The following is a 144179-nucleotide window of genomic DNA, read 5'->3' as shown; positions in this document are numbered from 1 at the left end:
TTTTGCTGGATTACCTTCTTCTCTGCATAGGCTAGCACTCTACTATAATTTCTGGAACCACTTATATTTTTAACATACTCACATTTTTTTTTGTAAATTATTTCCAAAAGTTTTTATATACTGCTAGGCCTCTAACCATCCCACACATTGATTAAATGGCCTTGCATGAGCCGTACAACTTGTATTAAAATGTCCCTGCTCCCACAAAGTGGCATTTTGTGATTCAGAGATATGTTAGCAATACTGAGGAAAGACCTCATTATCAGCTAATCTGCATGTTTCTGAATCACAGTTATTACTGCAAAAGTCAAATAATTTCAAATCTGCAAGTTCAGGCTGTTAACTGCTGTGACCTCATCACTTAGGCATAGGAATCCTCCCCTCAGTCACTCTTCCATGCACAGAGGTACACATTCAAACACAGACACACACAAAACTGTCCCTGTACCTGTCTCTGGGTTGTCTGCCCTTCTCCTGTCTTATGGTTCCTCCCAACCTGTGATTCCCGTACTAGCCAAACTGCCATTAAGGCATGAGAGTTTAGAGTAGTGTCTAGTACCCCCCCCCACCCCTGGTCTCTGTACTAGTTAATGTTCTGTTATGGTACAAGTATAGTCCGGCTGGTGGCTCGTGCTTCAGTACTTCCTCAATCCGGCCAACCCCTGTACTTCTGTGGGTGCCATTATGGCATTTGAGTTTAGATTAGTGGTTCCCACACCCCTTCAATCTTTGTGCTACATTCATTTTCAGTAGATGAATATGGCTACTACCTTGATGAAGTGAGGACATTCGTGTTGTTCTACACACCCCAATACTGCAGGAGCTCGGCCACAAACCCATCTCCAAAAAGATTTCACTGAGGACTTTGCCACTATGCAATCTCAGCAAGTCTAACATGAAGAATCTTGCTGTGTATTAACTTTAACTAGTCAAATACCTTCCTGCCCTGTGTTGGAAAGTGGCTGTGATATTGTCCCCAAAGGAGTAGTCCTTGCTATAAGGATCATTTATTAAGTTGACCATAGTTCCTTCTCTTGACCAATAGATTACACTATATATGCCAGTTACTTATTCCCCCTGTCTTCCTGATTTCTGCATTCAGTAGGTTCATAGGTTCATAGATAAGTACTCAGCTAACAGCCCTGGAGCCATTGCAAGCCTAGCCCAATAGTGTTCCCAGTCATCTGGCTTGCCAGATGTTAGTTTCCTGTGCCCCTATTTAGCAGTGCAATTGAAGTGATCCCCGGGGTGAATTTCCTATTTCCCATTCACTCATCAAGATTTCTCTTGAAGAGGGCCAGTGAGGTGCTCTGCTTGATGTGAATGGGGAGTTTATTCCAGAGAATTGGGAGTCTCTGGGTTAGAAACCTGTCCCTCCAGCAGGCTCTGTTTAATGTGGTGATAAGGCTGAAGTCTTTGGAGTGAGTAGCATAGAGGGATTGGGATTTTTTCAGATGAAGCATGTCAAGCAAAACTGGGTCAGACATGGCTCTGTACATCAAGCAGAGATCGCCTCTAAGTAGGCAATATGAGACGGATTATAGTTTAAGTGTTTTTAAGTCTATCTGCATAAGGCATGTGTCTGAGTCCTAATATCCTCTTAGTGAGGAATTTCTGTGGCCTCTCCAGTTGTTGGAGGTGTCTAGTGAGGTACATGCCAAATGGGGCATTGTACTCTATAAAGGGTCTGATAAGGGATGAGTAGAGAGAGATAATAACTTATTTTTTCCTGGATGAGAAACCTTTTGTGATGAGATGTGCCACGTAGAAGGACTTCCTAACTACAATGGCAACATGGTTGCCAAAGGAGAGGTTGCTATCTACCTGTGTCCCTAGATCCCTTATAACTCCTTCAGAATTAAGTGGGTTCCCTTTAATATGGTAGTTTGTGGGCACCATGTTTTTCCCGAAGGGAATGACTATGCATTTTTTTGGCGTTTAGCCTAAGGCCATGGTTTGGCACCAGTCATTGGTCTCCGTAAGGCCTTTTTGTAGGATGTCCACATCGGCTTGAGAATCAGTAATAGCTCCCAGTTTGCAATCATCAATGAATTTAGTTAACCATAGTCCCTTGGTACTGGCCTGAACTTCAGAGAAGTAGATACCAAACAGGAGAGGCCCCAGAACCAATAGCTGTGGGACTCCACTTGTAACTGCCCGGTAGTCAGATTTGGAGTCAGCTACTTTCACCATGTGGGTTCTGTCAGTAAGCCAGTTTGCAACCCATCTGGTGACATAAGGGTTAATGCTCACATTAGTGAGCCTATAAATGATTCCAGAGTGTGGGATGGTATTAAAGGCTTTGGCTAGATCGAGGTAGGCTGTGTGGATAGCCTTACCTTCGCCCACTGCTTTGGTGGCGGCTTCAAAGAAGTCTATCAGATTTAGCAGACATGATCTGCCTTTCACAAACCCAAACTGTGTGGGGTCCAGGGTTTGAAAGTCCCAGATATCCTTATTTATAAGATCCATAATAATACATTCCATAGCCTTACAGATCAAGCTCGTCAAGCTGATAGGGCGGTAGTTCAAAGGGTCAGTAGTCCCACCCCCTTTGTGGAGTGGGATGACTGTAGCAGTGTGCCATTAGTGGGAACAAAGCCTGAATTGAGGCTATAGTTGAACAGAGAACTCTGGTGTGGTGCCAGTTCCTATTGTAGTTCATGCAGGACACAGCTCGGTATATTATCTGGTCCCATGAAAGCTGTGTTCTTAGCTTTGATCAGTGCGGATTTTACTTGTGCAGTCATGATAATAGGGATTTGGTATTCCTTGGGTATGTGGGTGGGCCTTTTAGGGGGGTGAGAGAGAAGTAAAATTTGCACTGAACCTGTCTGCCAAGATATTGGCAATGTCAGTTAGCTCAGTATAAGTGGTGCCGTTGTGTTGTAGCTCCGAGCAAATCTGCATATTATTATGCAGATTCTTGACATAGCTAAAGAAAGCCTTGTGGTTGTCCTTAGTATCTGTAGCAATTTTGTTTTTGAAACTAGCTTTGGTGGATTTGATGAGGGATCTCAATTTTTTACTGAGATTTTTGAGGGAATTTTTCCAGTCGGACTTTACCTTTCTCTGCAATAGTTTATTCCTTCTGTTGTAGAGTTTGTTAATGGCAGGGGTCCACCAGACTGGCTTCCTTTTTTTAGAGGAGATCGTATTGGTTCTGTTTGGTATGGCCCAATCTATGCAGTTGTGTAGATGCTCATACAGTGCTTGGTGTAAGATTCAGCAGCCATACTTCCATTCCCCATTTCTATGGATGACTTGAAGCTTGCCACTTCTGTCCTTAGAAGCTCAAAGTTAGCTTTGGAGAAGTTTTTCACTGTGGTTTCTTTTTATGGGGATGGGGGCGGGACTTGGATATCAGTGGTGATTAACTTGTGGTCAGATTGTACCAGGGAGGGGTTTATCATAGGAGTAGAGCAGCAATCCCCCATGTTTGTAATGACTAGGTCAAGAATGTTTTTCCCCTAGTGGGCGTGAGGATGAGTTGGTCTAAGCACTGGAGTTGATGAATTCTAGGAAGCGTTGGGCAAAAGAGTTGTAGCAGGAGTAGTTGTTCCAACTAATGGAGGGGTAGTTAAAGTCAACCAGTATAAGGGTATTAGGCTGGACTTTGATGTTTTCCAGTGTGTACAGGAATGCAGAGTGGCAGTCCTGGGACATTGTGGGGGATCTGTAGCAGGCTACGACATGGACTGCAGTTTTGTCCAGTGGTAACTGTACCTGAAGTATTTCTGATGCGTTATGCTGGGCAACAAGTCTGGAGGTGTCTGTATCTTTTATAAAGATGGATACAACTACACCTTTGGGGGTTCTGTCATCACATCCTTTAGGGCTTCAGTAAATGAAAGAAAACTTGTTCTCCTTTATGCATCCTTATTAATAGCTTTGTACTGGTTATAAAGTGATTGTTCTCTGTAATAATTGACCTGAGGGTGGGAAGCCCGCTACGCTTGACTTTGCTTCACTCCCTTATCCTCAATTCCCCACCCACTCCCTCTTATTCTACCCTTATTCTTCACACATACACATTTCATCTGTGACACCCATTTCCTAACCCTCCCCAAACAACCTTACTACTATCATACAAGCACTGAAGATTGTATTGTCCTATTTCCCAACTTCTAGCTAACGTTTAGCATCATTCCCAACAAATTATCCTTCCCTTACTGCTTTGCAGTATATCCATTCATACTCAGACCCATCCCCAACAGTAGCTATTTATTATTCTACATTTCAACTTTTACTTTCCACAAATAAACCCTCACTAAATCCGATCTTAAGCTAATTCTCATAATCAACGTATTCTTTCAAACCCTTTTATTTCTTACATTTCAGAAACAGAAGAGAAGTTACCAGGACAACCTAACTCTCTTCCTTCATAGAAAAGATCTCATTCCTACCTACCTTCTACCAGATTTTAGACGCCACCACCACTAAATAACCTACAACCCCGCAACTTCTTACTTCCTTCTTGATTCCTACTTCCTCCCGTCAATAAAATACAAATCTCGTTACTTTATCATGGTGCTTCTCATCTTATCCTCTATTCATCTCCTCCGCCTACTCAACCATCTCTCACTATACCATAACTCAATAATAAATCTCAACATCTCTTCAACCTTGTCCCAACCACCTACCCACACTTCCTCCCCACTCATCATACCAAACCTATTTAATGATGCCCCTCGCCTTTACCCCAAATATAGAATGATTAACTCCATTTCAACTCAAATCAAAATAAAATTAAGTGGAAAATGCTTTCCAAAAAACAAGACTCAATAATACCCCAATATACTAAAATCCTCCAAGGAGGAGACATTCGCCCTAATCCTGGCCCCACCTGTCCCAAACAACATCAAGACAATTTTCTTTCACACACTACTCTAACCCACAATGATCAACCCCCAGCTCCAGTAATCAAACTTTTGCCACCATAAATATTAGAAGAAGAAGAAATAAAACTACTGAACTACATGCCTAGATTAACCAACACAAGCCCGATATTCTTGTTACAACTGAAACCTGGCTTAAACTAAGCATAAACGACTCCAAAGGTACACCACAGTTATAATATCATCTTTAATGACTATATAAAGAGGAAAGGTAGTCACATTGCTTTAATATTTCCCAACAACTACCACATTTCCCCCTACAATAAACCAATAGCAAATTCATTTAGCAGAGCTTCTTTTTATTTTCCTGAAAAAAAATATGTATTACAGTTCTTTACAGCCTCCTGGTGACGATACAGCCACACTAAAAGATATCCTATGCTGGATATCTGCAACACTTTCACAACAACATTCTTCTAGATGATGTCAATATCAATTGTTTGAACATAACTTTTAATTCCTGTACAGCTAACATGAACTTATACAGTTTTGCAAAAATAATAAATAGCCCCAAACATTATAGGAAGACATCAAATCCATTATTAGACTGGATCCTAGTATCAGATCCTAGCAAATTCACCACAACAGGTACAATGTCTCCCAATCTACACAACCAGGCATCTCATGCATCCACTTAAACTGCATATTTATAAAACTACACAAAATGTGTCTAAGTTAAACCCAGAAATATTCATTACTATCCTATCATTTATAAGCTGTAACATCCTAAAACTCACCCCCTTAGATGATGCCGTAAATTAATTCAATACAACTTTCTTAACTATCCTAAATAGCCTTGCACCTCCAGGAAGAAAAAGTCTAAAAACAAACAATGCCATTTTTCTAGCCAAAAAAAGAGTAGAATGCTAATGTAGAATAGAGAAAAAGTGTGGAAAGAATGGCAAAAATAAAAAATGCCATAATATATCTGGAAAACCTCAAAATGCTCTACAATACACTAAAAAGCAAATAAATGAAGACGAAAAACTATACTATAAAAATTTTTAGAAAAATAGTAAACACTAAATTCTGGTTAGCCATTAAAGAAATACTATGACTAGGCCAAACATTCAACCCTCACCTCTCTCCCAAGAATTCAGAACTCAAAATTGCAATAGAATTCAACTTTAATTTCAAAAATATTATAGCATCCCTAAACAGGGATTCCTCAACATCCAGTCCCAGCCCTGTCCAACAGTCACATATCACAAACCATGCTCTACTTCAGTTGATGACCTTCCAAGTGAGTACCTTAAAATAGCAGCCAACAGCATTGCCTGTCCTGTCCTGTCTCAATCCTTATAAATACGCCAATCCAGGAATCCCATATTCCCCCCTCTGGAAAAGATTATACATTATCCCTCTGCACAAAGGAGGACATTCAACAGCTGTTACTAATTTTAGACCCATAACAATCTTATCCTCCCTCTCCAAAATACTTTAAAAAATGCATTCAAAAACAATTGCTAAACTATCTACTGCAGGAAAAACTCCTATCCCCCACAAAACACAGCGTGTGTATTCACATAGTACTAACGCTGCACTTCTAACCTTTCTAGATATTATCTATAAAGCTAGATATAATGGCACGCTAGTCTCCTCCTTATTTATAGAGTTGCCTAAAGAATTTGACACAGTTTGTCACAGCAAACCTCATCTTCAAATGTGTTCACTAGGTCTATCTCTGCCCACCCTTCTGTGGCTTAAACGCTACTGGTCCAATAGGTACCAGTCAGTAAAATGATGCTCCACCTTCTGTCCATACCTTCCAGTCACCAGCAGTGTGCCACAAGGCTCCATCTTTGATCGCCTCCTCTTTAATATTCTCACTAACACCCTCCACACATCCTCACAAAAGGCCTCACAAATACAATACGCAGTTGACTCCACACTCTTATGCACATCTGACAACATGGCACATCTCCAAACAATTACTCAAGAAGCTTTAACAGCTAATGAAACATGGCTTTGTAACTCACAACTCATGCTCAACCCCAGAAAAAAAAACTACTTTTTTTTACAAAATTCCTCTCGCATGGAAAAAAAACAGAATTTAAATTCCTCTTGTCTTAAAACTCAATCACTGAATTCACTTATTATAGCAAGTTTTAAGGGATGATAGTGGTTAATAATCTTAAATCTGACCTGTATATAAAAATTGCATAAAAAATAACTCACCAAAAACTAGGGATGCTTTACAGAACCAAACATTTCTTACCAATGCAACTAAATTACACTTGCTTCTGCTTACCTCAGTTCTTTTCTACTTTATGGTGCTCCCATCCTTCCTAACCTCCAGGTATTGCAAAAATCAAAACTTCACCAAGGCTATAATAAAGTGGCTAAATTTGCAGAAAGTACTCCTTTTAGAACTCACCCCTCTATAGTACTAAAAAGCCTAAATTGGTTAAAACTACCCCATCGACTAACATTTACACAGCTTCTTACCACCTATAAAATTTTCCAGCATCCATCTGCCTGTCCAATGCTAAATAATCTTCTACACAACTATGTTCCCAATCAGACATTATGTTCCAAAGACCAAAAACTCCTCTCTGACAACAAATCTATCAAATCTGCCGGCCATGGTCTGTACTCATATCACGTTACTAAGGCCTAGAACACCTTATCTTTATCCATCAAGTCAATTCCTTCCCTCCAGTCCTTTAAAAACATTGAAAGACTTCCTAGCCAAAATCTTTCTTTGTTCTTGCTACACCCCAGGATAAACTATATCACTAAATATGAACAAGTACCTCTTCATATCTTATACCTCCTTACTCTTCCTTTTTCACTCACTTGCTTACTTCAATCAGTTTCTCTCCTCTGACTCTCTTTCTAAATGTGCCGTAACCTTTTTTTTCTTACTTCATATTGCAGTTCCTGTTTGTATTATACTAACTTTCCTTTGTTTTCCTATAAGTTGGCTAAAATTTCTCTAAATATTAAATTATTGTCAGATATGTTATATCTATTCTTAACCAATGTTTTCGCAACATGTCTAATTTGGTATAATTGTTTAAAGTGTAGATTTTTTGTATTACATGTGAAGATTGTAAAATAATTGCTCTTAAAATGTTTTTTTTAATACTTGGAGCTTTTTAAACCAGGCCTCCACTGAAAATGGGCATCACCCAGTCAGGTTTTCTCAGTAATCAAATATCAATAAATCAAGCAATAAATAAACAAATCTGAGGAACTTCCTGAATTGCTAGGCATGTGGATGTCCTCCTGGAGGTAGTTCCAGGAGAGAGAGAGAGAGAGAGAGAGAAAGCACATAGCTAATATTTCCCAGACTGCCTCATTGACATAAAACACAGATGCAGAGCCTGCCCTACTTGGTGCTGTATATCTTCTTGCTAGACCACCATGCAGCACCATGATAGAGCTGTTCCTGAATTTAATTTTACCAGGATGTGTATATAATGGTGTACATGTTAATGTACAGTTATGAATCCCCCATGTATTTTTTAAGGTAACCATCTGAAATGTCATGACCCACTAGAGCGAGTCCTGAAATGCAGAAACTGAATGGTTGAAAGATCGGACTTACATATAATAAGCCGAGATGCCATTTCTCGGAATATTCCCTTTTTTTCCCAGTTATGGTGATCTCGGTTGGTAGATATAAGTGGTGCCCCCACCAAAGGAGAGGTCATTCAAGATAAAAAATTAAATAATGTCAATTAATAACTATTAGGCCCTTTCCTTTTTTGAGAGTTTGGTTCCTAATTTCCTAGTCGGTTTAAATAAAATCATTCTTCCATACCTGGTGTCTATATAACCTGAGGAATAAGTAGGACACTTAAATCATCCCTGTCCTATGTAGGTCCTGTTTAACAGTCAATGTTTCTGCAACTAAATTCTCTACTATGATCATTTCATACTTCCCAGTGCATTTTTGTAAACCTAACCTTTATTGTCCCTAAACACTACTTTGAATTTCTACCAGTCTGTATTATTGCTAGTATAGTATTTTCAGCATGGACTAATATCTTCTCTGCAGAATCAGTCTCAATAAAGAGTTCTTCTAAGAGTTCAGCTTTGGTTAGTAGAATGACTCTCATAAGGACCACAACACCCTGTTCTTCGATGCATATACTTAAAAAATGAAAGTCAAGTCATGTGCAAAAACAGCAGATCTCTTTGTTTGAATGCGTTTTCCCTGCTTTCTTCCATACATCCCTGGACATGACATTTATGCTACATTTGGAAATACCCAAGTATAAAATACATTGGTAGGTTTCCTATCCTGACACCATTTGTACTAACAATAATCCACTTTAAAATTTCCTGGCTAAAATGGGATATATTACATCAACTTTTTGCTTTAAGGAGTCAGATCATGCATCTGTACTTTGTCATTTGTTCTGCAAGCTGAGCAAAATGTGGTCTAGTTCATGAATTAACAGAAAAGCACTATCCAAATAAATATATCTGGCAAATTTGTGGGACTCTGCAACTGTAGTCAAAGTATAGTCCTCACATTGAGCTGCCACAGTTACAGTACACATGGACGCATGTACAGTACCTCCCACCGAAGAAGAGACTGCAAATGGGGCATGAGGTTTTTGCAGACTTACTTTTATTACATCTTAGTGGAAAGCAGTCATGAGTTGGTTGTTACCTAAAATATGCTTGACACACTTAATATTTTTCATTACTGAGACAAATAACTGTCATTTCTACCACATTTAAATCACTGACAGATGTGTTAGATCACCAGAAACTATGAAATGTGACATGGCTTTAGATCACAGTAGAGAAAAGTGTAATTCCAGCGTAACTTGCTGACAGATGTGTCAGCTATGCAGTATGCACAGAAAAGTGCATTAAATTGAAGTTTTATAAATGTTTATAAAGCAGAGGATTAAGGAAAGGTAAATATTTTATTTATCATTTTTATATCAAATGTGAATGTTGATAATTAGCCTATTGTCATGAAAGAATAACACTTTATATGTTGCAGGAATTTGGAAGTAAAAATGAAAAAGCAAAATGATTTTTGACATGTGGTTTCCTTTTATTGTCAGATCACACATTACTACATCTGATTCTGACCACAAAACATGGAAAAAAATCCTTTCAGTATTTCCTTACATTAAATTGCTATGCTGTACTAATCAACATTGTAAGAATGTATGCTGCAAAAATTATTGCATGAAATATTTTTTTTTCATTAAGTACTAAACAAATCGGTTAGCGAATGTCTTAGCCAGTAGGACAGGGAAAATATTATTTTTGATACCTTACCTATCCCAGGGACATTAAGGCCAAGCACTAGCATGCATTTGAATGTCTTGTTGGGAGACCTAGGAAGGTAGGCCAGAGGCATATGCATATGTAATGCGCAGTGGGAATTAGGAAAGACAATAGGCAGTTTATGTCATAAACTTTGTCAGGATGACGCTGTACAAGAATGCCCTGATTTCATCTCTGTTAATTTCTCAAACATCATATGCTAAGATTTTTGTGGGGCCCTGGTCTGAAAGGGTAAATTGGTCAGGTGTCCAGAAAGGTGGAGTGGAAAAACAAAGAGGTGCTCCAAGACACAACTGATGGAGGAGAGATTTGATAAGAACCAAAAAAAATTAAAAAAAAAAGCAAACAAGAGTATACAAAGGTAATACTTTGCCGTCATGTTCACTGCTTGGTATTGGGTAGGTGGTTACCTCTCAGGAAAAAGAAATGTGAAACAAGGGAAGGAGAAATGCAACTCTGGCTGTTTAGCATTATCTTTAAATAGCAGCATTTATTTGGAGGTGTGAAAGATGAGCTGCCACACATCATTGTTACTTTTCTTTAATGTTCCCATTTTGTAGTGAAGCAATTCAGTGCTAATGAAGTTATATAATACACAACCGTGTTCATAACTGCTAGAATGCAAGAAGGTGTGTTGATTTTTAATTGAATGTAGAATGCTGCATACAGGGTCTATATTAAATAAACAAATGCTTAAAATGTCAAGTACAACATACTCGAATACTTTTAAGCGAACGTTTACGTAATTGACAGCTGTAAATATCGTAAATAGGAGTTTCAAAATGTTTTGTTTGGCCAGCACTAAAATACGTCACGTATCACGTCATGTAAACTACTTCAACCAAGAATTCCGTAAATAAAACTAAACACCAAAGTCTAACCATGAAACTATCGCAATACACTACCTTACATACTAACTGCAAACATAACACAACGATCACTACAACACAGATATACATAACTAGAACTGCTGCTTCCGAAGGATGTGCAGTAACACAAAAAGAATTAAATACTGAACTACGTATTAAATGAACAGGTTATTACCATGGTTCAAAAGAGGTACAAAAGTACATTGCTTGTTGTAAATTGAAGGAAAGTGCCCGAATATGTTGAGTGCATCGCGTACATATTCATGTTTGTATTGCTTTCAGTTAGTGTAGCGTCCAACAGCACATGGGAGGAGGAGTTGGCCAAACAAAACTTTTCTACATTCTGAATTACGACATTTTGAGCTATCGATTAAATAAACATTCGCTTAAAAGTGTTCGAGTATGTCGTACTCAACATTTTAAGCGTTCATTTATTTAATATAGACCCTGCATACAGGCCTGTGCCCTAAATGAAGGTACTGTATGCTTTGCTATCTGTTTTTTTTTAATTGTAAATGCTTTGAAGCTTTACTAATAGAACTTCTTTTTGTAGCTGGGAAACAAACAGTGGTTTATGCCAAATGAAAAAAAATAAATAGTATAAAGGATGGTAGTAGGAGAGGATAGTGAATAGAAAACTAAATTCAAGGCAGGAAAAATAGCCTATCAAAGAAGAAAAGATTTAACAAAATGAGAAAACATGTTTGATTTCTTTGTAACTCTTAGTAAAACATAAAAGATTGTTTTTAGCCTTTAGGCTAATACTGATGCCCAGTTGTTAATATACTGTTTATCCTGATCAGGCTATAGGCAGCTAAGAGGCGACTTGTACTTGGCTTACAGGACAGCCTCCGACCCTGCGCTGATGGAAATGCTACACATCTGCAAGTAAAATGGCACAAGAGTCACTTGCTCTAGGATTTTAACCTAGCTTGTGATATAAACAGAACATGCGGGAGAGATAGCTGTATCTTCCAGAGATTGCCACAACTCTGGAATAAACTTCCAATTCACACAAAGCAGAGCTGCTCACTGACCTTATTCAAGCACAACCTAGAGAAATGGATAGAAGACTGCAAATTCACCATGGGGGTGGCACCCATGTACCTCATGGACAGGGGTAGTTAGTGTTGATCACAGACTCGCTCTGTGAATTATGTCCATCTAACCAAGGAAAACTGGGATAACTCTAGATTAACTAGGCTAGGATTGTAAGGCCTCTAGGGCCGCTAGCCTAGTAGCCTCCTATTTAGTGAAAACTTTACTCCCCTGTCCCCACCACATATACACCAAAGCATCCCTAACACCTATCCTCCACCGAGTATCTCCAAGGAACAGGTCTTAAATGCCCTCTCTAAGGCCAGAAATACAGTCTCTATGGGACCAGACAACATCCCAGGCAGTGTTCTTCATGGGTTAAAACAGGAATCAGCATCATCTTTGAGCACGCTTGTCAATAACATTCTAAGCACTGGCTTCATCCCAGCAGAATGGAAAACAGTTACTGTCATCCCTTTGCACAAAGAGGGGAGGGTTGCATCCATGGACTCCGGGAACTGTCAACCCATTAGCCTGACCAGCCTTATCTGCAAGGCCATGTAATGAATCATCATGGACCTTATTAACAAAGATAGAGATATCAACCCATATATTGTCAGGTGGGTTGCAAACTGGCTCACTGATACAGCTCATACAGTCAAAATAAGGCATTCCGCCTCCTCCAGCAGATCCATAACCAGTGGTGTGCCACAGAGATTGGTTCTAGGACCCTACTGTTTGGAATCTACTTCTCAGACGTACAGGCTAAAACTAAAGGACTGTGGCTGACAAGGTTTGCTGATGACTGCAAACTGGGAGCAATCATTGAAACCTATAGCAATGTCAACGTCCTGCAAGAAGGTCTTACTCAGAATAATGACTGGTGCCAAAGTCATAGCCAAACTTAATGCAAAAAATGCATTATCATCCCCTTCGGCAAGGGTGATGTTCCTGTAAACTACCACATCAATCGCAATATCCTAAGCACACAGTCAGTAGTGAGAGATCTGGGCACACAGATTGACAGCAACCTTAAGTTAGATCACCATGTCTCCACAGTAGTAAGAAGGGCATTTTATATTGCTCATCTCATAAGTAAGGGCATTGTCTCCAGAAAAAAAGAGGACATAACCCCCCTGTACTCTTCCCTCATCAGGCCAATAATAGAGCACAATGTTCCCTTTGGTATGTTCCTTTCCAAACACATGCAGCAATTGGAGAGACCACAAAGGTTCCTTACAAAGAAAACTCAGGGTCTTCAAATCTGTCTTATGCAGACAGGCAGAAATCATCATCACTTTACTCTGTGTCATGCAGATTACTTAGAGACAACCTGTGCCTTGCGTACAGAGTAATCTCTGACCCAGCTTTAATGGAAATGCTGCACATTTGCAAGTCAAATGACACACAAGTCACTTGCTCAAAGGACCTTAACCTGGTATGTGACATCAGCAGAACTTGCTGAAGAGACAGATTTGTCTCACAGAGGTTGCCCCACCTTTGGAATAAGTTTCCTATTCATGTTAAACAAAGCCCCTTGTCAGCCCTATTTAAGTGTAATTTGGATGACTGGATGGATAACTGGAAATTTACTCTGGGAGTTCCACCTGTGTCCCTCTTGGACAGGGGCAATCAGGTGCTGATTTTAGTGTCTGCTTTAAACAGACACCATTGAGAACAAGAGGTGAACTTGGCTAGGCTTGTAAGGGCCCTGGGGTCATTAGCCTAGTAACGTCCTATGATCCTGTGACCTATAAACCTGTATTATAACCAGCTTCATTGATGTAGAGAGTTAGACCCTGACTATGACCTAGGTAAACTGGCTTCCATTAACATCTGTATTGCCTTTTGATGATGGCATGGGGTGAATGGCAGTGCTATACTGGGGGACAAGGATGAGACTTTCTAATGTCACAATCACATAAAAGAAGTTTGGCAAGTGAAAAAAATGCACTGGGTGGGTGGGTGGGTGGCCACCAAGCAGAATATGCAGTAACCCTCATCATAGGTGCATAGGAGGGAGGGAATGGGACTCCCCCAATGATGCAGGTCACTTGTTCCTGAATAGAGAGATGAGTTGAGATGCAGACATACAGCCTCATTGCTAAGATACCAGGGAGGACAAAACACACTCATAGCTGCCTGGATGATGGCTGATCAGGATAGCTTTAGCTCCTGTGTTGGAGTTACCCACTACTGGGAAATGAACAGACTCACGTCCAGCTGTGAGAGGCTTAATAGTTATTTTAAAATTCTTGCTTTCCTTAAACACATGCATAATGTACAAACATTCATTTATTCATTCTGAGATTACCTGCTTAATCCAGTTTAGAGTCACGGGGTAGCTGGAGCATGTCTCTATACTAAGTGGGAACAAAGCAGAGAAAGTAATTGTGGTTAGCACATCAGTCTGTCAGAGATGTATACATATGCTGCTTCACACGAGGCATGCATGCAAATTGTCAGTTCAGTGCAGCATGTCCTTGGGATATAGAAAGAAACTCAACATTGAAAACCCATATAAATAGAGAGAAGATATGCAGAGTCTGCACAGATGGAATTCCATCCAAGAACCAAAGTACAGAACCAAAGGTTGTGAAACAAAAATGCTAGTAGCTCTACCACTGTGGTACCCAACACAGAAGTACATGATTTTTTAAGAAATCTCTCATTTATTTACATCATTCCAGCATTTGTATAAATACATTCATATGCCTTCCAGTTGAAAAATAAATCTTTATTTAGAGAATATCTTAAAAAGGTAGTGACTGGTATACCATCATTATTCTAATTAAACAATGTTAACTTATACCAGTGAGTGAGAGAACCTTTGAAAATGGTATAAATCCTTACTACTTACTACAAAAGCTATGTACAAGACAAAACAAATTCACATAGTTTTTAACTTCTAAACCTTCAAAACCAGGAACAGTTCTAACAACAATGATGGACAAAGGTCTTAAATCAAGAAGTTTTTTTTTTAAATATTACTACTACTACTACTGTTACTACTACTACTACTACTACTACTACTACTGCTACTACTACTACTACTGCTACTGCTGCTACTACTGCTACTACTACTACTGCTACTACTACTACTGCTACTAGTACTGCTACTACTACTACTACTGCTACTGCTGCTACTACTGCTACTACTACTACTGCTACTACTACTGCTGCTACTACTGCTACTACTACTACTACTACTACTGCTACTGCTGCTACTACTGCTACTACTACTGCTACTACTACTACTACTACTACTACTGCTACTACAACTGCTACTACTACTACTACTACTAGTACTGCTACTACCTCTGATTTTAAAAGTTGATAAGAATAAAACAATAGCCTAGTACCTGCCTATGAACCTATACCCATCTTTGTCAAGCAGAGTTCTTATTAGCACTCTTCAAGAAAAATCTTGATGAGTGAATGGGAAATAGGAAATTCACCCTGGGGATAATTTCTGTGGCTCTGCTCGACAGGGGCACAGGAAAATAACTTTCTTGGGTGGCGAAAGCCAGGGAACCTTGCTGGCTAGGCTTACTTAGGCCCTACCTATGAACCTATGAAGAAAACTTTTAACTAATATCAATTTTCTGAAGTAAAAGAATGCTGTCACTTTAATGACTGCTGCTACAAGTGGGCTGTAACCCATTACCTTGTCTCAAAAATATCATATTTTCGGGCACACAGGTTTAAATTCTGAGCTAGTTTCAGGGATGCTTCTGAAAATCAAGAACAGTTAAGAGGTATAGAAATTAACGTATATGTCTCATATATATATCTACGTATATGTCTCATATATCTACTTTTATCTGACCTCTTTAAAGCCATGACTAATACCCCTCACCTTGCTTAGCTTCTTTAGCCCCTGCACACGCAGGCATCTATATCTCTGTATCATTATTTTCTGGTAGGAGAGGTTGCCAGGCATCCTCATTCACACTTTCCCTGCTCTCTCACTCATCCTGACCCTTAACATCATACTGGTGAAAGCCCAAACTCATATAGTCTTGCACTGCATTGTAACTGGGCTGCCCAGATGCACTGCAACAAAGTGTAAAACATTATTATTTATTTGTTTACCAGGAAAGTCCGACTTGGAACAAAGCCAATTTTCAGTGGAGAAACACTCCAGATACATGTCTTTGTAATGTGGGAGGAAACTGGAGTACCTGGAGAAAACCCTCAAGAACCCAGGGAGGACATGCAGACTCCACACAGAAGGCACTCCAGCCAAGAGCTGAACCAGAGAACCTCTTGCTGTGAGGTGACAACCCTACTGCTGCACCACTGCGCCATCCATCCTCTTGTGCATTAATTTAAATACAGGAGGTAAACCTATCTGTTGCCTTTCGTGTAATTGTTTGTCCCATAATATTACATTTTTCAGCAATCACCTTTTACGTTAGTACTAGCAATTTTCTTAGAACATAAATGGGAAACAATTCACTTGGTTTATTTAACTACAGTCAGCATAAGACATTTGTTTTATTTTCATTTGAATCTTACTCAAAAACCCTGTACTTCCTGGAGGTACTTTATAGTTGTAGTGTCAATAACCATTCAAAACTACCAACAGTTGTGCAGTATATTTATCCATCATTAAAGTACCTTGTTCACAAAGACACAATCAGCAAACTCGACAATCATGTAAACATTTGCTCCCCTACAGGAGCAACCTGTCCCATAACCCCTTAAATTGGCTCCCCATTAGAGAAGATGCTTATTAGAAACAGTGCCGTCACTGATAGACATTTAAATTGCCTTAATTTATTCTTCACACATAATGTCTATCCCTGACACTTCTATCATCTAACTTACACATATATAATTCTTTGTGGCATGCATGTTACTCATAAAGTGTTGTATTATCAGTCTGAATAAGTAAATAAGAAACTTTGTATCAAAAACATAATAAACAAGAAGCTTAAGCCGTAATAGCTCAGTTCCTTGGGAATCATATTCCTGTTGATGAAGTTGCTTTCTGCTTTTGCTGCATTCTGTTTTTAAAAATGGGAAATGTTTTTGCCCAGTCATTTGCCTCTGTATCTTTTTTTCACTCTGTTGTTCATCATCCAGAAAATGTCTGCACCAGCATGGCATTTTCCTCTTTGAGTTTATATTCCCACAAGCAGTTCAATGCTTCTTCTGCATCACTAAGTTTCCCAAAATGGCTGTTTTACACATCCACATCTCAGCAGTGTATTGGGTCCTTCTCAGTCCCAATTTATAGTCCTGCCCAAGCACCCTATAGTGCATACTGGCAGATGACTGCCCTTTCCAAAGCTAATTTGTCAAATAATTTAAGCAAATGGGCTACAGCAAAGCATTATTATGTTCATTTTGATTGTTATCTTCTGTTTTACTGCTTAATTTGATCTTTGACTACTGTTACTGCACTTTGCTCTAAGAAACCGGAACATTCAGCACTGACAGTTGTTTGCTTATTTATTCTTTTGCTGAACTTCTAAGTCAAATGATTATTTTCAGCCACAACCTACTAATCCGTTAAAAATCACAATTGCCTGCCTTCTAATTATTTCTTGACTTCATACTGATAAACCATGATTGCAGACACATGGTCTCTTGATGTTAAAAGGAAAGGACAGAAATAAAGTATTTTTCATGTACAATACTGCTTATGTTCAAAAGCTGTTGAAAGCTATCCTGTTTCCTCCTTAAGATTCCCAGCTGGCCTGAGGGTTGAGTATATATAACAGAAGCACACTCAGGAGATGTTCCTACATTTTTAACTGACATGAGCATTCTGCAGGCATTATAGTTCAGACTGTCTTTAGATGTTCAGTCAAATGTGCACACAATGGGAACCGATCCTATCATACTGTCAGTAATGCTGGTATAACTATTTCACTTACAAAAACATTTTTCCATCACAGATGCATTGCACCTTGTTGTACAGCGCAGCTGTTCTCACAAAAAGGAAACTTGACCTCTATGCAAATTGCTGCAAAATTTCCTAAATAAAAAATAGTTTAATTATATTTACACTACAGGCCGACCTAAAAAATACTAATGAATGGATCACATGAAAATAGAAGTGTTTGTTTACCAGTGCAGTCAATAACTTAGTGTTATGCTTATGTTTCTTTCTAAGAGAAAATACAAAAACAATGAGCCCACCCAAAACACATCCTGATCTTTCCTCTCTTCTTATTTCAGAAACCACAAAAGTTGTGCAGCAGCCACAGGGGAATGCTGGTCCTGTTCAACCTGAGTGGTGAGTATTCAAGCACAAACTGGCAGTAAGGTAGGAGACATTGTGGATTATTGTATTACATGGCATGTTTATTAAACATCGTTTCTATCTATGAAGAAACAGAATTAATATGTCTGCTACATTTGCGTGTATATAAGAACAGGGAATTGAAAATCAATTCTGTGATGCTCACCCTTTCACCTTATTATAAACTTCCTATCAAACTTATTCCATTCACCCAGGAAGCTGGCATAATGGTTAAGGTATTTACAGGTGCAGAGATTGTTACTCACATGGGGTAATTGACTAGGCTTCAAATAACCCCACAAGGGCAGTTAGCCTAGTAGTAATCTATGAACCTTATTGTAAACTTCCTATCAAATGTAAATTCATTCAATTATTTTTTAACATTTTCAGCTGAATCGCATCAGTTAATTTCATTACGTAATCTATTCCCTAACAGAATAACAGCTTTACTAAACTAATTCATGCTTCTAATTGTACATTTTCACTCATAATTAACTTGTGAGATAATCATCTAAGAATGGATCCACCATTCAGTGCAAGCAGGCAAAAATAATTTCATTATTAAAGGTTCTGGTGTTGTTAATTAGGTCCACAGTTATCCTTCCATATTACAACGAAAACAGTACTAGATGTCATAATCCAGTTTTAAATGGAATTCTTCCATTTGAGGCTCTGTTTCAAAACTCTGTCTTTATTATCTTTATTTTGATTGACAGTTTTCATGAGTTAGGCAGCCGTCAGACCTCACCATATCCTAATGCTGATCTAATAAATGCTGCAAATAAAGGGATTCAAACTATTGGTGATCTGCTGGTGATGAATGTTAAAATGAGTCTGTTCCATGTAGTTTATTAGATTCTTTTTGTCCCTTGCATCACATGAAGTTTCCTGTTGTTTGGATCCTATTTTGATATCTTCCTCATATTTAACAAACCAAATCCAATTAGATGTTGCTATGTTATTTATGTAAATATGAACAATACTGAGCCCCATATAAATCCCCCAAGAACTGTAGTATATAAATCAACTTGTCTTCTAATATGGCCTTTATTGTTACACTCCATATCCGGTTATTTATTCAGTTATGGGTCCAGGCCAATACTTCCCTATCAAAAACCAAGATATATTAATCTACAAATTAAGATTTTATTATGCTTACTGTCGGACACCAAACTAATATCTTCAAGAAAGACTTTCACTCAGTGCATTATCAACTGCTATAGATATTGTATACCAGAAATCAGATTATAAGTAGTTGATACTTTTCTATAGAAAGCATGATGATATACATCCACATATTGTTTAGCAGATAGTTATTTCATAAGGATCTGAGAAATAAACATCTTGTAACATTGGAAATGGTGAATAATGAAATGATTTGCGTATATTACATATACTATAACAATTCACATTTTATTTATCAGTAGACCACTTCTGAATAGCGGAAAATAGGGTGTGCTTTCATTTGGCCATGGTGGTGCAGCAGTTAGCATTGTCGCCTCATAGCAAGAGGTTCTTTGGTTTGATTCTCAGCTGGAGTGCCTTCTGTGTGGCGTCTGCATGTCTTCCTCATGGTCATCTAGCTTCAAAAACATGCAGGTAGGTGTGTGTGTGTGCACCTTCCATGAAGGTTGGGCGTCGGGCTGGCAACTCAACACTGTAAAAAGCTTCACTGCCAATCATGAGCAGACCGGTGATCTGCTGTGGAGACCCCTAATCGAAAGATAACAACAGGATGTGCTTTTTGCTGCTATTAAGACTGCTTTGAAAACATTGATAAAAAAAGGTACAATAATAAATCTAAAGTGCTTTAATTCCTTATTTGTTACAAGCATAAAAATAAAAAATCGCCAGCCAAAGGAACTAAAGTCACAAGCTTTAACGAGCACTTTTGTTGCAAACATAAAACAGGAACTTCATCAGATTAAACATCCACTCACCATTTCCTCTTTTATAAACTTGTCCTCTGCCACCGTGTGGCCAAAAGGTACACAAGTATTTCCTTTCAAGCCATACAAAAAAAATAAATAAATTACAGCAAAGTTAAAAAAATGTTAGTTTTGCAATGTTTTACATTTTCATTATGTTTTCCAATTTATGATTTTGTATTCAAACTGTTTTTCAAATATGTTTTCATTTGCTTTTAGCTATGTATTATAAGTGATGTACTCACATGGACTGTATTTGAAAAGATCGATCAGTTATGATCAGCACACTACCCCAGTAAGCAAACAGACAAAAATAAATAAATAAATATCTCTCATTTAGATACCACTATCATAATGCATACTATCCCCAAATACCATTACTGATTTGCATCATTTTTATCTGTCCTTTCTCCCTCTATTAACAGTTTCAGGAATTCGGCCATCACCCACACACCATCTAATCACTTAATGCATAACTACGTTCTCGTCATACTCATACCTCTAAAATGTCTGTTTCTTACAACCAGTTTAATGCCCAAAGCATTGTAAATGAGCTAGATACTTCAAAAGCCTAAAAAAAATGTATAATCCTTACTGTTACAATCCATAACCAGCCAATACTATATTCATACCAGAAACTGTCCAGGCCCTATGGAAGGTGTCAGCTCTATATTGCTTGTTAAAAAGTCTCTAAGTACACAACCACTAGCCCACCCATTTATATTCTATACTTGTCCTTAAATGGACCATCACAAAAGCACCAGTGGGCAATAATACCAATATTTATGCTACTTTTCTTTATACCCCTACTAACTTCACTGGCTATGTTTCATAGAATTCTACAAAACATGTCACCTTTATAAGAAAAACTCTGTACACCAATGTGATCTTAATTTATAATGACTAGAACATCTTTAGAATCATCATAGCAGCAATCAAGTCTTTACAGTCTAACTCAGCTAATATCAAAGCCTATAAATCCCAAACTATTCTAGATGCACTGCACTAGACCTCCTTCTTATGAATCCCCCTCATAAATATTGCTCTTCCCAGTTTCTACCTGACTCCTTCACTGACCACTCCCTATTCATGTCACACAGGTCATTTAAAAAAATAAACAATTGATTCCTGGCAATTCCCATCAAATAACAAAAAAAAAGTCTTAAACTTACACTTCAAAATACTGATTGGACATATCTGTACTCATTAACAAACCCTGTCTTCACCTTAGAGCTTTAGTACTCTTCTTTGCTTCGTATTTAAGAGCACTTAATCCCATCAGTAAATGTTGAGTCCATGGCAGCCATTATCTTTATTACACACTGGAACTAAAAAGAGAACACAAAGTAGAGACAAAATGTGGTTCTTATGGAATGCAAACAAAAATGTATATCCGCTCCTCAATTATGCGATATTTAAAAGGCAAACAAGAATTGAAATCAAAGAAGCAAAATCATAATTACTGCATAAAGCAGAAACAAAGACTCTCCTAGGTAATTCCACTTCATATGGGTCTGAGGTTACAAAATTACTATATTGCCCAAAAGATTCCTTTCGCATAAGCCTCCATAACTAAGATAAGAATCCCAAATTTCTTAAAGATTTCACAGAACAATTCAAAAACTTCTTGTGCATCCAAGAAAATCATCCTCGTCGTGACCTTACCATATCCTCTTCTAGAGTTCTAACTGCTATCTCATGTACAGAGCTGCTATGCATACCTTTTAAAATCAATCCCATTTCTCAAAATGCTGTATATAAAATTTTCATTAGATTCACATTAAGCTCACCTGTACCTTTATGCACATTCATCCAAGGTTCCTCAAAAAGTCAGCCAACTTCAGTAAACTCTAAATTTCATCTTTCTCTCTAATGGTATCACACCCAGAGAATGGAATATCACTATCATTCTTCTCCTCAAAACTAATAAACCACACAGCCCACATGTTTTTCCAGCACAGCTTTCATTTCTCTATACCTCCCCTACTAGATACTAGCACTTTTTTTAATTAATGGACTTCTAACTGGTGTTACCTTTATTGATATGTAAGACTAGACTGCACTGTAATTTAGCAACACACTTGTTTCTGTAACTCAGTTTATCTCTAGATGGCCCCAAGGCTTTACCCTTGGTCCAGTCCTATTCTGTTTGTTTGTAAACTCACTCCATCAGGACCTCCTCATGATTACTATATTACTGTTATTGTTATTCCATGCACTGTTGATCATCATCATCATACTAAGGAAGATTTTAATAAACTTTAGCACTGATTTTCATAATTAACCCCCCCCCCCCAAAAAAAAAAACAGAGGCAAATCATGGTACTGGACTGCTAGGCTGCAGCTCTCCCAAATGAAAAGAAGCTTTTATTTGTTTGAGCTGTTTTATTTTATTTATTTATTTTTTATTTTATTTAATAGTTGACTTTCTTGTTTCAAGATTTAAACCCCCTCACAAATATATATAGTGTATACATGGTGTTCCCATCTGAAGGAAAAGTCATCTGACTCAGATGAGATATACATATATATATATATATATATATATATATATATATATATATATATATTTTTTTTTTTTTTTTTAAACAGTGCGGAATACATGTATAACCTTCAATTGATAATTAGACAATTAAGCCTTATTACAGTTCCTGCTTTAATTGTGAGGGTATAAATATTATTTCAATGGGGTCTGTTTGCACTGCTAGATGAAATATAAAACAGCTACAAAGGTGACTGAGACCTGATACAGACTGAACCAAAAATGAAATGATCTGTAGACAGGACATTGGACTAAGGTGTGTGTGAACATGGGAGAAAATGTTTTCTTAATATTTTTTTTTTTAATTAAATAGAACTGTTACAATCCTTTGAAGTCTGAGAGGATTGGGCTAGATGAAGGTAGCCATTGTTCACCATCTTCCCCTCGTTTCTGTGTTTGTTGTCCACTTCAGAGAGGTTGACCAGACTTAACAGGCCTGATCTCCCTTTGACAATATACCATGGTGTGTTGGCTCAGGTATTTCGATGTTGCCAATGTCCCTGTACATAATGTCCTTAATATTGCCTTCCATGCTCTTGCAGAGCAGGCTAGCTAGGTTGACGTGCATAATATTGACTGGGTCAGTGGATTGCCCCGCCTTTGTGCATAGGGATGACAGTGGCTGTCCTCTGTGCAGATGGGATGACACTGGTGCTCAGGCTGTGGTTGACTACAGTGAGGACTGGATTTGACAGCCCATGCTTGTGTTCATGAAGGATGCAGCCAGGGATGGTATCAGGGCTATGGAGACCTCTGTGTGTTGCCTTTGAAAAAGGTATTATGGTCCTGCTTCCTGATGATGAGGGGAGGTGGGTAGGTGCTGTACATGCAGATGTGTACCAATGGGGGGAGAGGGGGGTGATGTTTACACTTCACCTGTCTGCAGCCGGTTGCCTATATCTATGCCATATGTGTATGTGGTGTTATTGACCACCACTGCAGAGAAGATTTGTGTGTTGCCTCTGGAACTGCAGACACATGTGTGGAAGGCCTAGTGATTGGCCTTGGTGGATGTGTGCAATTTGGACTCAAAGACAGCCTTAGGGTACATCACCTGTAACCTTATTTGTTTGTGCAGACCAAGGTGACATTGCTTCCAATGAGGCACCTGTTCCTTCTTGGCCCATCCAGCAATTGTTCCACCTATTATGGTATTTGTGTATTGCTGCTGTCGACCATAGGCATTTAGCCTACCTTGAGGGAGATGATGTTGTTCTGTCAGGTGCCCACATAGCATTGTGGTATGGGCCTGGACACTGCTGCTAGTTCCAAGAAATGAGACGTTGGCTGTACAGCTACTTCTATCTGCTCTGAAAGGATTTATAGTCATTTGTGTACAGTTTATTCTGTCTGACACAGTAAAGGGGGGACAGTGAACAACAAACAGGATAAAAGCCGGTCACAGCTACTTGTCAAAGTAACAGGGCAAAGAAAATCTTGGTTTACTTAAAATTTATTGAAGTGCTTTTCATTTGCACATTGTGCTATATATTAATATATATATATATATATATAGATAGATAGATATATTGGTGTATATATATAAATATATATATATATATATATATATATATATATATATATATATATATATATGTATATAGGAGTATGTCAGATATATAATTTCCCCTTATGTTAAATGACTGTTGTGCATGATATGTTTGCAAAAACATTACATATTCCTACTGCTCAGATGGTGTAGAGGTATGTTGCTATGATTGTAGTGCACAGGGTCCTAGGTTCTAGACCTGGAAGCAATGACCAGAATGTATGATATGTTTGTAAAAGCTTTACAGATTCCTACAGCTCAGATGGTGTTCTGGTACATTGCTGTGATTGTAGTGCACAGCATCCCAGGTTCAAGACTTGGCACCACTGATTATTCTGTTCCCAGGCAGAGCAAGGGCTGATGGAGACAGTGAGTAAGCCACTTTTAAGCAGTGGCAAATGGGTTTGCATGGAGATAAGCAATGCTAACAGATGGTTACGCCCTGTTAGTTTTGCTTAGCACTGCTTACACCAGCGCTAATTTTCATTAAAGAAAAAAAAGTGATAAGAAAGTGGTGAAATGGGGGAATCAGGGGGTAAAACATTAGGAAACGCAGCTAGGGATGTGTAGTACAGGTGTAGGGAAGGACCATAGCTCTACATTTCTTCTGCAACAATAGTTGTGAATAATGTGCAGAATTTGGAATTTACAGCCTCACTCCCCACAGAGAGGGGTGTTGGTAACAGACATTTACAGAATAATCTGTGGGTTGATTGATTAGTTTCACTGTACATGGGGGGCAGAATGTAGAGCTATGTATGGGGCAGTGTTTATTTTTGGGGGACAGATGCCCTTTTTTTTAAGGTGAGAATTGTATGTTTGGGTAGGGCTGTAGGTATGTTTGGGAAGGTAGGTTGGTTAGGATAGGTTGCATTTGCAAACAGACAAGGCAGCAGACAGGGATGCTATAGGACAAATGAAAGGGGTAAACAACTTTCACGAGGAGGGTGGTTGGGAATTTGAAGCCCATGAGCCCCCAAATGGATACAGTGGGACTGAGGTCCCCACCCATGGGCAGTCACCACTGCACCTTCTCGGCCTCAAAAGTGGCTGTACTGGGGGCTAGACAGGAGGGCAGTCTGCCCCTCGAGGTGCACCAGGTGGCCCTCAGTCTGTCGCAGATGCCCACCCAACTCTGCTTGGAAGGTGCTGCGTACCAAATCCCGAAACTGGCTGTGGATGACAGGCTCCTGTTTGCACCTACTCCCAGGGGGATGGGCCCCATCCCCTGAGGTGGTTCCACCCAAAGGTGGTGCAGTGCCAGTGGTCAAGGAAGTCCTGGGTTGGGTCCCAGATGTGCTGGGGCCTGGTGCCATGGCCAGATGAGGCAGGACAGGTGAATCCACCAGGATCTGCCTTCCCAAACGTGCTATGGTATTGAGGTTTTACAAAATACATTGGTTAGTCATGCACAACACATTTGAAGATTAGTTATAACAGCATGCATGGGTGTTTCAATTAACCCCATAAAACAGATCTGAAACAGTTGCATAGCAAACAGAACACATGCATAAATTGAACAACAGTATGTATTGTAACAGCATGCTAGTAACATTGACGGCAAGAGGCCACCGACAATGATATTTGAACAAGGTATGTTAACATGCAACCAATCAAATATATGAACAATAATAGAATACAAGTCCCAACATTAGGTTTGGAAAACAACATACCCATAGTATATGAATAATAATTATTGATGCAGATGAGGGGTGGGGGAGAGACAAAAAGTCCATTAACAACTGTTTATGCTTCTATTTTCCACACAGTACTGCTCAATACTCTATGGGTCTGCCCTCACTTTACATCTACCTATGGCACATAGCTTCTGTAGAACAAACATACCTATTAAACTGTCAGCCTGGAATGGTATGGGGCAAACTGTGACAACTCTGGGTACATGACTAGAGGGGACTCGTATATGTCAGGGTTACATATCTGTAACAGGAGGGTACCCTGAATTGCTATTATGTGAGTGTGCTTCTGGCATACTTCAGCTGGCTTCCTATCTGTGTCCAGGGTTATTGGCAGCACTGACCACTAACCGTGACAGCGTGAGAGACATGTATAGGGAAGTGTGCATGTTGTATGCACCTATCCTGCTGTCATTTGCAGATATGTGGTGGGACAGTTGAAAGGTTTTACACAGTTTATTAGTATACCCTTCATACAGCTACTACCAACATTTCCTTACCTGTAAAACCTGTGGATAAAATATCTGTTAACACTACCTGACTGTTTTTACATATATTCCTGATTCCTTGTGTGTAGATATGCACACATCTTAGTAACACTCCTTGGAGTCAAACTTTGGCTGGGTGTGCAAAATAACAGCTAAGCTATTTCACATCAGACTGAGTTACTGGGGAACTGCTGTTGCTTGTTTCACTGGTTTCTGCCTATTAGTCTCTTGGTTAGACATTCTGAACTTGTAATCCTGTGATGCATGCATGACAGATAGTTAGCATATTGTGCATTAATCCTTTGAATTATTACAATCTGGAAAGCAAAGGTTAACACAGGGCATTTATATTTTGTTTTACAACTCCATTCTAAGTCTGCAACAACATACCAGAGTAAACACAAAGGTTTGTGTTATAGACCATTATTTCAGATCAATATTAGTCAGACATACTTTATTTATTCAGTTAACACAGTAACAGTATACCTACTAGCACTACACAATGTACTCTTTCTTAGTTATTTACACAGTATACTGCAAAATAGGTTTTTACTCACCAGCCTGTCGGTGCAGCCTCAGCAGTCTGTCAGCATGGGCTTCGATGTTACTAGCCCTCTCTGCAGCTGTAGGGGAGAAAAATAAACATTATGCATACCTGTCTATCACATCCTCAGGCTAGAATTTGATACACCTATATCTTTGATACTTACAAACTGCTGGAGCATACTGGTCCAAGAGTGCCCCCTTCCTCCACTTTATGTTGGCATATTGGTGCCAGACCTGCTTACCAGTTCAGGGGATGCCAGTAGCACTGGAAAGATCATGGGCGAGATGATCCCAGGCCTCTGCTTTATATTGTCAGCCCTGGTACTGGCCCTGCAGCAGTTTCTCATCATGGTTACTTACAGGAACACAGCCAGTACCTCTTATAGTTCAACCTGTGCAGGAAGCATAGCTGGCATAGGTAAGAGTTTGTGCTTTAGGGTGCAGCACTGGAGCATAGTGCAGTCCAGTGTCATGGCTGTGTTCCTGCCTGTTCAGTTTGAATAAGGCCATATTCCCACCCTTTGCCATCATTGGTCAATTTTGAAAATGTTGAGCACAGCTTAGCAGTGCGCAAACCCAGTAGGCTGATTTTAGCAATGCTTAAAGGGAAAATTGTTGAACACTGCTTAACAGTGCGCAAATTCACTTAGCTGAGCTGATTGTTACTTAGCATTTATGTCTAAGCATTGCTTAAACCAGCTAAGCATAGCTGAGTACTGCTAATCATTGCTCACTTTTAATTTTTAGATATATTAGAATAATGACTTCATTTAGTAAGTGTATATAATTTACTTTACATGCCATCCCTCTATGTGCTTTCTATATATTACCAAGGGATGTGACTATACTGTATGGGACACTTGTGTGTATATATAGGTGGTTTCACATGTTATACACAATCACACTTCCATTTTAGACCAACTACACTACCCTGGTTGACAAATATCACTTACTAAATCATTTAGAAGAAAAAAAAAATTAACACTGCATTCCTATTTAAAAATAAAGTGCCTGTCTTGGTACTTGAACCATGAACACCTGCATACAAAACCAGGACACTAACCACTGTGCTATCCCAGCATTAGGATTTCAGCTGTTTATTTTTATTTATCTTCTCTGGGGTGTTTAAGCAATGCTGGGCAGAGGGTCATAACCCGCACACCCACTCAGCTATGCTTAAACTTTTTTTAATTATTTATGAACTTGTACAGCTTTGTTACTCTAGGAGGTTGACGTGTATGTGAGGCAGGCATCTGGACATTCTGCAGACACCTGTACAGTTGAGGGGTATGGCCGTACGGCACTCTCAGATGGCAGACATTTGTGTTTCAGTCTTCATACCCTTCAGGAGGTCCGTGCTAATGTTAACCTTTTATTCTATCAGCTTTTGGGTTTGTCAGTCCAGTGTTTAAAACATGCCCCTGTTTTTGTGGCTTTGTCCCCCTATTATTTATGGCTTTGTGCTGCTTTATTGCTCTGGGAGAGTAAGATGTATGCGAGGCAGGCATCTGGGCATTCTGCAGAAACCTGTACAGTTAACAGTTATGGCCGTATGGCACTTTTACAATGCAGGATGTGTGTGACAGAACCTGTCACACACACCCTCCATTGTTTCTTGCTCCCCTAGCTATTTCAGTGTCTGTGGACACCGACATTCTCATTTTAATTTCATTTTAGTGTCCGTGGACACTGAAATACTGTTTGAAAGTGCCATACAGCACTTTTTGAGTGCAGGGGGAATGTTCAATGTCCGTGCACTACTTAAACATGCCCCTGCACTCATTCACTGTTCGTGTCCATTTAGCCTTAACAGCAGCATGCCTTCATTAATATGCAAGGCGCACTGCTGTTAAAGCTAAGACTAAATGGACACTAACCACTCTGTGCAGGAATAGCACTATTCTTGCACAGAGTTTATTGAATCTCGGGGACTATTTTTACATATATCAATCAAAAAATCTCTGTCATGCTCTGTCTTTCCCAGTGCCTTCCCCAAATTTAAATTAAAATCTTCTCTCTAAATTAAAATATCATTTACCACAGAAAAAAATGTCTGCTCCCAGAGTTTCTTCAATAAGGAACTGTCAGGCATACAAAAATATAATTCTATAAGCTGTGCATTATTTCCTAATATCTACAATTATAGTCAAAATCTGTATATTTTTTATTAGAAAATAGCATGACAATATTGGTCTGTCCCAAAGGACTACTTCCCTTCCTTTTCCCACACAGTTTCAAAAATCTCTTGTTGCTGTTTTACTGTAAATCAAAAAGCAACAAAACTGCCAAATTGTATTACATGAGTGTTAAACAGTATTTTCAAAACTGCTAATGTCCTTAACAGTATCTTTATACTATTCATGTTCAGTGATTTGATTCTGAAGCTATTCCATTCCTCAGCTCACCCCTTTTATTTAACATTTTCTTCCTAATAAATCTTTTCTTTCTTCTCATTTGTTTTTCAGTTGTACTTGTGTGTTTCCCTTTTTATCTCATCTTCCTCTACCATAGTTTTGGTTTTAGACTATAATATCTGTTATTTATTACAGTGTCACAATATTACAAAAATCCAGTCTCTAAGCCTGTCTTTAGCTTTCAAAGAGCCTGCCTCCTTTTAGTCTAGTTTTAAATACCTTCTCTCTTAACCAGATATCTAATTCAGTCTTGAAATAAGCTAAAGTGTCCACTTCTCAATCCAAGGGAAAGGAATTCCACCAGCGTAGTGCTCTAGCATAAAACAGAAGTAAGTATGATTTTGGAATGGAAAGCTCTACCATTTTGTTCATGCTTCTAGTCTTAATAGTAGAAGCACTGAAAGAGATCTCAAGAGTAGCACCAAATAAATCATCATGCTTACTCTTATAAATAAGTATCAGGTCTGCCCATGCATATCTGTAGTTAGTATATAAAGAAAGGGTTTTAAGTCTTTACATGTACTCCAAAACGTTTAATGAATAAATTTGTCTTATACAAGTTGTATGTATTATTTCAATTCTGTTAACAAAGTAGTAATTACAAATAAAGCAGAGGCCTCATATTCAGTTAGCAGTCTTATTACTCATTTTTCAATCAGAAGTAATACCACAGCTTCCCTGCTACTTATGATCCTTACCATAAGTTTTAATTCAAAGTTCTTATCACTTCAAGAAGATGAGGAAAAGGACTTCCAAGATGGCTGCACCCTAATCAACAGCATAACTTCAGCTTTCCCAGTGTGAAAACAGAAAATGAAAAAAAGGAGTGCCATTGAAAATGTCTTTTTTCGGTAAAATTATGTTACTGGCTAGTAAATACACTGTTTGGATGCCAGCAAAGAAAAAAATTTGGAAAACCTGAAAGAAAATCTACCAAAAAAGGTAAAGAGAAAACACTGTCTGGGAAAGATTCTGCAGCTGTCCAGCAAAAAACAGTTCAAACTTTAGTCTTGGTTCAAGAGATAGTTTCCAGCAATGTAAAGAAAAAATAAATCAAATGTACTCATTGGTGATTAAAATAAATGAAACACTGAAGGAATATATCAATTCAAACAAAAAAGGCTGGAGAAATAGAAGACTCTTTAACTAGCATTCAGATGAACTGATAAAATTGCAAAAATTAGAGGTTGACTTGAAGAAATTTGACAGAAGGGCAAAATATTAAAAACTGGAGATAAATTCTCTTTCTCTTCTGTTATACACATAAACTAATATTGCGCCATAATTGTACTACTGACCAGTCACATCTTCCCCACTCCTCCTTTTCACAAACCACAGGGAAAAACACCTAACACATTGTCAAAGCCCACCCTGAAGTCAAAATATTTCCAACCTTACCTTTAGCGGCACACATATCACTAGATAACAAAAATCTCTGTTTATACCTGATATTGCATTCTAATACATAAATACCACTTTTACTGTTGTTAAACACACTATCACAGTTGGCATTTTCCTCTTTACCTGCCTGGCCTCTTTACTCTTAAGTCTCAACCTCGCTACAGCTATATCTTCGCATACCCCACACACAAATACACATCAACAACCTCCTCCAACCCTCTCCCCAGTAAACAACACAGCTTCTCACATATCTCCTGTCAGCTTTTCCCCTATACTGTCCCATATTATTCAAGCCACAAATTGGCCTCCTCACCTCCTACAAAACCACACTTGACACCAGTATCATCAACTAGTGATAAAAAACACTTCCCATGGTACTCCTTCCTCATTACCTACCTACTCAAATGTGGAGACATACATCCTAACCCTGGCCCACCTTCTAATCCTAACCAAAAGAGTAACCCCAAAAATTTAAACATACCTATGCTGAACCTTAGATGTATATGTAATAAAATAGCCCCACTGCATGCCTGGATTGATCAAGATAAACCTGACATACTAGCCCTTACAGAAACATGGCTACTCCCCAGTGTAAAAGACTCAGAAATAATACCTCCAAACTTTGCAATAACCAGAAGAGATAGATCTAAAAAAAGGGGGAGGGATAGCACTTCTATATCTCTCTACACTCAACATCACACCCTACACCAGTAATATACCCACCTTTTCCAATGCTGAGGTACTAATCTTCTTTATGAACCTCAATATATCAAAATGAAGTTGCATAATAGTAATATATATCCCACCAGGTAACAATATACCAGTGTTGGAAAATATTTTATCATGGACATCCCAAACAATAAACCTTGAAACAATAATCTTAGGAGACATAAATATAGATTGGCAAACCATAGCTTCTGACTCTCCCACAAATTATATAAATCTGTATGGTTTTTCTCAGCTTATCAATGCTCCAACAAGATACAGATCTTACCTGCCAATCCACCTTAGATTGGATTCTAGTATCTCACCCTGCCAATTACCCCTCTTCTGGTACACTGTCTAACTCCCTGAGCGTTCATCTACCAGCTTATTCCCTTAGAACAAACTCCCAACAACTAGGAGTACACACTGTAAAATCAGTTAGGAACTCAACTAATTTTTGTCAGCATAAATTCAACAATCTCCTATATGAAATAGACTGGACACTCCTTAAACAACTACCCTTTAATGATGCTGTACTATACTTTAATAACACCTTCCTTCACATACTTAATACACGAGCTCCCATTCATATGAAAAGAATCAAAAAGAACTCAGCACCATGGAACTCAGCACCATGGCTCTCTATAAGGGATGTAAACACCTGATGAAGCAAAGGGACCGAGTCTGGTCAACCTGGAAACAAAACAAAAATGAACAAAATCATGATAATTTTAAAACACTACATAGAACAGTGACAACACTAAAGAACAGAGATAAGAAGTTATATTATTCCCAGCTTCAACTTCAGCATAAAATCAACCCCAGTAAATTTTGGCATTCCATATCTTCTCTACATAAACCTGGAAGAAATGGAGAGCACACCATATCACCAGATACCCCTCCATCACAAATAGCCAAAAACTTTAACTTAACAAGCACTTCATAAAATCAATTTCAGACTTATTAACTAACACCCCTAATGCTGGACCCCCCCCCCCATCCTTCAACCTATTCAGACACCAACCTCAGACCATCAACTACTTTTAACCCTGTCATAACTAACCACCCTACTCAACAAAATGTCATACAAACCCCATTCTCATTTCAGCCCATACCCACTGACACCATTAAGAAACTGCTACAAAAACTAAAACCCTGCTCTACCTCAGCTGATAATCTCCCCCATACTACCTCAAACTGGCTGCTAACTCATTCGCCTACCCAATCAGTATCCTTATAAATAGGTCTTTATCCGAATCAGAAGTACCTACCATATGAAAACAATCTCACATCATCCCCATCCACAAAGGAGGCAACTCTTTTGATCCATCCAATTTCCTTCCTATATCCATCTTGTCACCCATATCCAAAATTCTCGAGAGAGAGAGAGAGGTATCCATCAGCAGGTAATGCAGTATATCTATTGCAAAACAACCTGTTAACCAAAACCCAACATGGCTTCCGACCTAGACACAGCACAGCTACAGCTCTATTATCTTTTACAGACACCATGAACAAGGCCAGAGATGCAGGATGGTCTACAGCCTCAGTATTCCTTGATCTCTCCAAGGCCTTTGACACAATGTCTCACCCCTTACTTTTGAACAGACTGTCTAACCTAGGCTTCTCACATAACACAATAAAATGGTTTCAGAGCTATCTCAAGGATCATAAACAAGCAGTGAAATGGTTCAATGAACTCTCACCCTTCCTCCACAACCCTACTGGAGTCCCCCAAGACTCCATCCTAGGACCACTACTCAACATTTTCACAAACAACATTCACACTGCCTCTCACCCTGGGACCCTCATTCAGTACGCTGATGATTCCACCATAATCTGCACTGCTCAATCACTACCAGAACTACTTTCAAAAACTCAACAGTCCTTTACTGCAGTCAAATCATGGCTAAGAAATGCCCAACTCTTTCTTAATCCAAAGAGGACAAAACTAGTACTCTTTCATCCCAAAAATACCTCCCCTGTCACTGATCATTTCAACATCCTTGCATCTGACAACACTGTCATTGAAATAGTGCAGGAAACCAAACTTCTAGGTGTTATCATTGACAATAAGCTTTCATTTGACACCCATATACAGCAAAATATAAAGAAAACTCATCAAAAACTGGGACTCTCATATAGAAACAAACATTTCTTTACTGCAGCAACCAAACCTATCCTTGCAAAAACATGTTTACTTCCCTCCCTCCTTTAAGGTGCCCCTATCTTAACTAACTTACAAAATTCTACCCTAAGCAAGTTGGAACAGTGATACAACAAAGTTGCAAAGTTTGCCACAAACTCTAAATATCACACACACCACTGTAAACCACTCCTAGAATTAAACTGGCTTGAACTCCCCAACCAACTTGCCTTTAGTCAGCTATCCACCTTGCACAACCTTATTTTCAAGCCTACTGCCTGCCCTGCACTAACCAGTCTAGTCACACCTTACACACTAAATCAATCCTTACAATCAGAAGACAAAAATCTCTTAGCTATCTCAAAACCCACAAGAAAACCTGGTCACTCTCTGTATTCATACTCTGTCTCTATACTTTGAAATTCACTACCTCTAGCTACCAGGTCTATGCCTGCACTAACCCATTTCAAAGCCTCTTTAAAAAATCATCTCAAAAATACATGGCTCTGCTCCTGCATAAAGCCTGCCTAATGCTCAGGTGTTCCTATTTCTATCACATTTCAATCGCTCACAGACTGGAAGATCCTAAGGCTCTTCTAACTCCTTCTCTGCTTCTATGCCATATCCTTAAGCTACTGCTCAGGCTTTATTGCTTCTATTCTTCTTAACTCTCTCTCACTATCTATCTGCATTGCTAACTTTCTGGCTGCTATTTTCCTAACTGCAACTAACATTCTGTTTTGCTTGTATTATTACAGTCAATGTCACACAATGCACTACTTACATACTACTTTTTTGGACAATGTCTACATCATGAATGGTGAGAGGGACTTTTATTGTCTGTAGTCTTTTAACTGTATAGAATTTTCTCGATGTGTAGTAATATATTTCAGCGTCATGTAGCAATTTGTTCTTTCAAATTATGTTTTGTATAGTATTTCTAATGTAATTTTTATTGTATTGGATATACTGTATGTGTATTGTACTGTATTGTATGTTTGTTTCTTTCTTTCTGCTGTTCCCAGTTAGGGGTCGCCACAGCGGAACTCCAGTCTGCTAATAATTGGCAGTAGATTTTGACGTGCTGGCTTGCCGGGCCTAACACACAACCTTCAACAAAGGAACGCCCATGCATGCATGTCGCCACACAGAAGACGCTCTAACTGAGAATCGAACGGGCAATGTCTAACTGTGAGGCGACAACGCTACCGGAGCACCACCACCACAGTATTGTATTGTACTGTATTGTATGTGGAGCTTTTCTCCACTGGCCTCTGCTGAAAGTGGGTTCTGTAGATCCAGTCAGATCACCCCGGTAAACACATGTCAAATAAATAAAAAAATAAATAAATAATACTGGAGAGAGAGTGTTTGTAGAAAATGATTATTCACTGTACACCAGAAAGAAAAGAAGTAAATTTATCCCAGCAATCAGGGAATGTTGAGAGGCAGGTATGAGATTCACGCTACTGTATCCAACTGTGCTCAACATGTTTTTTCCTGGAGGATCAAAGTAATTTTTTGACACAGAGGAAGCTAAGGTGGAAATAAAAAGTTTATCCAACAAAAAGTGAGTCAGCAAGAAAGAAGGGGACTCTTCTCATTCTTCTGATGGTAAGGTTCACAAGAGAGGCTTTACCAGTGAAACCTTTTCAATATTCCAAAGGGAAATGCTTCAGAGATGGAAAAAAGCCAGGAGTTTACTAAAACAATCAGCAGTACCTTGGGCTAGAACCAAAGCTTGGTGTTGGAAGATGGAGATGAATAGGAAGAAGACCAAGAACTTTGAAATTAGTGAATAAATAGAAGACTATAAGGCATTTTGTTACATTTGTGAAATATGGTTTTGCAAGAATAAGTGGCTGAAAAACATTGGACTTTTGTTGACTTTGTTAAACTTGTGGGTGGACTATAAAGCATATACCCCCACATTACATAATTAATGTTTAGAAGGACACTAAAAGGGGGAGAAAAGCAACTATAAGTAAAACTATTTTTGTTTTTATTAGTATTTGTATAAAACATTTCATTATATAAATTACATTTTATACACAGTAAAACAGTTCTGTGTAGTATGTAGCCAGGGGAATTTTAAATGAGGGAAGTACTTTCAGTGACTGTTGTATGTGTTAAAGGTGTTAAAGTAAACAAGTATTTTTTTTAATTGTAAAAAGTAGTATAACAAGAGAAAAAAGGCTAGAGAAAAGCAAATTTAATGCTCATTTACTGTGATCTTAAGTTGCTGGAGTGAGGTATAAAAGTGACTGATATATATATAGAATTAGGATATTTCATTTTACAAAGGTGACTGTCTAGATTACTACCATTGACTTAAGCTATAAGCATGTTTTTTAAAATATGACATGATGAAAGCCATGAAAATGCTAAGCTTCTTACAACTTCAAATATCCTAGCTTGTTTGTTTTCCACTGGCAAATGTTCAGTGGAGTCAAGGTGTCTGCAGGTAAGGGCAGCTGAGCATTCTTTTCCAAGTGAAATTTACAAAGATTCATTGCTAATTCCATTTCCATGGAGACAAGCTGTCTACAGGTGCAAGCAGTTAATCTTGAGAATTCTGAGTATTCATTGCTGAGGGAAATGCAAAATGTAAATGTACAGTGGTAAGCAGTTCAGTGAAAAAATTAATTTGAAATTATGGAAAGTGAATAAGAGGTTACAACCTCCCTAACAGACTTAATGCTTACAGTTAATAGAACAGTGTACAACTTAGTTTTATTTAAAGAAAACCAAGGCACTTTTTCTTAGGGCTAAAAATTAATGTTTTCTGAAAGCATACACACTGTTTTTCACGTGGGGGGTAAGAAAACAGACAACAACCAGTGTAAGTGGGAGCATAAGCTGTAGCATGCACTTAGGGGTAACCTTAATAGGTTCATAGGTTGGTACTAGGCTATCAGCCCTAGGGCCTATACAAGCCTAGCCATTACAATTCCCTGGCTATTTCTTCCCACACTATTTACTTCCCTGTTATTAGGTTAGATGATGCCTGTAAGTGCAGCCATCAGTTTGGTTCCTTTCTGGAAGGTTAAACTTCATGTTTCAAAGATGTACACAGTTTGTGTGTTCCAAGTTAATAGGGGAAGGGAGTGTTTTGTATTTATTTTTTGTTTAAGGTTATGCATTAAAACAAAAGGTCTTGAGAAACATGTGGCATAAGTTCAAATGGAGATGAAAAGAAACAACTGTACAAAAGATCAGCCAGCCAGACATTAGTTTATACATGTAACACAAAAGATGGAAATACACATTCAAAAAACTGTTGTGTATATTTGGTGAGAACAACAGCATTTTATCTTGATGGCTAGGCTGTCCATATTGTCTTGAAATGTGAATGCCCTTACAGGTATAGATAAAAAGGAAAGAGTATTGAATTATATTAAGAAGTGCAGAGTGCAAATAGCAATGCTGCAGGAGACAAATATGGAAAGAAATGAGAATGTGAATTTGACAAAGAGAGGATTTCCAAATGGATATTCAACAGAATATCAGGGACAGAGGAAAAGGGGAGTAATTATAGTAATTGCTAGAGGGGCTCCTATAGTGATATATGAGGAAAAAGGGCAACAAATGGTAGATTTGTGGTAGTAAAGGGCTATTGGCAAGGGAGGAAGAGTACATTGGTGTGTATTTATATTCCACCAAAAAATGGCTATTATGTTGCTTAAGAATATTTGGGAAGAAATAATCAATAGGCACTATTATTTATAGGTGGGAACTAGAATGTGATTTGCAATAGTGAGGATGGGGAGACCTAGAAGGGATAATAGAACAAAAGAAGTTAGATTTCTGAAGAAATTTATGAAAATATTTGGCATACATAAAACATAAGAGTGGGTGTGGGCAGGTCTAAAAATGACACCAAGAATACAATTTATCTTTCTTACGAAAAGCATAAAATTAACTGAGGTTGAAAACCTTAAAATTATCACATTGCCATACAACCCCGTCAAATGTAACTGGTGTAAGGGGTATACATACATCACATGCACTGGGAATCTTACTATTAAGGTTTTCAATTATAGTAATATAGTTTTAGATACAACCCATTTTCCCCTTTTAAAAAGGTTTGCCTTTTGTCTCTTCAACCACATTGAATTATGCAAGGACCTCAGTTGATTTTAAGCTTTTCTTAAGGAAGCTAAATTTTAATATTATATTCAATACAGAAACCCACTATTGTACCCTGTATTGCAACAGCTGGAATGTTTCATTGATTTCAAATTAAAATCTTTGCCAAAAAAATAATGGGAATAGATGTTAAAATTTAATTAAGAATGAATATACATTAGTAAAGGGTCTTTCTAATAATGTTGGCATATGCATCATGAAACCGGATAAAGGGAGAGGTATTGTCATCATGGATAGTGTGGACTACATGGGTAAAATGTTAAATATTTCAAATGGGTGTGAAGTATACATGGTGGCCTCCATTAATGAAGTAAATATTTCATATCAGTGTATATATTATGTATTAAACGATCTATTGATGCAAAAGATCATTGATAATTGATTTTATATCAAATAAGCATCCAAGAATCCCATCTGTTTTGGGGATAGGAAAGGTCCACAATGATATATATGACCCCCTCCTCTTTGGTTAGTGGTAACAGCAAATGGTTCAAAAACATACCCATTGGCTGTATATATATAGACAGAAAATTAAAATATTTTTATAATATACAAACACATATTATTAGAAATTCATGGGATTTTTTGGCTCGAGTTAATGAAACTGATTTTAGACAAGATATTATGTTTGTCACAATTGATGTTCAGGACCTTTGTACAGTTATTCCACATGAACAAGGTCTAGATTGGTTTGATGATATTTTGTTAATCCTCGATTTTTTAACAGCTGTCAACATCTGCATGCTCAGTGATTTGATGGGTTTGGTTTTAAAACATAATTATATTTATTATGAAAGAGAACTATTTAAACAGGACAGCAGATTGGCAATGGGGGCATCTTGTGCTCCTATTTTTGCAAATTTGGTGTTATATGCATGGGAGTTGAAATTTGTCATCAATACTTCATTTTTTCAGCATTATTTTTTGTATACAAAGTTTTAGATGACATCTGCATTCTATGGAAGGGCAACAAGGACCAGTTAGTAGAATTTATCAACTATTTAGAAAATGCTATTTCATTTTTTTAGGTTCACCTATGAAATTTTTGAACATGAATAACATTATTTGGATATCTCCATTTCAAAGAATGTTGAAAATTCTCAATCTTTTTTCAGAAATATACCACAAACCTAAATATTGTAATGCCTTTCTGCATTTTTATAGTGAACATCCTTATTTTCAAAAAATGACCCAGCTTCATATAGGCCCATTTTGGTTCTAAACCATTATTATAAAGTGTTTATGTCTATAATGGCTAAAAGAATGGCAAATGTGTTGTCAAAATTGATACATGTGGATCACTGTGGTTTTGTAGAGGGGAGGCAAGCATTTGACAACATCAATAGAACAATGATGATCCAGAGGGAAGCAGAATGTAAGAAAATGCCTATGTTGTTGGTGGGTTGTGATGCACAGAAAGCATTTAACAGAGTAAGCTGGAATTTTATGAGTAGGGTATTGGAAGCATTTGCGTTCCCTTACACAATAATAAGGTTAATTGGAAGGAAATATGAAGGATCAGTGGCAAGAATTAAAGTGGGAGCGTTCCTCTCAGATAAGCTGTGTTTTAACAGAGGAACCAGGCAGGGGTATTCTCTTTCCCTATAAAAAATGATAAGCAGGAGAGTTCTGTAGCAATACATTTTAACCAAGTACATGGGGGTAACATAGAAGGTCTTAAAGTGACTATTTTAGAAAAAATAAAAGTGTATGCTGATGGTGATGAATTTTAAAAAAATGAATTGTTGGTCAAGGAATCTATTTATATTTTAAAATACAATACTATGTTTCCTAGTGGGTTGAATTGGTAATCTCCAAACTCTGGACCACAACCATGTTGGGATTGTAAAATGCAGATCATGTCTCCTAAACCTGATAGATGTCATTGAAGCAGTCACCAGAACCATAGACAAGGGTAAGGTGATTTGCACAGCCTATGTAGATCTTGCCACGGCTTTCAACACCATCCCCCACTCTGGAATTATATATAAACCCAATAAACTAGGTATAAATTGCTATGTCACAAGATGGGTTGCCAACTGGCTCACTGACAGAACACACACTGTGAAAGTAGCAGACTCCAGGTATGACTTTGGACCAGTGATGAGTGCAGTACCACAGGGTTCAGTCCTGGGTCCTGTCCTGTTTTGTATGTACTTCCCTGAAGTAAACTTTAACATGGAAGGTCTGTGGCTAATGAAGTTTCCAGATTACTGCAAACTAGGAGCCATAATTGTAAATACTAAAGATGTGGACATCCTACAAAAGGGCCTCACTGAGACAGATGCCGGTGTCAAAGCCATGGCCTCAAGCTCAATGCCAAAAAGTGCATTGTCATCCCCTTTGGTAAAAACTCTGCAGCCAACAACTACAACATATGCGGAAGTATACTTAACACTGAATGTGTGATAAGAGACCTTGGGTCACAGGTGGACAGTGGACACACCTGTGATAATCACATCCCCACAGTAGTCAGGAAATCCTTCTACATGGCACACCTCATCACAAAAGGTGTCTCATGCAGAATAGAAGAGGACATTGTTCCCCTCTACTCATCACTCACTAGATCCATAATAGAGTACAATGCCCCTTTTGCTATGTACCTCAAAAGACATCTACAACAACTGGAAAGCCTGCAGAAATACCTCACAAAGAGCATTAGCAGCCTGAAATACATGCCATACACAGACCGTCTCAAAATGCTCCAGCTGTACTTTCTCGCATATCGCCTACTCAGAGGTGATCTCTGCCTAACATACAAAGCTATGTCAAACACAGAGCTGTTGGACATGCTCCATGTAAACCACTCACAATCCCACTGATCATCGGCCCCAAAAACCCAAAGTGAAATACAAAAGGAAGGAGTGTATCCATTTACCTTATGGATACCCACACCTTCAGGTTAGTGGCACCGCATGAGGCCTTGGAGACCATGCAAGTGCAACTAACATTGGGCAAAGCTGCTTATCAGATTGTAGCCTGCTACAGATCACCTACCTTGTCTCAGGAACCTCACTCAGTATTCCTGAGAACAGTGGAAAATATAAAGGTCCTACCAAACACCATTATATGAGGAGATTACAACTACCCAAACATTGAGTGGGAGAATTACTCATGTACAGCATCCTTTGCCCAATGTTTCCTAGAGTTTAAAAACTCAGATGCCCTGGAACAGCTGGTCACCATGCCCACTAGAGGTGACAACATACTGGACCTGATCATCACCAACATGGGGTACCAGTGTTCCACAACAGAGATAAACCCCTTGCTGGTAATATCAGATCATAAAGTAATCACACTGGACATCCACATCCCCCCCAGTCAAAGAAACCACTGTGAAGACATTTTCAAAAGCAAACTGCACACTTCTCAAGAACAAAGTGGAAAGTTCCAAAGCCCCCTTGCTATAGGATAATGCTATACAATCTGCCGAATCATTTACAAGTGCATTATATGAGCATCTACAGGGATGCATGGATCGAGACATCCCAAATATAACCAAGACGCACTCCTCCAAAAATAAGAAACCAATCTGGTGGTCGTTGCCCATAAATAAGCTATCCAAAAAAAGGAGGAAATGAACACATGATAAAGCAAACTTCACAAAAGGAAAGGCATCACTGATCATTATTGGGAAGAAACAATGATCGCTCATAAAATAATCCAAGGCCAGTTTCTAAAGACAAATTGCCAAGGAATGTAAGAATAACAACCACAAAGCCTTCGTTAGCTATACCAAACATTTAGGTGGCAACTCTCAAATATGCTGTCAGCTACTGCAAAATGGCAAAAAATACACTAAACCAACTGTCATTGTCCACATCCTGGCGGACAAGTTCAGTGCAAACACCCCCCATCACCCCCAAAAGGGCCTGTGTCCATCCCAGAAGAATGCAGAGCCCCAGACTTCATGGACATGCAGGTAAAAACAGCCCTCTCCAAAGCTAAGAACACAGCATCAATGGGACTGGATGGTGCCCCAGGCTGCGTCTTACACCAGCCCCAAAAGGAACTATACCCTCACCTACATTCACTGTCCAGACTCAACCTTACCACAGGCTATGTACCCAAAGAATGACATACAGCAACAGTCATCCAGCTCCACAAAGGGGGTTTATAGATTAGTACTAGGCTAAATGCCCTTGCAAGCCATTTTAAGCCTAGCCAGTTATTCCCTGTGAGATTCAAACCCTGTACCTTGTGTTTGTAAGGCAAACATCTTAACCATTAGGCCATCCTCCCAACCCCCTTAGGGCATCCTCCCAACCCCCAAACAGAACCTGGAAACTATTGCCCTATAGGCCTACTTAGCCTGGTCTGCAAAGCTATGGAGCAAATTATCATGGAACCCATAAACACAGACATTGGGAACCTCCAGACACTGGACTCTACCCAACTTGGCTTTGTTAAAGGCAGATCCTGCCTCCTAAACCTAGTTGACTTCTTTGAAACAGTTACCAAGGACATGGAGGTGAAAGTAGCCCACACAGCCCACCTGGACCTCACTAAGGCCTTTTGACACCATTTCCCACTCTGGCATCATGGACAAGCTTACCAGCTTGAACATTAACAGCTATGTCACAGGATGGGTGGCCAACTGGCTCACAGATCAAACACACATGTTCAGAGTTGCGGGTGCTATGTCCAACTCTAAACCAGTCACAAATGGCATCCCACAAGTCTTGGTCCTGGGACCCCACCTGTTCAGTAGATACTGCTCAGAGGTACAGGCAAGCATGGGAGGAGTATGGCTGAACAAGTTTGCAGATGACTGCTAACTGTGGTCCATAATCGACTCCACGGCTGACACAGACATCCTCCAGAAGGGTCTTACAGAGACAGATACCTGGTGTCAAAACAATGCCCTCAAGCAGAATGACAAAGAATGCATAGTCATCCCCTTTGGATAAAACAAAGTGCACACAAATTACCACATAGGTGGTAATCCAGTATTTATGGAGAATGTAATTATGGCACTGGGGACCCAGTTAGATAGTAAACTCTCCTTTGATGATCACATTGCCAAAGTGTTTAGAAATTCCTTCTATGTAGCCCACCTATTGTCACCTAATGTAACACACTTTGTCTAGTCTGATGATGTCACCATCCTACAAATATACCTGTGGAAAAGAGAACTCCCAGCAATATGTGTAGCGCGTTGTGTTAATGCGTACTCCTCTAGTATCATAAAGTAGTTAGGTAGGGGTTTAACTCCCAGTAATGTGTGTAGCATCTTGTGTTAATGCGCACTCCTCTAGTATCATAAAGTAGTTAGGTAGGGGTTAGAATCCTGCACTTCGCAACTGTATGAGTGTGTGTATTTCCTTGGAGAAGTGCAACCTATTTGGAGACTACTACAACATTTTAAAAGTGGTATACTTATCTTTGTCAAGTCTGATGATGTCACCATCCTACAAATATACCTGTGGAAAAAAGAACTCCCAGTAATGTGTATAGTGTGTCATGTTAATGTGCACTCCTCTAGTGTCATAAAGTAATTAGGTAGGGGTTTGAATCCTGCACTTGACAACTGTGTGTGTGTGTGTGTCCTTGGAGAGGAACAACCTTTTTGGAGACTACTAAACCACCTTAAAAGTGGTATACTTATCTTTGTCAAGTCTGATGATGTCACCATCCTACAAATATACATGTGGAAAGGCGAAAAGGCCAACTCCTAGTAATGTGTATAGCGCGTTGTGTAAATGTGTACTGCTCTAATATCATAAAGTAGTTAGGTAGGGGTTTGAATCCTCCACTTGACAACTGTATGAGAGTGTGTGAGTATCACTTTGGAGAGGAGCAACCTTTTTGGAGACTACTAAACCACCTTAAAAGTGGTATACTTATCTTTGTCAAGTCTGATGATGTCACCATCCTACAAATATACATGTGGAAAGGAGAACTCCCAGTAATGTGTATAGCACGTTGTGTTAATGTATACTGCTCGAGTATCATAAAGTAGTTAGGTATGGGTTTAAATCCTTCACTTGGTGAGTGTGTGCGTTCTGTATGTGTGTGATACTGTTGGTCAATGTGTTGTAGGTTTTGCTTTTACTACTGTAAGACATATCACAATGACAACAGTATGTGCATTGCACATGTCAGGTAGCTGTGTGGCAAATACATATATGTACATGTAACCTCAATTATTTCATAGGTGGGAACCCTGCTTTCTCCATGAACGCACCTGTTATCTTTGCCAGAGTGTGCTGCCACTTTCCAGACCTTAGGTCACATATGTATGCTTGTGACAAGCCCAGCCACTGCAGTGATCCCTGGCCTAGGTCATCCATGTCACACACACTCATTACAGTTTCTATTGAATAGTGTGAGTGAGGGTTTATGCCTGAGGTATATTTCAGACCTGTTCAAATGCAGCAAATTCTGTCAATGATGGCTATTCATTATAGGTGTACAACAACCTTTGTGGATATGCATGCAGACCCCCTTATTGCTTATGTGATCCACCAAGGGATTTCAAAATACCTTTGGAAATGTGATTACAAAAGGAGAGATGACGTAACACTTTACATATCGGTACCTGTTCAACATGTTGGGGGCTACTACCTATGTGGTACTGTGGGGATACTATGTGTTGTAAAAGTGGATGACTATGCTTTAGTTGGCTTATAGCTTTACAGCATGGGTTTGACAACAGGCATCTGTCTGTATGATACCCTTGTGGAGGATGTGTGTGTCATCTTGAGAATGCATTACAGGCCACAGTATGCATTTCCAGACATGGACGGACATATCCCTACTGTGTTTGCTTGTACCTAAGAGAGCTATATGCCAAAGAGGAGTGGTCCCATGAATGGGTGCAGGTGAATACCACTGGTTACTGGCATAGTATAGTACCTGAAGGATCCAAATGTTACTGTGTGTCCTACATCTGTGTGTCAGTTGTTAAGACATCATCTAACGATTGTTTATGGTCAGGCTGTTGAGGTTATGTATACTACCAGAATGCAAAATAATGACAGATAGTAACAGTATCACCCACAGCACAGTGTCAAACCATGTCATACACACATGTGTACACAAGTCCCAAAATGTGTGTAGTACAATGTACACTGGCCACCAATAGAAACTATGGAGTGTTAGCACTGTGTAATACAGGGCATGTCACCCTGACCATGTGTCCACTATGCATGTACATGTAGACAGTGCACCTCCACCATGTTCACAAATGTACACCTGCAAATATGTGCTGCACACATCCCACACATACTGTCCACTCTGTAACACATGCTGCCAATACTACACACATCAGCCAAGTGGCACGTGGGTGGACAATACACTATTGGAATTAACACTAGTGTAAACAATACTACATTGACAATCATAGCTTTAATGCATCATGCCTGCTCAGCTACACTTTCAAGGATATCATTACACTTTACTGCTGACAACATGTTAACATTGCTATACTGCTATAAAGTCAGCCTGTGCATCAGCACCATGTTAGCCTGTTCCTGCATCAATGTTACAGATGACAGGAGGTGGCACAGGTTTCATCATATGCACAGGGTGTGTTGTTGGTTTGCCAGAGGCCTACATTGAGCCATACAATCGACATGTGTGTGTGTGTGTGTGTGTGTGTGTGTGTGTGTGTGTGTGTGTGTGGGTGAGGGCCAAGAGTACTGGTATGGGCCAATGTGGATGTAATGTGTGCGGGTATGTGTTAGCCCTAGGTGTCTGGTTTATGTGTGTGTGTCTGCATGCACACAGTTCCACCATGTGGCTGCCATATACGGGGATTTGTGGGGCAGCCACAGACTGTACCTGCCAGGCTTTACAGATCACCATCTCTGGCCATGGATACGGTAGCAGTACCTGTCAGGGGTGCTACAGACAGTATCAGGTACTAAGCCAGACTGGGTACTATCCTCAGAGGTAGACATATGTACACTGGATCCATGTCCCTGCTGGGACTGGCCAGTGCCACATGCACATGGTCTTCTAGGATGGTCTATGGACAGCCCACCCCCCCAACATTGCTGGGGCTGGTACTGGCACTACAGGAGCGGTTGTGACTTGATGGACGTCCACGGTGACTGCCAGCTGCTGATGTTACTGGCATACATCCATGTCAACATCTCAACCATCCCGCACTGTCCTGACATATGGACATGACATTGCGGAGGACATCTAATGTCTCACCCCAACGTCTATCAGTGACCTCAGTGTAATTATGGATGGCACCTGCTAAGTCATGGATACTGTCAATTACATTGGTGTTATGTGCCCTCTGTGCCCTTAGTCCCTGTTGTCTGGTGTACTGTTCCATATGTGCCTGTGCCTCCATGACATGCTGGAACATGCGTGAGGTTGTAAAACCTGAGGCACGTCTCCCAGGGACATGATGACCAACAGTGCTCCAACGAGAACCCCTGAACATCTGCCTATGTGGTACCGTTCCAGATATCTGGCTATGGCTACTGTGTCCAGATACATGTGCTATAGATACCACACTGTCCTGGCCATTGCCCACTGTACACTGTCCCTCAGCTAAGGGCACTGGTGATGATGGATGTATTGGCAGTATGACTGTGTGCATAGATGGGGTGGACACGTGTGTACTGTCGATTGGTGGCCCAACAACAGACCCTGGCAAACATGCCTGTGCCTCAACACACCTATCTTCATTATCACTATTTGTGTCAGTGACATCAGGTTCCCTGCTGCAGTGAACCAGCCCAACCTCAGCACCTGTGAGAGGAAGACAGGAAACACACTTTACGACCTGTACATGATGTCACAATACATGAACACATGCACACATGCACACATGCACACAAATACACTACTCACTAAAGCAGACAAACACACACACACACACACACACACACACACACACACACACACACACACACACACACACCACCAGCAATCCAGGACATACTCAATAGCAGTTGATGGTGGGGTACAGTATCACAAGCCAAACAGTCATATCACACATGTCAGCATACAGGACGTGTGTTGCTCAACAGCATGCAGTGCGAGTGTAGACAGTCCTTGCTACCAACAGTATACATGGCTTTACACTTGGCTTTTCACAGCAAACATGCACAGCATGCATTATGCGTAGGTGTGTTACATGTGTACATGGACTACACCTTACCTATGACATGCACATTTTATTTGCAACAATAAATGTACAACACACTCACCAGCATGGGTCTGCTGCCTTGCTGTCACACCAGAGGGACCTACAAGGATATGAGACAGTTTGTCAGTGGCAACAACTGTGGCATTGCTACTGTGGGTTTGCAATCTTATAGTAGTACAACTGTTTACATTCACAGGCCTACAGATTATGTTCCAAATTATCAGTATTGCACAACACCAGGCTCCACATCTTCTAAGTACACAGTACACATCTCACATATGCATGATCTACGAATAGAGGTAACAGTAGTCTACAGATATGCCATGTTACCTGCACACTCCATGTGAACTTGCTGGGTGGCTCCAACCTCCATGACGATGCATATCTGCTGCTGTTGGTGTTGGCCAGTAGCCAACAGGCTCAGGAGCAGCTCCTCCACTCTGGTGAGGGGAGGATGGATGGTAACCCCACCACCTGTAGCAAGCTGTTGTCTACAGACATCAGACGCATGCTGCCGGACATGTCTAAGTAAATCACTGCACCTGCTCATATGTCCGGTCATGCATGCCTATGTCATTTACCCTACGGACAACATCTTGCCATAGTGCAGTCCACTCATGCTGGTCCTGGCTGGTTCTTGAGAATAACACTCTGTAGTGCTGGATCAGACTGCTTGTAATGATGTTGTCCTCAGCACTACTATGTCTCAGGTTGCAACAGTGGGCCATGATCCCTGGAAGACAATGAAACAATATGTCTAAGCAAGTCATATGGCACACTTAACATTATACAGTACAGATATCACTGAACTGCCATATATAGCAACCTATTAGCTGTCAGAGGATACACACTTTCTATACCACATATCAGTACTCGCCCCACAACTGCCTGACAGTGCCTGGCACACTCTGCATATTACACCATGTTCTGCACAGCAACAAAGTTAAATCACTATGTAAGACTATACAACAGTACATGGCACACTGTATGCAACACAATGCACCACCTAGCCACAGAAGGTATAGATCAAGCTAATGCATAACATAATATGTCATCCATTGCAATGATTGTAAAGTCCAGTTTCAGTATTAACAGTATACCACACTAGTTGTTGATGGGAAACCCCTGCCTAACATATGTGCACATTCGTGAATATGGGTGGCATACTGCTGTACTAGACTATACGTGTTGCTAGATATGCACCTATATCCTGTAACACACATATGACAGAGGGCATGTTACAGGCATACCCACACACACATCAGACATACTTACAAGACACAAAGGTATGGCAACCCAGATGAGCTTTATGTGTGTACCATACAGTACTGTGTGTCAGTACATACAAAACCTTAAGCCTGAGGTATGTAATCTGTGAGGACTACAGGGAGCACACAAAACAGTGGTTCCAAGCAATGTGGACATACATCATACTGTGCTGTTTAGGCCTACAGCTTCAGGTAGTACTACTGTTCATACAGGAGTTGGATTCACCAGCAGTACCAATCAACAGGCATACATGTACTGCTTTAGCCTCCAATGACACACCCCAGTCAACACCAAGGGACTACGTCAGACCGTATGCCATACTGCTTTTTCTGCCTAGCAATAGCATACACACCTTTTGCTGGGATCAAAGCTAGGACACAAAATACCATGTCAGAAACAGTTTCCCACTAAGCTATCCCACATATACACAACTTTGACACATTCACCAACACATTGACCATCACACTCAGTCAACCTCACATAGCATGTATTGCAACAAGTACATGTGGGTGTGTATAGGGTCATAGGTAGGTACTAGGCTATTGGCCCTAGGGCCTATATAAGCCTAGCCAAATGGTACCCTGTCCTTTGCCACCCAAGGAAATTAATTTTGTGTGCCCCTGTCAAGCAGAGCCACAGAGGTGATCCCTGGGGTGTATTACCTATCTCCCATCCAATCATCAAGATTATTCATGAAGAGTGCTACTGTGGAGCTTTGTTTGCTATAGATAGATAGTTTGTTCCAGAGTATGGGAAGTCTCTGAGATAGGAATCTATCCCTCCAGCATGTTCTGTTTATTGTGGTGACAAGGTTTAGGTCCCTAGTGTAGCTCAGAGGGATTGGGATTTCTTTACGTGGAGCATGTCCAACAGCTCTGGGTTTGACATAGTTTTGTATGTTAGGCAGAGATCACCTCTGGGTAGGCGATATGTGACAGAACAAAGCTGGCATTTTGTGAAACGGTCTGCATAGGGCATCTGTTTGAGGCCGGTAATCCTCTTTGTGAGGTATGTCTGTGACCTTTCCAGTTGTTGTAGATGTCTTGTGAGGTATATACCAAAAGGGGCGCTGTACTCTATAATGGGTCTTATGAGTGATGAGTAGAGGGGAACAATGACCTCTTTTTCCCTGGATGAGAAGCCTTTTGTGATGAGGTGTGCCACATAGAAGGGTTTCTTGACTAATGTGGCACTATGATCATCAAAGGGGAGACTACTGTCCACCTGTGTCCCAAGGTCTCTTATCACACTTTCGGTGTTAAGTAGACTACCACCTATGTGGTAGTTCATGGGTACCGAGTTTTTACCAAAAGGGATGACAAATTCAATTTTCGGCATTGAGCCTGAGGCCATGGCTTTGACACCAGGCATCTGTCTCACTATATATGACTCTCTCTCTCTCTCTCTATATATATATATATATATATATATATATATATATATATATACATATACATATACACATCCATTGGTGTACATATACATATAGGCACATATACAGTTCACCTTTCATGGTGGGAATATCAATTATGCAAAGGATGTGAGGTATACAGTAATGTAATGATATTGCACAGTCTTGTGAGAAATGCATTGAAGGTGTTCTCAGCCCATGTAGCTTTAGCAGGCCTCACTGGTTGCAACACTGCAAATTTAACAAATCACACTCACAGTGTTTAACCACCGCATGTCATATACCAGCACTGTATGTTGTCTTGTTTGCCACACACTACAACGTACATACAAATATGCACATAACAACCTTCACCAACATATATATGTCCACCCTTCACATACAGTTGCAGTATGTCCCTTGCTCTATGCACATGTACAGATTTTAATATATCTGACACATATATATCTCTCCCTATGTGTGTGCCATACACACACAAGGTCCACACTGTTGTAAGTCCCTGGACCTCACGGCTGACCTGTTTTGGCCTTGCTGCAACATGAACGGGTGTCACATGTGAGGACACAGTAATATTAGAGGGTGTGTATATAGCTACAAATGCTAGATTAGCATACTAGCCTAGTATAGCAGTTGCCAATGCTAAGCTACACGTTAATATGACTATCATGCATGTGTTACTCTGTCACATCCATGTTTATATAGCTGTTTGCACTACTCCCCCAAACAGCCATTGCCCACACTACTGTACAGAACACAGATAACATGGATCAGATGTTTCACATTTAATGCTGTGCTACATATGTCACAGTTATGTCCCCCTGCACACAGCTACACACTGATTTATCCATGGCAGTAGTTATGCTGGACATCTGTGCATAGATACGTACTGCTGCCACATATGGATGTTTCAAAGTATGTAGAGTACTCTTCAAAAACATCTACTACATGCCAGTAAATACATATCTGTTACATACCTTTCATTTGTATGTGTTGGTATTATTAATTTCTGTGTTCCCTTTTTTTTGTTTGTTTGCTTTTGCTTTTGCTGTTAATGTCTCTCTCTCTCTCTCTCTCTCTCAGTGTCTACAATGGAGTGATTGCGTGTGTGGGCAGCAAGTACAGCCTGCTTTTATAGGTATCTGCACATGTGTATGTGATGGCCTCTGCACCAGTTGGTGGTCACCATTTGTTAATTGCATGCAGCCTGCTGTGTGGTAATTGCAGTACTCACTGTCATAGCAACCCAATGCTATAAATTGCTAATTCAGGTAGGTGTAGCCCTTTCAGCTTTACAAAGTGGGGCTCATACATGTTTGCTGTGGACACCGTTGTTTAAGTCAGAAGGTTGGTATAGTTCTTATATCTGAAGCTAGGGATGTAGCCAGTGATTTAAATGTTGTACTCAGACCTGAATGTTTCCACTTCCAGTACACACTTGTCAGTGTAGAATTGTACTCACCCCTGCAAATGCTGACACAAGATACATGGGAGTATGTAGTTTATTTTCTACTTATACAATTAACTGCCATACAAAAGTAGTTATTGAGATGTATTATTTTGGCACATGAACTGTTTGTGAACTGCTATACTGTGAATATTAATGTACTCACTTCTGAACAGTGTGTGCTTTTTTAGTGTTGACATTAGCACAGGCTGCTCATGAAAACTGGACAATTCCAGTACTGAGTATGCCTACCTACATCCTTGGTAGACCCTGAACACACAGGTATATTGTACATTTGTGTAGGGATGCAGACGTACAGAGAGCATTATGTATTATTGTGTGAATGTTATCTTGCTGGACTTAAAGGGTTGCTGTGTGCCTGTTAGTTTATCAAGGCAAGTAGTCTATCTGCATAGCTCCCAACTGTGGACCTATCCAGATGGTAGCCAGATGTTAGCCTGTTATTCTTTGTCTGTGCAACACACAGGTATTTTCAGCACTGGTACAGTGGCATTGTTACAGTCAGTTGCTACCAGTACATGGCTACATCCTTTGGTATTTCAGTGTTGTACTCCTACATAAGGGTATGCTTGTAGAACTCCTTCCAAAGCTATTTGCACAGTGTGTAACAGCAGAAAAGCAGATATGCCTGTGTGTTTCTGCCTCTGCCAGGCCTCTGAAACACTCAGGTACATATTGAACAGAGTCAGGGAAAGGTAGGTAAAAGTGAGGTACACCTTCAAAATAATTGAGACAGTAATTGGATTACTACACCTTTTCTGAAGTACAAGCAGTGTCTAACTCTTATTGTCATTATTCATTAAGTGTAATACCCCACCTTTCTGCCTAATGTAGTACTTTTCAGAGGGATTCAAAGGGACACAGCTAACATATGTTTCAAAATCAAGGACATCCCTGAAAAGTAGTCACAGTTGGGATGTATGTCCTCTGCCCTAATCAGATATGCCACTGTTTGTCCTGCTGTGATACTGTGTGGGGGTTGGAAAGTGCTGCTGTAACATTATTTCCTGCTGGAATGGCTGGTTCTCTTATCACAATCATGTAATGCAATTCCACAACAACTGCTGGTAAAGTTCCACAGAACAAGTTTGTGTTATGGCATTCCTATTTTTCCTTTGCATTCACTCATTCTGATGCATAATATATTTATTTTAGCACCAACTTGCTGTATGTCTACCATGGCATAGTGGTACTTCATGCAGTCTAGTGTGTCCAAGGTCCGGGGTTCAAGACTGACAGAGGTGTTTTATTTTGCTGCTGAGCAGAACAAGGGCCCTGACATACAGAGTAACTAAGGCACTTTTAAGCAGTTGTAAGCGGGTTTGTGCGGGTTTGCGCGATGCTTATCTAAGCGCACAAAAGTGCACACTCGCTCAAACCCACTAACTACTACTTAATAGTGCTTACTCCCGCTAACCCCCACGCTCATTTCTTTTAAAGTAAAGAAAATGGGGAGCTAGGAAAGTGATGAAAAAGGGGCACAAAGAGGGAAAGACAGTAGGGAAAACAGCTCAGGATGTGCAGGATGGGTGTAGGGAAGGTCCATAGCTGCCCATTTCTTTAACAGCAACAGCTGTGCATATGCAATAAATTTGGAGGGAAATATGAAACCTTACACCCCTGAGTGAGGGGTGAGGACAACAAAGTATGTTGTACTTCAAATTAAATATCAGTTTATGTGTCCAGCAGACATGTGTGCAAAATGGGCAGCTATGTATGGGGCATAATTTTTTTTGGGAGCAGATTGCCCTTTTTTTTTTCAGGTGAGAGTGGGATGTGGAGTAGGGGAAGTAGGTATATTTGGGGAGGTAGGTTGTGGAGGTAAACAGACAAGACAAACAAGATGCATACAGGGGCAGAATATGACACATGTGATGGGTGAACACCATTGACGGGGAAGGATGTTTGGAAATCGCAAGCCCATGAGCCCACAGATGGCAACAGTGGAACAGAGATCCCCACCCATGGGCAGTAACCACTGCACCTTCACAGCCCAGAGGGTGGCTGTCCTGGGGGCTGCATAGGAGGGGCAGGCTCACCCATGAGTCATGCCACTCATGCCTCAAGCTGGCGTAGAGGATCAGTGACAGAACGCTCAATCTCCCTATGCACCACAGCCTGGACCATTCAGAGGGTGATAGGTGGCCCTCCTCTGCCCACGCTTGCACAGGGGGACAAGCCCCATCCCCTGCAGCGCTTCCACCCAAACGTGGCACAGGGCCAATGGAGGAGGAGGTCCCAGGCTGGGCACCGGACCTGCTGGTGCCAGGTGCCATCGCCAGCTGAGGTGGCACAGGTGGGTCCACTGGGACCGACCTTCCCATATGTTCTGTGTTTAGGAGGATTTAATGAAAATATGGGTTAGTAACAGTCAACAACATTCCCAATTAGTTATAACAGCATGCAGAAGTATTCCCATTAACCCAACACACCAGAGTTCCAGTAGCAAGCATGACACATGCATATATAGAACAACAGTGGACATTACAGCAGCATGCAGGTTTAATTGATGGCAACATGCCACCAATATTGTGGTATTTGAACAGGGCACATGCATCAAAATAAATGCAGATATTTATAAACCAGTAGGACATATGTCCCAATAAATGTTTTGAGATTAGACATACCCATTGAGGTGTGGAATTGCATTTTTTATGCACATACAGTAGGGTGGAAAATGATAGCTCCACTAACAACTTATATATCCTTCTAGTTTACACTACATTCCTATTAACTGCAGTTATATGTCCCTTACATGTATTATTACACTACCCAATTGTCCTTAAATTGGGAAATGGGTTTTGCTAGATCTTTACATACATGGGCTGTATCTGACATACAAACTGTCCGGGATGCAGATGTTACTGCTACATATTTTGTGAGTTGCTCAGACACACTACTGCTGAGATGGTACACTGACAGCTCTACTTTCCTATACTTATCTAGATACGTTTAGATGAAATTATCAGTTATATGTTAGCTCCCTACATTTCTGCCAGCACAATGACATTTCTGGGGAACACAATACCAAGCTACTCATGTGCCAGATTAACCTGTACATGCTGGGCATGAACCAACAGTTGAGGACTGTAAATATGCTTAAAAGCTACTGGCACTCCCTTCATTCACTTTATATGGGCCTACCCAACTGTGTGTTAACAGCGCTGAATAGAACAGTACTATTTCTATAATGCAAGAGTACAACAACATATCAAAGAAAATGACACAGACACACTCCAGGAATTATACCTTTATTAACTCATTCCCTCCAGCAGAGTTCTTTTAAGTGTGTACCTGTAACTCCCAGTGGGGGTGGCTTCAGCCCTGGAAAAATGAACATATCACCTTACAATTCTACCAAATACTAACTGATCGAGGTCATACATTAATACAATTGTGTTTGCCATCATGCATGCTTCATGATAAGATATTCTGATACCTTGTATGTAGTATGGTTTTGGAAATATTAATGCAAATATGAACAGGCAATATTTGACACCTAGAAGCGCAGTAGGAGGTAACTGCAGAAACGCCTGGAGACATCACTCAGCTGTAATGAGTTAAAGACTTATAACACTTTTCTAGAGGCTCTCTCATTTATTTTATATAACAGTACAAGCAGAATAATTATTAGAGAATTATTATACCTTTATTTATTGTGTTAAAACACAAACCAAGTGCAAAAGAACAAACAAGCAAAACCAAAACGTGAGGTGCGAGTACCAATCCGAGACACACCGACAGATTCCACAAAAATACTCCAAAGATCTTGAACGCCAATTTATTTTAAAATAAAATGCATTTTCGCCACTACAAACAAGAAGCAGCTTCCTCAGAACAACATCACTAAAAGGCGCCAAAAAGCATTTTAAATATGTACAGGAAGTTCTTTAAACGACATCATTTCCTGTCTTGGCACTCCTATTATGGAACAGACAAAAAATAAGTATTATACATTAAATGCAATAAAATAAGAAATATATATGCAAGAAAAGCATTTAAAATATATTAAATTCATTTCTTATTATTAATAAATTCCTGAAGATACCTAATTACTACTTATACCTTTAAAAATTTATTTATTATACAAAATTAAAAAATTAAAAATAATGAAAACATCCAAACATTTATCTACACTATATGTCTGCATGACAATTAATTCACAGGGATAAAAACTTTTAAATTTTTATATTTTTTATATGTATCTTTTTATGTCACAGGGAAATCCTATCAATTCGTATATTATATATTATAATATATTCATATTTTTTCACCTCAAACACCAGGCCTATCTCATATAACTTTTTAATCTAAGAACTGCTGAGATATTACAGTTCTCATTTAAACCATGTGAATTAAAAGCATCCAATTTAATTTGCCATTCCAATTCACGTAGCTCTAACATGAGAGAAAGGGGGCCACCTCTCACATTAGGAAGCATTTGGTCAACACCGATAAAGACAAACTTGTGGTCAGGGTAATTAGAAATGTGCTTAGCAAGGGCATTGTCAACCTTGCTATTTCTAATGGCATATATATGCTGGTAGACACATTCTCGTAACTTTCAGTCGGTCTTACCAACATAAAATGCTGGACAGCATTGGCAAAAAGCCACATAAACAACAGATTTGCTCTCACAGTTAATTTTCTGATGGATATAGTATCTTTTCCCATTTATAGAAAAGGATTCCCCTGGTCTAAAAAATTTGCACCAATTACAAGCTCCACATGTTAATGACCCCTTACTTCTATTAAATTGGTTGGTATGTGGTTTTCTTTGTAGCAATTCTGTCAAATTTTTTCCTCTCCTATACACCACTTTTGGCAATAATCCTAACTTTTCTGAAAGGAAGGTATCATTACTAATAAAGTGCCAATTTTTAAAAATTATATCACAAATTGATTTAGAATCAATACTAAAAGTGGTAATAAAACAAGTTGAAAAGTCAACTTTCTTATTTACTATAATATCAATCTGAGTTGGCCTTGATGTCATAATCTCCTGTGATACATTTAATGAACTAACACTTTGGATTTCATGACTTTTATTTTCTTCTAATAAAGGTTTGTAAAAACCAGTTGATCGTTTGAATTCTATCTCCTCAATAATCCCATCAATGAGGATATCAGGATAGCCTCTATTAAGGAAAAGATTCTTGAGAAAATTACATTCCTGTTTGAAGGAATGGACCGTGTTGCACATGCGTACGGCCCTCACTACCTGTCCCTTCACTATAGATCGTTTCTGCCTTAGTGGATGTAAACTAGTAAAATGAAGTAGGGAATTGCAGTAAGTAGGTTTTCGATAGACCACAGACAAGTATCTGTTATTTATTGTGTCTTTGGTCAATCTCACATCTAAGTAATCAATTTCAATTATAGAAAACTGATGCGTGAATTTGAGGAAAGTTGTTGTACTATTCATATAATGTAATAAATTTTCCACATCTGATGCATCGCCATGAAATAATATAAAAATATCATCCAAAAAACACGTATACAAGCAAATTTTTCCTTTCAAATCAGCATTTTTTAGTAAATACTTGTTTTCCCAAAAAGCCATAAAGAAGTTTGCCATGCTTGCCCCACAAGGGGAACCCATGGCTACTCCTTGTTTTTGGAGGTAATATTGATTGTCAAAAATGAAAAGATTAGACCCAAGAACTATATCTAAAAGTTCTGTGATAATATCTATTTCATTTTGAATAACCTCCAATTCTTGTAGCATTAAAGCTATCCACTCTATGGCTTCCTGATGGGGAATAGATGTGTACAAATTGACCACGTCGATAGTAAGAAAGTTATCACCTTCATCATATGTGATGTTATTAATATTACTGAGAAAGGACCACGAGTCTTTACAGACAACCGGAATATTCTTAATGTATTTACCCAAAATATGATCTATTAGCCTAGCACATGGGTAAGTCATTGATAGTCTTCCATCCACCAATGCTCTCATAGGGGGATTCCCAAGATCCTTATGGATCTTGGGAATTCCAAACATAACCGGAGCCTTAGGAAAAGAGATATCCAGAAAATTATATAAATCAATATTAATCTTCCCACTTAGAAACATATCTCTCAAATATCCTCTGATCCTATTATAGGTGACATTCATTTTGTTAGGGGAAGAAGGCCTGTAAGCTGGTGAATCCAGAACTAATAACATTTTTTCAGTATACATATCATTATCAAAAATGACCAACCCTCCCCCCTTGTCCGGTTTAACGGCTCGGACCGGGAGTAGGTTGAAATTATTCAAGGCTGTTCTCTGTTTCTTACTTATGTTAGAACTGGTAGGTGGTTTTACAGTCCCAAGACCATCCTTAATGTGTCTAATGTCCACCTCGCAGACTTTTTCAAAAACACGTAACCCTATGTGCAAAGGGGGATTGAAAACACTAGGTAATTTTAAGCATGGCGTTGCATCACTGATTTCATTATTGAATAGTAAATTCAAATTTAGTTTCCTCACGAAACTCTTCAAATCAATAATAGTTTTTGTAAGATCAAAATGTGCGCTAGGAATAAAAGTATTACCACGTGCCAACAACTCAATAAGTTCGGGCTGTAAACTAACACTTGAAAAGTTATACACTTTAAAATGTATTATTATTTTTATTATTTTTAATTTTTTAATTTTGTATAATAAATACATTTTTAAAGGTATAAGTAGTAATTAGGTATCTTCAGGAATTTATTAATAATAAGAAATGAATTTAATATATTTTAAATGCTTTTCTTGCATATATATTTCTTATTTTATTGCATTTAATTTATAATACTTATTTTTTGTCTGTTCCATAATAGGAGTGCCAAGACAGGAAATGATGTCGTTTAAAGAACTTCCTGTACATATTTAAAATGCTTTTTGGCACCTTTTAGTGCTGTTGTTCTGAGGAAGCTGCTTCTTGTTTGTAGCTGCGAAAACACATTTTATTTTAAAATAAATTGGCGTTCAAGATCTTTGGAGTATTTTTGTGGAATCTGTCGGTGTGTCTTGGATTGGTACTCGCACCTCACATTTTGGTTTTGCTTGTTTGTTCTTTTGCACTTGGTTTGTGGTTTCGTCATGGCTACTGATGGTGAGAGAAGCCCAAGTACACCTAACATTTTTGGAAGTAACAATTTGAGACAAGGTTCGTCTGATACTGATATAGGAGCTTTACTCCTTTCTATTTCACAGCGGATGGACTCATTACATTCACGGATTGATTCTTTTGAAAATAGAATCAATAATGGAGCAGAGGGAAATGGCTTACCGGTAATGCGTGGTGATCACATCAATGTTGACTTACATGCAATTTTACCTTCTACATCGGGGAGTGATCTCCCTATACCTAATGCTCAGCGCATACAATCACCAGTTTCCAATACTGAGGATACCTACAATAATATTAATACTGGTCCGAGGCTTATTGGCATTCCCATGATCTCAGACTGGATCAACAATTTGCAACCTTTTGCATTTACACCAGTGTCAACGGAGGAGCGACCGGCTACGGGCATGTAGGTTCAGCCTGTCTGTATAAACACTATTATTGACAATCTAAAGAAATTGGATATGAAATTGCTTAAATTAAAAAAATTGCAACTTGAAGTCTCATACTTCAAACAATGTCTAAGTGAAAACATCATCCCTAAGGGGTTGCGGAGTGTTTTTTCTCCGTCGGGTCTTATACAAGACCCTCTGTTTTATACAGACTTAATGGCGCTGTTTGAACGGCAAGGAGTACAGTTGCTTGAAGTGTTAACTAAGCATTACAATTCTAATATTACTAAACTTACAGAAGAAATCAGTGAACTTGATGATATCATCAAACTTGATTCTGATTTTTTAAGATACAAGTTTGATTATAATAGAATATTTAATAGTATAGATGCACTGATGGTAAAGCTGAAACAAAATAAATCTAAAAAATTGTGTAGGGACAGGATGACTTACCAAAATCAACAAGCCTATCCGAAATTAAAGATACCTCCTTTACGAGAAGTACCTACAGGGGTTAATAGTCTGGATACTTTTGAGATGGGTGATCTTGATCCACCTTCTGTGCCTATTGAAAATAATGACGAGGAAATTGCACAGAATAATGGAACGAGATCGAGTAATAGGATTAAAGCTAACAACTCTTATAAAGGCAGGAATGGTAATAATAATCAAAATTACCAGAAAAATAATAGTAACCGAAGTAATTTTTTAGGTCCACAGCCCCAACGGACTTATTACACCAGGAACAGAGCTCGGAACAACTGAGTTCTGATTCATCCTTTGTTGAGACAGAAAATTTTGAAACTGTTAATGACATACAGATTGCGGTTCAAGAATGTCCCATCATACAAACTAACCTTAAGGGTGATTTTAAAGTGTATAACTTTTCAAGTGTTAGTTTACAGCCCGAACTTATTGAGTTGTTGGCACGTGGTAATACTTTTATTCCTAGCGCACATTTTGATCTTACAAAAACTATTATTGATTTGAAGAGTTTCGTGAGGAAACTAAATTTGAATTTACTATTCAATAATGAAATCAGTGATGCAACGCCATGCTTAAAATTACCTAGTGTTTTCAATCCCCTTTGCACATAGGGTTACGTGTTTTTGAAAAAGTCTGCGAGGTGGACATTAGACACATTAAGGATGGTCTTGGGACTGTAAAACCACCTACCAGTTCTAACATAAGTAAGAAACAGAGAACAGCCTTGAATAATTTCAACCTACTCCCGGTCCGAGCCATTAAACCGGACAAGGGGGGAGGGTTGGTCATTTTTGATAATGATATGTATACTGAAAAAGTGTTATTAGTACTGGATTCACCATCTTACAGGCCTTCTTCCCTTAATGAAATGAATGTCACCTATAATAGGATCAGAGGATATTTGAGAGATATGTTTCTAAGTGGGAAGATTAATATTGATTTATATAATTTTCTGGATATCTTTTTTCCTAAGGCTCCGGTTATGTTTGGAATTCCCAAGATCCATAAGGATCTTGGGAATCCCCCTATGAAAGCATTGGTGGATGGAAGACTATCAATGACTTACCCATGTGCTAGGCTAATAGATCATATTTTGGGTAAATACATTAAGAATATTCCGGTTGTCTGTAAAGACTCATGGTCCTTTCTCAGTAATATTAATAACATCACATATGATGAAGGTGATAACTGTCTTACTATCGACGTGGTCGATTTGTACACATCTATTCCCCATCAGGAAGCCATAGAGTGGATAGCTTTAATGCTACAAGAATTGGAGGTTATTCAAAATGAAATAGATATTATCACAGAACTTTTAGATATAGTTCTTGGGTCTAATTTTTTCATTTTTGACAATAAATATTACCTCCAAAAACAAGGAGTAGCCATGGGTTCCCCTTGTGGGGCAAGCGTGGCAAACTTCTTTATGGATTTTTGGGAAAACAAGTATTTCCTAAAAAATGCTGATTTGAAAGGAAGAATTTGCTTGTATACGCGTTTTTTGGATGATATTTTTATATTATTTCATGGCGATGCATCAGATGTGGAAATTTTATTACATTATATGAATAGTACAACAAGTTTCCTCAAATTCACGCATCAGTTTTCTATAATTGAAATTGATTACTTAGATGTGAGGTTGACCAAAGACACAATAAATAACAGATACTTGTCTGCGGTCTATCGAAAACCTACTTACTGCAATCCCTACTTCATTTTACTAGTTTACATCCACTAAGGCAGAAACGATCTATAGTGAAGGGACAGGTAGTGAGGGCCGTACGCATGTGCAACACGGTTCATTCCTTCAAACAGGAATGTAATTTTCTCAAGAATCTTTTCCTTAGTAGAGGCTATCCTGATATCCTCATTGATGGGATTATTGAGGAGATAGAATTCAAACGATCAACTGGTTTTTACAAACCTTTATTAGAAGAAAATAAAAGTCATGAAATCCAAAGTGTAAGTTCATTAAATGTATCACAGGAGATTATGACATCAAGGCCAACTCAGACTGATATTACAGTAAATAAGAAAGTTGACTTTTCAGCTTGTTTTATTACCACTTTTAGTATTGATTCTAAATCAATTTGTGATATAATTTTAAAAAATTGGCACATTATTAGTAATGATACCTTCCTTTCAGAAAAGTTAGGATTATTGCCAAAAGTGGTGTATAGGAGAGGAAAAAATTTGAAAGAATTGCTACAAAGAAAACCACATACCAACCAATTTAATAGAAGTAAGGGGTCATTAACATGTGGAGCTTGTAATTGGTGCAAATTTTTTAGACCAGGGGAATCCTTTTCTATAAAAGGGAAAAGATACTATATCCATCAGAAAATTAACTGTGAGAGCAAATCTGTTGTTTATGTGGCTTTTTGCCAATGCTGTCCAGCATTTTATGTTGGTAAGACCGACCGAAAGTTACTAGGACGTGTCTACCAGCATATATATGCCATTAGAAATAGCAAGGTTGACAATGCCCTTGCTAAGCACATTTCTAATTACCCTGACCACAAGTTTGTCTTTATGGGTGTTGACCAAGTGCTTCCTAATGTGAGAGGTGGCCCCCTTTCTCTCATGTTAGAGCTACGTGAATTGGAATGGCAAATTAAATTGGATGCTTTCAATTCACCTGGTTTAAATGAGAACTGTAATATCTCAGCAGTTCTTAGATTAAAAAGTTATATGAGATAGGCCTGGTGTTTGAGGTGAAAAAATATGAATATATTATAATATATAATATACTAATTGATAGGATTTCCCTGTGACATAAAAAGATACATATAAAAAATATAAAATTTTAAAAGTTTTTATCCCTGTGAATTAATTGTCATGCAGACATATAGTGTAGATAAATGTTTGGATGTTTTCATTATTTTTAATTTTTTTAATTTTGTATAATAAATACATTTTTAAAGGTATAAGTAGTAATTAGGTATCTTCAGGAATTTATTAATAATAAGAAATGAATTTAATATATTTTAAATGCTTTTCTTGCATATATATTTCTTATTTTATTGCATTTAATGTATAATACTTATTTTTTGTCTGTTCCATAATAGGAGTGCCAAGACAGGAAATGATGTCATTTAAAGAACTTCCTGTACATATTTAAAATGCTTTTTGGCGCCTTTTAGTGATGTTGTTCTGAGGAAGCTGCTTCTTGTTTGTAGCGGCGAAAACACATTTTATTTTAAAATAAATTGGCATTCAAGATCTTTGGAGTATTTTTGTGGAATCTGTCGGTGTGTCTTGTATTGTGTTAAAACACTTTTTTCAGGCTCTCTCATTTATTTTACACAACAGTACAAGCTGGATAATTACTAACCTGCCTGGTGGCACAGCCTTAGCAGCCTATCTGCATAGGCTTGCTGATTCGCAGCACGGACACCTGCAGCTGTGAAGTCAATGAAGTGATATTGAGACATACCTATCCATAGTATGGACTAGAATAGCAATTCTTACATACTTAATTCCATGGCTACTTACTCAGTAGTGGGGCATTTTCCATCTCACAGGCCTCCTGGATTCACTGGTCCAGTTGACCAGCCTTCCATCTCTTCAGGTCTGTGTGGTGGTGTCTGACCTGCTCACCAGTCCGAGGGACACCTGTGGCACTGGTGAGTTCATGAGCTAGATGGTCCCAGGCTTATGCTTTGTATTAGGTGCCCTGGTACTGGCCCCACAGGAGTCTATCCTCATGATTATGGACAAGGAGCCAAACCATTACTTTTGACTCCTCAGTACCCCAACGTTGCGCTCAAAAACGAGAGCCCTCTCCATCACCGGCCATTGCTGCCTGCAGATGGGAGCTACAACCAGTTATGGCAAGTATTCCTGCCTATGAAGCTTAAATATGCATCATTTCCCACACTTATTTGTGATTGGCCAGTTTTGAAAAAACTCAGCTGATGGCACACCTGCTTAGCAATGGGTAAACTTCCATTGATATATATGTGTGTGTTGAAAGTGCATGCTTCTGAAAAGCTGTCATGGCTTAGTGGTTCAGTACTGTGGTTATGGTGCACAGTATCCCGGGTTCGAGGTCTGTCATTGCTTTTTATTTTACTACTGGCCAGACCAGCTAGGAGGTGTGGCTGTGTTTAGCCGACTTTGCTCAACTTTACCCAACATTGCTCTATGTTGCTCTATGGTGTTCTACGTTGCCTGACGTTGCGCTAGTTAACGTGATGCGCAGCTACGCACAAACATGTTCTGTTTGCGCTAGTTTGCGTGATGCGCAGCTCCATGTAAAGCTATTGCGCTAGTTAAAGCAGTGCTAAGCTATGAGCAATTATTCTTAAATATACTTAATACTGGTAAACTTTGCTTAGCAGGGCTTCACATTGCTTAAGATACATTACTTATGCATTCATCAGTATGCATAACCATTTCACCTTCATATATATATATATATATATATATATATATATATATATATATATATATATATATATAAAATTTGTTCACTACTACATAGGCCATTTCAATGCTTTTTACTAAAATTTAAATGATAAATGTCAGGAATTATTGTTATATACAGATTTCCAACAGAAAATAAAAAGGGGAGTGGTGGGACTCGAACCGGGAATGCCTCCTCTTTGTAGAAAGGCTCTACCACTACGCTAATGCTATTTTGCTTAATTTGCATAGAAGTTTCTTATTATCCTCTTCAATGTCTAAACTGCTAACTGTAGCTAAGCAATGGGCAAACCCGCGCAAACATGCGCAAATACAGGCAGCTATATTGAGAATAATAAAAAAAAATAAAAGTTTTACATTTTATAATTGTACAGCGGTTTAGAAGGTGGGGGAGTGTATTGTTGGGTATGTACACATTTAAGCGGACTCGCTCATGTCAGTTGACATTTCCCAATTGAGAGACTTGCAGGGGCATGGATTTTTGGACTACTCGGCAGTCCGACACACCCCCTGCACTTGTGCATGCTCCATGTTAGCCTTAGAGTTGAGGCAGCATGCCCTCATTAATATGCATGGCGCACTGCTGTCTTACTCTCGGACTGGCATTTCCATGTAAGACTAATTTAGTCTTACACGGAGGATTCGTGAATCCTGGGGGAGATGTTTTCATCTATCACAGCAAAAAATTCTAGATTATAATTTTAGGTGCTGAAACTATGTGGTCAACAAGGAAGACAACAATACACCAGTTTACAAAAACTCTTATTTTAAAGGCTATACTGATGTTCTTACATGTGCCATGATAATTGGTTGCAAACAAGTAAAAATTTAAAGTGGTGCTAAAAGCTGAAAAAAATCCCCAAAAATTAAAGTTGTGTTTTGTTCAACTGAAAAAATCACCCTTATAGTAGGAAGATCCTGCCGAGGCTGGAACAATGGATACAAAAGGTATTTGTATTGGAAATGTATTACTATGCGTAAAGATCACTTCTGTCATGACATCAACAGTCATATATCTACCCATCTCAGAACCTGAACATAGCCTTAAAATAGGCAGGAATACCATGACGAGCTTATGTTTTGCCATACTACTGTAGTAGTTAAACAGCAAGGCATGAGACATAAATAAGAAATATCTCAGTAGCCAAGTACAGATGCTAGCGACAAAAAGTATTTTCTCACCTAAATACTGATCTGTCATAACAAGATGTGAAAGAATGTCCCAGCCTGATTTGGATTCAAAAATACTGTTTTATGCAATTTCACATCTTAACTTCCAAAGCAATTTTAATATGCTGCTCCAGTCCTTCCTTACTAACCTACTGTCTGTCTAAATATATTAGCAGTGAAAATTCTTCATGGCTATGTCTTTTGGAGTCTAGATCTGCAAATATTGCTGGTACATTTGAAAAAAAAATCCAATACCTATTAAATTCACTTGTACGGTGTGTATCACTTGCATTCGACAGAAATCTGTAGATTCAAAGTCAGAGCACAGATAATACCGATTATAAAGAAGACAAATTTATAGATGACCAGTATGGCTTACCTATGAGGGTAAAGTCTGAGTGGGTAAACATTACTAGTAGTGGGTGCTAGACTGGTCATTACCAATATCACACAATGGCCTTGTTTAAAAAAATATCTTGCTTGTTTTAAGTTGTGTTACACTTCAGTGCTCTTTGTTTAGTATTATCTCTTTATGAAGATGTGTTATGTAGAGATGTCTGCTTGGCATATTGCCCATATGTACATACTTACACACACACAACACACAGTTGAAGTGTAGTTTTAGGCACTTGCATAATGACTTATAATTAAATGTTGTGCTCCTTTGCCCGGGTATTTAATACAATAATTTTAACTGACTGTCAAGCGATAGATGAATACATAGGGAATGGTGATAGATACATTGTTCTGATCCTCTGGAATGACGCAGTGATGTAAAACTTTTTATTCTGAAATTTCTGCCAGTTTTTTAAAATGCAACAAATTCACATCTGTTAAACTACCTACTGAATCTTTTTGCAGGGATAATTATGTTTTACGAGTATGAGTGATTCAAATTGAACATTTTGATCTGTGATATAATAATGATACTTCATAAAACATTACTAGTGCCTCATTATCCAGTATACCTCAATATATCACAGAATCACCCTGTGATGGTAGGCTAGAAGGATAAAGCCCTTACTATGGCCCAGGAAACTCAAGTTTAAATAGCAGCTCAGGAGCTTGACAGTGCAGAGATGATTGGCATACCCATCCTTGATCGGGGGGGGGTTGGGCTCAGGGGTACATGAATTCTAGTTGATTTCTGTGGTGAAAACTGAGAAGACAACTGTGCAGCATCTTGCATGGATGCACTGGACAGTCTAGCTGATGTCAACCCCTTTCAGAAGTGAGGGGTGATACAGTGCAGATGCCCATTGCATATCTTGTCCATGGATTTTCAATAGACATGCGCAAGGGGGTAGGGCAAAAAATGGCCTCTCCCCAATGACTGCCTACATGATAGCCCCTACTGGCCAATCCTCCCCAAGGTGATGGAGGAAGCATAGGTCAATTGGCTGAGAGGGTACTGATGATCAGTAGATGGTGGGGGGGGGGCATTCTACCACAGTATCAAGTATCTAGAACTAAAGTCAATACTCCATCTAAGTACATTAGACATTAAATATTATGCTAAAATGTTCACAGCAGACTGAAGAAAAAGTGGTAGAAGTAGATAAGAAGGCAATTTAGATAAAAGAGAAGCCATTGTCATTTACCACTTTAAAAACTTGCTACTTGAGATTTAGCTGTTATGCCCTATTCTCAAGTTTATGTCATGTTGACCTTTTTAATGCACACAGTTTGGTTTAGGTTGAAATATTCCAAACCACTAAACATCAGTCAAATGACTATACTGTTCAACTTAGAACCATTATCAAAAATGCACCAGATATGGATGGACTTTGAATGATAAAGATTTTGTTTTGAGTACAGGATTGTTGGAAGAAAACAATCTTTCTTCTTAAAACTGTAAGCTAGAGTTTAAAAGTGTTTCCTACAATTTTTGAAAATTATTCAAATCTTGAAATTTAAAATTGTGTGTCAAACAAAAACAATACGAGTATATATGTAATAGGTAGAGTAAGCGCTAGATACAAAAACATAGTACCAACAGCCATAACCAGAAAGGAGCAAATTCCCATCAAAGACAGGGATGATATACGAGAGGTCATTCTGGAGTAGCATTTTTAGTTTTTTACATTGTGACCACAATTTTATGGCAGAATTTTCTAGTTGCTGTAGAATAGTTATTCAGTTTTGTGGAGAACAATTCTAATTTTGGCCTAATTATGGTGCAATGTGACACAGCTGACAATATGAAAATTTAGTCACTGGAAATTGGCTTCACATTTCAAACAGTGAGTATGTAAACATAACAGCACTGTGAAAAAAATATGAAAATTCATAAGTTAAGCAGAATGAAATCAGAAGTATGATTGTGGTCATATGTAAGAGTGCGCAGCCTTAGGATCACAACTGCAGAAGATTTTACTTTGAGGACCATCAGAGCTCTGAATTTAGTCTGGTATCACAAGTATAATGAGTTAGTTAATACAATAAACTGTACTCTATTTTATTTTTATTATTTTATTATTATTAGTATTTTTTTTTATTTTAACTATTTTATTTTTTTTATTTAATGTATTTTTTCAATGTATTTTTATACCTGCACATTAATCCATGGTGTGCATGTACTGTGTGTGTGTGTGTGTGTGTGTGTGTGTGTGTGTGTGTGTGTGTGTGTGTGTGTGTGTGTGTGTGTGTGTGTGTGTGTGTCTGTGTGCGTGTGTGTGTGTGTGTGTGTGTGTGTGTGTGTGTGTGTGTGTGTGTGTGTGTCTCTCTCTCTTCTCTATCTTTTGGCCTGCTCAATGTCCTTTGCAAATATCTAATGTCTGTAAAATATTTTTACTCCAATAGGCCAGCTGTAAAGGAAACACTGATAATTGTTCCTGGAGAAGACATTCCAGCAGCCTGGCCTGAGATTTCAGTAGATATCCCAGGAAAGACAAGAGCACTGCCGCTAGATAATAACAAAGGTAAAACATATATTGCTTCATTACAAGTTTTAACACAAATTTCAAGAGGTCATTCTGAGTTTTAAAATTAAAAGGGATTTTCTTCCCAGCTGCCAAGTACAGAGGGAAAAAGTCTCAAGTGCAACATAAATTACTTGAGTTTGAGTAACAGATTAGGTACTTTAAAAGCTGGTGGGGTCATGAGAGTAAACAACTAACACCATCCTGTCCATCCTGGGAGGAGGAAATGGTGGTTCCATCTGGGTAATCTGTATTATTTACCTTCTGCCTATGTCTGCAGGGAAGCTAACTGGACTTTAGAAATTTACTCATGAAGATGTGAAAATGCAGCAGATAAAGGAGGCAATTATTAACAGTTAGCCAATCTTCACTTCATTAAAGTCTTTTGTTATGTTATCCATACTGAGATGAGTGTGTGTGTGTGTGTGTGTGTGTGTGTGTGTGTGTGTGTGTGTGTGTCTGTGTGTTGGTGTGTGTGTGTGTGTGTGTGTGTGTGTGTGTGTGTGTGTGTGTGTGTGTGTGTGTGTGTGTGTGTGTGTGTGTGTGTGTGTGTGGCGTGCAAGGACTCTTACAGAAAAATGAAGAACCTCTAGCTGTGCAACAAAATGAGCATCCAGTAACTCTTTTTTGTTGGCACAGCATTATTAAGCACCGTTCAGAACTGCAGAGTCTGTGCTGCCTTCTACAATTGCACTCAAAATGTCAAAGCAGAGATTATTTTTCAGATAATGTCAGTTTTATCATAAAACAAGGTAGGAATTTGTCTCAATTCAAGGGTCACCATTACTTACTTTATATACATTACTATTCTGTCTATCTGGAAGTTATGCAGTCAAAGAATGATTCTATAGTTATTAATTTTCTTTTCTTTCCTTTTCACTCTATTGCTAGAAGTTGTGTTAGATAATGGTCTTTGGTTTCAAGTGATGTTGTATTCAATTGGGAATTCAAGCATAGTATATACACACTTTAAGTCTACAAAGCCTACAAAGCACTTGGTGGGTAAAAAAAAAAGAAAAAAAACATTGCAAACAAACTATTTAAACTTTTGAAGAAATATGATATTTCACCAGAACTGAAAATTACTATCCTTTGATTCTTGAATATAAAAAAAAATTGCATTTGCATTCACAATCTCAGTGTCTTGTTGGCACAGCATTGGAATCAAATTTACCTTTATCATACAAAATGCTCCAGCCAGATGATAAAGTCAATGTACTTGACCTGCAATGAAAATTAATCAGCAGGAAGAGACACTGTATTAGAAATGACATTCCAGAAATCTGTCTTCTCTAAACAAAAGTTAACAGAATGAGAATGTAAGCACCTTTAAAGTCAAAAGGCTTGCCAAAAGCCAGCAAATATTCTGTACAGACAAGAGTAATATCTTACTATTTGCAAGGAAATGACTTGCAAGTATATCATAGGAACATAAATCATCTTTTAAAATACCCAATTTACCAAGAAGTATGTTTTCAAGTTCTGCAGAGTGTCAGGAATCTCTGTGTAGAGTACAATATGACATTTCTCTATCCTTTAGTAAAACTGGATATAAATAGATAGGATATAAATAGACAGAAATATTAGTAGTATAAATATAACAACATGTTGACTTTGGAAAACGCTAAGCGCATCTTTAAGTGTACTACAACGTGAAGAGGAAGAACATTCTGACAGAGCTACAGTCAGAAACTACCACGTATTTAACAAGATAACAAGGTCTTACATGCCAGTTATTGGGGTATAAGATGGAGCGTGCTTTAGTGATAAAATCTAAAAGCTAGTCCCTTACCTGAAGGATCATCTGAAGGAAAACTCTGGAAGCATGAAGTGTGATAACACACTCAGGACTAATCTGAGGAGAGTACCTTGTGGAAGTACCTGTTTAAACAGCTGGAATCAAGGTTTTGGAGCGGCCTACAAACTTAGACTTTCTTTTCCAAAGACAATCTGTATCCTGAAGTGGATGCTTGGAATGAACACTGTTGGCACAAAGTAACTAAATGTACTGCATTTGTTTTGTCTCAGACTGGAAGCCGAAAGGGCAGTCATTTTGTTTTGTTCATCTGTGTGGACTACTGAATAAAGAGTGCATGGACACCTTTGGCTTACACTGGTAGTGAGTGCATGGACAGATGCTCAAATAGTTGCCAATTTTCAGATCCTCATAATACTCTGTTGTCAAGTGCAACCCATTTTTGGGGGTACAAATTCCTTAAAGTACTGTAACTTGTGTGGCATAATTTCTTGCTGACCCCAAGTATAGATGACGTGTTATAAAAAGTTGTTGAATCAGAGGTGCGGTCTGATCAAAAGCTGGTTGTACTGGCCTATTTAGCTGCCAACCACAAGATTGTGCTGCCTTTGAAGAATGAAGTATTAAAAATTATCTGGAGTGCTGTTTGGTGGCATTTGAATGGTATGCCGCCACAAAGAACTGGATCTGAACAGACTGGACAAAAATCTTGCCATCCTGACAGACAAGCACTAAAAACATAGCTGGACATGGAAGAAACTGATTACACAGGTTAAGACAAACTTTTAAGAAAGAACTTTTGGTCAAAACGCATAGAAGGAACACGATTTTATTACTGGACTTTTAAGGTGGCTAAACTGGTAACTGCACAAATGCATGATGTAAATTATATTTTAAAGCTTTAACTTGAATGTGATACCAAGAGTAATTTTAAAATACTAGATGGTAAATGTATTAATTTGTTACAAATGGGGGGTAACATTGCTAAGTTATGTGCTACAAACATTGAAAAGAAAACTACTCTCAGAATCTGAAAACTGAAATGAGTGCTTGAAATTAAATTGTTCCTGTGGAATGTGATAGAACAGCATCTAGGATAACTGAGCCAACATTATACATTACAGCCAAGCAAGTCATTTGTACTGCACGTCTAAAAGAAATTAAGGCTCAAGCCCTGCTAGGCTCCGGAAACGTGATTTCCCTTGTCAAGACTTCCCTGGTGAATAACAGCAAAACTAATAACAAATAAATAGTGGGGATAATATGCATTCATGGTGATTGAAATGACTATCCCTTGCACATGTAGACATTTTGACATTTCTAGGAAGGTTCTGGCTGTAATCTCTTTTTTGGCTCATTGTGTAATATTAAGAAAACTTCTCCCAGTTTTAAAGCATTATGGGAGTTTGAAAGGAGATGTAATACACAGACACAGTATGACAGGGTGATACATTGAATAAGAAAGAAGTAAATGGACACCCACTCAATATAATAATGGGGACAAGGCAGTGACACTAATATACAGAGACCCAGAATCAGGACCACTATAGGGGAATTAGTATAGAAGCTGCAAAGGGGCTAAAATGTCTGTTATCAAAAGCAAGCTGCAATGGAAGAGTAGCAGAAATCTAAAACTATATAAGATGTTAGTTTAGAAACAGATGGTAAACTAACTGAGGTCTGAAATAAAGATCAATGCAAGATAAGAATCCTCTCAGAGACTTACAAGGCATGTTAGCACAGAAACTGAGATAAACACAAAAGTAGACCACCTATATGAAGACTCTCATAACAAGTACTAAAAGGAGCTAGGCATGAAAAGACAGAGTTCTGAGCCAATTCTGCTAATGTTAAGAAGAATTTTAAAACAAAGGCTAAACCTTTACAAAATTCATCCCTATATCAATAAAGAATTAAAACTGGTGCTAAATTTTATTTTGAGATGTGCCTTGCCATGGGGTGCAAATAGAGAAGAAAAAGAAAGTGAGAAATTGGTATCAACTCATAGTATGGTTGACGGAAAATATCCTAAAAGAAAAGAGACCATGTAGGATGCACCTGTTCTGACAGCAGTGATTTTTTGCTTAGAACTTACCTTTGTGTGGAAAGATGTAGGAGATACGGTGCCAGTGTTTTGGGGAAGAAGTTGCACCCTCCAGCTCAAGGCAAGTTATTGAAGAAAGTAACCCTCATTTAGTGGATTTAGAGGTAAGTCACTTATTTTTTTTTAAAGTTCACTGGGAAAAATAATACTATAATTAGGGTAAGTGCGAACATAACAAAGTCTGTAATAGAAAACACTTAAAAGGACATTCCTGTTCCTTCTTACTGCTGTTTTGAGTTAAAATATGACCTGTTATATAGAGTAAGCACAGAAAGAGAAGAGGTTCTACATTAATTACTTTTACCAAAACCTTACCTGTAGCCATGTGTTGTGAGGTCTCCTGGGGATGGACAAAACTAGGTCAAAAGTATTAGCCATATTGTCCAGAATGCCAGAAAACTGCATCCCATCCTGCAAATAAAAGTGCTTTAATCCAATGCATATTAGAGTGGTACCATTTAAAGATACTGCTATGGACATCATAGGTCACCTGTATGATCTAGCAATGCATATCAGTATATAGTACTCATAATGAATTATGCTAGCAAATGTCCAGTACTATTACACACAGCTAATACTAAGGCTATTGCCAGGGAACTGGTGCTGTCACTGTCCCTTAAGCAATACTGATGCAAGCACACGTCCAGGGGACTGCTTCAGTTATATTAGTGTTTTCAATTCAAACAGGGGAAGATATCCATCTACCATCTGCAAACTGGGTAATAGACAGATTGACTAAAACAGTAAAATCCATGTTAAGTAAAATTATTGACAAAGATGAGAAAACTGGAATCAAGTGTTACCCTACTTAGCATTCACAATTAGAGAGGTGCTACAAATTTCAGCTGGGTTTGCCCCCATTTAAGCCTGTACAGCAGGCATCCAGAAGGCCTCCCTGACATTGCTAAGGAAATTTGGAGACAGGAAAACACAACATTTAGGTATGTGATCGAACACTTTGTTAGTTTGCAGGATGGATTAATGCTGGTTTTGCCCATAGTAAGCGAGCACATGCAGGGAGACCAGGAAATGCAACAATAAGTTTGCAATAAGAATGCACAGCAGTGAAATTTTAACCCAGAAGTCCAGGTGCTAGTGTTCTCTAAGGAAAACAGATATCTGCCCAAACAGGAGGGACCATTTATGGTGATGGAAAAAGTAAACACAATGAAGTATAAGGTCAGCGAGTCAGGCAAAATTAAAAAAAAATCTAAATCTGTCACATTAATATACTGAAGCCTTGGAATGAAGAAGATAACTTTGCACTGAACATAAGCTTATAAACAGTACAAAAGCAGAATGTAAGAGAATTGTTTAAAAAATAAAGGACCATTTTCATAAATGCCTGGCAAACTAAACTGACAGTAGATAACATGGAAACAACACCTGGCGTGAAATTAGACTGAGACTTTGCAGAATACCCAAGTCACAAAAACAGTAAGTGAAGAAGGTAAAAAACAGTCAAACTGCAATAGAACACTCACTAAGTGATAGGAGTAGTCAGATAGTGGTAGTTCCTAAACCTGATGGAAGCAGCAGATTTTGTAATCACTTTAGAAAACTGAATATCATTTCAAGTTTGATAACTATTGTATGCCCAGAATTAATGAATTGATAGATAATCATGAAACATGATGAAGGGGGGATACTGGCAGATTCCACTTACCCCCCCCCCAGCCAAAGAGAAAGCAGCCTTTGTAATGCATAATAGTGTATTTCAGTACACAAATGCTATTGTGTGGCCTACATGTCTCCCCTGCCACCTTTCAGAGGTTGATGGATAAAATATTGAAGCACCACTCCCAATATGCTGCTGCATACCTGGATGACTGGGCCTTTCATTCAGAGGACTGGGAGTCTCACTGACCAAATGTGCAGGCTATGCTAGAATCTAGAAGACAGGCTTGATGGTGAGTGCTAAAGAAAAGTAAATGACCATGGTAGAAGACAAGTATTTGGGATATCTTATAGGAAGAGGGGCTGGTGAAACCACAAGTATAAACAGAGGCCATAAACAGCTAGGCTGTACCCTCCATTAAGAGACAGAAGGCTTTCCTTGAATTCCTCAAGTACAATGGAAGGCTTGTGCCTTATTTTGTGATTATTGCCTGTCATTTGACAGCTCTCACAGCAAGGAGAGTTACTGTCAAGGTGTAATGGCCTCTTGAAACAAATAAAAGTGTTTAACTAAAACAATTCTATATTCTGAAACTGTGTGACTCCGGATTTTACTACAGTATTCAACACACACACACACACACACACACACACACACACACACACACACACACACACACACACACACACACAAAACTCAAACATCAAAGCTTCGATAAAAAGTGAAAGTTTTGACATTACTGTCCACTCTGCCTTACCTTACATGCAATAATCCAATACTCATCTATTTTTCTATTTGACAAACCAGTCTATCGATCATATTTACCAGCAAAGAATTGCAAGATTAAATGAACTCTCAACCAAAAATGCTGCATGCTTACTCTGTCTTTATACTGATAGATATCTCTATTCATCTCTATATTTTTTACATATAGTTAGATATAAAATAAAGTTCCAGGAGGCATTGTAGGCTGGACTTGTATAAAATCTAGGTTTATTCAGTAATCAACAATGACAAAAAACAGCCCTATCGGCTTCCAGTTAGAAAGAACACAAACACAGTACATTTATTTGTTCTTACCAACAATTTTTAGTCCACACAGCTCCTCCTTGAAACAGGAAAAACAGGCAGGTCTCTCCCATGCGCAGTTTCCAGCTCAGTAAAGAGTTACCTCCACAAGGTACAGTCCACAGGTTAACCTCACTGGGCTGTCACACTTCATGCTGTGAGTGTCTTCCTTAATTTGATCATTCAGGTAAGGACCTAAATTTCTGATTTTAGCTTCTCCCTCTTATACCCCAGTAATTGGCAATTTTGTGTGTGTGTGTGTGTGTGTGTGTGTGTGTGTGTGTGTGTGTGTGTGTGTGTGTGTGTGTGTGTGTGTGTGTGTGTGTGTGTGTGTGTGTGTGTGTGTGTGTGTGTGTGTGTGTGTGTGTGTGTGTGTGTGTGTGTGTGTGTGTGTGTGATGTGTGTGTGTTCCCACACCTAAGCCAATTGGTAGATTTCTATAATTCTAGAAATGTTTGCCACTAGATCTGTTGGTTCAGCACTGGATTTCTGAGTTACCTCAGTAAACCAAAGTATACATCATCCACAAGTTAAACGACTACACTCCATAAAATACTGTTCACAATGTAACCTAAGAGACAGACATTCACTGGTAACCTCAGTAGAGTATATTTTGTGTGATCCTCTTATTTTGCTCTGCTGCAGAATGACACAAAATCTGGCACTAGTATGCGAGTAATGGCCAATGCTAAAAGTGCTATTGGTTGTAGTTATATATCATAAAGAATATGACTATCACTGGGCACACAGTGAACAGAAGTAACAAACACCAAGGAACAGCTTTAGTGTTTAACTGGCTCAACAGAGTTATGTTCTATGAATGTGGACATAAGCATGCGGCCCCCTACACAGCAGCATGGTACGTTTTTGCTTATCTGTCAGATATGTCACAACTGTTGCAGCAATTTATCCTTATGAAGATGGTGGCATCCAGTAGTGGAGATACAATCAGCAGAATATTGCAACAAAATAGCTACTGAAAAACACAGAGACACACAGAGCTGTTTGGTGTTCAGTCTGCAGATTGTACCCTGTTATCAGTGTTTTAAGATGTGATGCAAGGCATCTGTTACCTCTGTGGTATGTTATAACAAGGTATTACATGTGAGACATAATGCACATGCATGCTGGTATGTTATAACGAGGTATTACATATGAGATATGTACTGCACATGTATGTTTGCATGTTGTAATGAGGTGTTCCTTGTGAGACATACTGAAAATGCATGCTGGTATGTTATAATGAGGTGTTACATGTGAGATATATACTATACATACATGCAGCCATACAATAAGCTGCTGTGTTGTCATTCTAAGCCATCCGTGTGCTGTATCTTGAAGGAGCCACATTATTTGATCTGTACCATCACATGGTGGTACAAGTAGCTTGAAGCAACACATTTTGAAAAACATTAACAGCAGTTTCTTTATATATCTGGTGTAACATGAAGCATGCCAAGAATAATTACACATATTACTGGATCTCTTTCTGGATCTGTACTGTAGTGCACCAGGAACCTATGATTACCTAGGTATCTAATGTGACATACCCATAGCTTGTTTTGTGCGCAGTCTAATGCTGTTCTTCAGTTAATAGCTGGATGATGGAGTGAGGACATAGCACCAGCTTGTACACACTGTTACTTCTGTAGCAGTCATATATAGTTAAGTATGTGATGTTAATAAAACTATGTAATGAGCATAGTGTGTGTGTGTGTGTGTGTGTGTGTGTGTGTGTGTGTGTGTACACACATATACATACATATATACACACAAACACAGATATTTACATGTACTCTTTTCCCAGTCCATCAGAGTTATTTCCCAAACACCTTCCAAGCTTGCCAGATCAATTACAGATAGGGGTAGTACCAGGAGTGGAGATTCACCTCCCACGTGAGTTATTTCAGAGTCTGATTCCTATGCTGCCATTGCAGCCCCACCCAGGTAGTACAGCAAGAATCAGAGGATGGAGACATTAGTCAAGTTACCTAGTTAAGAAGTAAAAAACAAAGCACTTCTTCACAGCGTAAGCAATTTATTAATGAACAAAGCTTTCAGACATCAAGTCCTTCATCACACTGAAGAAGGACTTGATGTCTGAAAGCTTTGTTCATTAATAAATTGCTTACATTGTGAAGAAGTGCTTTGTTTTTTACTTCTTATCTTGGTTTTTGGTGTACCTCTTCACTTTATCAGCCTAAACATCTTTGCTTTTGTGCAGGTTACCTAGTTGCCAATTATCACCTGCATGGAAAGGTTTAAAATGTGCATTGTTACCTTTAAAAATAGCCAAAACATGCCTCACCAAGATGAGGTCCAGACTGCATAGCATATGACTTGTAATCTCTGGCTGCCCAGAATTTCACCCACATCAAAATAAGCCCGCATTTGTCAGTGCAACCTTTCCTATAGTGATGTTCACACACACACACACACACACACACACACACACACACACACACACACACACACACACACACACACACACACACACACACACAGTATTTCTCAGAAGAGGGGATAAATCGTAACATTTCTGAACCACCTTCCTCCATCTCAGACTTTTAAGGTATTCTGCCAGCAGTTAGCCAAAATTAACAAAATAAGAACACAATACTGTTTACCCTTAAATAAGCCAACATTTAACTACTCAAAGAGTAGTAATCAGATTTGAGCAGTCACCTACAATTGTAGGCACAGGAAAAAGGCAGAAAGCTTGTAACCAATAAATAACCCATCAACCACAAGCAGTCAATGTTGGATAATATATTTTTTTTCACTTTAAATAAATAAGTCAGTATATTTATTTTTCAAGTAAATATCCAAACAATAAATCTCCTGTATAAAATACTGAAAAAAAGGAGATAGTCAGAAAAAAGACTGTATAATAGCTAAACTAGAAATTATCTGCTTCTGGCTAAATATATATTGTGTCCTTACTATTTATGGCTTTAAGTCCAAATTGGAATTTTCAGACTCCTTTCAGGCAGTATTCCTGAACTCTGTCCCACTGTATCCTCCAGCAGTAACCTCTTTAGTTTCTGTACTTCAGCAACTGTTACTGACTTGCAAATTGACATGAAGTAAGAATCTGTCTCTGCTTGTACAAGTCTCAAAAAAGATTTCTTGAGGTTCAGCTTGAATGTTGGTAGATTCAGTCTTGTTTCTACAGTTACAAATCCAAGGGCCAAAAGGGAGAGGATGGGCTATGCAAGCGGTAGCCCAGTAAGGAAATTGCATTTGACTTGGCTCAATTTGCAACCGTATAAATATCTGTAAATTACAGTTAAAGAATAACAGATATAATTATAATCCATATTACATATTTCTATTAAACATTATACATTTACTGAACAAGTAAATACAATGCAACTTTTTCTTCTTTCGTCTGTTAAAGGATTGGTCACAGTTTTTAATTTAATATAGCATTAATACAGCTGGATTACTTTTCTGCATTTTTCTTTGTGAGACTAGTAACATTCTGTATGATTATGACAACTTTTCCCACCCAGTGTATGAACATTTTATTTTAATGTTATAAGTAGACTAGTAACTACATTTTTAGTCAAACCCAAAGAGGTTGTGTATGCTAACAAAAATATTTGCATGGGCAGAAAATAAATATTAAAGAAATAGTAAATAAACCAAACCATATAAAATTACCCTAATATAATAATCTTATTCTGTTAGCTTTCTCATATGTCAGTGTGTTCTACGTCAGCATGCACAAACTCCTTCTGGTAGTACACAAAATGTCTAATTAAGATGCGTATGCTAATAGTTAAGCTCTTCCAAAATTAAGCATTTGTTGTAAACTCTGCAAAACATTATGTTATTTAACAGCATTGCATGTTTCCTATTGACATATATTAACGTTTCTTTTTCTTTTTTCTTTCTTAGTATAAAGTATGTAAGTTGAGAAAAGGCAAATATCAAAGTTCATCAGTCCTTGCCAACTTTTTTAGACAGAAGAACCAAAGATACAGGAAGATGCACATGCTCACATGAAGGGGAACATGGAGAGAAGATTCACTGATGTCACTCAGTGGCAAAGGGGAAAAAGATTCATAGCAGCAATCTATGCTCTACTTAAATGTACTTGCTGTTCAGAGAGTGCCATTTCACTTTTTCAGTAATGGTCATATTGCAATGTTTGCCTTTCTTTCTTCTCGTGCATTCCGTTCCTCCTTCTTCTCTTCTTCAGACTTTCAAATTTTTAGTTTTCCAGTATATGTATACATGAAACTTCACACACACACACACACACACACACACACACACACACACACACACACACACACACACACACACACACACATATGCATACATACCCACACAGTCTCACACACACAGTTCTATGGTTCTGCGATGATCGGCCAACTGTACCATCACTGTGCACTGTTCTATTGATCACCATGACTATCATTGTGTTCTGTTCTGTATGTCACCCATTTGTCAAGCCCCTTTCCAACAACTGAAAAGAAAATATATAAAACACTGTTCTTACAGGAGGTAAGTTCCCTCTGTACCCCCACACTCCTGCATATTTACATATGCTAACTCTGTGATTATACAATAGTTGGGATATAAAACACTGTTCTTGCAGGAGGTAAGTTCCCTCTGTACCCCCCACACTCCTGCATATTTACATATGCTAACGCTGAGAGTATACAATAGTCGTGATATAAAACACTGTTCTTGCAGGAGGTAAATTCCCTCTGTACCCCCACACTCCTGCATATTTACATATGCTAACTCTGAGTTTATACAATAGTCGGGATATAAAACACTGTTCTTGCAGGAGGTAAGTTCCCTCTGTACCCCCACACTCCTGCATATTTACATATGCTAACTCTGAGATTATACAATAGTCGTGATATAAAACACTGTTCTTGCAGGAGGAAAATTCCCTCTGTACCCCCACACTCCTGCATATTTACATATGCTAACTCTGAGATTATACAATAGTCGGGATATAAAACACTGTTCTTGCAGGAGGTAAGTTCCCTCTGTACCCCCACACTCCTGCATATTTACATATGCTAACGCTGAGAGTATACAATAGTCGGGATATAAAACACTGTTCTTACAGGAGGTAAGTTCCCTCTGTACTCCCACACTCCTGCATATTACATATGCTAACTCTGAGATTATACAATAGTCGGGATATAAAACACTGTTCTTGCAGGAGGTAAGTTCCCCCTGTACCCCCACACTCCTGCATATTTACATATGCTAACTCTGTGATTATACAATAGTTGGGATATAAAACACTGTTCTTGCAGGAGGTAAGTTCCCTCTGTACCCCCACACTCCTGCATATTACATATGCTAACTCTGAGATTATACAATAGTCGGGATATAAAACACTGTTCTTGCAGGAGGTAAGTTCCCTCTGTACCCCCACACTCCTGCATATTTACATATGCTAACTCTGAGATTATACAATAGTCGGGATATAAAACACTGTTCTTGCAGGAGATAAATTCCCTCTGTACCCCCACACTCCTGCATATTTACATATGCTAACTCTGAGATTATACAATAGTCGGGATATAAAACACTGTTCTTGCAGGAGATAAATTCCCTCTGTACCCCCACACTCCTGCATATTTACATATGCTAACTCTGTGATTATACAATAGTTGGGATATAAAACACTGTTCTTGCAGGAGGTAAATTCCCTCTGTACCCCCACACTCCTGCATATTTACATATGCTAACTCTGAGTTTATACAATAGTTGGGATATAAAACACTGTTCTTGCAAGAGGTAAATTCCCTCTGTACCCCCACACTCCTGCATATTTACATATGCTAACTCTGAAATTATACAATAGTCGGGATATAAAACACTGTTCTTGCAGGAGGTAAATTCCCTCTGTACCCCCACACTCCTGCATATTTACATATGCTAACTCTGAGATTATACAATAGTCGGAATATAAAACACTGTTCTTGCAGGAGGTAAATTCCCTCTGTACCCCCACACTCCTGCATATTTACATATGCTAACTCTGTGATTATACAATAGTTGGGATATAAAACACTGTTCTTGCAGGAGGTAAATTCCCTCTGTACCCCCACACTCCTGCATATTTACATATGCTAACTCTGAGTTTATACAATAGTTGGGATATAAAACACTGTTCTTGCAGGAGGTAAGTTTCCTCTGTACCCCCACACTCCTGCATATTTACATATGCTAACTCTGAGTTTATACAATAGTTGGGATATAAAACACTGTTCTTGCAGGAGGTAAATTCCCACTGTACCCCCACACTCCTGCATATTTACATATGCTAACTCTGTGATTATACAATAGTTGGGATATAAAACACTGTTCTTGCAGGAGGTAAGTTCCCTCTGTACCCCCCACACTCCTGCATATTTACATATGCTAACTCTGAGTTTATACAATAGTTGGGATATAAAACACTGTTCTTGCAGGAGGTAAATTCCCTCTGTACCCCCACACTCCTGCATATTTACATATGCTAACTCTGAGTTTATACAATAGTTGGGATATAAAACACTGTTCTTGCAGGAGGTAAATTCCCTCTGTACCCCCACACTCCTGCATATTTACATATGCTAACGCTGAGATTATACAATAGTCGGGATATAAAACACTGTTCTTGCAGGAGGTAAATTCCCTCTGTACCCCCACACTCCTGCATATTTACATATGCTAACTCTGAGTTTATACAATAGTTGGGATATAAAACAATGTTCTTGCAGGAGATAAATTCCCTCTGTACCCCCACACTCCTGCATATTTACAGATGCTAACTCTGTGATTATACAATAGTTGGGATATAAAACAATGTTCTTGCAGGAGATAAATTCCCTCTGTACCCCCACACTCCTGCATATTTACATATGCTAACTCTGAGTTTATACAATAGTCGGGATATAAAACACTGTTCTTGCAAGAGGTAAATTCCCTCTGTACCCCCACACGCCTGCATATTTACATATGCTAACTCTGTGATTATACAATAGTTGGGATATAAAACAATGTTCTTGCAGGAGATAAATTCCCTCTGTACCCCCACACTCCTGCATATTTACATATACTAACTCTGAGTTTATACAATAGTTGGGATATAAAACACTGTTCTTGCAGGAGGTAAATTCCCTCTGTACCCCCACACTCCTGCATATTTACATATGCTAACTCTGAGTTTATACAATAGTTGGGATATAAAACACTGTTCTTGCAGGAGATAAATTCCCTCTGTACTCCCACACTCCTGCATATTTACATATGCTAACTCTGAGTTTATACAATAGTTGGGATATAAAACACTGTTCTTACAGGAGGTAAATTCCCTCTGTACCCCCACACTCCTGCATATTTACATATGCTAACTCTGAGTTTATACAATAGTCGGGATATAAAACACTGTTCTTGCAAGAGGTAAATTCCCTCTGTACCCCCACACTCCTGCATATTTACATATGCTAATGCTGAGATTATACAATAGTCGGGATATAAAACACTGTTTTTGCAGGAGGTAAATTCCCTCTGTACCCCCCACACTCCTGCATATTTACATATGCTAACTCTGAAATTATACAATAGTCGGGATATAAAACACTGTTCTTGCAGGAGGTAAATTCCCTCTGTACCCCCACACTCCTGCATATTTACATATGCCAACGCTGAGATTATACAATAGTCGGGATATAAAACACTGTTCTTGCAAGAGGTAAATTCCCTCTGTACCCCCACACTCCTGCATATTTACATATGCTAACTCTGTGATTATACAATAGTTGGGATATAAAACACTGTTCTTGCAGGAGGTAAATTCCCTCTGTACCCCCACACTCCTGCATATTTACATATGCTAACTCTGTGATTATACAATAGTTGGGATATAAAACACTGTTCTTGCAGGAGGTAAATTCCCTCTGTACCCCCACACTCCTGCATATTTACATATGCTAACTCTGAGTTTATACAATAGTTGGGATATAAAACACTGTTCTTGCAGGAGGTAAATTCCCTCTGTACCCCCACACTCCTGCATATTTACATATGCTAACTCTGAGTTTATACAATAGTCGGGATATAAAACACTGTTCTTGCAAGAGGTAAATTCCCTCTGTACCCCCCGCACTCCTGCATATTTACATATGCTAACTCTGTGATTATACAATAGTTGGGATATAAAACACTGTTCTTGCAGGAGGTAAGTTCCCTCTGTACCCCCACACTCCTGCATATTTACATATGCTAATGCTGAGATTATACAATAGTCGGGATATAAAACACTGTTCTTGCAGGAGGTAAATTCCCTCTGTACCCCCCACACTCCTGCATATTTACATATGCTAACTCTGAAATTATACAATAGTCGGGATATAAAACACTGTTCTTGCAGGAGGTAAATTCCCTCTGTACCCCCACACTCCTGCATATTTACATATGCCAACGCTGAGATTATACAATAGTCGAGATATAAAACACTGTTCTTGCAAGAGGTAAATTCCCTCTGTACCCCCACACTCCTGCATATTTACATATGCTAACTCTGTGATTATACAATAGTTGGGATATAAAACACTGTTCTTGCAGGAGGTAAATTCCTCTGTACCCCACACACCTGCATATTTACATATGCTAACTCTGTGATTATACAATAGTTGGGATATAAAACACTGTTCTTGCAGGAGGTAAATTCCCTCTGTACCCCCACACTCCTGCATATTTACATATGCTAACTCTGAGTTTATACAATAGTTGGGATATAAAACACTGTTCTTGCAGGAGGTAAATTCTCTCTGTACCCCCACACTCCTGCATATTTACATATGCTAACTCTGAGTTTATACAATAGTCGGGATATAAAACACTGTTCTTGCAAGAGGTAAATTCCCTCTGTACCCCCCACACTCCTGCATATTTACATATGCTAACTCTGTGATTATACAATAGTTGGGATATAAAACACTGTTCTTGCAGGAGGTAAGTTCCCTCTGTACCCCCACACTCCTGCATATTTACATATGCTAATGCTGAGATTATACAATAGTCGGGATATAAAACACTGTTCTTGCAAGAGGTAAATTCCCTCTGTACCCCCCACACTCCTGCATATTTACATATGCTAACTCTGAAATTATACAATAGTCGGGATATAAAACACTGTTCTTGCAGGAGGTAAATTCCCTCTGTACCCCCACACTCCTGCATATTTACATATGCCAACGCTGAGATTATACAATAGTCGAGATATAAAACACTGTTCTTGCAAGAGGTAAATTCCCTCTGTACCCCCACACTCCTGCATATTTACATATGCTAACTCTGTGATTATACAATAGTTGGGATATAAGACACTGTTCTTGCAGGAGGTAAATTCCCTCTGTACCCCCACACTCCTGCATATTTACATATGCTAACTCTGTGATTATACAATAGTTGGGATATAAAACACTGTTCTTGCAGGAGGTAAATTCCCTCTGTACCCCCACACTCCTGCATATTTACATATGCTAACTCTGAGTTTATACAATAGTTGGGATTTAAAACACTGTTCTTGCAGGAGGTAAATTCCCTCTGTACCCCCACACTACTGCATATTTACATATGCTAACTCTGAGTTTATACAATAGTCGGGATATAAAACACTGTTCTTGCAAGAGGTAAATTCCCTCTGTACCCCCCACACTCCTGCATATTTACATATGCTAACTCTGTGATTATACAATAGTTGGGATATAAAACACTGTTCTTGCAGGAGGTAAGTTCCCTCTGTATCCCCACACTCCTGCATATTTACATATGCTAATGCTGAGATTATACAATAGTCGGGATATAAAACACTGTTCTTGCAGGAGGTAAATTCCCTCTGTACCCCCCACACTCCTGCATATTTACATATGCTAACTCTGAAATTATACAATAGTCAGGATATAAAACACTGTTCTTGCAGGAGGTAAATTCCCTCTGTACCCCCACACTCCTGCATATTTACATATGCCAACGCTGAGATTATACAATAGTCGGGATATAAAACACTGTTCTTGCAGGAGGTAAGTTCCCTCTGTACCCCCACACTCCTGCATATTTACATATGCTAATGCTGAGATTATACAATAGTCAGGATATAAATCACTGTTCTTGCAGGAAGTAAGTTCCCTCTGTACCCCCACATTCCTGCATATTTACATATAATAACTCTGAGATTATACAATAGCCGGGATATAAAACACTGTTCTTGCAAGAGGTAAGTTCCCTCTGTACCCCCACACTCCTGCATATTTACATATGCTAACTCTGAGATTATACAATAGTTGGGATATAAAACACTGTTCTTGCAGGAGGTAAGTTCCCTCTGTACCCCCACACTCCTGCATATTTACATATGCTAACTCTGAGATTATACAATAGTCGGAATATAAAACACTGTTCTTGCAGGAGGTAAGTTTCCTCTGTACCCCCACACTCCTGCATATTTACATATGCTAACTCTTTGATTATGCAATAGTCGGGATATAAAACACTGTTCTTGTAGGAGGTAAGTTCCCTCTGTACCCCCACATTCTTGCATATTTACATATGCTAACTTTGAGATTATACAATAGTCATGATATAAAACACTGTTCTTGCAGGAGGTAAGTTCCCTCTGTACCCCCACACTCCTGCATATTACATATGCTAATGCTGAGATTATACAATAGTCGGTATATAAAACACTGTTCTTGCAGGAGGTAAGTTCCCTCTGTACCCCCACACTCCTGCATATTTAGATATGCTAATGCTGAGATTATACAATAGTCGGGAAAAGGAAAATGTTCATATCCCCACACTCAGTCTCATTGGAATACTCCTTTTCTGTCAGTCCGTCTTTATTTCTACTTAACTGTCCAATTGTTCAATTTTAAAATTCAGTGTTTAAGAACCCTTGTTAAATTAATTTTTAATAGTGTTCATATTCTGTTTCTGTGCCTTCTGTGTGGAGTCTGCATGTCCTCCCCGTGGTTGGGTGGGCGTTCGAAAGACATGCGTAAATGGGCATGCCTTCGTTGAAGGTTGGACGTCGAGCTGGCACCTCGGCATTCGTGAAAATCTACTGCCAATCATTAGCGGACAGGAGTTCTGCTGTGACGACCCCTAACCAGGAAAAGCCAAAAGACAAACAACAAACAACAACATTCTGTTTCTGAGCTTTCTGAGTAGTCTGCCAGTAAAGATCAGCAATATTTTCAAAAAAGTATATATTTTTATTTTAACATACATAAGCCATGCTCTGCACTAGTGTGCTTTTCCCACTGTTGTAGGTATAGTCATATAAATAATGTACAGCTATGTTATTCATTCTTTAATTAATGAAACAGTCATTATAAAGATTATGAATAATTTTTACCAACTGCTTTATAAAGCCAGCTGGATTATGGCTAATATATTTCAAGTAAAACAGTAGACAGCTATAAAATCAGAAAGCTTGACACAGGATCATGGTAGAGTTACTTTTCAAAATATTGCTTGCATATTTTTTTCATAGCAGCCTTCTATGACTCTTTGCTATGATTCACAGTGGAGGAAGTGCCTCTCATAAATGCTAAATGCTTTTTGTTCATAAACTACAAAATTGCCTTTGCAGAATGTTAAAAGGACTTCTATTATGAAACCTCAGAAGAATAATGCTCTCACAACCCTAAAACCTGTTGTTAATTTGTAACCAAATGAAACACCTCAAAATAAGTATTTTTTGTAGGGAGAAGCTATATAACTATAGTACAATCCCAACCTTTTAGCTAAAAAATGTTAAAGTACATTAGAAGTAAGGGACTTTAGCCTAGATACTTAGTTATAGTCAAACAGCACACCCTGCAGAGGTTTTACCTAGCAGAATAGTCGTCTACATAAATTTAAACACATTATTTTCAGCACTTCACGAAAGGAACACTTTTGGAAAGCCTGTACTATCATTAAAATGCATGATCATACTTAAATGATTACAGTGACAACAAAATAAGCAAGCCATTTGATTTTTAATCGTGCAAAGTAAAAAAAGTTTCATCTGGAGTGCTCTATGGCAAGTTTTATAGCCTCAAGCTGGAAGTTAATAGATGCTGGGAGAATGCATATCTTATGAATGTTATTCTGTAGCAATACAGGAATCCAAGAGTCAAAAAATAGATGGCTGCCCTGCAGCCAGATTGTGGAATAAATCCCCACACTCCATGTATGAAATAACCTAACTCCAAGACTGCACTGCCTCTGAAGTAGCAGGCATAAGGTTTTGTATGAATCAAATTCCATAAACACATACCTACTGTCCCAATGCACCCCTCAAGATGTTATACTATATACATGCATTAACACCTCTCATAAAGTATGTAACGCATACTTAATGCAGTCTCTTCCCTATCACAGCATTTTTCTCTTTCGTTCATTTTTCCCATTTATCCAGCTCTTCTTACTTCCCTCCCTATCCTGTTATTTTTCTATCAGTGTGTCTTTTCTCCACATTAGTTAAGACTATAACACTGTGTCACTTAATGAATAACTTATTTACTACTTGTAGTATCTATAGATATTACCTTCACTAACTTCAAATCGCTTTCACATTTACTCTTTTTATATTGTACTGGGATATTTTGGATCTCACATTCTATATTTACTCAGCCTCTGCTAATGATTCCACATGTACCCTATCCACATTATTCCTGACTTTTATGTACTTTACATTATGTTGTATCACACCTGGACTTCGGTGAACAAAATGATTGTACTTGTGAACTTTATCTTATAGTATCTTACTTGTAAACTTAAAATTATTGTACTTGTGTGTAAGCTATGAAAATGTTCATGCTGAGGCTTCATTCTAAAAACCTATATTCTTGTAATGGACATTTCATTGTATTTGTGTGTCTACTGCTGAAAATCCTGTATGAAAGTTTTTCTCCCTGGGCCTCCACTGGAAATGGGCTTCTGTCCAGTCAGATTTTCCCAGTAAATGAATGCTAACAAATAAATGTCTGCTCTATGTCCATAGTAGTGCAACCTTCAATTCGTATGCATTCGGTGCTTCCCGCATTAGGCATGATGGAAGAGGCACAGCTTCCACCTGCCCCCCACCACCACATAAAAGCATGTGCTGTACTTCTTAACTTAATTACTTTGTTTATTTTTACATTTTCATATCAAGATTGAAATAAAAAAAAAACAGCATAAGTGTAACTGAAGTAAGCGATAATCAAGTACTTGTCCTGTACCCAAGAAAAACTTTCAATGTAACCATTTTTAACTGTGCTTAAAGATTATTGACACGATGTAAAATTGTTTATTTAAAACAACATATGCAAAACATGAACAAACAGTTTAAGATATAAGGGCAGTACTTTGTTAAGAGGAAAATAGTAAAGTTCTACTCCTAGGAAAGGAATGTAAACACTCTTCCCTCATCAGCGTTATTTTAGCTACTGGGAATAGTATTATTCATATCCAAGACTGTGCTTTATAAGCCATTTGATGTACCATCATTTTAATTAATATATTAAGGCTGCAAGGTCTGTCCTAAAATTGGGTCTACGGCAGGTGTTCACGTTAGTAGCCTGCTTTCTGCCATTTGCTTAAAAAACAAAGAACTCAAACTCCCAGTTGTCGCTCTCTCATTTGTCTGTAGCCCTCGTCACACCTGACCTGATAAAACCATACAGCTCTACCAGAACTTAAACTCTGACCCTAAAACTCCCACCTAGTTCCCAACTTGACTCTTAACTCCCTTATCCTAACACTAAGACAGTGGTTTTCAAGCATTTGGGACAAAAACGCCTGTAGTGCTCCCATATAAATTCCACTAAAAATAAGTTACATTTAGTGTCCCATTTGAATGTGTACACTAAATGCACTTTCTATTACCATATATTTTTTACTAGAAGCAACACGGCACATCATATGTTTTCCTTGACCCCTAAGTATCCAGACAGCTGTGTTTGTATTTTAACAAGAAACATACTGATGACCAAAAAAATGTGTACCACACGTAGTAAGAGGTGGCAACAGAGCAAGTCTAGTAAGCTATAAAAACTCTAGAACAGCATCGGATCGGTCACTACAGAAAGAAGTGTGCCGCTCGCTTCCTCGTATCACTACTCGTCCTTCTAGTGTGATCAGACTTTTCCTTCTTAGGTTGATTGCAGCATAATACATACTATGTCTTTTATTTATTTATAAATTCTGTTTGTCTCATAACATCTTAATCTTAGTTGTCTAATTCTACCTGCCTCCTAGTATTTTAATTCTCTCTTCCACTTCCCACTTCTGTCACTCTAAGAGATTTTGACTTTTGTTTCCTGCACTTTTTCTGACAAGCCTGTATTCTTTTTACAGTCTAAAATTTGAAATGGTTTTCATTTCTTTCTTTAATTAATGACTGCTAAGGAACATTCTAGCAATGCTTTAAACTCAAACCATTCACTCCATAGCTGCCCTTTTGATTTTTGCCCCTTGATACATTTTTTTTCTATTTTCATCACTCCTTTTTTCTTTTCTTTAATATGACAAGTGACTTCATCTTCTCATATCATCTTTTGCTTCCAGAGAGTCCTCTGGTGTATTAGAATGGATTTCTGATCTATGCTTTGGTCATTATCTTTCTACAAAACAATGTCCCATGTTTTGCTTCATGTTGCAAGGGTCATATGCCAGCAATGATATTTAAATTCAGCATGCATCTCAATTTGCATTTTTCCACAAATATGCATTTTTAAAGTTAATTATGTGATTCCTAATTACAGTGTATTTTAAGAAAGGGAGGAAGCATCAGTTTCTGACCTAAATAAGGCATAAGTATGCCAAAATCATGAAATATAAGATCCTTTTACCCTAGTGGGAATTTGGTCCTTTTATCTGAAAATCCAAGGTATCATTTTTCCAAAGACAGTAATGTCATGATGTCAGTATCTGGGTGTCACCTCCCACAGCGCCTGACTGCTTTATAATGCCAACCATTTTATACCAGTTATTTTGCAGTTAGTCATCAATATTTAAATCATTCTGTAATAATGTAGGCCATGCTCATTTGTTTGTTGATATATATATATATATATATATATATATATATATATATATATATATATATATATCTATTGCTATGAATTAAATGGTTGCATTTCTCAGACTGACAGTTGCAGTCTCTGTAATTAGTACTAGGTTGATTATTTTTCAATACTTGAAATAAACATAACCACAATTATACAGGTGCTCTCAAATCTGTGTTACCCTTTTGTTATGGCAATACAGTACATAAACTATGTGTTATTCATGTACTAACTGCACCTTAGTTCTGTTACTAAATAAATGCAGATATAAATAAAGAAATTAATGACTAACAATGTAGTGGAAGACTCTGATTTTGAAACAGAATTATTTTGATATGTTTGATTGAGTTCAGGTCACTGAATATGTAATACACATTTTAATTAAATGTAATTGAAAGTACTAGCTAACACTGTTTCAGACTCAAATGGAATCCCAGAATGATGGTACAGATGTGAAAGATACACTGGAACTACTATTCTGTTCTTGACAAAAGCAGAAAGGTCTATGATTTCTCTAAAATCAAAAGAAATACAAGGAATACAAGTGTGTACTCCTGGTCACTGCATTATTGAACTCAAAGATCATCCCTGAGGGCTGTTACCATTTCCAAGTTTCTCTTTATAGGAAATTTTTGTCCACTATATTATCCTCATGGCACTGCTACTCAGTGCCCCATGTCCACACTGGGTCTACCAGCAACTTTGCACCCACTGGACTTACTCCACCCACTGCTGTGGGTGGTTATGGAACCTAATGATATCCTGAGGCTCTTGGCTATCTACGCTCCACTGGGGTGGTTTTAATTTATGCCTTTCCTCTATTTTCCTCCTCCCTTTGCAGATTTCTGGTGATGCCTGAGAGGCAGGTATGCAGTGGGGGTGTACGGCGTATCACCCTACCTCCACAGCTGCTCAGTCATGCTCGCCAGCTTCACCTTCCTGAGCTATGCCCCCCCCCACTCACACACACACACAAACATACACACAGACACACACACACACACACACATACACACACACACACACACACACACACACACACACACACACACACACACACACACACACACACACAAAACATCCCTAGCCTCTGCCAGGAATCATTGCTGGGAATGTCCATGTAGCCACCCACCCTCCATTGGGCGGGGCCTGACCATCCCTCCTGTGCCACTCCATCAGTCACCTGAGCCGCCACTAATCGAACCCTGATCGACTGGGCCGTAGTCAGGGCTTCATCCCTCTACACTACCAGAGCAGCCCCTATGAGAAATTGGCAAACATTGTGTCAGTATTTGAGGCAGGGAAAAGAACTAATCTCTACCAGACCAGTCAGCTTAAAAAGTAAAAGATATATTTTGAGTATCTTTTAAAAATATAATAGTTTCTTCTCTCTGAAAGAAAAAGATCATTTATACACATACAAGTATTAATTTATTGGTGTTGTATCAAGATTCAAAAACATCATGAGGCTCGAAGATTTTATACAATATGATTATATGTTTCAAATCTCACTCTGACCACTTCAGTGAGCTGAATATCTCACTGCAACCAATCTGAAAAAAAAGTAAAAACAGTTTGATGGCAAAAATTGGAGTACCTACCTAAAATATTCTAACTAACCACTTGGTTAGATGAAAACCTGATATTGCTTTCCCATGTTTTTAAGGAACAAATTTGCCAATGACTTATGTAACTCCTTAGCTTTTTATTTTAGCATGATTTGATGCGGACTGTTCCAAGACAAAAAAACTACAGCCACCAGTCCTTACCATAACAGCCCTAGCAATTTCAGCAGAAGGAAAGTTTTGTGATTTGAAATGGATCAAAATCTATACTCAGTCTAACTAATCAAAGCTGACTCATTTTCCACTGAAAAGGAAAGACTTGTAAACGGAAGAGCAAAAACAGGTTAGACTAGTAAAACTCCAGGACAGGAAGAATATTCCTACATTAATGTCATGGATATATGTGTCCAAAAAGAAGAAAGGATAGACGTCTCTTTCAAGGAGAAATCATAGCCAGTAATGTGTATTTAATGTTTAATGGTCAGGCATTAATAACCAAACAATGGGTAAATCTGAGCTTATCAAAGATGGATTTCATGTCATTGACCGCTGCCCAACAAAGTGACATATTTTGAAAAAGTTCACAGTCATCAGCATGTAGCAAAATACAGATTAAAAATGAAGAATGTCACTTGTCACATTCAAGCTGATGAAACATTCTAGAAACTTTGTAGTTGTTGGGTAACTATATACCCCTGATATATACTGCTGCTGTCTTTCTAAAAGGCTTTGACTTCTTGCCAAAATAAACGGAAGAATGTATTAGGAATATTATGACAAAAGTCATAAATATCCCCAAGCAGTACATGTTAATATGAAAGCGACAATATATTATTTGTAAGCTTCAGTGTCTGCAAATTGTTAAAAAGAATGTATAAGAGAAGTAACACCAATACATTATTATTAAACTGTTATTTTGATTTCCAAGTGAGAGAAGAAGCCAATCACAACTTATGCTTGAATATCAGATTCAATCTGGTATCATATTTAAAGTAAAAATGTGTTTAAGTGGCTATATTTTTCTATAACTATTGTTATATTAGCTCCCTCGATGTGTAATATGGTATGATGGCACTGAATATTGTGATAAATGGAACTACTTTTCTTCCATTGTGTTATTATTTTAATAAATGAGGTCTTGTATACATAGTTGTTGCTTATTATGGTATTTTTACAGCATACCAATTCCACAGTCTCACCAAAGTGGAGAAAAGGTGGAAAAACACAAGTGTACTGCCAGCTCTCACAATACAATACACAGAGATGAAACTCACCACAACACATCTTTTCAATGAAGATGCCCTACAGAAAAGAAATGACTCCTAGGTTGGCAGCTCTATCTATTTATTCTGCTCTAAGGAAGGAACCTTTCAACATTCCTGTCCACTTTGTTTTTATTACGTATGATGACAAGGCACTTATACGTGAAACAGGAACAAAAGCCTTAGGATGTAGAGTGGAGGATATTAATAATAATACTATTGTTTATAATAAAATAGTTCTCTGGTCATTAAACAATATTGTCATCACTGAGCCATTAGGAAAGCACAGAAAAGTATGTTCAATAAATAATAATATCAGCATCAAGTCATTTGGGAATGTATTGTCCAAGGAAAACAGAAAAATACTCAGAAGAAAAAGGTGGGATACTGTTAGTTATCTCAGGTAAGATTAATATGAAGCACTTAAGAAAATATATCAGATGTATTCAGAAAGAAGACAAAAGGCATGCTCCAAAAGACAATTATGCCACAAAAATCACAGTGTCTTTTGAGACTAAAACAACCAATAATCTTAGCTAAACAGGCATATTCACTAATGCTTCTGACTCTTTTGGTGGTGTTTTCATAGTAGACTCTAGGCCATTGATAATAATAACAATATATCAACATTAATGTAAACAATAATTATCCAACCTCTGTTTCTGAGAAACAGCCACTCAAAACAAAGAAGGTGCTATATGTTTACGCTAACAATTACAGCTTTTCTCCATTTCACAGGATATTTCAAAAGCCATACCATGGCCAAGAATGAGTAGCAGTCATGAGGTGGGTGGGTTTACAGATGATGAAATAAAATATCAGACTCTGAGTTGAGGCAAATATTTCTTGCTCTGTTTAATTAAAGCTTAAGAACAGGTGCAATTCCACAATAATGAAAAGAAGAAAACCCCATCCTTTTATATAAAAACAGAAGAGATAGCAGTGTTCTTAGAAATTATACATTGTATGGAGTGCAGATATTATGCTTTCATATCTGGAAAAAGATAAACTCGTTAAACACTTCCCAAGCATGAAGCTTCGTTTTATCAATGCTTAGGGGTGCAATAGTTTAAGTACCCCTTAATGCTGCTAATATCAGTTCTCACACTGAGGACATTGCTTGCCAACAAAGACCAGCATCAGAAGGTGACAAAACTAGTAAAACACACCTTTATATTTTTTTTCTGTAACTGACAGTGTATAAAGTAGATAAAGCTTCATGTACTATAAAGAATTATGATTATGTCTCCAACTGTGTTCTCGCCAAGATTTACCTATAGAGCTTCACTCTCAAAGTGAATTTCTTGACATCTGTTTCAAACAATTTACTATCAAAATGTCGATCGTCCATCGTCGAATGTACATACTGTCGGCTCCTTTATGCGAAAGCCAGTAATGCCGATTCCTCAAGATATCGACAAAAAACACCGAATGTCGACATTTCTGACTGCTACACCACAAAACAAGTGCTACCATTGGTCAAAAGGGGGGCGAGATTATGCATTTCAGAATATCGGTGTTCGACATTATCAACAATCGCAGTTTGGAGTTTGCATTAGTGGTGTCAGCAAGGGGCGATCGACATTTTAATAGTAAACCGTTTCAAACACATAATACACTGGTTATGATCAGAGATCCAATCATAATCCTCTATCATGGGGGTTAATAAAGAACCCTACCTATCGTGGTAAGGGCTGCAGTAACAAAAAGGCCCTCTTTCGGCAAAGCAAAGACTTTCAGTTCACAGACACTTTAGCCTCAGTGAGGAAAGACCTCATTATTGGTTAATTTGCATGTGTCTGAATCACAATTAACTACCATGAATGCACATCAGCACTTTTCCTGCAGCAGTTAGCAGTGGCAACCTCATCATGTTAGCACAGGCACCCCCCCCAGTCACTCTCCCACAGACAAACAGCAGTAAAACCCACACACACACAAACATACACATACGCGCACACACACGCACACACACACACACACACACACACACACACACACACACATGCACATGCACACACGTGCACACATGCACACGCGCGCACACACACATACACACACGCAGACACACAAACACATGCGTGGGCACTCACACACACACACACACACACACACACACACAGACATACACGCATACACACACACACACACACACACACACACATGCGCACACATACACACACACAAACACACGCGCGCACACACACACACACACACACACACACGCACGCTACAAACCCATACTTGTCCCTCTCTTGCCAGAATGTCCCGAAGTCTACTTTTTCCCTGCCCTGGTAATTCATTGCTGATTACAATCAGTCTTTAATGTCAAACATCCATGTTTTATACTAATCAGTAAATGGATGATAGTGTAAAAGCTGTTATCCTAATGAGTTTTTAAGTTTTTAGGAAGAGTAATTAAAAGCAGTCCATGCTTTTGGCTTTGTCTTGATGTCTTGCAATACAAAGTTGAGGGGTATACTTAACGTTCCTAATCCATTTCCCTCATATGTCTCAAACTGCAGCAGGCATTGAATAATGACAAAGATCCTCATATTTCAAAACAAAAACTGCTGCAGTGCAGTAACTTATCAGTCATTACAGTACATTAGTGCTGAAGGCTGCAAGGTCTGAACTTTTTACCACCACCCCTTTGTAGTTGCTTTCATTATTGTTGTTTTTTTTTTTTATTTAGTTATTTATTTTGAATGTGGTATTCCTGCTGCCTAGTGGTGGCACAGCAGACTGGTATCTTGTGAGAATGCTGGCAGAGTACAGGGCTGAAATACATTTTAGTGCCCTTAAGTTGTGCTACTTAATAATATCCCTGGTGTCTAGTGCTTCCCTGCATCATATCTTCTTTATTTTTCAAATAAAGTGCCTTTGAGACTCACTGTATAGAGTATTCCTGATGCCTCATGTTCCCCCCAACCCACGTTACATGTACGTGTCATTCATCCATTAATTTAAAGAGTTTTCCCTACTGGCTAGTGGTTCACCCCCCCAATCCCTTTTTTATTTATGCACTGTTCAGGCATGAGTTTAAAGAGGTATCCCTATTTGCTTGTGGGTTTCCCCACCACTGATCCCTGTTCTGTTTAAGTGCCATTCAGGCATGACTTTATAGAGGTATTTCTGGTGGCTAGTGATTTCTCCACACCCTAGACATACCTTTCAACTGTCCAATTTTTCACCCATATTTTAGGTCTATTTCTCATAGAATTTGGGGCGTTTTTTGGCAAATCAGTGAGGATTGATTTCACTATATAATAACACATATTTGAGTTTCAAACTTCATAGCCTTCAGAAAATGCATGGTAACAAAACACCTTTTATTCTAGCAACATTCTAATATTTAAAATATGCCCCTATTGTTGGGCCTTTGTCCTCTCCCACATTATGTTTCACTTTGTTCAGATTTCTTATGTTAAGAGGTTGAGAGGTATGACCTGATCTCCTCTATTTAACTGACATTCAGGCATGAGTTTAAAGAGCTATCACTTGGGTCTAGTGGTCCCTCTGACCCACTGTTTCAGGTTTTACTTATTAGTCTAGAGGGGTGTGCAATTATGATTACCCCCCCCCAACAAACGCACACAGATGCACAGACAGCCCCCTCCACATCCAATCACAGTCAAAGACACACTCATACATTCACCCATACAGACATAGTACATGCACCTAACATACCATCTCACTAACTCTCCTATCGGTACCCTCCCAGGCAGACACACCCTCACACATACTCTCCCACAGGCAGCCCTCATACAAACTTGTGCACACACACCCTTACACTGCCTAACTGCTAAACTCCTCAGCATTTACCTTCTCCATAATGGATGATCATGGCTTTTTGTCTGTGTTTATTACTAAAATAAGTCAGGCGCAGCCTTGCTACTTTAAGCAGCATTGCTCAGCTGCAAAAATGTATTATTGCAGGCAGTTCCAGAGGAGAGCACATGGTTAATTAGCATATGCCTCCCCACCAGACTGCCTCATTAGCATGCAGCAGGGTGAAGGACAAAGTCTGACACAGTGGTCCACATCTTCATGCAAAAGCACTGTTAAAGGGCTGTCTAAGAATTCAAAACATTTACTGTGACCTCAGTGTTACATTTACAAACTCAGCTCTCTGTCTGCATACATCATCAACAGATTGAATAATGTTGCTGACAAACTGCAATCCTCTGAAGTCTTCCAATATGCCCATAAAAAGTTTATAATTAATTCACAATAACCTTATATGAAATTGCTAATGCTGTGAAGCAGAAAGATGTTGTTTTCTTAGAGTCAACATGCCTCGTAAGCATCCATCCATCCATAACCCCTTTTTTTCCATGTTTGAAAATGGGGTTGTGGTGGCACATCAACACTGACCACAATCTAGAACCAATGCTTACAAAACCAGGGGGCTAGCCCTGTTGTGGTAACAGCTGATCACTTTCAATTAATTACTTACTTAATTACAAAATGTCTTAATGTGTCATTGTAAAGCCTTTTGAAACCAGTTGACTAAAAGGAGACAGCATGTTAAAATAAGAAATGCCACTATAAAATTGCCAGATAAGTGATGGCATCAGGGTCTTCATATTACTTGCATTATGGTTGTGACTCGTGAGCTAAAACAATGTTTGCAGTGTTTTTAAGTTGGGGCAGGGCAGAAACTGTCATGATCTAGGGACTGCACCAAAATCTTCACAGGAAGTGATAAAAACATGAAAGGAGAGAAATTCAATAAGATGTCCAAGCAGATATCTCTTGGAACCAAACATTGAGCAGGACAATCTCTAAATATTGAACACTGAATTATTAAGATATTAATTGCAGAAAATTGTGTTTAAAGAGACTATTTAAAAATAATGCTTTACTTAAAGTATGGTGAATCATTATGAAAGACTACAGTAGAAGTGATAAATATAAGATGTTAAATGTCTTAATCTAGTGGAGAGCAAACATTAGAAATTATTTAGAAAGGCAAATGGAAGCTGCAACTCATGCAAGCTAGCCAAGCTGAATAGAAGAAATATTCCTTTTCAGTTGGAAAAACTTAAAATTTTTTGAAGAATTTAAGCCCCTTTAGTCAATTATTTAATGTGAACAAACATATTTTCTGAATTACAAGCAAATAATCCAAAACAAGAATCCAGGCACCTCGAAGCCGGAAATAATCCAATAATCCAAGTTGAAGTTTAAAAACTTTTTAATGTGAGCGCTTTCATTCACATAAATAAAATGAACTTCTTCAGACAAATAAAAGGCATTCAAAAGAACATTTAAATACATTTCCTGATTCATGACATCACAAACCCGCCCTAAAAAGTCATGTGATTATCAAGTTATGTTGTATCTTTCAGCTTTTCATGGTTAGGGGTCGCCACAGCGGAACTCCAGTCTGCTAATGATTGGCAGTTGATTTTTACATGCCGATTTGCCAGCCCTGATGCACAACCTTCAACGAAGGTACGCCCATTCACGCATGTCTCCATGCAGAAGATGCTCTAGCTGAGAATCGAACTGGACAGCGTCTTACTGTGAGGCGACAACGCTACCGCAGCACCACCACCGCGGATCATGTGATTATCAAGTCATATGATCAAAAAATTCACATGATTCGTTCACAAACATATTATTATTCTTATTTGATGTAAAAAATGAGTATCTATCTCTCTCTCTCTCTATATATATATATATATATATGTGTGTGTGCAAATATGTTAATATATTAACATATAAACAGGAATAAACACCATAAATGTTGGTGTTCTTATTCCATATTTATCTTAAAAGTGACTTTAATTTTAAAACACATTTCAAGGAGCAATAATCATTTGGTCCAGGATATGAGTGTGCATTGAGCCTTAATTGCCACAAAAGCTGATGCTCCTTTAACCTCAAAGTCCACAGAACCCCCCATAGTTGGGTGCTACTTGCTCAATTACTAAATATTTAAACTGGTGACTTGGTTCATTCATTATGTGTCTAGCCAAAGCATTTGTAATATTCTGTTTATTTATGGTATATTGATGTTTGTAAATTCTTTGTTTAAAGTGTCTCTATGTTTTCCCCAGATAGAAGCAGACACATGCCTGGCACTGTGCAAGGTAGACTGTCCCTTTTGTGTTGCAGTCAAATCTCCCCTGCACCTCATATTGTTCACCCAGAACAGTGAATGTTGATGTTAACTGTATAAATGTACAATAGGGACATCTACCACATTTCTTCATACCTTTGTTGGGTATATACGGTTTTGCATTCCTTTCCAGGATAGATTTAATGTTGGGCCCCCTTCTATATGTAACTTTAGGTTTATCCATTAATTTGGTCCTAAAGGTAGCATATTCGTTTATAAGGGCCCAGTTTTTAATTAAGATGTTCTTGAGGGCACCTGCATCCCCAGAAAAAGTTGTTATAAAACTAACACTAAATTCATTTTCTATCCTAGGATTCATATCTATTATGGTACTCACCCCCCCATTACATTCCAGTATATTCCTATTCAAAATGGGTATAAAATGGCCTGTCATTCTCTTCCTTTCCACTTCAACCATGATGTCATCCAAAAAACTAGGTGGGTAACCCCACTTAAGGAAAAAGTTTCTCAAGTTTTGACATTTGTTGTTAAAATCTTGGTTAAGGGAATTCATCCTGGCAGCTCTCCTGAGCTGCCCTTTTACCACAGCTCACTTTTGATGTACAGGATGGTTACTGGTGAAGTAAAGAAAATCATTAGAATATGTGGATTTTCTGTATATGCGGGCTACATATCTATTATGTACATTATCCTTGTTTAATTTCACATCTAGATAGGCCATTTCATGTTCACTGAAATTGAATGTAAATTGTAGAAAGGATGTCATGTTTGACATCTCATCTAACAATTGGTTAACTGTTTCTAGATTACCTTTTATTAATAGAAACATGTCATCCATAAACTGTGTATACCATCTCACATTGTACCTGAATGTATCATTGGGAAACAAAAATTTATTTTCCCAGAAGGCCATGATGCTATTTGCAAAGCTGCCCCACAGGGTGAACCCATAGCAACCCTGCTTTTCTGAAAATAGTAGTTCTTAGTGAATAGAAAAAAAATATTTTCCAAAATTAGTTCTAATAGGTACTCTATTAGGTTTATTTCGTCCCCATCAACACCTTTCTCCATCAAGAATTCTCTCACCCAACTAATATCCAGAGCTTGTGTTATTGCAGTATATAGGTCCTTGACATTGTCAGGAAATCAAATTCTGAATTATACTCAATTTCATTCAATGCCTGTAAAAAAACAAGAATCCTTGCAAATTTGAGATCCGGTGGCAAGATATTTCTTTAGCATCCCATCCACCAGTTTAGCACAGGCATATGTAATGCTGTTTCTACCATCCACTATGGGTCTCAGTGGGGGGAGGTCGCCTAGATTTTTATGGATTTTCGGGATTCCAAATATTACAGGTGTCAAAGGGGCAGCCATTGTCAAATAGTTACTAATGTCAAGACTAATCTTGCCTTCCAGAAACACATCATTAATGGTGTTCCTAATTTTCAAGAAGGCTCTATTTACTTCATTTACAGAATCTTTTTCATAGGCTTCGCTGTCTAACATAGTTAGCATCCTCAAGGTGTAATCACTTTCCTACATGAAAATTAGACCCCCACCCTTATTGGGTCGCATCACATGTATATTAAACAGCTTCAATTCGGCAAGATCTTGTATTTGGGAGAGATGCAGGTTGAATTTGTGTTGTTTATAACTTGTTCTAATCAAAACATCCCTAAAGTCCATTTCCCATAGTTTCTCAAATATCCCTAAAGTAGCATGCAATGGGGGGGGGGGGGTTAAACAAGCTAGGAATTCTATGTTTGCTTCTATTCAAAAAATTATTACCCAACAAATGGTGTAAATTTAATTTACGTAAATGTACTTTCAAGTCAATAAGAGTCCTGGAAATATCCACTCTTTTCGTGGGTACAAAGGAATGGCCATGGGCTAGCACCTCTATTAATTCTGATTTCACATGTTTTGTGGTAAAGTTATAGATTTTAAAGTCACCCTCTTTGTTGGTATAAATGGTGACCCCCTCTACTACCATCTGTACTATTGGTCCTGTTTACTGGCAAAATTATCTCCTCCTCCGAGTTTGTTTTCTCTATCGATGAAGCTTCCTCAATTGATGGGTATGTTGCCAACCTTGGCCATTGGGAAAACCCTGACCCTGAAATGGTTGATTTGAGTTAGATTGTACTTCTCGACCCCTCAATCTGCCATTCCAATTAGTTGACCCTTCATCCCCCACTTCAGTTGTATTACCCTGTTCTCATACATTTTCATGGTTCTCGTCCATAGGGCTATTGTCCCCAGTAGCCCCTATAGGCTCGATGTTACGCCAGGTTTGTGAGGGGGGAGGGGGTGAATAAGCTGTTCCATTAGAGTATTCTTTTCAATCCCTTTCAAGCTTTTTTAACTTAGATTCCCTCAATTTCTGAATAACAGTGTCTATACTGCAGAATATATGACTAAACTCATATTTGTAGCAGCCAAAATGGATATCTGACTTAATGTTCATCTCCACTATATTAAGTTCCTTTTTCATTTAATCCATTTGTAAACAATAATGCTTTATAAGAATTTCCAAGAACTCTAGGCCCTGCTTATCAAACAGACCCAGTAACTCACGATGAAAGACAGAATCTTTCAACAGTCCAGTAGGGTAACGCCACTGTCTTAAGCCCTTGGGGATGTGCCGCCTTCCTGAAAATAAGCAACTTCCAACTGAAGTTTCCTATATTTCAGAAGGTTATAATGAAAGTCTTTCAGTTTATTCACAATATTGTTCTCACTGTTTTCTAAAGTTTCACTCAGCTGGTTGTTGCAGCTGTTAAAAAACGCTGGAGCATTGAGCCATTCTTGTAAATTAGGTATAATATTCACGGCTCCTGCATCAGCGTTATTCAGTTAATTTGCCATGTTGTTAGCATTATTGTTATTACCGCTACTTCTACGGCTGTTGCTTTCACCATTTCCAGGCAAAGCAACTGAAGTAGAGGCCGTAGTTACATTTGAATATGACAAATTGGGTAAATTTGAAAATGAGGACCTACCAGAGCCCAAAAAGGAAGGTCCAGGTGGTGGGTTTACATTGCTGCCAGCATCAGTGTTAATTCTTTGGGCCAGATCATTCACCCGGTTGAAAAGTTGTTCAACCAGCACTGTTAACCTTCCAATAGCACTGGTTTCCGATTCAGTACCTCCAGCTGCCATTCTCTTCCTGTTCCATGTTGAACACACCAAAACAGACTCAAAAGAAAGAAACACAAACAAATAATCCAAAACAGGAATCCAGGCACCTCGAAGATGGAAATAATCCAATAATCCAAGTTACAGTTTAGAAACCTTTTAATATGAGCACTTTCGTTCACATAAATAAAATGAACTTCAGACAAACATAAGGCATTCAAAAGAACATTTAAATACATTTCCTGATTCATGACATCACAAACCCACCCTAAAACTTCATATGATTATCAAGTCATATGATCAAAAAATTCACGATTCATGCGCAAACATATTATTATTATTATTTGATGCAATAAATGTGTGTGTGTATATATATATATATATATATATATATATATATATATATATATATATATATATATATATATATGTAAATATGTTAATATATTAACAGGAATAAACACCATATAAATGTTGGTGTTCTTATTCCATATTTATCTTAAAAGTGACTTTAATTTTAAAATACATTTCAAGGAGCAATAATCATTTAGTCCAGGATATGAGTGTGCATTGAGCCTTAATTGCCACAAAAGATTATGCTCCTCTAACCTCAAAGTTCACGGACCCCCCCCCCTATAGTTGGGTACTACTTGCTCAATTGCTAAATATTTAAACTGGTGAATTAGTTCATTCATTATGTGTCTAGGCAAAGCGTTCGTAATAGTCTGTTTGTTTATGCTATATTTATGTTCGTAAATTCTTTGTTTAAAGTGTCTCTCTGTTTTCCCCACATAGAAGCAGACACATGCCTGGCACTGTGCAAGGTATACTACCCCTTTTGTGTTGCAGTCAAATTTCCCCTGCACCTCATATTGTTCACCCAGAATAGTGAATGGTGATGTTAACTGTATATATTTACAATAGGGGCATCTACCGCATTTCTTCATACCTTTGTTGGGTATATAAGGTTTTACAATCCTTTCCAGGACAGATTTAATGTTGGGCCCTCTTCTATATGTAACTTTAGGTTTATCCATTAATTTGGTCCTAAGGGTAGCATCTTCGTTTATAAGGGCCCAGTTTTTAATTAAGATGTTCCTGAGGGCACCTTATATACCCAACAAAGATATGAAGAAATGTGGTAGATGCCCCTATTGTACATTTATACAGTTAACATCAACATTCGCTGTTCTGGGTGAACAATATGAGGTGCAGGGGAGATTTGACTGCAACACTAAAAGGGTAGTCTACTTTGCACAGTGCCAGGCATGTGTCTGCTTCTATGCAGCGAAAAGAGAGAGACACTTTAAACAAAGAATTTATGAACATCAGTATAGCATAAATAAACAGAATTTTACGAATGCTTTGGCTAGACACATAATGAATGAACCAAGTCACCAGTTTAAATATTTAGTAATTGAGCAAGTAGCACCCAACTATGGGGTGTGGGGTCCGTGGATTTTGAGGTTAGAGGAGATGAGCTTTTGTGGCAATTAAGGCTTAATGCACACTCATATCCTGGACTAAATGATTATTGCTCCTTGAAATGTATTTTAAAATTAAAGTCACTTTTAAGATAAATATGGAATAAGAACACAAAATTTATGGTTTGTATTCCTGTTTATATGTTAATATACTAACATATTTACATATGTGTATATATATATATATATATATATATATATATATATATATATATATATATATAATATATAAATTTTTACATCAAATAACCATAATAATATGTTTGTGAATGAATCATGTGAATTTTTTGATCATATGACTTGATAATCACATGACTTTTTAGGGTGGGTTTGTGTTTTCATGGATCTGGAAATGTATTTAAATGTTCTTTTGAATGCCTTTTATTTGTCTGAAGAAGTTCATTTTATTTATGTGAACGAAAGCGCTCACATTAAAAAGTTTTTAAACTATAACTTGGATTATTGGATTATTTCCAGCTTTGAGGTGCCTGAAGTCCTGTTTTGGATTATTTGCTTGTGTATCTTTTCTGAATTAAGCAGGACTTCAGTTTACATTTGTGCTATTTATGATATGGAGAGTTGTATGAAAGGTTGGACACTAAAGAGGGAGAAAAGGACCTGTACCGATTGGCTAGACAGAGGGACCAAGCTAGTAAAGATGTGCAGCAGGTAAAGGTGATAAAGAATAATGAGGGAAACATACAAGCGAGGAGAGTGTGTTGAGCAGATGGAAAGAGTACTTTGAGGGGCTGATGAATGAAGAGAATGAGAGGTAGAGAAGGTTTGATGATGTGGGGATAGTGAATCAGGAAGTGCAACGGATTAGCAAGAGGGAAGTAAGGATAGCTATTAAGAGGATGAAGAATGGAAAGGCTGTTGGCCCAGATGAAATACCAGTGGAAGCATGGAGGTGCTTAGGAGAAATGGCAGTGGAGCTTTTAACCAGATTGTTTAATGAAATCTTGGAAAATCAGAGTATGCCTGAGAAGTGGAGAAAAAGTGTTTTGGTACCTATCCTTAAGAGTAAGGGTGATGTGCAGAGCTGTAGTAACTACAGAGGGATAAAATTGATCAGTCACAGCTTGAAGTTATGGGAAAGAGTAGTGGAAGCTAGGTTAAGAAGGGAGGTAATGATTAGTGATTAGCAGTATGGTTTCATGCCGGGAAAGAGCACTACAGATGGGATGTTTGCTCTGAGAGCATTGATGGAGAAATATAGGGTTTACTATTGAAATTTCGAACGGCACTACATCGACTGTACTATAGTCGAACACGGAAGTTCGAAAATAGTAATTTCGACGACAAAAAAACAATCTAGGACTGTGTTTTAACATGGGTCGAGGTAGGGGAGATATTTGTAGTTCTGAATAATTGTGAACACCTACCTCGACCCATGTTAAAACCATTCCTAGATTGTTTTTTTGTTGTCGACATTACTATTTTCGAACTTCCGTGTTGACTATAGTACAGTCGATATAGTGCCGTTCGACATTTCAATAGTAAACCAAAATATAGAGAAGGCCAGAAGGAGTTGCATTGTGTCTTTGTGGACTTAGAGAAAGCATATGACAGGGTGCCTAGAGAGGAGTTGTGGTATTGTATGAGAAAGTCGGGAGTGTCAGAGAAGTATGTAAGAGTGGTACAGGATATGTACGAGGGAAGTGTGACAGTGATGAGGTCTGCAGTGGGAGTGACAGATGCATTTAAGGTGGAGGTGGGATTACATCAAGGATCAGCTCTGAGCCCTTTCTTATTTGCAGTGGTGATGGACAGGTTGACAGACGAGATCAGACAGGAGGCTCCGTGGACTATGACGTTTGCAGATGACATTGTGATCTGTAGTGAGAGTAGGGACCAGGCTGAGGAGACCTTGGAGAGGTGGAGATATGCTGTAGAGAGGAGAGGAATAAAGGTCAGCAGTACTAAGACAGAATATATGTGTGTGAAAGAGAGGGAGGATAGAGGAATGGTGAGGATGTAAGGAGTAGAGTTGGTGAAGGTGGATGAGTTTAAGTACTTGGGATCAACACTTCAGAGTAATGGTGAGTGTGGAAGAGAGGTGAAGAAGAGAGTACAGGCAGGATGGAATGGGTGGAGAAGAGTGGCTGGAGTAATTTGTGACAGACGGGTACCAGTAAGGTGAAAGGGAAGGTCTACAAGAGGGTAGTGAGAACAGCTATGTTATATGGGTTGGAGATGGTGGCACTGGCAAAAAGGCAGGAGTCAGAGCTGGATGTGGCAGAGTTAAAGATGTTAAGATTTGCACTGGGTATGATGAGGATGGACAGGATCAGGAATCAATATATTAGAGGGTCAGCTCAGGTTGGACAGTTTGGAGACAAAGCCAGACAGGCGAGATTGCATTGGTTTGAACATGTACTGAGGAGGGATGCTGGGTAGATTGGGAAAAAGATGCTAAGGATGGAACTGCCAGATAAGAGGAAGGCCTAAGATAAGGTTTATGGATGTGGTGAGAGAAGACATGCAAGACGTTGGTATGACAGAGCAAGATGTAGAGGACAGGAAGAAATGGAAACAGATTATCCACTGTGGTGACCCCTAATAGGAATAGCCGAAAGAGAGAAGAAGATGTAAGGACAAACTTGTTAACTATTTAGTAAAAACTAATTTTGGAGACCCTTTCCAACCACAACACAGGCCAGTGGGCCCATATGCAGCATTTATGTATAAAAGATGTAAAAATAAGTGCAATAACATTCAGCTTTACTTTGATAAAGTATATTACATGAAGGGGAAAAATACAGGAATGAGCAAAATAATAAATGAATACAAGTTCCTCACATCTCCTCATACTAGTTCAACAAGAAAGATCAAGAAAACCATCACATTTTATTTATAACAAATTAAACTATTCTGGTATATGTGACAGGCAGTTTAGCTCAGGGAATTAAGACTATTTTCTGCTAACGAGTTGGATCTTCTAGTCCTAGGTTTTATTTTTTTCAGTCACACCATTTGCATATTGCGTGACTTGCCTCACTTAATCAGACAGTGCTCCCAAATTTTCCTGAAAAGAGGCACTTGTGTCTGGTTTGCCTACTTACTTAACAAAATAAACAATATAAGCAAGTGTTTCTATGGGGCAGAACTATCACATTTAGTAACAGATAAACTGATGAGTCATAGGTATGGGGCTCCCTTTAATAGATTAAGACATCTAAAAGGCATGCAAGTAGCATTTAAAGCAGCTGATCTATACAACCAAAATAGCAAGCAGTGTGATCAAATGGTTCCTCTACATGTGATACTTATGTTACTTCTGTAGAAAATTAAAAATTCCACAGTGAGTAATTCAGTACATAAAGGGCATTTACTGCACCACTGCTTTTGTTGTTTGTTTGCTGAGGTATAGCTGTAATAAGATCTCTTTATGCAGTATTATTAAGCAGACCAAGGGTCACTGTGCATTCATGAGAATAACAGATCAATAGTGAATTGTACACTTGATACACCGCAGCTAATGCTCCTCACTTTAGCACATGACTGGGATCCGGTTTACCTGCTATTCATGCTATTGAATAGATCAGCCCCCACAAAGGGGTGCTGAAAAGCTTATGGTCCTGCTGCAGAAAAACACAGAACAGGTGTATCTTTTTACCTTTAGGTCCTAAAACCATGGTGAGTCATTTATACAAGTGACTACATACTGTTTTTATGTGGATCACATTTCTTTGGTTTTAAGTGATTTTATGACAAGTACACATCAAATGTAAATGTTTCATAATGTTTCGATTATTTAATGAAATTAAAAGAAAGTGCTGTTTGTTTAAATACCATTACTCTATTATACACACACATGTGTGTATATATATATATATATATATATATATATATATATATATATATAATTTATATATATATATATATATATATGTGTGTGTGTGTGTGTGTGTGCGCGCGCGTATGTGTGTATAAATTTCTTAAATGTGCCAAATGTACCCTGTACTTTTTAATCATTAATAGTTATGTTCTGAAACTGTCATCTCTACATTTTTTCTTTGCATATTATGTGTTTTGTATTCCAGACTTTATTTTTGCAGCAAGCATTATTAATAAGTATTCACCAAAACTGTATATTTGACAGCACAATGTTAACCAACAAAGTTATACAAACTATACTGTGAGTACATCACCTGGATCATAAAAGTAGTTAGCAATGCAAATCATGCAAAGAATTCTTTCTGGAAATGCAAGGGCACAAGTGAGATGTAGAAGTACACATATTAATATGGGGCAATTATGACACAAGCAGATGCTTTACACAATTGTACCTCTTAGTGCTATAGTATGTAAAATGTATGTTACAATGCCAAATCTCTGATGTTTACACATCCCACACATGTAACTGACCATCCAGGTATAATCAAAACTCCCATGTATGTTTCTTGATTCATTGTCATCTGTTTCCTCAGATGATACCTCACAGTAGGGTCGTTTTGACCCAGGAACAGTACTATGTATTTTTCTGCTTTGTACCTCAGCTGCTCCTTTCTGTCCACATGATCATTCTTTCTAGATGCTTCCTTAGAATCTTCCTTGGTCTCCAATGCAATCCCTAACTTTGTGATATTGGATAAAAGGTTGGTTCTGTTCTCCATTTCACAGGATATGCTTCAAAGTGACACACCAAATTCTTCTTCACCCAGGACAGAACCCTGTAATACTCCATTAGTCACCTTCTTTGTTTCTGACACTGCCCCTCTCATAACAGTCCTCTTTTTCCTACCCGTCAGTCATGTAGTAAACCCATTCCTTAGTCTTGAGCCCCATACCAACCCCTCCCATCTTCTGAGCAGCCATCTGTGAAGGATCAAGTTGAAGGCCTTGCAAAAGTGCTGGTAGTCCATGTTGCAGTTTCAGTGACTCATCAGGTAACACATTTGCCTTTGATGTTAGAAGACCATAAGGCTTTGGGTTCTATACCCACCCCATGTGACTGAACTCATTTCCCAGTACTAACACTGCAGTGCAGCATTAGTGGGTGTTGTATTCCTGAGTGTTACCTTCCTTCATATTAGATATTAAACCAAGGCCCCCATCAGCCTTAGTTAGTGGATACTAAATTAAACATAAGATCACAAAGTACTTATCAGAAAGGCTAAGGAGAATTTTCCAGTTCCACTGCCTATCCTGGCCAAATTTCCCTTGCCTAGTATAAATACCACCTCAGGTCTCCCCAGAAAAGATTTTCTAGCTTAGTGTGACAAACCCAATAAACAAAGAATGAATGAGTGAGTGAATGATTGCATGAATAAATATTTCATTCACTTCCTCCATTTTTCCAGCCTTCCATGATCTCCCTTTCATCTTTCCTCTGCCTGGCCAAGTCTGTCCCTCCACCCCTTCCTTCTTTCTGCTATATACACAAGAAAAGTCTTTGTTCTAACTACTCAACCCCCTTTTGCCAACTTCCATTCAACTTGTGCCTCTTCTGCTTCCATATTTTTTGTTGCTCTCCACTTGCCTCCTTCTGCTGTGTCTCCTCTTCCTCCCCACCCTCAGTTCCACCTCTTGTATGTCCCACTATTTGCCCTGGTCACTAGCTTCACATTCCTTTGCAGTCACACCGGACTTCTTTTTTTGCCTTTTGGGCTCCTCTTTAAACTCTTATCCTGAGTGTAGTATCCGTGACACATTCCTGCAGCTTGTTTGATCCCTCATAATGTCCTTATTCCCATAAATCATCTTTGATCTTTTTCAGAATTTATTATAAGCCACTCACCCAAAAGCCCAGACAATCATATTTGACTATGTTGATACTCTTCCCCCCACTCTGAATCACAGAGTCCCAAGATCACTGCTGGGTAATGGCACTTCTCCTGTACATCCTTCACCTCTTCCTCCTTTGTCAGGACCACAACCTGAATTCTGTTTTACTGAACCCCTCATGGTAAACTCCCACTCCCTCAGGACTCTGCAGCTCAGAGTGTCCAGACTACACCTGAAAGAATCAGATACTCCACAGCTGTAACCCTTTACCTGCTAACAATCTCCTTTGTTTTCCCTAGTCTGCCATCCTCCTTCCTTCAAGTATCTGGAAGATAATCCTCTGACATCTCATGGGGGAGAATACTCTGACATCTCATGGGGGAGAATACTCTGACATCTCATGGGATGCTTTGTTTTATGTAGAGCTCATCTCCGACCCCATCCCTTTTATGTAATTCTTGAACAATGTATACACAGAAACGTCTATATTCTACCCCCAGTAGTATCACCCTTTGCCATTCCTCCTACATCACTGCATGCATTTCACCATTTTATTACCTAGACTCTTTGTAGTACACAATAATACTTCATAGTCAGTCTCTTAGTCACCCCTATTTATTTGTTCTGGTATGTCCTGTGTCCACTTTTCCTACTTTCTCCTACCTAAGAGCCATTCCCAACACACACTGTACCTTCATCATATCCTGCCCCTTCCATGTTAGCCTAAAGGTGTAACCAATGAGATGTAGCCATAGCCAACCTTAGGCATAGGCCAACTAGACGGCCACCTAGGGCACTGCTCTAGTAGGGGCATTTTTCCAATATTTATCTGGCGTAGGTAGACCAGGATAGGGGCACCAGGTGGTGTTGTGGGGGGGGGGTGCTGTGGAGCCCTTTTGCCCTTTTGCCTAGGGCACCAGTTGACCTAAGGCCGCTCCTGGATGTGCTTTCCACCCAGGACTGAGCACCCTGCTGGGTTAAGATGAAGTCTACATCTGACAAAGCAGCTGCTCTCCGTGACAGGTTTCCTCCCACCGCCTTCCAGTCTCAGACATTTTCCTTTGTTTACTTTATAACCAGTTAGAAGTGTAGGTTCTGGCGAAGCTAATGCCAGTTCTCAGTAAATATACAAGCTGAAACTGACCAAGCTAGAAGAAAAGAAAGAGCACTGGTTTAAAGGAACCACACACTATTCCTTCATTAGACTGCATTAGATATCATTATAGAAACCTCTCATCTTCTCTCTGTGTTCCCTTTTTAAATTTGATCACATACAGAATACATCTCCTCCTTAATTACAAAATAGTACCGACTCTTGACACTGCATTTCTGAGGCATAACACATTTGTCTACAGTAAATTTGATAAATAATAAATAATGTAATCAAAATTCAAACACATTCTACAAACTCATTCTACTAGCATTTCCCTGACAACTCTTTCTGTAGAAATAGTGCCTCTGCTGTAAATCCTTATAGTCAGGAACCTACCATTTGCTTCAATGACACCCGTGCCTCATTTTTTGATCCATGAAAGACACAGTCCTTTTTAGCCTTCTGTTTCTTTACAAAGCTAGTTGTTTAGAAAACACCCATACTAGGGTCCTACATTTACACCAACAGGTACATGTGATTCACTGGAGAGATAGGTTCCAAATTCAACTTATTCCCAGTCTATGTAATAAATGACCACAATGGATTAAGCAAAGTAAATACGATTCACTGGAGGCAGAAGTTCCAAATTCAACTTATTCCCACCCTAAGGAATAAGGTACCCCAACAGGTCAAGCAAAGTACTACTTTGTTCTATTTAAGGCTCGTTTTGATGATTGAATGGGTAAACATAAATTTAAAACTGGGTTATTATATACCATCTTTGATTTGAGAGGTGAGTACTATCAAGTGTTTATAAATTGTAGCAAGAATGTTAAAGGGTGTTGACTTAAAGGTGCAGATAGCTAGTCCTCTTATGGTGCCTGTGATCGCTTGTCTAGTATTGTCCCTCTGTTCCTGAATGCTAGCTACCTACTAGATACTCTCACACTCACTCTGTATCAAACAAAGTATGTGTGTCCTTCACCACACATAGCTTACACACTGATTAATTTCTGAAGTAAAACAAATCAGTTATGCCTGACAGTCTGCCCTTTGATCATACAAATGTTTCCTTCAAATTATAAAGATCTGTGCTAAAAGCAAGCAGTAATTGTCATCCTACTCACACAACTCCATAAGTTTTAAGTGCTGCAGCCCATTATCATATGCAATAAAAACTAAAAAAAGAATGACTATGGATACAATGTAACAGAAAATAATTCTTCCCCAAATCATAAATCTGAATCAAAGTGATTTTATTAATGGAAGGTAAAACCAAGATAACATTAAAAGAACATTTCCACTACTGCTCCAGGTTCCATATCCACGTTTACCTTTTGTAGTACTCGGTTAGACACAGAAACATCTCGTCAAGTAGATATGTCTACCTGCTCAAAGGCTTACATACTTTTAATTTCAAAAAGTAAACAAAAGCTGTGTCGGTACAAAGAAATTTATTATAATACAAGCCAATAGTAAGCACTTTCATCTCTTATGCAAGAGACTTCTTCAGACTATGGCTTTACCATAAAAAACATATGCTTTAAATACTACATTAATTAACATTTTAAAACACCATTTAACATTTAAAAGCACAGTGACATGAAAATGCACAGTAACCATGCATACATTAATGCTTCAACCCCTTTCTTTTTAAATACATTACAAACTCTTCCCTGTTATTTAAACCTGGAGGGAAACAAGCATTTAGTTTAACTTGCCAACAATATTCTAATCAACCTAGTTCTTCTTCAACATTTACTGACTTAATATTTTGATGCACAGTGTCCAAAACTATAGAATTAAAATTAATTTTACATTTCTTATCAACATAATGTTTGTTCATAGCATTTTTTGTATCTCCATTACTAATAGTATAATTATGTTCATAAATTCTTTTGTATAGTTCTCTCTTTGTTCTTCCCACATAAAATTATCTACATTCTGAACACATCAATAAATAAATAACATTTTTTGATTTACAAGTAAGCCTCCCTGGGACTTTGACTACTGTTTTCCCCACTAATAATTCACTACTATCAGTAAATAAATATTGGCAATAGTTACAATTATAACATTTAACCATCCCTTTTCTTACCTCAGCTTCTTTAACTTTATTTAGTTTACTTTGAAAAAAGATCTTTAAAGTTTCTAGCCCTTTTCTGTACAAACTTGGGTTCATTCCCTATTTTCTGCATAATTTCTCTATTTCCTTTTAAAATTCCCCAGTTTCTCCTCACTATATTCTTTATAGTATTCGAATCTGTACTATTTTGTATTGCTAATGGTATACTATAATTTTATGTGTTTTATCACCAACATTCATATTGACATTATTTCCAATATTATTCCTCTTAATTAATTCATCAGTGAACAACGTTTGTACTTCATCTTGAGGGTATCCTCTTATTTCCATCCTTTTACGAAAATTTAAAGTTTCAAACTCAAACAATTTATTATCTTTAGTTAAATTACTAATCCTTTTAAGTTGTCCCTTAACAATATTAACTTTAGTTCTTTTAGGATGCAAACTAGAATAATGCAAATACATATTATTTTGAAAATCTTTCTTATAAATCTTAGAAATTAATTTATTATCATATTTATATATTGTCAGATCTAAAAAAAATATTTTATCTGCATTATAACTATATGTAAATTTTATATAGGAACAAACATTATTAATGTAATTTAAAACGTTATTTAACTCATTAATAGTACCATCCCACACTACAAGGACATTGTCAATAAATCTTAACATCTTGACTATATGTTTACTATGTTCACTTTCTAAAATATTGGCTATTTCCCAACCATGCATAAACACATTAGCATAATTAGGGGCTAGAGCAGTACCCATCGCAACACCATTTGTTTGGACATGTATTTGATCATAAAACTCTAAATAATTGTGGCTCAAAACCAAATCAATCATCTCCATTAATAATCCTACTGTACTTGGGGAGAACACTTTAGATTCTAATAGTTCTACCCTTATTGTCTCCATTCCTTCTTTATTCGGAATCATGGTATTCAAAGAATTGATATCTAATGTAACCAGTGTATGCAAATCAGACACCTGAATCTCGTCCAGATTTTTTATACAGTCATAACTATCTTTTATATAAGTTTTACCCCTTGGTACTACCCTCTGTAGATGCTTGTCAACAAACACTGACATCCCTTCAGTTTTGCTATTTCTACTCACCACTATGGGTCTTAATGGTGGGGAATCTAGGTTTTTATGGATCTTTGGAATACCAAAGATCCTACTTATTTTTGGGTTGTTATTAGATAGATTTCTTTTAGTTTTCTCATCAATTCTTCCTGTGTAGAACCATTCTTCCACACAGGAATCAATTAATGAAAATCCCTTTCTTACTTCTGATATATTTTCAGGTCTATAAAAAAATTGTGTCAGACAACATTTCTTTCATTTTATTTTCCTATTCATTTCTATCCATCAATACCATAGAACCACCCTTGTCAGCTTTAAAAATTAAAACATCTTCATTTTTGACTAAAGCATCTAAACATTCCTTTTCTTTTTTTGTTAGATTATAATATCTAAAATTCGTATCATTATCTAACATTTCAAGCATCTGAAATTCACATACATTAAGGAACATTTCTAATTCGTTGATTAACGGTGGATTATAGCAACTCGGTTTATACATTTCACAATTACGTTGCATTTTGTGCACCAAGTAAAATTCTCAAATTTAATTTCCTCACATAGTCCCTAATTTCATTGATCATCACCAACTTATTCGCTCTTTGCGCTGGAGCGAAATTCCACCCTTTACTTAACGCACAACAATCTCCATAAGATAGTTTTTTACTGGATAGATTAATAATTTTGAAATTTACAGTACCTAAGTCTTCCAGTATTGTTGTTTCCTGTACCATTTTTTTTCCCTGGACCCTTTCTGCCATACCAGTTTTTTTTGTGGCCGTTGCTGCTGTTTATTCGAATAATTAAATTTATCATTACTTCCATCTGCCATCACTTGTGCCCACAATCTCACTTTGCTTTCAAACAATTCTCAAAGAATAAATTGTCCCACTGAAGATGTTTCAATGTAGAGAAATCTTTTTCTAAAAGATGAAAACATTCCTGAATATTAAAAGAAGAGTTTGTTGTTCCTTCACACAAAACACTTCCTTCCACATTGAAAGGATTAACAGGAGGTGCTAAACAACCATTTAAAATCTCTTCTTCACAGTTACTACTGAAACCAGCTCTGCGATAGTTTCTCATGAGATGGTCTACTGTCCCTTCTTCATTTACAATAAACGAACCACTTGGGGTATCATTTAACACACAGCCTGCTGATACAGCTGCAAAGCTCGTTCCTGGAGCAGTACTAATCTCCATAACTGACATGCTGCAACAATGTCAAACACTCCAACAAAAGCAGCAAGCAAATAACTCCAAAAATCCAAAAAGTAAACAAAAGCTGTGTCAGTACGAAGAAATTTATTATAATCCAAGCCAATAATAAGTGTTTTCATCTCTCATGCAAGAGACTTCTTCAGACTATGGCTTTACCATAAAAAACATATGCTTTAAACTGTCTTCCGGCTTTTCCCAGTTAGGGGTTGCCACAGCGGAACTCCGGTCCACTAATGATTAGCAGTAGATTTTTACGTGCTGGCTTGCCGGGCCTAATGCACAACCTTCAACGAAGGAATGCCCATTCATGCATGTCAACACACAGAAGACTCTCTGAGAATCGAATGTGCAACGTCTAACTGTGAGGTGACAACGCTACGGCAGCACCACCACCGCAGTAAAAAAAAAAAAAAAAAAAAAAAAAACATGCTTTAAATACTACATTAATTAACATTTTAAAACACCATTTACCATTTAAAAGCACAGTGACATAAAAATGCACAGTAACCATGCATACATTAATGCTTCAACCCCTTTTTCTTTAAATACATTACAAACTCTTCCCTGTTATTTATACCCGGAGGGAAACACGCATTTTACTGATATTAGTGAATTATTAGTGGGGAAAACAGCAGTCCAAGTCCCAGGGAGGTTTACTTGTAAATCAAAAAATGTTATTTATTTATTGATGTGTTCAGAATGTAGATCATTTTATGTGAGAAGAACAAAGAGAGAACTATACAAAAGAATTTATGAACATAATTATGCTATTAGTAATGGAGATACAATAAATGCTATGAGCAAACATTATGTCGATAAGAAATGTAAAATTAATTTTAAATGTATAGTTTTGGACACTGTGCATCAAAATATTAAGTCAGTAAATGTTGAAGAAGAACTAGGTTGGTTAGAATATTGTTGGCAAGTTAAACTAAATGCTTGTTTCCCTCCTGGTCTAAATAACAGGGAATAGTTTATAATGTATTTAAAAAGAAAGGGGTTGAAGCATTAATGTATGCATGGTTACTGTGCATTTTTATGTCACTGTGCTTTTAAATGTTAAATGGTGTTTTAAAATGTTAATTAATGTAGTATTTAATGCATATTTTTTATGGTAAAGCCATAGTCTGAAGAAGTCTCTTGCATAAGAGATGAAAGCGCTTACTATTGGCTTGGATTATAATAAATTTCTTCGTACTAACACAGCTTTTGTTTACTTTTTGGATTTTTGGAGTTATTTGCTTGCTGCTTTTGTTGGAATACTTTTAATTTCATTTAGTTCTCTCTGTCTTGGCTTTATACACCTAGCTATACTACCTTGTCAAAATAGAGCCATATATCCTTGCAAAGATTGGTGTCTACAGCGGCAAAGTGTAATCTTCCTTTGCCTTTATTTTTAAGAAAACTTGCAGCCCTTAACTGAATTACTCAGACGTAGGTTTCTTAATCACCTTAGATTTTCCCAAATTAGTTTCCATGCAGAGTCCATTCTACAAAAAGATTTTTGCTTTTCATTTTTTTTTTCTTATTTTGCCCCTTCATTGTTTCATAATAATCTACATTTATGAATGTATTTTTTCTGTGTGGCAAATATAGATCTAAGTCTGAAAATTCCAGGTGAAATAAAACTAGTTAAAATTAACTTTTTTGAAATTCCTTTAATGAGAAAACCACAGTGTAGGATTATTTCTCACATTTATAGAAAACCTACTTCTACTATTATCTATGCTCAAGGCAAAAAATATCTGATATCTAAGTCATGTATTATCAGTCTTTACACATGGAGATTTTTTTCATTTAAGGAAGTTATATAGTTCAAGAGAAGACTTTTTAGCAAGCCACAAAGATCATGCAAAGGTGTATCGTTATAGGCTGTAATATTCAGGAAGTAAGTCAAGGTTTTATAAAGTTAGTAGTTTGGGTAGGAACATGTTAATTGAGATCAAAATTGGGGTTTGGGAAAAAAAAGATTAGTAACAGCAATAAAGCTCAGGGGAACAGAGTTATAAATTAAGCTGATATGACCATTGCTATTAAACAATCCCCCAGATTCTCAAAAGCTTGCATGGCGTGCAAGATTGGTGCAGGAGCCCAAGCAGGCAGTATGTCCGCTGTGTGATCCAGGAACAGCCTGCAGGGGCATGCATGAGCGCTTCTGCACTAAACGAAGCCCTTGAATGCAAATCACCCCATTTGCAGGAGAAATCCATGCAAATGAGGTGAATTTGCGATTCAGGAAGCTTGCGACCATCTGTGCAGGACTAGTGCAATCAGCAGAAATGTACTCGGTTAGTAACCAAGTGCATGTCTGCAAAATCTAAAATGGAGCTATGAAAACCCCAAATAAAGGCTGCATATCATGTAGTAAGCATGCCAATAGCCACGTATAAGGCCATTTGCATTGCAAACAGTACAAAAATGTAAAAAATCAACTTTTAATTCCTATTAGCCGATCCCGGCTATTTAAGCGTAGGGCAACGGTACGCAAATGGGATTGGGGGGGGGGGATAACAAACAAACATAAATTAAGCATTCTAACTAAAATCAGTATTCTGCCATGCAAATCAATGGCAGGCAGAAGACAATATGGCCAGTGAGTAGTGGTTGCTAAGGGGGGAGGCTCAGTGTGAGACATGTAACTATGCATTAGCAGGCAATTCTATGCAAATGAAGGGAAGGATAGTGAATCCCAGTTTTCCCCAGGATGTGAGGCAGGTCCCAACAGTGTAAGAGTATGAATAGCTGGGTGCAAGCCTAGGAGGTAGGTGACATCATGGGGGGGGGTGTCAGGCATACTGTCAGTGGATTGGAGCTCTGTGGCTCTGGGTTGCTCCTAGCTAAGTTAGGGGATATGTCTAAACCTGCCTAGCACTCGTTATAAAGCCTAAGTGAGTGTGCGCTGCATGCACCAGGTCGTATAGGAAGAAAAAAGAGGTTAAACAAGGAAATAGCAGTAGTGTGCACATTTGAGCACTCTGTTTCTGCGAACATGGGCTTAAACAGGAAGGCAATGGGAAGGGAAAACAGCAGTAGGAAGGTAATCAAGGAGAACTAGCTTAGCTGGCAGGTGAATTGTATCAGAATCAGCCAATTACACAGGCAGTAGACCAGCCTAGCCCAGAACACTACTATAAACTAAGCAAATACCTTCCCTTCTGGTTTTTCCCACACTCTACACCACCGGTGTATACAAGTGGGGAAATTTTAACTAACAAACCTACAAAATGATAAGGGCTGCAGCAGGCAACATAGAACAACATGTGCAAGAGGCTGAGGTTGCTGAGGATGTGAATGCTGCTGAACAACCCACAGTGAGGAGACGGAGAAGAGTGTACAGACCCAGGGTAACCTACCAAGGCTACATGAGCTGGAGATAGTGGAGCACTATAGGGTGGACAGAGACCTCCTACAGCAATATGTCGAGCTGTGCCGGCCACACCTGTCACACCACACTGACCGAGGGAAACGCATTCCCAGTGGATACCAAGGTATGTGTAGGCCTAAGTATACTATCCACAGGTACCTCCCAAAGCACAACTGGGGATATCATAGGGATCTCACAGGCATTAGCATTCAGAGTATTTCACCAGTTCCTGGATGCCATGTCAGCACATGCCAGTGAACACGTATATTTCCTCAACACCCGTGAGGTGTTGACCAGCAATATGCATCTTTTCCACCAAATAGTAGAATACTCTGGGATAGTGAGTGCCATTGACTGCATGCACATACATATCAAAGCACCACCCGGTGAGCAGGGTAGGGTCTACATCAACTGCAGGGGCATCCCCTCCATCAATTGCCAGGTCGTATGTGATGCCCAGGGCATTATACTGAATGTGTGTGCAGCCTGCCCTGGAAGCTATGACGATTCCCACATATGGCATCTGACACAGCTGTACCAGAGATTTTCCAATGGGGACATCCCCTATGGCCACCTAGTGGGGGATGCTGGGTATACACTGGAGCCGTGGCTGATGACACCCATCAGAAATGCACACACACCTGAACAACAACACCATAATGAAGCACACACACATGCCAGACATATAATAGAGCATGTGTTTTGGATGCTCAGGTCATGGTTCCGGTGTCTGGACACATCCGGTTGAGCTTTGCAGTATTCATCACCTACGTGTACCCAAATTGTTATGGTATGTGTTATGCTACACAATATGATCCTGCAGAAACAACTACAGCAGGAACAGCATGTGGTAGGGCCACACAGCTCCCCACCAATGCCAAGGCCTGCACAGGCACAGAGTGACCTGGAGGAGGAACAACCTGAGCCTGCCCCAGTAAGCAGAAGGAGGCATGCCCAGTATGCCCTGGCCTTGGCAAAGAGGCAATGCATAGCACATGCACTGACACAGTAGGAACCCAGGGAATGACACCTCTCTCTGACTCACACATACAGTAAAAGGGATGCCAAACATGACACTACTTGTGCTCAACCATGTATAGGAAGTGTACTATGTGCATCCAACATAGACACCCCACCAGCAATATCCATAAGCCTGGCACACCCGCAAGGTAAGTCAGTCAACCTACCAATTGCCATATGGAGAAGAATGTGTCATTACCTGCAGCTATGGTATGGTTGTGAGCATACAAGGGAAATGAGAGGCTGGATGTTATAGCAGTAGGCAGTAAACACCAATAGTGGCACCATGGCATCTGTAACACATACTGGAGTCACCATAGTAGCCAGTACTACACAGGGTGACAAAACCCACTGCAGGAAATGTGCAGAGCGACATGTGTGTCCATATGACCCACACATGAAGTCAGGATGGTTCACATATCCAACAACAGTGTCAGGCAGCAGGACAGGTGTAGACAAACCCAAACAGAGCCTGTGCCATGGCCCCAGAATGATGGCTATGGTTAACCCCCCCCCCCCAGGCCTACACAGACAGACCACAACAGGGCAGCCAGTGGGATGTTAGTTCTGAAGGGTAGAAAGTCAGACAGTAATATGTAGGGCAACCAAAGCCACAATCTGTAGTACACTGGTATGCCTCTAGCCAGCATGATAGGTAAGACTACAGACTGAAATGGAGTACCCGACATACCAGTACAGTCCCAGCAAATGTGTACAAGTGTCAGGTGTGCCCCCCATTCTATGCAGACATATAGTAACAGTCCGGTGTGCCCCCCAATCCGTGTAGAAATAGTCAGGAGTGCCCTCACTCCCAACCTACATAGAAATATAGTAACAGTCAGGTGTTCCCCTCCCAATCCTATGTAGAGCTGTAGAAACAGTCAGGTGTGCCCTCCCCCCGCTATGCAGAAATGTAGCAGTCAATGCCAAATGATGGATGGATGCCCTGCAGAGACAGCATGCTAACTGTTGGTGTACAACACAAAGGTCAGCACTGCAGTACAAACTACCCGGACTTGACCCACACATGCAATACAGATGGCCATACTGGACATGCTCATACACTTAGAGAAATGAAGGCAATGTAAGGCAACAACAAACTGAAAGGTCATACTGGGCATGCTCACACACTTAAACACATGACAGCCGTATCTGCAAACACCAGTGGACCAGACATATCTGGCAGTTGCAGTTGTTAATGCAGACACCCGTCAGTATGCACCACTCATGCCTTGCACCCACAGTGGATAGGAATACAAACATATATGTAAGGACAACACACTATAATAAGTCAAAGGTAGATGGACATAGATATGTGGAAGAGGGTGACTGTGACAAGGAGCCATCCAAGCCTTTCCCACCCACACACAGCCAAAGGGCCCCAAACACATGAGGTGCAGATGTCACTCACTGCAGATACTAGCCACCAGTATCTCTCAGCATTACAGACCACGTGGTGTACATGCCAGCTGTGCAACATGACTGTACAAGGAAGTAGTCATCTAGCAACTGTATACACGTACCTGTGAATTATGACCCTGTGTGTGTCCGCATGTGGCATGTCAATCCCTACATGAATGGGTAATGGCCCATGCACACACATAGCCCTCCCATAGCCCTACTATGACAAACCCTCTGAGGTCATCCAATGTGAAATACTCCAATGGGAGAGCTGTAGGCTAGAAATCTCTGTGGCGCATCCCATAACTGTGTACTGCCATAGTGTGATAAGCTAGGTAGGTAGGACTTCAAATCCCACACATGGTAACTGTGTGTGTGTCAGTCTGTCTGTGTAGAGAGCAATGCCTTTTTAGGCTAGCCACACTCCCCACAATCCAAATGCTCAACCCTTGCAAGGCAGCTGATATCATCCACCTAGTAATACACCTCTTGGATGCTGTAGCCCAGTAATCTCTGTAGCGTGTCCTGTAAGTGCGTACTGCTGTAGTGTGATAAACTAGTTAGGTAGGAGTTCTATCCCCAGACATGGCAACTGTGTGTGTGTTTATGTGTCTGTCTGTCTGTGTAGAGGGCAATGTGTTTTAGGCTAGCCACACTCCCCACAATCCAAATGCTTAACCTTTGCAATGCAGCTGATGTCATCCACCTATTAATACACCTCTTGGAAGTTGTAGCCCAGTAATCTCCGTAGCACGTCCTGTAAGTGTGTACTGTTGTAGTGTGATAAACTAGTTAGGTATAAGTTCTATCCCCAGACATGGCAAGAGTGTGTGTGTCTGTGTAGAGAGCAATGCTTTTTAGGCTAGCCACACTCCCCACAATCCAAATGCTCAACCTTTGCAAGGCAGGTGATGTCATCCACCTTGTAATACACCTCTGGGAAGGTTGTAGCCCAGTAATCTCCATAGCGCATGCCATAACTGCATACTGCTGTAGTGTGATTCAGAACCCTGGTAGGGTTCTATACCCACCCATGGCAGTTCTGGATATTTTGTGTGTGTTCCACTGTCTGTGTAGGGAGCAATGCATTTTAGGCTAGTCACACTAAGTACACGTCAAATGCCCTACTCTGACATTCCTACTGATCTCAGCCAATGTGATATACACCTTTGGGGAAAGAGTACTGCAGTAATCACCATGGTGCATAACTGCGTAGTGCTGTAGTGTAATAAACTGGTTAGGTAGGGGTTCTACTCCTGGACATGACAGGTGTGTGTGTGTGTGTGTGTGTGTGTGTGTACATGTGTGTTTGTACCCCATAACCTGTGTGTAGGAGGGTATGCGTGTGTGACACCTAGGCTCAATGTGTAGCGGGATTTGCAATTTTCATATATGGTGGCCCTAGTACATATCACAATGTCCACTGTATGGGAAAGCAGCTGTGAAGCTAAGAAACAGTTGGGAGGGTGGCCTAATGGTTAAGGTGTTTGCCTTACAAACACAAGGTGCAGGGTTTGAGTCTCACAGGGGATAATTGGCTAGGCTTAAAATGGCTGGCAAGGGCAGTTAGCTTAGTACTAACCTATGAACCTCTGAACCTATGAAATAGCTACAAGGCTGGGTATATATATCCATACCCATACATGTGACAACAAGGCCAGGCAATCACAATTAGCAACCCCAGTATTACCCACAGCACACTCTCAACCCATGTCTGATACACACACACATGGCAAGGCAACAGCCAAGATGTGTGTAGTACACTGCATATTAGCGACTGATAGTAACAGTGGTGTGAATGCAGTGGCCTACATAGGCCTTGGTACCCTGTCCAGCAGTACAATAGGCACCTAATTGCAGACAGTGCGCCCTTAGTATGTTTCCCACCGGATGCCTGCAACAGCTGTGGTTCCATTAAATGTGATCCACAACAGACATACCATGCCTTACACACATGCCCTGTATGGACAGATGCCACTAACACCAGGGAATACCTGTAGCATGCTACCAATGTAGGTGCAGGGTCAACCAGCTGTCCATTACCTGGCCCCACCACATGAGGGGCGGGACTGTCACATCTGATGATTATATTCTGTGTACACAACATGGGCCAGACAAACCAGGTACACTTCCACATGCCACTGTACATGAATGTGGGATGTATGCACATCACAAACACCGTCCATGTCATGGTGTATAGAACACATACATGTCAAGCATTCCACAGCACTGGCCATGCACATTAGTAACCCAGAAGACTAGATGGTGTAAACTATACCCACCTTTGTGGTCCATTCCAGACACTACACCTCTTAGCCATAATACAGACCATTGTCATGTGGCCTGGTGCCAAGGTATACCCCTCACTTAGCCTTGTACAGCCATCTGGGACCCTCACCCACTACACACCCATGAAGCAATGCACACATGCACACCGGTACTAGCACCCGGTGTCTGTGTGTGTGATGTATGATGCTTCCGACCACAATCACATCCAGTACCACACCCAGTGACATACTGAAGCATGCTCTCTAATGTCAGACACCGTCACATAACTTTTGACCATAGAACCCCAGGATAACCCCTATGGGCCAATTCATACTTATGCATTACTGTATTGTGGCAAGGTAACTGGTTAGGAAGTGTATTTGTTACCCAGCCAAGTGTGGTAATGTGTATGGGTCCCTTACAGAGTGTGGACAGGCTCGTGTGCTATGCCTGCTGTATTGCAACAGTGTTGCAGATGTCACTCACCAGCACATATACGTCTGGACAGCTTACCGACATGTAAGCTATGTGGCGCATGCAATAACCGCATACACATGTGACAGCTATGCATAGCAGTCAGGTGTTTGAAACCCCATACTGGTAGGTGTGTGATACAAACATGCTTATATTTTACTCACCCACACCTTCCCTAACATACTTTTTCTCTGTCTGTCCCACCCACACCCTCTCTGGTGGATGTGGGATATACACCTGCTTTGCTAGGCAGCAGCTTGTGTTTTGTAAGTGATGGTCATGATCAGCTGATGGCCTCTGCACCAATTGCAGTACTACTCTAGCTGAGTGCATGTGGAACAGCCGTGGTAACATTCCCTTAGCCAGTTGCATGATAACACACTCTAATATCTAGGAACATCATGTTGGTGTTGGCCCTTTACATCCACTATGGGCAGGAACTAGAACTGTCATTTGGTGAAATGCAGCTCAGATGGATTGGTGATTTACCTCTAACAACTTACACTGTGGAAACAGTGCAACACACAGGAGAGGGATGTCCTGGCCTGACTACAGACTGTAAGTGCTGCTATACTGCATGTGGAGCAATGTTGGTTTTACAGTGTGTGTGTGGGTATGGCTGTCCTAAAAGTTGTAATACCTGCCATGTCAGTACTGTGTTTATGAGGAATCTGCATCTGCAGGGTCATCTGCAGACTGGGCAGTGTGTTGTCCCCTTGGTATCATGTGTTACCCACAGAACACATATCTGTGAACTGCAGAAGGTATTGTGAGGATTGCAGTCTGTAGATGGTGAAAGCCCTGATGACTTCCTATCCCTCATAGGGCACATGTTGCAACAAACCCTGTTATGACAGTACATGTATGAGGTTAACGCAGCAACATGTCAATATTGGCCCTGTGTATGTGCTTCCAGCCACAACTCTGTCAACCTATGTACATATGTTGTGCATTACAAGGTGCATGTGTGCTGTATACTATCATAAGTGTCATCATACCTGATAGCAAGCCAGGGAGATATCAGACTGCTGCACATGTTATGTACAGTATGGGTAATATTTGCCGACATTACCAGGGCTTTCCATGGTCATTTGTACAGTATTGAGGTCTGTGTAACTATGTCGACTGTCAACAGTGTGTGTATTGCGAACATGTTCTTTAGCTTGTGTACAGACTGTGGTAGATGTCATTGTTATAGGTCCTGTCCTATCTGATGTTACATGCTGCTCCACTGTATGTTACTGTATTGGTTTGCATGTTTGTATGGCCATATACACACATGACCCATACCACAGACAGACAGCAGACCACACCGTGTAGTGGCCCAGTATATGTAGGGTTAGTCTGTGAGTGGCACATATGAGGATGTTGTTGAACAGATAGTCCATATACTGTACTTTTATGCTAGCTTACCATATGTGGCTGTGGCTGTGTTCACATTGGATGTGGTTATGCACCTTCACACAGCTGTATCGTACCCTGTGGTGTGGCATGCCTGCAGAGCCTGCTATATATGCAGGTACATGTGCATTCCCCCATAGGAGGTGTTGGCCAGTGATGAGCCAGTCTGCCTGTAGCTTGCACAGTGCATTGTTACATGTCTAGCAGCTTAGTGTACTTATCCAGTGAGATGTCATGTGGAGATACTTGCCGAATGTACTGGTGCCGGGTCTCCCTTAACAGTCATGTATGTCAGACAGAGCAGTGGGATGCTGTACAGATGTATGTCACTATCTAATGGGTAGTATGTGGCCATGGCACCCCTGTACCAGCAGTATTATGTGACAGGCCAGACAGGGGTGTGTGAATGCATACACATAGTGGCATATGTATACCAGTCGTTATGTGTTATACCCATCTACATGGCTGTTAACATCCATATTGCCATGCATGGTATATATGTTTAGCACTAAGGGGTTCTGGGTATACCTCTGGACTGTAAGGAGTGTTTCAGAATGTTCACATATATTGGCAAATATCTGTGCTGCAGTCCACGGGGGCATTATGTGCTAGCAGTAGTACTTTACCAGGATGCCCTTAGGATGTCTGTCAGTAGCCAATGGCACACATGTGGAGAGCAGATGTGACCTCCCACACACACCATGTCTGTGAAGACAATCACAATTACAGTAGCAATAGTCTACCAATATACCTGCTATACATACCTGACATCCACTTGCACTATGACGTTGGGACTATAGGGGCTGGGGTAGGTCTACACTCTGTGTCCAGGACATATGGTGAGGACATTTGTACATATATACATCCAGATATATATCTATGATTACACATTTACATATTGACATATATAGATGAGTATGTATAAGTACATAGATACACATATACACACCCAGATATATACATATACAGAGCAATATATGTCTACACATATACAGCTAGTGATACATATGCACATGAATGTATGGATATCTACAGATATATCGACAGTAGTAGGTATATTGGTATAGATATGTATGCACATATACTCATAGATATGTATGCATATACCAACATAACTAGGCATCTGTACACATAGGATGTGCATACATATATAGCTATATACGCATATCTATATGTACATATATGTATACCTACATATACACATATGTATAGATACATATATGTATAGATATGTACACATATGTACATACGAAGAGGTGTATACGTGGCCATACATATGTAGCACTATACAGATGTGTATACAGACATATGTATGTGTATAACTGTGTATGTACATGTCGACATCTATACACCTATATGTATACAGCCATATACCTGTCATGAGTAAACATCACGGTTGCGTATACCCTCCCACATGTATCCCACCGTATGTATCTGCTGCGTGTACAGTATGATGAAAAAACATATGTGATGCAACAGTCATATTAATGACAAGGACTACACAATCAAGGACGTAAAGGCAAGTGTTCAATACCACTCAATTTGGGTAATGATACTATGTTGTAGCCATAATACCTCCCACTGGTGTGTCATGTGTATCTAATGCTCAGTACATGCGGGATATGCTGCTCCATTGGCCCATCAAGTGTCAGCTGTAATATGTTGTTGACTATTCCTTCCCCAATACATCTGTAGAGCTGCATACATGTGCTGTAGGTGACCTCTCTGCTGACAGCAATATTATGTGTGCCCCTGGGGTTTACCTTCCCTCTGGATGCCTGATCCAAGCTACAGGCCATATTATACTATGTGCTGTCCTGTGAGTACATGACAGGTATACCTGGTGTGCAATGTGATACTCCATGTCCATGTACTGCATGGTCACAAAGGGGGGTACAGCCATATGAACATCCCACAATCACACATGTGCATACGTGGCTGCACAAACAAACACACACATGCACACACACATCATACGTGCATCTACCTCCCTCCACTTCGCCAGAGTGACCATGCAAGCAAACTAACTAGCCACCAGGATGCACACACACACACACACACACACACACACACACACACACACACACACACACACACACACACACACACATGGAGGTGAGGATGCACAATGATCGCACACACAGTCCTCCAATTACCCATCTGCCAACATGCAAAACATATCGTACAGAATAGCATGCAGTTCAGCAATAATCACACCATGGTAGCAGCAGTATACATGTGTATGATGCATGTTCTGTGACTAGGTGATGCCCCTTCCCCTAGATACCTCGGCACCCGTGTACACATTATTGCTGTGCACCTGTTCTGCACCCTGCCATTTACTGTGCCCAACAACTCACATGACCAACCCATTGCGGAATGTGTAGTACTGTGTCACTTATGCCAGCTGTACCTCTCACAGCCCCTATGTGTTTCAGCAACACATACCTGGGATGGTATGTGGACTGTTGTCATTGGTGAATCCCGGAAGCCTGATTTACAGCTGTCAAGATCAACAGATCATGTATGGCCACTGCAGAAATGCTTACACTGACAAACGTCACAACATAACATGGCTATGGAGGGTGTACACACTGTCATCACTTTAAAACACACATCTGTGATCTGGCATGGGACCACGGCAGTGCAGATCTTAGCTGTACACACATCCGGTATGTAACATATGTCCTGTACATTCACATGCAGTGTCAAGAGATTGTGATAGGTGTGCGGCTGCTGACCGCGATGCATACACACCATGTGGGGATGTGTGTGCACACCCTTATCATGATGGCTTATCACACCACTTGTGTGTACTACAGCAGCCACTGCTCATGGCAGGGGTATACCAGCATGGGCCTTCCGCAATTGCCAATGTATGTTCAGCCGACCCTACACATGTCCCCATATTCTGCATGTTTGCAAGGTCCACTCATGTGCACACTATGTCCCCCTATTCTGCATGTTTGCAAGGTGCACTCATGTGCACACCACATGGTGCTCACACAATGTCATCACTATTGCAGTGTGGGTAGGGTTATGGCTGCCACAGGTCCTGGACATGACTATATGCAAATAGAGCCATTCCTACCATCCTTAGGATCCCTGCTGCAGTGCACTGGTGTTTCATGCTGAGACCCCCCCCCTCTGCATTTATGCAGATGCATGACAGGTAAGCCCTACACATATGTGTTGGCTTGCAGTGTCCCATACTCTGCACACCACATGTTGCAGCTTAGACCCAGCTGATAATGTGGACTAGTGTAATGCTGTATGCCATAGTGTATCTCAGCAGCAGTTGGCATTGCCCTACAAGTATGTACACTGGTGTTGCACTGCATATAGGTATTGTCCAGAACATGTCACTACTGTAGGCCATATCTACCAACAGTATGTTACCCCCTGTGGACACATTCCGCAATTACATGATGTTAGTTGTCATGCAGGTGTGTGACATACCCTTTCAATACCCCATCATGTCTGGCCCTGTGAGAACATACATTTCACAGCAACAATACATGCACATGTACAGCATGCATTCAGGGTAAGTGTGTTAGATGTGTGCATGGAATATTACACCATCATTACAAGTCCAGTGTGTTGGCATGCATCTACATAATACATACTCACCAGCTTCAGGCTGCTGCCTTGCTGTTACCCCGGAGGGACCTACATAAGTGGTTGAGAGATGCAATGTCAGTGCCCACACCTGTGACACTGCTACAGGCTGGGTGGAGTGCTACCATAAATCTACTTTAAATACACACAATACTACCACATCTGGACATTTGATTATCACTACAATGCAGCAACACATTATTTGTATAACATTATCAGATATGCATGATATACATGTACCACTGTGGATATTTACACAACAGTGGTCTACTGATGTGCCCTGTGTCCTTACCTGTACGCTCCTCAGCTGTTGTGTGGATGACACCAACCTCCACAAAGGGGTCCAGTGGTAGATGTTGTTCAGGATGGGCAGGTGCCACGAGGCTGGCCAGAAGCTCCTCCACATGTGTCGGGGGGATGGATGGCATGCCCCCCCATGGCAAGGGGATCCCCCTGGACTGTGGCAGCATGCTGATGGGCATTGCAAAGCAGGTCAGTGCAATTATGCCGGACCTGCTCATAACTGCAGTTATGCAGGCTGACATCATTGACCCTGTGGACGAGATCATTCCACAGGGTGGTCTGCTCCTGCTGGGCCACTGCTCTCCTGCCAAACAGGACATGGTAGTGCAGTACCAGGTGGTTGATTATCACTTAATTCTCCTCTGTGGAATAAATTGGTAGGTGGCTGTGTACCATTGTGCCTGAAAAACATGAGAATGGGAACAGGCCTGAGTGACTCATATGGCAAAGTTACCATGGTTCATAATACACATCTCTGTTACCCCCCCCCATATCAGCTTCAACATACTATACACACAACTCATTAGGTATGGTTACAGCTTAACTACCATTTGGACCAATTGTGTAGTGTACCACACCTTCTGCTATGTGATTGTAGCCATGTTGCCTGTGTGGACACATCGTGGGCCTGTTATAGACTATTCACTTGCATGCCATTTTCAAGGCCACTATGGTTACATATATGCCAGTGGTATGGCTGCTCTGAGATTGCTACACATCTGACAGTCTGTGTTATAGGGGGGTTTTATGCATGCTGTTGGACATGTACCAGGATTGTGTAGACTATTACTACCTACATATGTATTATGACAGTGACACATTAACATGTATATGTTCCATTGGCCAGCTGATCCACCTCTGCACATCCATCTGATCAGGATACCTGGCCACATCACATGTGTGTGCCAACCTGGGGCCTCTTTGTGTACTGTTACATCCATACCATCAGGTGGAACCACCCAGGGGATGTTGGCCCACCCCCCTCGGCCACACACCAACATGTCCCTGTCCCCTGAGCTCAGATCTGGGCCTCTTCCATAACAGGCTCCACAGACACATGAGGGATGTTCTACAACTGCCTGAGGCACCCAGTACACATTCACATGGCCAACATGCTCCCCCTGCTCAGCCACCAGACCTGGTACCTTCAGGACATGGGCTGCTGTTGTGAGTGGGAGTTGGAGGGAGCCTTGTTTCCATTGTGGCCATATTGGGGACCATGGGGCATCCACATCACAGACCACATGCACCATCCACAGTATTTACCCACCACATGTGTCACATACCACCACTGAAGACTGTCCTCTATATCTACCAATCCTGACCACCTCCACATGTGTATCTTCCATACTTCCCCATATTCCCATTGCATACTTCACAGATGGGGGCATTGTCGTGCTAGGATGGGACTAACATGTGACATACCCCTCCATGGTGCACACACTGCCAGCTGTAGATATCTGTCTGTATTGCTATGTGTGCTGCTGCCTCACACATAGCACACATCACTGTGCTAGTGATATAGACGACATGTCTTACCATACATATCTGTTTGTGTGTGTGTGTTTGTACAGATGTTGACATTTGCATATCGGTATTTATCTATATGTGTGTAGCTATATGTGACTACATATATATATGTGCACATATATATGTCCACACATGGGTATATGTATATTTCTGGACATACATGCTGATATACATATATATCTTTAAATATTATATATGTGACATATGTACACATATGCATACCTTCACAATCTCACAACAACTTCCTGCACAGCTGCACTGTTCTGCCTTACTACAACACAGACAGGTGCCACATATAGACATGGCCTGACATTAGGGGGGTATATGTAGGGGCTGATTGCAGGTAACCCTATTACACACCTATCGCATTCAGGCATGCTATACTACAGATTCTCCTGAGTATCCTACCAGTGGTGGGCAGTGGCTCCCACATGTCAATCATAACGGCATTACTTCCACCACCAGCTATTGGCCACGTAATAGGCATACTTCCCATTACACAATGCACACTATGATAGCTTACATCTTGTCTGTCAGTTCTGACTTGCACAGTTCACACATGCCCACTACACACAGGAACAGACACTATTGTCCATAGCAGTTGCTCAGTTAAACATCATCACAACAACACCTGAAGGCACATATAAATCATTCCACATCATCTATCCCATTATGATGGACCAGGTACTACATTCTATTACATGTATATATACCTCACATACCTGTTGTGGGAATGATATCTTCTTGAATGACAGCTGGCTGAACTGCTGTGAAGTCAGTCTCTCTCTCTCTCTCTCTCTCTCTCTCTCTCTCTCTCTCCAGTAAATGGATTGAGCTGCTTTGAATAGATTGCACCCTGGCTTTAGTAGGTGATGCACATGATCAGGTGATGGCCTCTGCACCAATCGGTGTCCTACACTTCTAACTGCATGCAGTTTAGTACTTCCATTTACCACTGTCATGGCAACCACCTACTATAAATCCACACATCATGTGGGCATGGTCCCTTTACCTTTCCTGTGTGATGGCCATCCTTCCTGTGTGTGGGCATCAGTGTTACAGACAGTAGGTAGCAATACCTCTTACAGGAAAACCAGCACTCTCAGACCAGCTACTTATTTGTAGGAGGTTCCAGAGCTGCAGATAGAGTGTGAGTAGAGTTATGTTATGCTTTGTATAGTACTGGCATTACAAGGTGTGTGTGTACATGCTAGTTTACCTTGGAATGCAGTCTGTCTGCATAGCTCTCAACTGTGGGCCTATTCTCTTGGTGGCCAGAGGTGTGCCTATCATGTTTTGTCTATCCAGCACACAGGTGCTGTGTCAGATATTTCACTGGCAGTGTGTGTGTTGAGTGCTATCAGTACATGGCTACATCCATTTATGTTTCTACTTCAATTCCCTGACTAAGGGCATGTTGCAGACTATCCTGTAACAGCAGCGACTTGCTTAGTGTATGACAACAGTTGTCCACATATGGGCCTGTGTTCCAGCCTCTGTCCTCCACCTACATACCAAGCTTTGCACATATGACATGCTGTCAGGGGTCATTCTGTAGTGGGCTGTATCACACTGCCATTGCTGTCATCAGTCTACTGCTGTTGTATCCCCCACACATTCAGTGGAACTGAGGCCATATATGTGTGGGCTTTACCTACACAATACATGTGGGCCCTTATGCAATCTAGAGGCAAGTGTATGTAACAGGGGTATATGGGCCTGTATTAATGAGTCTGGGGGGGATGGACCATAAATACCCTAGGCTGTTACAAAATGTGGGGGTATCAGGGGTGCGCTGCCTTAAGGTATCTGGATGTACAGTACCATACACTTCACCTATATTTACACTACTTACATATATTTGGTTAATGCAGGCCTACTGCCTCCTGCCATACAGACTGTTCTGTTTGTCAGTGTGATTGTGATGGTGTCAGTTATGCCTTGTTATGTAACAGTGACATCCCATTTGGTCAACTGACCTCTTTACCACCTAGTGATTTTGTACAGAGTGCAGATAGAGGCTGCCGGACTATACACCTGTATTACTTACTGTTTATAGTTTGTTATTCTGTGGCCCAGTCTATCTTTACTATTGCACAGTTTTTAGGGCTTGGCCTGGACAGCAACAGTTGTGAACCTTTCCAGGCCACTGTATTAGTATAACTGTTTCACAGGTGCATTACTCTGTTTATATGGATGTCAGTGTCTGAACAGCTATAATACATGGCATATACAACTGTAATAGTACACAGATAAAGGTTATCCATGCCTGCTAACCTGTGTGTGGTGTGTTATCCTATGACCTCTCTGTGGGCATATGTTGCAGGCAACAATTGTCATTTGTATGGGTGGCCCATACAGTGTCCAATTGTTAAGGTGTTAACTGTAGGCATAGTGGCTGTTCCATAGTTTGTGCACCTTCTACATGTGTATCTTACTGTGCATATCTCTGCGTGTGTCTGTGTAGTCACATGTATATCTATATATATCTAGATATAGCTATATATCTGTATATCTGTATCTGCATATATGTGTCTGTGTATATGTACCCTGTGGATGTTGATAGCTACCATATTTTACATTTCCTATGGGAGCCACACTGTACTGCATGCTATGTTGCTAATACTGGCCTGACATCATACAGGTGGGTTGTAGTACTGTTTACATGTTGTGCTTATGTGATCTGTAACACTTCAGTGTATGGCAGGGCTGACGTGTTTGGCTGTGGGGGAGGTATGCCTATTCATAAATGACATATATTATTTTGGGGCATCCCAACCCCATTAACAGTGCATGTGGACATATTTGTATTTGTCAATCTACCATTGCTATCTACAGATGTGTGGCCGCATATATATATATATATATATATATATATATATATATATATATATATAAATATATATATATATATATATATATATATATATATATATATATATATATATATATATATATATATATATATATATATATATATATATATATATATATATATATATATATATATATATATATATATATATATATATATATATATATATATATATATATATATATATATATATATATATATATATTACTATATTTACTCACACAAATACATTTACATGTCAGAATACATTCTCTGTACTGTTGAATGACTGGGCTGGTTGATATGTTTTGAATACATCAGGGTTATGTATATTTGACATGGCTTAGTGGTAAATCACTTTGCCTATGGTGTGTCGGGTTCTGTGTTCGAGCCTAGCATAGGCCATTTATTTTGTTGCTGGGCAGAACATGCGCCATTGGATACAGACTGGTTAAGGCATGTTTAATCAGTTGTTAGCACGTTTGCATGGAGGTCAGCACTGGTAACCTGCTGTTACATCTGTTTACACGGTGTTAGTTTCAGAGTTGCTTAACCAGTGTAGGCATTGCTTACTGCCATGCAAATGGCCTCAGGCTCGCTTACTAGTGCTTACATATGCTTACTATTGCTTATTTGTGCTTAAACCTGCTTACTAGTGCCTTATTCAGTCTGACACTGATACTTCACATGTGCATATCTTGCGGTACTTCAGTATATATATATATATATATATATATATATATATATATATATATATATATGCTATTTAGTGGGTTTTGCAACAAAATTATTGGTTATAACGTGCTTTGCCATGTAAAATAGACTGTGCTACAGTGGGACTCGAGCCGGGAATGCCTGCTCATTGGGCGGATGCTCTACCCACTACACTATTGCTGTTCTGCTTCATTTGCATATTTCTACCATAATGCCATACCCATGGTTCCTTCCCCCTGCCCCCCGAGCTCCACGTACACAGCAACCATCCATTCTCCAGTTGCTTGTCCAGCCATACCAAGCCTCCACACATTGCCCTCTCTGCACATCTCGGTACACATCCAGTATACTGTCTCGACCCAAACGTCTGCAGGCTCTTCATCCGTTTAGTCCACGTATGTATGAGCTTTGACTTGATCGTCATCTGATACTGGTGCAAACATCTATGTGATTCACAATTTTTGGTTCATCCCACCAGGGATAGACCTGTTGTTGTGTCAAGATTAGACTTAGCTGGTCAACACTGTTCCTCCCACTGGTAGCATCCTGCTAGGGGTTTGAGAAGTAGCGGGTTGCTCACACACCTGGCCAGCCTCATCTCCCACCGACGTCCCAGGTTTGACATTCTGTAAATGAAGCATGCTCACACGCCCCCTCGATGTGCACCATTTTGTATTATTCTCTTAAGTATTATGCAAGACTACAGTTCTCCCAGTATGATTGGACAGGCACTGTTTTTATGATACACATAGACTGCTCAAAATAGTGTATTTGAGCAATGTACATATGGTTGCTCGTAGTAATCTACATAATTACATACATTTCCTATACTGTTGAATGACTGTGCTGGATGATATGTTTGTGATAACAGAAACTGTATGTGTATCTGCCATAGCTTAGTGGTAACTCACTTTGATTATAGTGTGCAGGGTCCAGGGGTTGCAACTTGGGAGTGCAGATTAATTTCTTGCTAGGCACGATGACAGCTGTTGGCTACAGAGCGACTAAGGCACTTTTGAACAATAGTAAGTGGGTTTGCACTGGTTTCCGTGAGGGTAAGCAATGCTAACCTCCGGTTACGGCTTCTTACACTGAGTTAGCTTCTACATTGCTTAACCACTGTAGGCAGCTTACCGCCACACAAACAGGCATAAACCCGCTTACTGCTGCTTAAATGTGCTTACTCCCGCTTACCCCCACGCTACTTTATTTAATTTACATTTGTTGACCGGGAAACTCCAACTGGATGCTTGTCCATTTTCAGTCGAGGCCCGGGGAGATGGGCTCCACAGTAAGACTCAGTTAATTATTACAAGTAATAAAGAGGTGTTCACATTCATAGAGAGTGACAGACTTAACATAGCAAAGTAACATATTATTCATGCTTAGTTTAAGTTAACATGTAGGTATTATTCATGCTTAGTTAAAGTTTACATGTCAGGTATGAAGGTTGACAAAGGTCGGTTTAAGGTGACGTTAGATTCCATTTTAACAGTTGTGGATAGGATACACTCATGTATTCAGGTTAGATTTCGTTATTCAATACTTGTAGAGTAGAAGTGAAAGTGAAGGAGTAGGTAGGTAGTTAGGTAGAGGAGGAGACATTGCAACTGTATATGAGATTGTGGGAATGAATGGTAGGGGTGCAATAGGGAAGGTTTAAAGGATGTTGGGATATGTATGCGAGACAGGACAAAGAGGTGTTAGTTTCAGTAGTTGATGTAGGGGTATAGAGTGTAAGGGGTGGGGATTTAGCCAGGTGGTGAGCATCTGCAGACCCATGTGTGCTTGAGGTGTTCCTACAAGTGTTTTTTAAATGTGTCCTTTGAGACAGCTGAGGTAATAGATGTGAGTAGTGAGTTCCAGCTTCTGCCACTATAGTTGGGGAAGAGGGTGTCACCTAATTGTAACTTTAAACTTTCAAAAGAAAAGAAAAATGAGTTGATAGGTAAATGGTGTTAAAGGGGCACAATGAGGGTAAGACAGTAGGGGAAATAGTCAGGGATGTGCAGAATGGCTGAAGGGAAGGTCCACAGCGGCCAATTCTTCTACAGCAACAGCTGTGCATATACACTGAATTTGGAGGTAGATTTGGACACTCACATCCCTGGGTGGGGTTGAGGACAACAATAATAAGTTGTGATGCCAATTAGAACGGATTACATGCCTACAGTAGGGAGCTGCAACCATGTGTTATTTGGTGTTACTTAGTGGGTTTTGCACCAAAAAAACTGGTTATGACGTGCCTTGCCATCTATAATAGACTGTGCTGCAGTGGGACATGTACCAGGAATGGCTGCTCGTTAGGTGACAGCTCTGCCCAATTCACACTATTGCTTACATCCACGAGGCAGTTCCGATTAGAACTGCTCCAGCCAACACCTGCACATCTCGACCCATAATTACATACCCATAGTCCCCCCCCGCTCCTCCTCCACAGCACTCATCCTTTCTCTGGGTACAGGTCGGGTCTAACCACATCACTGACACTGCCCACTCTCCACTTCTCGGGACCCATCACGTACATTGTCTCGACCCATGGATCATCAGGCTTTTCCAACCTTGTAGTCTGGGTACATACGCGCCCTGCCTTGAGGCATCTGTGTAATGGCAGAAATCTAAAAATCCTAGAATTTTTGGGTTGTCCCGCAAGGGACGCTCCTGCCTTTGTTTGTAGATTAGACTTAGTGGGTCCACAATGTTTCTCCCACTGGTAGTATCCTGCCTGTGTTTGGGAAACAGTGGTTTATTTACTTTGTGTGTTTGTTTGTATGTTTCACCTGTTTGGCTGGGGGGGTATTGATACGTTTAACACATATGTTGATCGAGACCCCTCACCCCCATTGGCGATGCCTGTGGTCATATATGTCATTCTTATGTGCTGTCTCATATCATAGATATATATCTGTGTATATACACACACACACACACACACACATTTATATATATATATATATATATATATATATATATATATATATATATATATATATATACATATATATATATATATATATATATATATATATATATATATATATATCGCTGTATATTTATCCGACATCTAGATGTATGGGTGTCTGCACATGTATATATTTATATGTGGATATTTATATATATGTATGTATATATATGTAATACGTAGAGGGATAGTTATATAACTATTTAGTTACATATATTTTTACATATATATATATATATATATATATATATATATATATATATATATACACACACACACACACACACACACGCACACACATACATCTACATCTACATATTTAGCAACATGCCCTGTAATGTTGAATGGTATTGCTGGATGCTATGTATGTGGAAACATCACAGTTAGGTATGCCTGTGGTGGCCTAATGGTAAATCACATTGCCTATTGTTTGCAGGCTCCTGGGTTCGAGCCTTGCAGGGACTTTTTAGTTTTTTGCTGGCCAGAACGAGGCCTGTTGGATACGGAGTGGTTGAAGCAGTTTACTCAGTTGTCAGCGGGTTTGCACGATGGACAACGCTGCTAACCTGCTGTTACATCAGCTTACATGGTGTTAGCTTCAGATCTGCTTAACCAGTGTAGTCATTGCTTACTGCCACGCAAACGGGCTTAAACCCATGTACTAGTGGTTACATACGCTTACTATTGCTTACTTGTGCTTAAACCTGCTTACTAGTGCCTTATCCAGTCTGACACTGATACTTCACATGTGCATTTCTTGCAGTACTCCAGTTCATATATAGACGCTAGTTAGTGGGTTTTACAACAAAACGATTGGTTATAACGTGCTTTGCCAAGTAAAATAGACTGTGCTACAGTGGGACTTGAACTGGGAATGCCTGCTCATTAGGCAGATGCTCTACCAACTACACCATTGCTGTGCTCCATCATTTGCATATTTCTTCCATAATGTCCTACCCATGGTTCCTTCCACTGCCCCCCCAATCTCCACGTACACAGCAAACATCCATTCTCCAGTTACTAGCCCAGTCATAACACACCTGCACACATTGCCCTCGCTACACGTCTCTGTACTCCTCCAGTATAGTGTCTTGACCAAAGCTTCTGCAGGCTCTTCATCCATGTAGTTCACGTACGTATGAGCCTTGCCATGACAGTACTCTGAGACTGGTGCAAATTTTTGGTTCATCCCACCAGGGACAGACCTGTTGTTGTGTCAAGATTAATCTTAGTTGGTCTACACTGTTTCTCCCACTGGTCACATCCTACCAAGGGTTTGAGAAGAAGAGGTTTGCTCACATACCTGGCCAGCATCATCTCCCAGTTCTGCAGAACCGATGCCCCAGGTTTGACATTCTGTGCATGAAGCACGCCCACACACCCCCACGACTTGCACCGTTTTTTACTATTCTCTTAAGTATTATGCAAGACTACTGTTCTCACAGTATGATTGGACAGACACTGTTTTTATGGTCTACATAGACTGCTCGAAATACTGTAATTGAGTAATGTACAAATGGTTGCTGGTATTAATCTACATACTTACATACATTTCCTATACTGTTGAATGACTGTGCTGGATGATATGTTTGTGATAACAGCAGCTGTATGTGTATCTGTCACGGCTTAGTGGTAACTCACTTTGACTATAGTGTGCAGGGTCTGGGGGTTGTAACCTGGGAATGCAGATTATTTTATTACTGGGCACGATGACAGCTGTTGACTACAGAGTGACTAAGGCACTTTTGAGCACTTGTAAGTGAGTATGTTCTGGTTTGCGCGAGGGTCAGCAATGCTGACCTCCGGTTACGGTGTCTTACACTGAGTTAGCTTCTACATTGCTTAACCAGTGAAGGCATTGTTTACCGCCACCTGAACAGGCTTAAACCTGCTTACTCCCACTTACCCCCACACTACTTTATGTATTTATTTTACATTTGTTGACCAGGAAAATTGACTGGATGCTTGTCCATTTTCAGCAGTGGCCTGAGGAGTAGAGCTCCACAATACAACCCAGCTACGCATTACAAGTAATACGGAGGTGTTCACATTCATAGAGAGTAACAGACTTAACATGTTAATGTAACATATTCTTCATGCTTAGTTTACGTTAACATGTCGGTATTATTCATGCTTAGGTCAGATTTATATGTCAGGTATGACTGTTGACGAAGGTCAGTTTAAGGTGAAGTTAGATTCCAGTATAACAGTTCTGGATAGGTTACATTCAGCTATTCGGGTTAGGTTTAGTTATGCCATACCTGGATAGGTTACACTCAGCTATTCGGGTTAGGTTTAGTTATGCCATACCTGGATAGGTTACACTCAGGTATTCGGGGTAGGTTTAGTTATTCCATACCTGGATAGGATACACTCAGGTATTCGGGTTAGGTTTAGTTATGCCATACCTGGATAGGTTACACTCAGCTATTTGGGTTAGGTTTAGTTATGCCATACCTGGATAGGTTGCACTCAGGTATTCGGGTTAGGTTTAGTTATTCCATACCTGGATAGGTTACACTCAGGTATTCGGGTTAGGTTTAGTTATTCCATACCTGGATAGGTTACACTCAGGTATTCGGGTTAGGTTTAGTTATTCCATACCTGGATAGGTTACACTCAGGTATTCAGGTTAGGTTTGGTTATGCCATACCTGGATAGGTTACACTCAGGTATTCAGGTTAGGTTTGGTTATGTCATACCTATGTGGTACAGTAGAAGAGAATAGTGAAGAAGAAGGTAGGTAGGTAGAGGGGGAGACATTGTAACTGTATAGTAGGTAGTGGGAATAATTGGTAGGGGAGCAATAGGGAAGGTTTAAAGGATGTTGGGATATGTATGCGAGACAGGACAAGAGGTGTCGATTTCAGTAGCTGATGTGGGGGTATAGAGTGTAAGGTGGGGGAGATTTAGCCAGGTGGTGAGCATGTGCTGACCAAATGTGCATGAGGTGTTCTTTCAAGTGTTATTTACATGTGTCCTTTGGGACAGCTGGGGTAATACATGTGGGTAGGGAGTTCCAGATTCTGCCACTATAGTTGGGGAAGAGGGTGTCACCTACTTGTAACTGTAAACTTTAATAGACATGACAAAGGGGTTAATAGGTAAGTGGTATTAAAGGGACACAAAGAGGGAAAGATAGTAGGGGAAATAGCCAGGGATGTGCAGGAAGCCTGAAGGGAAGGTCCACATCTGGCCATTTATTCTACAGCAACAGCTGTGCATATTCACTGAATTTGGAGGTAGGTTTGGACACTCACACCCCTGGGTGGGAGTGAGGACAACAATAATAAGTTGTGATGCCAATTAGAACGGCTTACATGCTTACAGTGGGGTGCTGTGACCATGTTTTTTTTTGGTGTTATTTAGTGGGTTTTGCAACAACAAATCTGGTTATACCGTGCTTTGCCATGTAAAATGGACTGTGCTGCAGTGGGACTCGTACCGGGAATGGCTGCTCGTTAGGTGACAGCTCTGCCTAATTCACACTATTGCTTACATCCAGTAGGCAGTCCAGTTAGAACCGCTCCAGCCAACACCTGCACTCCTCGACCCATAATTTCATACCCATAGTCCCCCCCCATGCTCCTCCTCTGCAACACTCATCCTTTATCTGGGTGCAGGTTGGGTCTAACCACACCACTACGCACTGCCCACTTTCCACTTCTTGGGACCCATCTCGTACGTTGTCTCGACCCATGGGTCATCAGGCTTTCCCAACCTTGTAGTCTGAGTACATACATGCCCTGCCTTGATGAGTCAGTGTACTGACGGGAATCCAAATACCCAACGTTTTTGGGTTGTCCCGCAAGGGATGTTCCTGTCTTTGTTTCTAGATTAGACTTAGCGGGTCCACAGTGTTTCTCCCACTGGTTGTATCCTGCCTGTGGTTTGGGGAGCAGTGGATTGTTTACTTTGTTTTTGTGTTTGTTTGTATGTTTCACCTGTTTGGCTGGGGGGAGGGGTAATGGTACGTTACATGTATGTTGATTGGGCCCCTCACCCCCACTGGCGGTGCCTGTGGTCATATATGTCATTCTTATCTGCTGTCTCATATCATAGATATATATCTGTGTATATACACACACATACACACACACACACACACACAATATAAATATATATATATATATATATATATATATATATATATATATATATATATATATTGCTGTATTTATATCTAACGACATATAGGTGTAGGTGTATGGATGTCTGCATATATATATATATATATATATATATATATATATATATATATATATGTGGATATTTATATATATATATGTATGTCTATATATGTATACATATGTAATACAGGGAGGGTGAGGTATATATCTATTTAGTTATAGATATATATATACACACACACATACATCTACATATTTAGCTACATGTCCTGTAATGTTGAATGGTATTGCTGGATGCTATGTTTGTGGAAACGTCAGGGTTATGTATATCTGTGGCGGCTTAATGATAAATCACATTGCCTATGGTGTGGAAGCTCCTGGGTTTGGTCCTTGCAGGGACTGTTTAATCTGTTGCTGGCCAGAACGAGACCCATTAGATACAGAGTGGTTAAAGCACTTTTACGCTGTTGTCAGCGGGTTTGGGCGACGGTAAGCACTGCTAACTTCCAGTGACATCCGCTTATACATGGTTAGCCTCCCTATTGCTTACTCTGTGTGAGCACTGCTTCCCATCATGCAAACAGACTTACACCTGCTTAGTTGTGCTTATTTATCCTTACTGCTGCTCTATTTTCAACAGTCATAGGTGGTGGATTTGGCAAGTGTATCATTCATTACACTGCTTCCTACTCCAGTTCACACATATATTTTATTAGGTTACACAACTAAATATATTGATCATAACAGTATTTGACATGGAAATGGAATGTACTGCAGTGGGACTCAAACCGGGAGTGACTGCCCGTGAGGCAAATTCTCTGCCCACTACAATATTGCTGTACTACTTCCTTTGCACATATCTTGCTTTTTATCCTCCTTTTGCTATTTCAGCTACATTAACTGTAGCTAATTGATGGGCACACCTGCGCACCTATGGTTAGTTTTGATCTGTGTTTTAAATGCTATAGATGGGTTTCTTCTTTTACTTTATATGTCCTGTTGCTGATCTATGCATGGGGGTCTGTTGGTGGGAATATGGGGACACCTGTGAGTGATTTCACTAATTTCTTAACAGCTTCTGCTGTTCGACATTGCAGGGGAGTGTTTATTCTGAGGGCTCTGCTCTCAGACATGCCCCCTGCACTCGTACATGCTCCGTGTAAGCCTAGCAGCTCAGCCAGCACACCTTCATTACTATGCATGGCACACTGCCGTCCTGCTCCTAAATGGGTGCTTCCATGCAGGACTAAACTAGTCCTGCACAGAAGTTTAGTAAATCCAGGGGAATGTCTAGAAGTTTTTTGGGGTTTTTTTTTTAGTTGTACAGTTAGAGCAAGTGTTATTAAAATGTGATTATCTTACACTAGAGAAGAAATGTTCATGATATGTTGGTGCAAAACTATTTTGTAAGAGATTGTGAAATAAAATACATTAATATGTAACACAGGGGAACTTGCCTTGCAGATCATACATTTGAGCACCAGCACATGTAAGTCCTTTGATAAAATTAATGATATAACTTATACAGTTAATAGGTGTTAGACTTGTAACTTAAAAAATGCAAATTATATATATGTATTGGGTCCCTCAAGGCAATGATCAGAGAAGACAACAGAGAGTTGAAAAAAATGCAAAAGGAAATCCAGTAGCTGCACATTTTGATTAAAATATTCAACAGATGTTAAATTATTACAAGTCACAATATTGGAACAAGTTAATGGTAATACAAGGGATGTCTGTGATAGCAAGAATAAGTTACTTTACAAAAAAAGTGTTTTATTTTAAAACTTGGCTCCTTGAAATTTAATGGCATTAATGGTGAGATTAATTTGAAATATCTATATTAAAATAATTCCCAAACTTTAACATCTTGGCCATTTTCACTATTGCTTATTAAAATATTAGCAAATTTCTTTTATCAAATCTGTTATCCTATGGGAACAAAAATGCCCTTGAGAAAGACTGTCTGCATGGGATAGCGCTGTATATCCACAGTCAGTATATAGCTAGAGTGACCTCATTTAATTTTACTAGGAATGTTTTTTTAGATATATGGCCATTTTATTTAATCACATTTCCAGGTGTTGATTTTTCATGTTTTTAAATATGTGTTTATTGTTATAAATTTGAATAAATGAGTATTACTATTGCTAATTCATTGCATCTGTACATTGTATATCAAGGATCATATAGCTCCAGCATGTACACAACCAATCTCATATTATTTCCACCATCTTCAGCAAAGAAATTGAAACATTTGTTTACAGACAGCTTTCAAACTATATCCAACAGTTTATTCTCCTGCCTGAAAACCAACATGATTTCTGGGCAGGAAGGTCATGATGATAGCTATTTAGTTTTATAATGTATAGAGGTAATCTACCAGGGCTAACTTTATAGACCTTACCAAACCATCTTGTCTGGGCAGTCACAATCTGCTATACAATTCATTCTTTCTATAAGTGCTACAAGCTGATCAACAGATGGGGTCAAACATAAGCTACAACGTAAATACTGTTTTTCCTCTCTCTCTGTCAGACTAACTCCTTTACACAAAGATGTATCACAAGGATCAGTTCTCTCCCCAGTCTTGTGCTCCATATTTGTGGATAGATTTCCCTCTGACACTGGCTGCAGTCCAATAATTTTGTACAAGGGCAATATGGTAATGCATAGCTCAGCTCTCTCTCTCTCTGTAAGCAATCTACAAGAAAAGGACATTTAGTTTAGCCTGGCTAAATAAAAAGCAGATCATTCTTCAGTATAAAAAAATAATAATAATAATAAACTAATGTTGTTTAGGAGCCAACAGAATTTACTCCAATACCCAAAGAATGGAGAATCCAAATCAATCACTATACACACACACACACACACACACACACACACACACACACACACACACACACACACACACACACACACACACGTGTATACACATGCATGTGCATGCATATACACACACACACACACACACACACACACACACACACACACACACACACACAGACACCACTCAAGAATTCAAATTCCTATGACTCTAGCTCGGTCCTAAACTTAAGTTTAGACAGCACATTGAGGAGCCCATTTCTAAAATCTCAAATGTCTATTCCAGGCATGAAAAATGTGTCAATTTCTGGCTCCTGAAAGCAGATGAGAAAGACTACTACCATCCCAAGTGGAATGCAGCCATGTAACCAGACCAGCAGACCATCTAAAGTAACCTGGTTTAAAAGTAGCTCCTAACAAGGTATGTTGATTCATAGGTAAGTACTAGGCTAGCTGTCCTATGAGCCATTTTAGCCTAGACAGTTTCCCTCAAAGGTGAAAATCAAACATTGTACATTGCGTCTTTGAGGTAAGTACTTTAATCATTATGCCATTGCCCTCACCATGATTATTGATTACCACTATATACTCCTATCCCAAGCCAGCTGATTCGCAGTTCAGTAGAGAGCTGACCTGCCTCTAGCCTCTCTTCTTTACAATCTGCTGGAAATAAATGTGTTCTCTTCCATCTCTAAAAGACTATCAGGCATTCAGTCCTATACATAAACAACACCAAAAAAATCAATACACTCTGCTGTTATATTCCCATAGGAAATAACTCCCCCTCCATTGAAGAAATCCTACACTTGACTACAGATAATCTTCCGCAGCAAACCATCCTATTAGGTGACCTAAATACTGACTGGTTAGCATGTAACTCTAACAACCCCACTAACCACATCATTCTCTTTGGTTTTTCCCAACTCATCCAAGAACCCACTAGAATAGATAAAAAAAAAAACAATCTATACTAGACTGGACGCTAGTCAATTGCCCCAAACAAAACTACCAGACAGGATGCCTACCAGACAGTCTAAGTGACCATCTCCCCACAGTCCTTTTTCATAAATGCACCAACTTAGCTAAGCCCATAACTTTTAGACAAGTCAGAGATGACCGCAAGCTAAATATCCAGGATCTTAACTCCATTCTAAAACAATGTAACTGGGAACCACTTGAAACCCTAAGTTTAGACCAGGCCATTGACTACTTTAATAGCACTTTCATTAATGTCCTAAATTTAGTTGCACCCATTAGGAAAGTTAGAGTTAAGACAAACTATGCACCATGGCTAAG

Source organism: Protopterus annectens, chromosome 3.part1, assembly GCF_019279795.1.
Source record: "Protopterus annectens isolate FY-2018-M chromosome 3.part1, PAN1.0, whole genome shotgun sequence".
Classification (NCBI taxonomy): domain Eukaryota; kingdom Metazoa; phylum Chordata; order Ceratodontiformes; family Protopteridae; genus Protopterus; species Protopterus annectens.
The sequence above is the reverse complement of the archived record's forward strand: the minus strand, read 5'-3'. Positions refer to the sequence as shown.